The following is a 117,935-nucleotide window of genomic DNA, read 5'->3' as shown; positions in this document are numbered from 1 at the left end:
ACACAGGCAGCCTTCACGCGCGCACCCAGTCTCCTCACGCACGCACAGAGTCTCCTGACACACACACACAGAGGCACACACCGACCTCTGGGGCACAGGGGCTGTGGCACTGTGAGGCAGGAGCAGTTCTGAGGCGTGCGTGTGACAGGGACACCTCAGAGGGACGTGGGCCTGTGTCACCCTCAGACACGCTTCTCTGAGGCAGCAAGGCCTGTAGTACAGATGGACAGACAGACTGGTGGGCTGGCTGACGCAGGGCTGTGTCACTGTGAGGCACGCTCATGTGCTGCTCTGAGGCGTGCGGCTGTGTCACTCTGACACAGGTCTGAGGCGCGTGGCTGAGACACAGCACACGGGTCCGGGGCATGTGGCTGTCACAGTGGTTTGAGGCCCGTGGAGCCGTGTCACAGGGATGTATGGACACATGCCGTCCTGAGGTGCGTGACTGTCACCATGAGACACACGAGCAGTGTGGAGCTGCGTGTGACAGTGTCACAGCGAGGCAGATCCTTAGTCTGTCTTTTGGTCTTTGGCGTAGGGGCTGTGTCACTGTGAGACACACACACGGTCCTGAGGCACGTGAGCCTGTGTCGCTGCCAGACAGACACTGGCCTAAGGAACACAGGCTGCTGTCACTGCAAGGCAGATGTTGCTCTGAGGCGTTTGGGACTGTCACTGTCAGACACACAGAGAATTGCACACACGTGTACAGGTACACTCAGAGTACCCTTTGGTGACATTGGGAGAAGGACGGGCACACAAGCTACTCCAGCACAGATGGGTCATGAGACACAAACATCCACCCACTGGCCCGAGAAACCGGGGCAGGCGCACTTTGAGTTTGACAGACACACAAGCTAGGCTAAAATACGTACGACTGTTGTTACTGAACTGGCACATACCCTGTTGACAGGGACCTACATACCCTGTCCTGGTGGCCTGAGGCGCCCGAGACCATTTTGGTGAGGCACACATGCACACCCACACATACAGTCACACACTGACCTGAAAAAACACAGAACCATCACTGCGAGACAAATAAACAAGTGTGGTGCGTGGAGCTGTGTCGCAGCGACAGATTTATGTGCCTGCTTCCCTGGTGTGACAGGCGAACAGACGGTGCCTGGCACCCATAACCCCTTCCCTCTGCACGAGCCGTATGCTGGGCTTGACTTTTTTTGTAACACACGTCCTCTAGCTCCAGGCATGTGGCACCTTGTCCTTAAGAAAAGCAACCTGAAAAGTGTAAGTTTACAGACTAGGCTGAGGCATGTGCAGCAGCGTTAGTACAAGGGATATATATGCACGTACATGCCTGCACACGGACACATGCGCAGAAGCAAAACACCAGCAGAATGTACCAGGTTGCAGCTTCAGACAGGAGGAACTGCACCAGCCGCTGCTTGCGCGCTCCTCCTGGCAAGTGCATGAGTGTGATTCCTACCGAGAGAGCAAGTGACAGAAGTTCAGTATTTTCAGGTGACACATTCCTTCTCTTACACTGTGGCTCAGATGAGATACCGTGATATATATGAGATCCCACAAACACGTTGTGTATGCAGTGGTCCAGATGCAGAAAGGTACTCATACAATCCGTTACTCTGGTATAAGGATGAAAAGAAAGGACTGAAATACTTGAATGATCTCCTGAGAAATAAAAATATAGCAGCATGTACAGCCCATTTCAAATGTGCATATGTGGGCTCTGTATGTGTGCGGGTGTGCATATGCACAAGCATCTACCCATGTGTATACACATACATATATGAGTTTACATATGTGCATGTATAGAAGTGGTATAGAACATACTCCAGACTTCAGCACCTTGTAAGCTTTCATGGTGCCAAACAGAGCAGACATTTGCTCTATTTCATTTCTAGCATTTACAATATTTCCTCTAGGAGAAGGAGGTAGGGAAAATTTAACACACTCTATGCTCCAGCTGACTATTTAGCATCGATCAGTGGAAGTGATAAATATGGAAGAGAAGACTGGAAGGGAGCTCCTGATGTTTGAGCCTAGTTTCCCCTACTACTGCAGCCAACTAAATCATAGAACGCCTCGCTGTTCCTACTGAATAAATGTTCCAGAGCTGTTCTAGTTAGAAACCTCTGCTAATTTCCATCCTTCTGGCCAATTTATATCCATATGTTCTGTGCTGACATTGCCATTTATTTAAATCTTCCTCTCCCTTTCCTGTGTATGTATTTATAGAAGGAATTACATCCAGTCTCTGGCTTTGTTTTGCTTGCCAGAAAAAGAGAAGGTTTTTTACTCTTCTCCTCTAAAGACCGGCTCCCAATTTGCTGGACGTTCTCATCTGCCTGCCCTGCACCTGTTCTGAATTTGGTTCATCTTTCTTGAATAGGGGTGGCTAGAATTGTACACTGTGGTCCGTGTCAAGTTCCCTCTACATGGGAATTAATGTCTTTTCCTTTCAGCTGGAAATATCTCACCTAAAACATTCCTGGACTTGTCAAGTTTCACATACATGACAGAAGTCAGCTTCTCTCACACACTTTTGCTGGTAACTCACACACTGAAATGCTGCTGCCGCTTTCTGCCATTGGCACTTCACATGCCTGATACAGCTACTTGGCATTTCATGTATATATTCACAGCCAGATGCTACATACAATCTAACATGGCCTGAAAGACAAGCCTCCAGTTTGGGTTTCAGAATTTTGCATTATAGAATTTTAACCTTCACTTTTATTTTGACCCTTATTTCACTTGTAAGGATGGAAGGTTACTGTGAAGTCTTTTAAGACATTTGGTTCCTGTGGTCTAAAATGCACCAAATGTCTGGCCACAACTCCTCAAGCACAGGCTTTGCACTAAACTCTTTGAGCTTCTTGCCCTGGTATCAGCCAGTTTAGAGCTTCCCAGCATCCCAGACCAGTTGAGCTTGAACTTATTCCATCTGACATGGGAACAGCCAGCGCTGGCCGTGCTTCTCTTCCCAGCCACACACTGACAGCTCATGGACCTCAGCTGAAAAACTTCTGCACTGGTCTATCATCATCTATGCAACAGAAATTCTTGTTAATGACTTAAACTTCTCTTTACCTGATACCTTAGCCCCTTTTGTAATTGTACTCACTCCATACTCAGCACCACAATGAGTGTCTTCATGAAGCCCATGTCTACTGCGTTTGGTCTGTTGATAGCTGGCAAAGGAAGCTGGTGCCAGAGTGATCTGTTCCTACTTTTGCTTGTCCCTTTTGTACTTCATCCGAATTTCATTCCCCTCCAGGCTTTTATTTTCTTTCAAAATTTCCTCTAAGGCTTTCCTTACTGTTCCATCAAATCTTTCAGATTTTTTTTGCCGCTTAATAACAAAATAATTTTGTCCATTAAATAATAAAAATTGTGTTGTCTCATTGTGGAATAAATATTTGTTGGGCATTACGTTTATGCTTGTTTTTACAATTTGAAAACATGAGCACCAGACAGCAAAATGTGCTGTCCCTCTGTTCCCTCATACACACAGTAATTCTCCACAAAACTGACGGCTTGGGAGTCAGCTCCACACAGCTGTTACACGGTTGCAAAAGAAGGCAAACATCATACTGAGATGGAAGAACAACCTGTAAAATGCAGGAAGATGTCCTTCCGCTCTCCTCAGCCTTGCTGAACCACCCAGCTGGAGATCCAGTACTGCACTGTAAGTAAGAAGAGATCCAGTTGAAGAAAATCTAGAAGAGAGCCACAAGTGCATGAACGTAGATTTGGAAAACCCTAGGATGAAAAAACTAGGAAAGCTCCAGAATGAAAAACTGAAAGGGCTGGGGTTTTTAGTCTGGAAAGAAAAGGACCAGAGGTGACATGATAACAGCCTCCAAATATGTAAAAGGCTGCTGCAAATTAAAACAGAGTGGTATCGTGTTTTCTCTGTGGTGGACAGAGAACTGCTTTGAGTTAGACCAGCTTTACTAGCTGTGTAAGTCCCAGTGCTGTAGCTCTTTTCTGAAGACTTTGGCCTAAACCCTCAAAAAGTATGTATCCATCTGCTTCGATGCCCAGGTCAAATACTTAAGCAACACTTAAAAAGCTGCTCAGCTGCCACCCAATTCTGGAATCACCTACCTGTCTGTGCTTGGGCACAGGGAACTTACCCCGCAGTTCAGCTTGTGGTTTCAAGCTGTGAGAGGCTCCCAGTGAAAGAACTGTGCCAAACTCATTGAACTACGGGGCATGGGGTCAAGCTTTTTTTTTTTTTTTTTAAAATCCTTGCAGTTTTCTAGAATTCATGTGGAGTTAATTTCACTGCTTGACAGTTTTGTATTGTCAGCTACAATTAAAAAGTTTATTCTCATTTATTCACCATCTTCTTTAGGAGATTAAGAGCCAGATAGTCCGTCCTTGCAGTTGTACCTAAAAATAATGCCACTTAAATAAAATAAAAATACCAAGACTGTATTCAGAATCAGCACGGGAGAAGCAGTCGCTCAGGATCCTATTTGCTAGTACGTGATTTAAAACCACAACTAATAAGCCTCGCAGATTCAGGTACATTTGTTTAGCTCTGTTTACTAAAATGAATATATACAAAAATGGAATACATCCTGGATTACAAATACATACTGGAGTACAATGCAGCTGTAAGTAAACTCTGCATTGAAAGTTGTACTTGTCCTGCATACACAGTTTTTAAACCATTATTACATGCTTTAAAAAAAGCAAATCTGAGCAATACAACAGTAACCCAGTAAGCAGTAGGCTTTTAGCAGCAGAACATTTGCTTATTTCCTCAGCTGTTGAAGAGTAGATGCTTTTACTATTGCCAAGACCAGTTTATGCTGATGACATTTTATCATATATCAGTTTGTTACTTACAGCCAGATGAATAAGTCCTGTGTAAGTATAGACAATAAGAATGTTGCCAGAGAAAAGCTCTTGTATTTGACCCTGAATATAACAACATAAGAAACTGGGCTGGGGGTCTGCTTTTGCAGTTGGTTTCAATATGTAATGATGGTAGTTATGCTGTGGAACTCCTGTACTGTTCATCAAAATTTACTTGCTCTTCATTTTTTAATAGCATTTCATTTTCTGCTGCAGTTACAGTATTAGAGCCACATACATAAATTCTCACCAGATATTTAACTGCATATTTCCATATTTTGTTCTTAAGTGGTTTTGTTCTGTTGCTTACTCTGGTCATTAGCTGTGTCCCCAGATTTGCATTAGAAGATGCTCATTTTTCCATTTGGTTAGCTAAAGAAACCTCTATATGTTATTTCTCTTGAAATAACATATAGAATTGGTCTTTGCAAGTATCTGATACAATTCTCCTGAAGAATTTACATGCTTAGTAATGGAAGCAGCTGCAAGAGAAGCTGAAGAAAATAAAGCAGGATAGTTGCTTAATCCATTATCAAGCATGGAAAAAAAAAACTTAATGTAAATACATCTGTGAACCTGTTCAGAGGAGTTAAAAAAAACCCTAGATGTCTGAGTCTCTGGAATCAGCAGAAGCCTCTCACCAAACTTTCGTAGGAAATCGTATCTTAAGTTTAATTCACAGAAAAGCTGTTTATAATAGATGGAATAAAGCAGGATATTGCTCTGATCTCTTAATCATGCCATACATTTGAATTTTGGTAACAATTTCTGACTCAGCTTAGTTCTCAGCAATTTTCAGTAGCTGCAAGCCCTTCCTTGTAATCTGTTAATAATACATCAGTGATGGGTGCTTCTGCCTTCACCTCTTCTATTTGAACTCAGGAGAGCAAGATTATTGCCTGCTGTAAGAGACTTTGCTGCTGTGTGCTGTCGGTGGCAGATCTGTCATCTGCAGAGAAATGATCCTCAGACAACTGGATAAACCAGATAGACACTGACAGAGCATGTGACTGGAGTTAAGGTCAGAGATTCAAAGACTGTAGGATTGGGGCCTTAAAAGATTTATGCACAGGATTACCCCGTGTGCTGTATATCGCTGGCTTCATGGGAGATACCTGTATCTTAAAGGTGTACTTAATTCTTTGTGGAACCAGGCCTTGATAATCCCGTAAGCACATGCTAATAGGGTTTCATCAGATTTACCGTTTTTTCATTCCCTCCTTCAGAAAATAAATACAGAGTTACTTAACTTGCTAATTATATGATTAAAAAGAAAAAAGGTGTGTACATAGACTGAAGAATATTAAGATGAGCTTCAACATCCTGCCATGCCAGACCTGATAGCCTCTATAGTTTATGTCACCATATCCCGATGCAGATAAAAATAGATTAAAAAAATATCTGATTCTTGTTGTCACCAGTGCTACACACAGTTTTCTAAAATAAGTACTGAAAAATAATTCAGAGTCTAAATGCTTTCTCATGTCTAAGTTTATATCCTAGAATTAAATATATCTTCTCACAAAGGACCAAAATTACGACAATTACACCTAAACTGTGAGTTGGAAGCGCAGAAGGTTCTCACCTGGCACTCCTTCTCTTCACAGGGTTGAAGCACACCTTTACTCCTAAAGCTGAGTGTTGCTTTATAATTTTATTTTACCTTATACTAAGTTACTTTTCTGTATTTATAGCAAAAAGGTTTATTGTTTTAATCTGCAGCTTTACATTAAGCATGTTACGATTGCAAAGTACATAAAACACATTTGCAGTATGGCTTGTCAACACAATACTGAAAACCTTGTTTTAGTCAGTTTTCAATGTATTTATATGTATTTTTAAAATGTATTTCTCAATATTCGTAACTGTGAAAGAGGATCTAAAAGAAGGCCATTTATTTAGACACCAGATACAAGGAAAAAGCAGTCTTCCACAGGGTGAGCATCTAGTGTGATATTTACATGAACTCCACCCAGATTTACTAATGCCATTTTTACAGTGGTTCTTTGAAGAATCAAGAATTGTAACCAAATGTTATTGGCAGAAATCTTCAAGAGAAGTGGATGTCAAGTATTTTCCAAAATAATATTTCAAAATATACACTTGCCACTAGAAATGCTTCACACCCAGGTAGGCCCAGCATAGCAAACGCTTTTCTGCACACACATAACAGCTTTAAGGATTCAAACCTCTAACCAGAAAAAAACCAAATGTTGTGGTAACAGGAACAGGTGACATAACTTACCTACCACAGCGACACAGCAGAGCTTGAAGTTCAAGTATGTGCAACTTTCCATATCCCTAAAGGTCTTCCAACAACTATTCAGAGCAATAGCAGGATATCACTCACTTCTAAGCAGAATGGTAGTAACTTGCTCAGTGGGAGTGATATTTTTTCTCACATCCCTATCATGATTTCATCTGATTGTTCACATGCACTTGAAAATTGGTGTCTTACTATCCTATCTGCTTGACAACTACTGCATCATCTGTGGCTAAATCACTCTCATTGTATTAGATCATCCACAGCTAAACAGATAATTTCCTCCTAATTAACAAAAGACTGGCTAATAAAACCAGAATTAATTTATGTTAAATGTACTGCTCTTTCCATACTCTCCCTTTAGCCTCTTTGCATCTTCTCCTTTAAGCTGTTTCTTCCTTTTCTCAGACTTCACAGCTTGCTCCTTCCTTTCTTGATTTTCCTGCATTCAGACAGAATGACAAATAAAAAAATAAATAAGAAGAGTCACTGGAGGAACAGCTGGTTAAGAAACTCTCAATTTGCAATGAATAGCTGCTGGGGTTTGAGAGTAAATAGCAGAATAGAGCTTCCTGGTCAATCCCTTTGGCCTTCTCCATACGATAATGTTACCAGCAAATTATTTCATTAGCTTTAACTGCAAGGTTCAACTATGAACTCAATGCATTCTTCTTGATTAATCCCTTTGTCTACAAACAGAACATTAGTTTAACTTAGCTAGCATTCTAGAGATTTATCCCATAGCAACCTTGATTTTACATTGTTTGTATTCAGGGTTTTCTACCAGAAATTTCAGGAACTCTTCAACTGTGTTAAACAGCAATTCACAGTTTCTCTTCAGGCACCCGTTAAATTTGCCAGCTGTATTTCTGCACTGTTGTTCAGTGGCAGAGTCCAAGCTGGATGTCTGCTGGTACCAGCCATACAACTGCCAGGATGGCCTGAATCCTATTGGGGTTTACACAGACAGGCAGGACTCTGGTTTCCACAGAGGTGCTGATACTGGGACGATATGATTAATGGCAGAAGAGAAAGAAATTGAACCATTACTCCTAGTAAAGGAAAACATTTACGCAGTGGAAGAATATTTCTGGGTTTTGATAAATAGCACTGTCATAGGAGAGGGTAGTTCTGAAGAACTGGGATAACTGTAGCAGAACATCAAGATGACAAAAGCCATTTTCTTAAGAGTTTATGAAGTCCGTGTTGCAGAGCTGCAGTCATCATCAGAACATTGCTGTCACCACCTGGAAGCTTGCCTGCTTTTGATTCCAACCAGTCAGTAGCTAATCTACATGTTGGTAGGTAGATCAGTAATTATTGGGCCTGCTGTCATAGAGATTTGTGATGTTAAAGCGGAGGGTGCTCCTGTGTCATATTACAAAATTTTATAATGTCCAGGAAGATGTTGATGATTTGGTGCAGATAGGATTCTTGATGAGACATGTCTGGTCTCCTTTGCAGAGAGTTTGGCAGCAGAAAAGACATTTTCCCATTACAGTGATAGAAGTGGTTGATTGCTGTGGATCATCTGCCACTATTTCTGTAAGATGGGCTGAAGAAGTCCTAGGAAATATGCACAAGTTTCTTAGAGCCTTTATAGAAAGTAAAAGCGTTGGATCCTTTGGTCCAAAGAAATTTCCAGACAAATAAAGAAAAGTTGTGAACATTAATAGAGTTAGTCCCTCCGAAATATAGGAGCGTTATAGGTTCAAGGTTATGGGGACCTTCATGGGATGATGCCTGGAAAGGGAGAGAAAAACGGTGTACTCTTGACAAAGAAAGAAACAGATATATTTGCCCTGAATGGAAGGTTCTTCTGAAAGAATGAGATACAGGTGGTGAAGTCTTACGGAGAGGCTAAAAGCCTTCCATCACTGTATACCTCCTACATGCTTGCCTGATAAATTCCTGCTGTGTCTCAGCATAATGCCTTTGAGATATTATGGCTGTTGAGAGACTTGCAGATCTGTGAGCCCTGGGAGAATGTCTCTATGTAATGCCACAAGAAATAAAAGAGGTGAATTCAGAGATATATTGTCCTGCTACTTGAGCAGCACACGTTGTACTGAAAACAAACTGAAACACATTAGGAATTAATTTATGGATTGAGCAAGCCTGAACTGAATTGTTCAGAGAAATTTTAAAAAATATATACATAATGATTCAACACAAACACACTGTTAACAGAGTTTCTTTAACACAAGAAAGCCCAACACGGTCAACTGGTAGCAAGGCAGAGGCATGAATGCTCACAATCCCTTCTCCATCCCCTGGATTACTGAAGGCAGCTGTATGGATGAGATTAAATGAGAGAGGGGTGTCACTTTGGATTTACACTTTGTGGGAGGTTAGATAGTTGCTTGATCTTTGAATTAAAAGATGCTCCATGACAACTGTTTGTCCCCACACTATCTAAAGCACATCCTGTTCCAACACCATATGCATCCTACTGCGGAGCAGCTGCTCCAGCTCGGTTATCCTAGGGGAGCACTCAGAGGAACTATCCCTGTGCAGAGCTGTCTGTATAACCTCTGTTATCAACCGAGTACTTCCTAGAGCAGATTTTAACTTTTTTTCCCTCCTTTTCCTGAGATTAGACGGCATCTTTGTGGGGAGCTCCCCTCTTTGAACAGCTGCAAGTGCTAAGGGAAATCAAATGTTTCTCCCTATAATCAGAGAGTGTTTCTTTTCCCCGCAATTTTACAACTCAGTTCACAGTGTATCTCCAGTTGTGTTTTTTTATCTTTGAGCTGAGAAGCTATTTTCTCCCTGTCTCCTTCCTCTTGCCATCTGCTCCTTTTATTTTTTGAAAATTGATGAAACAGTCATCAGCCCTGGGTGATGAACCGTCTCCTTTTCACGGTGTCAGTTTCGGGCATCATTTGGCTGTTTGAAAAGATTTTTTCTTCTTTCCCACCTCTTCAAGTAGATGGAGAGGGCAGATTCTTATTATAGCAATTTCATTTGTGTAGCTCAGTTTTTTGTTACCTGGAGGATAAGAGACCAGAAAGAACCTCCAGAGAATGGAGAAGGATTTGTTTAAATGAAGTAACAAAACCAAAAATCTCTCTAGGTAAGTTTAGGAGTTGTGAAGGATCACTATTTGTCAAAATTATTTCCCTTCTTACTTGATGTGACAGTGGAAAGATAGCACAATTTTGGTAGTTCTAAGAGACCTGCTTTACACAGAAAACTCATCTCAAAATAAAAGTTACACCTTAGCCTTAAAGCTTACATCAAATGGCACTAGAAAGAGATTATGCATGTGGCTGATTCTAGTGTAAAAATCAAAACCACAGAACAATAAAATACTTTAAAAATTAAAACCTTCACGTTTTCAGCATGTTGCTATTTCAAGCACAGACAGTATCTTTACTATAGCGACAGGGAGAAAGCAAGGCAAGAAGGGAGAGAAGATTACATTACAGGTCTGCAATGGAGGTTACAGGCACAAAATGTGGCTAACAGCTGCGGTACCTTTGAGGTGAGGTGCTCCTGAGAAATGGAACCAAAAATAGGATGAAAGGGAGTTTAATGTTGGGTAGATAAAAAGCAACTGCTTTCTAATTGCTCCAGCCTAGCTGTGAACAAGCAGCACCCAAAAAAGTAGTTTAAATGTTCTGCAGCTGTACTAGGAAACTACATAACCTTTATTGGAACTGATTTACCCTTCACAGAAATTTTCCAGTGTAGCTCTCCACAGATGCTGAACCATGATGTTCTTGACTCTCTTAATACTTTCCTTCCTGCCCAGAGTTTTAGGAACTCTAAGAGTCAAATGTATTGCCAAAGGATCTCTGATTTGTAGGGTTTATTTTCCAGACTGTCTGTGGCACTATTGCATCGTGTTGGAGCTTGGGTAACTGTATTGCTTGCAAAATTGAAGCCTAGTGCCTCACAGGACAAGGAGGTAGTGGGGACACTGCAAGACATATTTTTCATCTTTTTTCTTCCAACATTCCCTCAGAAGCTCCTTTGTTTTCATCTGGAACTACGATCTGCCTTAAAGCACTCCTTCACCCTCTCTTGCCTTGACATTGCCCACCATAGTTGTCTGTATTCTTGCAATACTTCTTGTAATGTGGATGGTTCCCTCTGTAGAAGGCAAATCCAGACTGGGGCTGTGCTGGAGTCAGCACAGGAGTGGGTGATTGTTGCTGTTAAAATACATAAATGTGAAGCCACTGTCACCTGGCATTAAGAAAACCCTAGAGGAAGGATATTAGTTCACGTGTGAAGTATGCAGTAGATGATGTGAAATGGATGTTCACTGGAGGCTTGCTACTTGGAAGGTGCTCTACACAACTTTTATGGTGAATTGCTGTTTTCTTACTCATTGCTGCAAGGAGAAAAGTCTTATAAACTAATAAAGTGCCAAATAATCTCATGGGAGATTTGTTGTTTTGCAGGGAACACAAAACATACTGTTTTCAACTAACTAGTACAATGAAATACCTACATGTAAACATGTCTTCCAATTAGGCTTTGCCTGTTGGCAAATTTACCTTTTGCCTATTGGCAATGCCTATAAAGCATGTCAGGTTGCTCATTCTTTCACACACCACACTAAGCTCCTATTGCATTGAGACCTGATTAATAATTTTACAGTGGGAGCTACAACTTGGAGGGTTCTTAGTTCTCCATAGCAAAAATAATAAACCACATTTTATATTTGCCCACATGCTCATGTCTTGCTGAGGAGTGCAAGCAAATAAACAGTTACTTTCATTTACTCCTGCAGCCAGTGTTTAGGTAGTTCAGCTTGGAGCAGGAGAAAAAAAGAAACTCTTGCTTGCTTAAAAAAAAAAATGAAGGTTCTTAATCTATTTCTAAATGGTCACAAATGCAAACCACCTGTAAGGCCTTGAGGAAGAGCTCTCTGAAGGTTTTCATTGTGTTAAATACATCTTCCAAAGACAATTGTTTTCGGTCTTCACAAAGATAATCAGCAAGTTCTTCCTTCTTCTTTTCAATGGCGGCAAACTCCTTCTGCAGGTCCCTTGAAGCATCGAGACTGCCCTGAGACACAGTTTGCAACACAATTTATGCAGATTAAGAAGTAGCATATTCTGAGCTGCCCAGAAGACTCGAGCCAGTTAACACAGTTTTTAAAAACCTGACAATTAAGATTGGTTCACAGCGCGTGATATTTTCTTAATTGAACCGTCTGCGTTTCCCCTGGTTTCATTTGGCCCAAAGGAGCTCATTGTATGTTGCCACTTTCATCATGTAACCGCGTGGAAATTGGGCACAACCTGGGATCACTGATCAAGGGCAATACAGCATCAGGATTCCTGCCTTTTAGTTTTAGTTAAGTGACCCTGTTTTGAGAACATGAAAAGCTAGGATGTTTGGAAATATGTGCAAGGAAAAAAAAAAAAGCGTATTGCAAGTCTGTTCACTTTTTCCCCCCAAAGAACAGTGAGGCAAAACACGTTTCTGTGCTGCACTGCACGCATTTATAGTTGCGCCCTACGTTTCATTTTTAAGGCCTTCCTTTCTTTTGCCCACACACAAAGCTGACTGGTCCTCAGCTGTTTCCTTATCACGGTACCACATTACAGAAGTGGAGGAGAATCTGGGATGCTCCTTCCACCGGGGTGCAGGGGGAGTGCAGTTATGACCCCTTTCCCGTAGAGCTCTATGTCCATTTGCAACCTGAATTACAGTGCCTTTGAGAAGAGACGTAAAAGTGTTTAGGAAGAAGGATGGGAAGTGTGTCACACCCACATTACCTACTTGAACAGATTTTGCATGCTGTATTTTTATATCGTCTGTCGACAGAAATAAATGCTTCTCTATTTCCAATAGTTTCTTCAAATTGGCATCTGCCTCAGCCCGCAGAACGTCAAAGTGGATTCTGAAAGGTCCACAAAAGGGACAGTACATTGAAGGGGCGAGTCTTTTGTTTTCATTAAGTTAAAAGATGATTATAAACAGTATCATTTCTGCAAATTAATCGTCTAACTCGAACCCTGCTTTTGCAGGTAGTTCTCCTCTATATAAATCCTTTTCTATGTGCTCAAACCTTCATCTAAGAAAGAATCTGTGCTTTTGCCCTCACTACCTCCCTGGACAGACTGTGGAAGTACCTCACTGTTCTAGTATTCAAAAAATTCTTCAAAATTTCCAGCCTATTTTTGTTCATAGGCAACACACACTCATCTCCCTTGTGCCAATACTGGCCTTACTTATCTGGTTCTTTTCCCTCCTTGCCCCTTCTCCCTAATTTATTTATAGTCCAAAATTGTATCTCTTCTCAGAGTTCATTTAGCTCACGTGGAGACCCAAACATGTTACACTGCTGAACCAACGTCTTCTATGGTTCTGACCCACTCTTTGCGCCAGACAAAAAATACTGAACCTGCAAAACCTGACGTAGTGTTTCACGGTGCATCCAGATGCGACCAGCATTAGAAGAGTCCCTTGTAGGATTTGCATTGTAAACAGTTCTCCACAGGTTGATTAGCAAATAAAATTTATAAGTTTGAGAGTTTAACTAGACTAGAGAGCAAGTACTTTTAATAAGAGCACATTTATCTCATTGACCAGCAAGATTTAGTTCCAGGTAACAGAAGTATTTCTATTATGAGACAACCCAAAAAGAAATTCATGTTTCAAAACAAGATCCAACTTAAATTCTGCACAGATAACTCGCAAAAGCCATAATATTTTATGTTGTATTACTGAATAAAGATACTTTTAAAAAATTATTTAGTAGCTACTTAACAAATGTCAATCCATCTCCAGATTTAAAAGTTACCCCTGCTTCTAGTTACAAGGAAATGTAAAACACTGAAAGGTTCCTATGAATTCTTAACAGGATTAAAAATCGTTAATCCTGGTGCTATAAATGTGGATTCCGATTAGTGTAATTTATCCATGTGATTCCTTTGAGCTAAACAGAAAGAGCTGATGTTAGACTCATGAAGCTTTCAGGCACACGGGGGAAAGTCTGCAGAAACAGATTTGTTCTTTCTACCCACATATCACCCACAGAAACTTGTGCTGATACTCAAACTCAGGGACTCCTGAGGTCCCCCAACTGCCAGTAAATCACCCCAGTCATTCCCTCCTTACACCAGCTCTGCACATGTACCTCCTGATGGGCTTGCACAAGAATATGACTGAGAAATTTCAGGGAAGATATTTTTCTATTGCAATATGTGGAAGAAGAATCTGGTCCTTGAAAATGAGGGAGTTCACTATTTACATTGTTTTACTTCTAAGGTAGTACTGGAGCGTCTGAAAGAAAAATCACACTGAGCTCCACGTAAAATTCTTAACCAGGTTGATTTATAAATCTCAACACTGTTTGGTGTTAGAAGGGAAACTCTCTCTCCCACAGCAGAGAAGGCCTGTGACCTTATCACACCGCCATAAAATGACTCAGCTCCTTGTTGGCTTTAAAGAGGTTGGCAATTCATACATGACAAAAACAAACAATAATGTCCTACCCTGCTGCCTTGGAAACAAAGTCAAGATCTCTGGGAAGCTGCAGCAGGTCTGTGTGGTTTTTTGTAACGTCCTAAAATTGAAGTGAAAAACGGTTACCTTGAACAGTCAGTCAAAGAGTATGAAAGTTTTTCAGCAGGACAACATCAGGACTGAAAAATTAACACTTCAGTTTTCATTCTTATAAGTGTAGGGTAAACTTTGTCTTGTTCATTCTTTTTCTCATGTTGGCACCCATAGGGAGTTAAAAAGAAAGCAAAAGGCTCTTTTAACTGCTCAGGCTTACATCCCGTGTGCTGCCACAGTGCGCAAGCTGACCTGAGATTTTGTCTTCATGCCACTAAAATTAATTTCATTTGACAGATGCGTTTGTGAGACATGTCAACACAAGAGAGCAGCTGGAGAAGAAGAGAAAGAAAGAAAACAGCAAGCAGACATGTCAAGTGACCTTGAGAAAGGAAACCTAGTGTTAACTGTCTAAACGTTACTGCCTGTGGATTTGATCCCGTCTCCACAGAGAGCTGTGGAAAAGTTTTCATCATATTTCAGGCACAGAGGCTCACCCTCTAGATAACTATGGGGGGTGCTACTGAGGTCAAAGCCCCTTAGTTTCTGGGGAATGAATATTTGAGAATAATGCATGCACGAATAGTTTCACAGTTTTGTTGTACCTCCAAAATATGGTGAAGCAGAGTAATGTGGCTTTGGTTTGCTTTTGTTTCTGTTAGTCTGAGCAAGGCACTAATTTTAAAGCCTCCAGCATCTCCAGTGTGATGCCCCTAGAAGATACAAAAAAAAGTTCCTTCCTTCAACTTCCAAGTCTTGCTTTTGTATTTTCTGTTATCTTTAGAAATAGAGCAATTAAAGAAATCAGTTTACTTACATAGTTCAGAAAGTTTCCAACTTTAAGAATCAATTGGCAGAAAACTGGCAGTCGGTGACTGGTAAGAAGTGCTGAAGAATAAAAGAGAGACATTTTCAATAAATTAAATTAAATTATCTGAAATGGAATTTGCCTTAGGTTTGACAGTGGGAGTAACAAAATTCTCATCCAAGATTATGTCAAGCCATTGTTATGGATTTGGAAATAATACCAGTACAGGAATAAATCAGCTGAATGGAAGTGGAATGAGTAAGTTTCTATTGTGGTCTCTTCTCTACAAATAGATGGAAAACTAGTTTTCCCATCAAGTTTGGAGTGTAGATGTGTCATCCCTGCAGCCAATTATGAGGGAGAACCACATATGAGAAAATGTGTAAACTTGTGAAAGTCTGTAGCCCCCATTTCCAGCACATATTATTCTAGGTTAAGAAAAGCAAAGGGCTTTTTGCCTCGTTATCACTGTTGGTGAGAGTGATAACCAGAAGCTGTGCATTTTAGCAGGAGAATCTGGGGTAAGAATAAAGCTTTTGGCAGAACTAGAACAGAAACGCTGACCCACGCAATGGGATGGAGGGGGCTTGGGATGACAGGGTGGGACTGCAGACAGCTGTTGATTGCAACACAGTGAAGCGTAACTATAGCACTGATATCAGCCAGCCAGGTACAGCCAAGTTTTAGGTGCAAACATAAGCAAAAGTTTCGCAGATTAACTGTTCAACAGGAGGTCGATGACTCTCTGAGACTATTGAACTGAAGCTAGAATCCAAGAGCAACTTCAAGAAAGAGCTGACTTAAAAGTAAAACCAAGGCTGATTTTGTGCGGAGGGTGTTCCTGAAACACTGGTGAACATCATCTGGGACACCTGTTTTGGAAGCCAAACTACATTTTGGTATGTCACTGTGGTCTGCTCCATCACAGAGCTGAGCTGGACTGCAACCACTGTGCACTAGAGGAAACACTGGAAGCCATTCATTGTTATGGACAAAAATCTTCACTGCACACAAAAATTTAACCTATATTCAAACAGAATCTGGCATTGACATAAGGGAAATTTCCTTCTGCTCTACAGAGCTACTGATAGGAGAGAGGTTTTGTGTTTTTCATGTCAACAGAAGCTGCACTTCAGAGCAGTACAGCACAAACTGCAATTCTGCAGAATGAATTCTAGAAGCAGGAATCTGCAGAATCATTTTGACTTTTGCTACATATTCAGCAATTAAAAGGTTAATTTTTATTAAATGATAGCATATGCTGCCACTGATGCTATTCAAGTAGAAGAGAGGCTTCCTATGGCTGAGCCTGGGCATAGGCACAGCACTGATGTACTTACTTTCACAGGCTGTCCTGATGGCTTGTGCTTTTGGCCACAGACACTCCAGCAGAATTTTTGTTTCCTCACAAATCAGCATACATTCAATCCGCAACTGGTAGCTAAAAGAGATCAGTGGAAAAAAACCCAACAGACACCACAAAAACAAAACCCACAGGCCTGATTAATAGACTTGTGTTCAGCAAGAGAATCACCCATGTTAGGCAAAGTACAGTACCAGAATTGTTATGTTCTTTTTAATGCTCTGACACGAGAACTGGTTTATAAATAAATCAAACACTTGGATATTTCCAAAGATGTCCGAGAAACAATTATCGTCTCCTCTTTCAGAAAGCAATGTTTCACTGACATCTGGCAGTGGTTTCCTTGCATAATGAGGCCATAATTTTTTACAATTCCTGGGCAGCATTAGCCAGGATTTTTGTTCTTCCTTTTAACTTCCCAAACAGCAATTCAAAATATTTTTGCAGTGATGTCCTTTAATGATATTTATGCCTCACCATGAATTAATGTTGTAGAAGAGCCATGAAAGCATTTTCTGAAGTACTTTTAAAGCTAGCTATAAGTTTGAGAAAATTAAAAGCTGCATTTTCACCACTACATTTTCAAAGAAGTGTCTCTGGTTGTGGCATGGCAACTGATCAGATTTATGGAGTGCTATTGCTATGAATTACAACATATCACCATGTTTTCATGAACGGCATAAAGATTTCCCTGTGTGCGCCTCATCTGACTTGGTAAAAATGAGGGAGGTGGTGAAAGCAGAGGCACTGCTGTGATTCACTCATGGGTTTATGGGCTTTCTTTGGTAGACTGGAATCTCTAAACCAGGGGTGGAATGAATCAGCAGCCTGGTGGCACGATTCAGTCTGCAACTTCACACCATACAGGTAGCAGCTGTACAAGAGTCAAGAGTTTTCTCACTAACTTATTAATACCAAGGTTAATTTAACTGTGGTTTGCCAAAGGTGTCTGCAAGCCTCTTTGGCCTTTGGGAAGGAAAAGTTTCTCAAACCAGCTCTACAAATAGCAGTCAGATGATTTATCCTGAAGAGTTAATATCAGGCACATCCCTCCAGCACAGGAAACAGAGGCCTTAATTCTTATGGACAAACCTTACAAGAACCACACTCATGGGTTGAAGGCAAGGAACATTTTGCTTACCTAGGAACTGCCAAGAGATGGAGATAAAACCGATCTGCATTTGCTAGTTCTGATTTTTCTTCTTTGCAAGATTTCAGGCTATTTACCTAATGGGGAATAAAACAGTAAAATAACCACACAAATATTTCTGGTGCCCATTGCTTCTTACAGGCATGAAACTGGCTTTTCTGAACTTGCTGTGTGCACAGGCAATGGGAGTGAGGCAGATGAACAATAAATTCCATGTATGAACTGGTTTTCGAGGGCAAACATGTAGGTTTTGTTTTGACTGGAAAGTCATCTGCATTTGTACAGCATCTTGTAGGATGAATCACTGATTCACAGGCAGGGATTCAGCAAGCTATAGTGCACACAAGTCCAGCAACCCCTTTAAAAAGATGGGTCCTTTCCCTTTCTCCTCATTGAAACCTGCTCTGAAAGGCTCTTTATTCACCCAAGTCCACAAATGCTAATGAACTTCATCTATCTAATTAAAATAGTGGGACTAGAGAGCAGCACTCGGTCTACACCTGTGTTGAGTCTCCCCACGTGCTGTTGCCTAACCTCTGTGTGAAGAGGCCAGGCTGTTGCTGGGGCACATTTCCCACGGCTCTACCTTGGAAGGTCATTGACTGAGATGGTGCAGGAGGATGTGGGATCCAGTCATAGCTTCTTGCTTTAGCAGTGCAAGTGTTTTAAGCTGAGCACAAAACACACCGAGTTCCATCAGAATAACACACTTAATAGATACCTCATGGTCTTCGGGCAGCAGGTTAAGTAGCTGCTTCAGTATCTCAGCATCCAACTTGGATCTATCCCCTTTCTGAATCATGTCAGCAATCTCTTCATTGGAGCTGTAGGAAAGAGAGAAGTGGTGTGGTGCAACAGTGTGGGGAGGAGTAACATGACAAACAGAAGAGACCCCAATCTCTCAGCTAGCACTGTAGGAATAAATGAAGTAATTCTGACTATACTTGCCTCCTATTACATTTTGGATCTTAGTCCTCAGAAGTACAGTGCAGATATGAAAAAGCAAAGGATTTTTTTTAAGCCTAAAGCAATATTCCCCATAATTTAGATGTGCTTTCTGGGCTTTGCTCATCTTTACACAGCAAACCCTGAAGGCTCTGCTTTTACTGTGGGTGTCCAGTCTCACTGAGAAGAGATTTACTTTTGAATTTCTCCACTCCTTGCAGCAAAGCCAAGGCTAAAACCGAGGGCTCTCCTCCTGCTGAGAAGTATTTATAAAGATCCCAGAAGGTTTTACCCAAAATCCTTGCCTGAAACTTTGGCACACAACATGTCTTTGAAATGAGTCCAGACTGCTCTGTTTTGGGCTCTGGAGGGCTGGGCTCCCTGCAGCCGCCAGCGATAACAGAGGCAGCACCCAGCTGAAGAGCAGCCTTATCCCTCACGAGTGCAAGCAGGGCTCAACTCTGATCCCACGGTCACTAGCTGCTCCCGGGAGAGCTTAACCGCTGCCCAGGGAATCATGCAGAGAAAGGAAATAGCAACTGGATTAGGCTATGCACCGCTCTTCCTCACCGAGAAGCAGTTTTCAATGGAAAAAGAACAAAATAAAATAAAAAAAAATTCTCTGACTGATTCTGATTTATTCTTAACACAAAGGAGCTTCTCGGCTGAGTTTCTTTTTGAAGCCCTTGTGTAACATGGGCCGTTGCACAAAGGGCAGGGGGAGAGCAGAACATTCATCTTCATCCTGCAGTAGTTTCAGGGAATCCAAGAGTGAAGATATTTTTGCCAAAAACTGGTACAGATTCCTTTGTTTTGTTTTTTCTCCTCCCTCTGAGGACTGTGACTTGGTAAATTTCCATTTGTTTAATTATAGAAACTGTTTCCTAATTATCGAAAAACTGCAAATAAAAAATATATACGATTTTGGATCTGAACCCCTGGAGATGTCTCTTTAAAATCAATTAAGTAACTTGAAATTTCCAGTCAGGAATCTTCACTAACAGTTGCTGCCAGTAGATGATATTTATGTCAATAATACCAAAGAAAAATATGTTTCCACATAATTTTGCTGTTATTTATGACTATTTTCATTTTAGGAATTAGTGGTCCATTTTAGGTTTAATACCAGTTTGAGACATGATATTAATTGTGTGGAAAGAGACTGCCACATCTCATTAGTTTAAAAAAAAAAAGTTGACTCCTTGCTAAAGAAAGGTAGTGGTTTTAAAGTATTTCTGCTAAATTTATTTCACGTAATATCTGAAAAAACACGTAGACACATCAAATAAGTAATTCAGATGGTACTCTCCAAACCTTACCACTTAAATTGCTTCAGAAATATACTCAGTAGGAGGCTTTTCTTTTGATCTATGAATGTGATCTGTGGAAAAAAAAAAAGCAGTCAGCTAGAAACACATTTATCTTGATTTCAACAGAAATTTTAGAGCTTTTGTTTGTTGTTGGGCAAGATTCATTCTTCTCTGGTAATAATATTATCAACAATCTTCATTGATCAAGCTCAGAGCAATTTACAACAGTACAGGTCATTAGATCTATTTTAGAAAGAGAAAGGCAAAGGCATAGAGAAGGGAATTGATTTGTCTAGAATATTCCAATTTATAAGAATTAATACTGAAATTCCCATGTCCTCCCTCTCTCAGATAAAGACCTGTCCCTCAGGAGAGTTACTTCAACATGTTTAATTCTAAACCTCTCCTGTGCTTTTTTTAGGTAATCTTAGGCAATGGATATCAAAATATTTCAAATTTTCTTATTATAAATGATTGACAACAATAAAGAGTGAATAAGCTTTTCACTTCCAAGAGTTTTGCCAGGCTCTACAAAAAGCAAGCAGTCCAAGTACCTCTTTTGTTTTCAGCCACGTTTTCTCCTTAGGTGCTGTTGGCGGGACAGAGAAAAGTAGCTCCAAGCTTGCGTAGTCAGGCTCTAGAAGCTCCTTGCTGCTGCTTGGCATCACAGCCCATATGGAGTGGCTTTCTGGAAGAGAATAACACTTCAGATGGACCACAGAGGTAGAGGAGCACTTTCAAGGCAGTGTGATTTGTGGAAGGGAAAATGCTTTAGAGGATGAATGAAATACAACTCTCATTAGTCCTGGACAAATGTTAATTATTTAAGAGTGGCAGCTCCCACAGACAGCATCCCAAAGGTTTCAAGGCTAATTAAACCTGGAAAACTACCTCCACATTCAATTCACTGAACTGAAGGCAGTGGACAAACTTAACAGGCTGCTCCAAATTCCTTTTTTTTTTTCTGCTATTGCTGACCAGCTACACATCGCAGAAGTGTGGTACCCAAACAGGGGATGTAGTGTCCAATTAGGTAAACGTCTCTCATTGAAAGATATAAGGACTCCCAAGCCCAGCATTATTACCAGAATCATCAGGAGCCATCCGAATAACACATGGCACTTCAAAACATGAACTTGTCTACAACACTGCAATCTTTAACAAAGGATCTCACCTCCTTTTTCTTTAGGAGAGGTTGCAACAGTGGCACTGAAGACATCAGGGCTGAATCTGACTTTGTATCTCTGCCCAAGAAAGTGGACTGTGGCTCAAACTGTTTTTTTTACATGTGCGTTTATGTATTTTATCATCGCAGCAAGTTCTTATGCCCGATGTCCCTGTTTCTTGGTGATAAGCACAACGGAGAACAACTATGAGATCTGCATGGTGTGAACCGAGTATTAAAAGCTGCAGTGTAAATGGAAATGTGTTCACAGTCTCCTCGCTGAAGGTTGAACAGGACTTGCAAACCCCTTTGGCAGACCACATGTTAACCACAGACCTTAGTGTTATTTTGTGTGGGGGAAAAACCCCACACAAATCACATGGCTGTGGTCAGTATGAAATGAAGTCGGAGGCTACATCCTACCCTAAGGGTACATGTTCCCCAGCCCTATTGACAAGAGTTTTCAGCCTTGGATCTTGGCTGATGTATCTTCCGGCTATGCAAGAAAAAAAAAAGTGAAAGCCTCAGCTGAGAAGACACTCACCAGTGGTGTGCCAGGAGCTCGTTAGGAAGAACCTCAGAGCATGACTGTTCAACAGATCTTTCCACTCAACTCACTCAGAGTGTTTTGCAAACCTTAATTAGTGCTGACTCACAACATCACTTTAACCAGTAACAAACAGAGACTGAGAGGTTAAGAGAAGACAATTTTAGCAGCCATAGAGCCTCAGTTCAATGCTTTTTCCAAACTACTAGTTCCTCCATTTATTGGCAAAGGCGTGGCTTTCCATATTTACTTGTGATTCCCAATTTTTTGTAGGACTGAGAGCGAGCAATCAGATCCCTGTGTGACCTGACTTACTGAGTCAAGGCCTAGCCCTCCAACATAAGCATTTTTGTTTGGATGCAAAGTAAATGAACTGATCAGCCCAGTGTCACAAACAAGCACGTACGTCTCACCACGTCAGAGGGGAGCTTCTGCCAGTAAAAAATCTTCATCTTCAATGTTGGCGTCTTCTTAGGGTGGGGCTGCCCCCCATATCCACAAGTAAGATGATTGCACCCAGGATTACTGCATGGCTGGGGAGGTGGCAGTGATGGGGCATTTATGCCAGGCACAGGAAGGGGTGGAAGATGCACTTTATGCCCAGGAGGTAGGGGTGGAGGGGCTGGCAGCAGTGGTAGCAGAGCTGGCATGGCAGACTGTCCTTGGGAGAACGAGGAAACTCCTTGCTGGGAAGGTGATGTGTTCCCTGGAGATTGCTGCATCTTCCCAGGAAGGCCAGTTGTTGGAGAAAGGCTCAGGTCTGCACTGGAGTTCTCTTCCAAGTCCATATCAACTTGAATGCATTTGTTCGCCTTTTGAACTGATCTTCTGGATGCTGTTTTGTTGTGGTTTGGGCACTGCATGCTTGGCAGCAGGTTCTCTGTAGCTTGCCCTGGTCCCACTTTCCTGCTCTACAAGACAATGAGGAGGTGCACGGGTTAGCAAAGTTCCCCACAACTGCTAGCTACTGCTAACTCCCACAGAGAAACAGAAGTAACAATGACCTTCCCATTAAGGTAAATGGCAGAAACATTTCTATCTGCTTTACAAGTGATATTTCATGGTGGTTTCAGCTATGCCAGTCAGGAGCAAAGCAGTACTGCTGGTCATAAGGCTCCTTTTTGACTTCTCTTGATCCTTCTACCTTCTTGTTGTGACACATAAAGAAAGGACGAGCAAATGCTATCAGCATTGTAAATTTCTACCTGGTTGCTCTTTTCCCCTTGTTGCTCAGCCATTCTGTGGGATTTTTCTTTTGAAGGAGTAAATGGATGCCTCCTACAGAAGCTGCTACAGGTGCTCTATGCAGGGGACTTCTCAGACAACAGGGACACGGCCACTTCTTCCTGAGAAACCATGTTACCACAACTTACCTTGAGTGCAGAAGGGTGGGGATTTTGAGAGAAACTCTCAAATAGCCTAATAAATTAAACAAGCTACAGCTGAGGAGGACTCAGGCTGAGCTGCTTAGGGACCTGTGACCACACAGGGAAATGACTGGTAAGCATTAAAATGAATAAGATAGTCTTACTTTGCCTTTTAACCACATTTTCATCCAGGATAAATCTTTACATTTTTCCTGAGACTATATAGTTTCTCTTAGAGCCTCTTGTAAAAGGCTATGCAGAAGTCCCCATGTTGTACATGCACCCAACTTTAAACATGGAAGTGGACCTAACAAAGTGTACTGGGTCTGGTTGAGATGGAGTTAATTTTCCGCTAACAGCCCTCATAGTGCTGTGCTTTGTATTGGTAGCTAGAAAGGTGTTGATAACACACCAGTGTTTTGGCTACTGCTAAGCAGTGCTCACAGCATCAAGGCTGTCTCTCCAACGTTCCCCCCGCACCAGCAGGCTGGGGGTGGGCAAGATCTTGAGAGGGGACACAGCCATGACAGCTGACTCAAGCTGACCAAAGGGATATTCCATACCATATGACATCTGCTCAGCAATAAAAGCTAAGAGAAAGGAGGAGGATGGGGTCGGTATTTGTTATTACAAAATTGTCTTCTGGAGCAACCACTATGTGTACTGAAGCCCTACTTCCTGGGAAGTGGCTGGACATCACCTACTCATGGGAAGTAGAGAATAAATCTTTTGTTTTCCTTTCTTTTGTTTTATTAAACTGCCTTTATCTTGACCCATGAGGATTTTTTTCACCTTCCACTCCCCCTCCCCCCCACCCCATGTCCTGCTGAGGAAGGGAGTGATAGAGTGGCTTGGTGGGCATCTGTCATCCAGCCAGGATCAACCCACCACACAAAGTCAGCAGAGGTACTTGCTAGCTCAAGACTTGGTTTTGTTTGCTGGACTGAGCGAACCTTTCTTTTGCAAACACTTGCATCTCTTGTGGATGAACAGTGTCTTGGGACACTTAATCTCAGTGGCTGTAGTTGCTTTGTGATTTCTCTCTTTAGCTAACTTCCATAGCAATGTCTGTCAGCAGCAGCAGAAACACCACATGTTAAATGAGGAGCAATAAGCAAACTGTCAACGCTCCAGAAATGACACAGTAGATGCAGCCTTTTTAGGGACTGCACGTAAACAGAAACCCTCATCATCCCAGCCCTTACACAAGTGTTTAACAAAACATACATCAGTAGCACCTGCAGCTTTAATGGAGTTAACTGGACAGGTACTTTCATTTTTATGTTTAGTGCAGGATCAGACTTATTTGGTATATAGACCATGTTTGTGTTCCCAAAGGACTAGATTAATACTTATGAATAACCATTTTCCTCCCGACACAGCAATTTTAAGTAGTGACTTAGACAAAACTCTTTAAGGAAGCTGCATTAAAACCTACAATTGATACATCTTTAGTCCATAGTACACCTCCAAAGCATCTCCTATAATTTGAAACAGTTTGTCTTTGAAACCTAGCAGTTCATACTGATGATAGTGTCCAGCTCTTACAACAGCCTCAGTAAAATTGTGAACCAGTCAATTCAAGGCAAAAGAAAGCAATAAAACTTTTGATTTGTGTTTTTAATCTTAATTTAGTAAAAATGACTTACATTAAAAATGTTAAATGTTAAATCAACCAGAAAATAACACCCAATTTACATACAAAATGGAAACAATTAAAATTAAACGTTCTGTGATTAAATTAAAACGTTCTGTGATTCTGTGAAAATAACTAAGCTAAAGGCCTATAATAGAAAATGAGTATTAACTGTATTTGCTGTTTGCTTGAATTAATTTGTTGTTGGTTTCCATAAGCATTTTTTTTTGCACAAACAAGCACTAACACTTTCCCGAAGGTAAAGCAGGTTTACATTTAATTTATGTCAACAACTTAATGTATACCCTTTAGGACTTCACAGTCTTTGTGCTAAACTTGTACAGATGTCTGTAATTACCCCAGCAGGACAAGATTCAGCACTATGAAAGAGCCTAATGAGAAATAAGCCACTTTCTGCTAGAAATATTAGGAGTAAAATGAGCTGATTAAAAACCAAAATCTTATTACAAATAATAATGTTAAAATTCTGCTGCTTGTTTATTTTAATTAAGCTACTGGAGGAATCAGTACACAACTATTAATTAGGAAACTCTTTTTTTTTTTTTAACTCAGAGTGCTCTTCTAAATTGCTACAGGGTTTGTGTAAAGGAAAAGTCTTGTTTTTAAAAATCCTAATAAACCAGAAATACTACACAAGAAACAGCTAATATGCTTTGAATGATAAGTAGGCTTATAATAATGTACCTCTGAAGCTTATACTTTTGAGACTGTGTAGAGAAATCCATGCTGTTAGGAAGATTAAAGCTTTGGTATAACTTCAAGGCAGCTGTAACTTACATTGCTGATACGGTTCAAATGAGCTTGTGGGTATATTTAAAAAAAAATCTCTGCATGAAATTTCTCCTTAGAAAGTGCAAACATTCACCTCTGGTAAATATATACCTATATACACACACCTCTCAATGCAACCCAGCAAGGAGTAGCATACTGCAGAAAGCTCCAAAAGCTGGGTAATGGGCTGGCAGGGAACAGAGATTGATTCAATACACCAGCCCTGCTCTGATGATCCAGTTGAAATCAATTAACTTGCAATTAACTGTGAAGGTGTTTTCAGTGCTCTGCTACTCTACCTTTTGTTTTATTGAAAAAGTTGCTGATGTTTGAGGACTGCTACAAATACAGGCATGTGTTTTCATCTGCTTACTGCCATGCTACTTCTCATTAGCCTGGAAAGATAAGTTGTATTTTGATGGCATAGGGTTTAGATTTTTAAGTATGTCAGATCCAAAAAATATCTTACCTCTGTGTCTTGGGCCATGTGAGCACTCATTTTTTCATTGCTAGTGTTGCTGATGGGCTGATATGGGGCTGTATTATTTTGTAGAACTTGATTTTCTTTGTAGCTGGAAATTCATTTCTGATGGAAACAGGGATTTCAACGAATGCTTTAGAAAACCTGGTGTTTCCTGCTGTGTGCTATTCCTAAAGGGTTTTTTAGAGGGGGGAAAGGTGTTTAAAAACTGTTCCACATACACTTTCAAGGTAACCATCAAAAGTGTAAGCACAAGAGTCAATATCTGCAATGCAAGATATTTTTGAGGGTAGGAAGATGTACTGCTTACCAAATGGCTGGAAGTGAGCTACAGGATGTATAAGCCAACCAGGGAGACTGGTAGTCACTTGGTTATGCTGATAGATGGTCCCTAACTAAGCTATTTCTCATTACCTCCCAATGGGCTGCACTTGCTATGGCTTGGATTCAGGGACCTGCTTGTATTAAGAGGCTCCCAGTGTGATATACTTCACTGCTGACTTTTCAACAGGTGTAATTTATTCTTGATGTTTATGATTCTTCAAGGATAAAAATAAGAAGTAGAAGAAATGATGAATCTTAATCCTTTCTTGCACAAGCAATCTTGTTGCTGTAAGGGTTACCCTCTTCCTTTCAGATACATTCCTAGGGGGTTCCAAGGGTTTTCTGCAATCTGGGTTCAGAGAGGTCTTAAGGGAACAGTAGTTCTTTGAAAGTTACCCTCTTCCTTTTGTTTTGACTTTAATATGGCTGCAAACGTGTTACGTCAGAAAAGAGAAAAAGATAAGTATGGTTTTATTTTTACTTAATCCTAACGATATTTCTTTTGTGGTGTTTTTCATCAGCAGTTGTCGAACTGTTTCAAAGGATACCATTGCCCCTGTTTTACAGATGGGGAAACTGAGGCACAGGCTTGCCCACAGCCACTCAGGCAGCCAGTGGCAGAAAATGGGTGATCCCAGTAATCCAAGTCCCTGGCATTTCATTTCAGTGCTCCGGCAGTCAAAAACCTGTTTAGTCTTTGCAATCTAGCAAGTTACCCACCGCTCCCTTATTAAGATCCAGCTGCTGCTGTGCCTCCATTTTCTCATATCAAAAAGCCAGAAGCAGTTGGAAACAAAGTAGAAGTGCTCACTGTCCACTCTGTAACTGCCTCTGCTGCTGGCTGGAACATGGCTGTGAAGTCTATGGGCTTAATGCCTGTGGGCTCGATCCTAGCGATGGAGTTAATGAAAAAGCCCTCTAAGGGAACTGGCTGCACTTTTTGGCAATTAGCGCGAGGGCAGGAGCCTTGGGATCTGCTGCAGATGGAGCCTGGACCAGCAGTGGCAGCTGTGGGTGGCAGACATTGGAGGACACTGCTGCTAAGACCCCTTCGCTGGTCTTTGTGCACTGCGGCAGAGCGGTGAGGCAGTTTGACCGAGGAACCATGTGAAGGTGTATCTAGAGTATGGGGATGGGCTGTGAAAGGTAGGAGGCTGGGAGAAGGTGGGTTGTAGGACTGAGGGCTTTGTAGAGAGTAGGGACGAACTCTTCAAAATGGAAAGGAATTTCGGCAGTTACTTTAATTGGGGCATGGATAGCTGAAGGGATTAGGGACAGGATGTAACAGTTTTAATCTTTGGATGTTTGCTAGGTTTGAGATACGTCATGGTTTGGAACAGATTACCATGTTGGCTGTCATTTGATCTACATGCGGTTATGCTGTGGTCTGCACCCAGACCTCTGCAGGCAGCTGTACATGTCACCAAACTCCACTTGTGGAGGTCAGGGTCCTATGTCCTCTAGACCTCTACAAGCAAAGTAGAGCAGTTGAAAGTACCTGGAGGGAGAAAAACCCTTCTGTCATCCTGTTCTCCCTGGGGTCTCTCCAATTAAGGAGGTATTTTAGAAAAGCAAACCATTTGTCTGTGATTCAGGATGGGTTTGTAGACTGCTACTGTGGCGAATGTAGTCACTACTACTGCGGCATGTTCTTCCAAATGTATGATATGGGTTCACCAAAAGGGAATTAAGGTACAGACGTGAAAGGGTTTCTGAACTCCTACTACTCTTATCTTTTCTGAACTACTTTGCTTCTCTTTTATCTGGTTCTTGCTGAACAGAGAATCATAGAAATGTTGGTTGAGGGTGACCCTGGAAATGGCCTTGTCCAAGCTCCTAGAGGACTGCCACCACTACTACAGACAGATCAGCTATGGTTTTGTCTAGTTGAACTGTGAAAACATTGAAGAAAGGAGACTACAGAACATGGCAAAGTGTATAGAAAAAGTTTATTGGCCTCAAAGGATCACTCCTGGAAATTGTGTGCTGTTAGGAGTTTCATTTAGATTACAAAATCAAGTTATGGGTTTCGAAGGATCACAGCAGCCTGTGCTGCCTCTTCTTCTTTGGGCAAACCCTATCTTTCTGTGGTAGCTCTGATTTTCTCCATCTATTCTGACTGATGGATTTGGTAATTAATTATCACCAATTCATGACTAAAACTGACTGCAGATTATGTTGTATGAAGCTGCTTAAGTACTAAACAAACACGTCAGGTTCTGCATGCCCAGAGCAGGGCAAACCAACAGTAACCATAATGTAGGTGTCATCAGCAAAGACTGCTGATCCTAGAAAAAAAACCTACTTTGACAGGCTGGGAGTGTATCTAAACTGACGTGATAGGAGTTGACCGTCACAGAGTGATTCTTGTCTTCTGACTTTGAGTAATGTAAGCTGAGTCTGTTTATAATCTCCATTAGGGAAGAGCAGAGCTCCTGCTAATTCCTACCGACACCTGGCTCTGTATGAATTGTCACACAGAGTTCTTGCAAGAGTTGTTCATGCCACATCAAAGAGAGCGTTAGAGAGTCCCTAATGTGAATTAACTGCTAGCGCAGCACGGATGAAGGAGTGAGTTATAGTGCTGAATATGCTGATTAACTTGCAGTGATCAAATTCTCCACTGGTATTTAAGGGCTGGTACCTGCTCTACACTAGGGAGTAGGAAACCTTTTTCTTTACTATGGACCTGCATTGCCATTGCAAATCCTGCAAACAATGCGGTTATTCTGCAAGGTGGTCACTGTGTAGTAATTGCCTACACCCAGCAAGGTCCCATCACTATCACTGCCCCATTTTTAACTGTCAGGGCCCAAGTTAGATTCTGGCTTTCCTATCGCTTCATTTTCTCTCTGCCCTCTCGTTCAATAAAGCGGTCTGAGTAGAAGTATCTGACCTCGTTTGTGTCTTAACGTCGCTCTCTGGGATCGTAAAGAACCTTCTCAGAGCCCAGAATCTAACTCGGGCCCTGACATTAACCCTCTATAGTCAAGCTTCTAGACATGGCAAAGCTGTTTTTCATATCCTGCTCACAGCTTGATTGTGAGGTGACCAAACAAAATGTGGTTCATGATGGAGTGGGTTCATGACTGTATTTGCTCTCAGATACATTAGGTGAACATATCCCCATGACTAACATGTTCACGCATATTTCATGGCTGTGACTATTACCACATAGATAGAGTGAGCTAGGATGGGTACAGTGCTGACCTTTAGTATTGGTAAACTTGTATGTTGTACTCAGTTGACCTCTGTGTACAGAAAACCAGAAATAGGAAGCTGTAGAACCAGGCTTTATGTTCAGACAGAATGAAAACAGGTTAATTTTGCTGAAATGGGCTCATGCATTTTTCTTTTATTTCAGTTTATCCTCTCTCTTTCTAACCAGAACAGAAGGTATCTCAGAAGGTATATCAGAACAGAAGGTATATCAGCCCCTTCTGCTCTACTGAAGGTAGGAGAGGACCAAACGGTACGCTAAGACCAAAAGATACTGGAGTTACTTTGGACACAGAGGTTTCAGCCATGCTCTAATTACAATGCAAGGCTGTGGTGGTGCTCATGTACTAGATACAGCTCCATTTATACATCTCTGTTTCTTTGAGAGAAAACAATAGATAATTATTCCTAACCATATACAACAATGATACGCTTAGGTGCTTTATAAACTATGGGGAAAATACAGGACAAATTCTCATGAATCATAGGCCCTCCGCATCCCCACAAGAGAAAGGAAATTTGTTAAATACTTATTTTATTCTAAACTTTGAAGTATCTTCAGTATTGACATTAAAAAAACAAAAACAAAACAAAAAGCAAACCCTGAAGATCCATCCCATTAAACATATCTGAATTCTGATGTGAAATACTGGGAAAAGACTTCTGCTGATTTCTTTCATAGCTTCATTTTATCGTATAGCCAATACTTAATTATGGAACATGCAGTTATTTGGCAGCTAGAAACTCGTGGTGTTCTCAGCCTGGTTTACGTACTAAACTCCATGTGCAGTCGCTGTAATATACCACAAGAATACTTTTTTGAGGTCCAAAATCACTGTTGGCTTAAACGACCCGTTGAAGTAGCTGCAAGTGATGTTGTTTTTATCAGCAATTAATTTGGCCTTGCAACCACTGAAAAATCTTCAGGATCATGAGCTTTATTTCAAGGTCACAAATGGAGCAAAACTGCACATCCCAGTTGAACATCTCTCTTTGACCTGCTCTGATTCTGTCCCCCTGTTCTTCTTAAATAATCACTGTAATGGAAGCAGAGTTACTCTGGAGTAATAAATTATAAATGCTGTGCTTCAGCCTGCTTACTGGGATGTGATTGAAGAGATAATTTAATATAGTTTTCACAGATGACTATAGAACAAAGAACAGGCAGTGGCTCAAAATAACCCATTTCTCTGTAAACTCTTGAGGGTGGTGGAAAGATAATGCCAAACACCCTCTCTTTGAAGGCCAAGGTAAGAACACAAAGCAATAAAGACTCTGGCTGTGTGAAAAGAGCTGCACTCTCTAGGTGGAAATGGGGGTACCTGAAAGACGCAGACGGAGAAGTGGACACCTGCTGCAGCATCTGAAGAGAGCAGCTTAAGGGCCGTCAGCAGGTAAGGTTCCCTTGGTAACACCCAGAAAGCCTGTTTGTTCCCACATCCTGAATCTCCAAATGATGTTGTTCCTGTCGATAAAGCAGCGGGGTGGGGAGGAGGAGGCTGGCTGCTCATTGCTAGCCTGGGCTGCAGGCTCTTCCTGGAAACAGGGAGGCTGCAAAGCTGCTGGGAAAGTGTGTTTGATACTCCAGATTTTTATAGCCTGGGGTCTAATCTGAGAGCAGAGAAGCTGAATTAAAGAGAAAACGGATTGATGCTTGGGCAATGTGCTCTGAGACGGGAAAAGAGGGGGGGGGGAAAAAGAGGAAACCTGTAAATGTGATGATACAGTCTTGCAAGTCCAACCTGGGCAGGTGACGTGGTTCTGCAGGAAGCGGTAGGGCTCTGCCTGCTTCTGCCAGCCAGGGACGGGATTTCAGCTGCAACGGGGCTGTGCTGCTCCGTGGCGTCTCCTGAACTGAACCGTGCATCTGCTCTCAGCTGATCTTTACTTTTGTTAACCGATTCTCAATATGCTCACAGCAATGCTTTGGTTAAAATAAACCAGTGATTTAATTCTTGGTTTAACTTCTAACTTAGCCCAGCAAAGTTTTCAGTATTACAAGGACATTACAAGTCCCACTAAGCAAAGCAAAATAAGCTTTATCCTGAACATTAGTCCAGCCACAGTGAGTTACCATATAAAGGCATCATTCTTCCACGCACCCAGCTCTTCCACTTGATTCATGTTTCAGCACAGTATCACACCATAGATTCAACACAGATCATTTTAAATGGACAGCTATGTACAGAACTATGATACAATGTTATTACAAAACTTGAGAAATACAGCTCTGAATTTTGAAGACACAATACTGCACGTTCCCTGTTTTAAAGCAAAAGTAACAGGAACCTACACCTTCTGCAGCTTGAACACAAAGACTTTTGAGTGCAAGCAGCTGACAACAGTGTTCAAACCCAGTTACTAAAGGGTGAGCTGAAAATGTGTCCAATAGAGCACTCTGGAAAAGCTCTTTCTGGTGCTTTAATAACAGGAGCTGGGGCCCTGGTTCTCTGAGAGTTGATGGACACATCTGTGTGTGTGAGAAGACTACTGCAAGACTACTGATGAGCTTTAACTGTATTGCACATAAGCGTCATGTAGGAACCAGACACTGTTTATATGGCCATATGTTTACTAAAATACATACTTTTTTTTTTTTTTTACACTTTTTTCCCCCTATAACCGATTTCCCTTGCTTTAAATGATTGAGAGTAAAAATACATTTGACTGATCTGGGTCTTGGACCTGGTCCAATATAAATCGTCAGCGGGTGATGAGAAGAGGGAGTAACACGCTTCCACCTGTGATGGTACAGCCATTGCTTAATTTACACCCTTAATTTAGTTGAGGCACTGCTATTTTTAACATTTCTCTGAGGGCTGAACGCTGTGGTCCTTTCTTGGGCCACACTCAGCTGTCGTTTCAAGAGGAGTTTGGCCTAAGAGCAGTTGAAAGACTTGGCTTTGAGGATGGGGGCGAGAGGTCTGACCCTTTCATGCTGCCACGTGCAGAACCGGCCCTCGTCCCTGTGGGCGCCCGGTGTAAGGCATGGGCCGAGGGTGCCGAAGGCTCCGGGGAGGCTCTTTGGGTCTTGGAGGGGAGAGCAAAAGGCTGCACGAGGAGAAGCAGTGCGTGCTGGTGGGGCGGAGGTGGCCACGGTGGAGTTTTGGCAATGCAGAGCCCAGCTTCTGAGAAGTTGACAGCGCTCCACGGAAACATGAGTGGTTTGCTGGGTCTCCGTTATTTCTTCTGCCTTGCCGTGACACCTGCAGGAGGAGGGGGAAATGCAAACTATTTGCAGCTATAAAACGAAAGCGGTGTCTTTTTGCACGTGTGTGTATCTAATGGTCAGGGTGCTACTAGGGAAACCAGTTTCATATTCCTCAGATAACCTAAAACCAGGTAGAGCTACATCTTTACGTACTTAATAAAAACCTCATGTTTCCAGAACTGATCCTGATGTTCAAGAGTTTGGGCTACTTTGCTTTTGAGCTGGCCACTAGTTCAGTCCTACAGCACAAGTCTTGAGTTTTCCAAGCAGAATATTGGAATGTGCTTCTAGATATTAACTTGCTGAACTTACTAAATCTAGAGGATTTAGGAGGACTGTCAGAAGGATGGGGCAGCACACTGTCATTTTTAAGAGCCTGTCTCACTCCATAACCAAAACAAATACCACTTCTAATGACAGACATGAAGGCAAAGACCATATAGGAAGAGGCGCATTAGCTTCATTACATTTCCCTGGTCCATTAGAAAACTGCCCACAGACAGTACTGAGTCTGCAGAAGGGGAGGTGAAGCATCTGGTTCTCTAGAATTAAAGGAAAACAATGAAAAAAAAAAAAAAAAAAAAGAAATTAAGAAAACTTTGACTCTCAAACGCTGCTGTCTCTTTGCAGGGGGAGGCTGACATCCCACTGTGCCCCATGCGCGTTGTAGCTGCTGGCAGGCAGTGCTGTGTGCCCCTCCCGCCCCTTCCCTCCATCCTCACCAGGCTGCAGTCCTGGAGCACTGCCCTATGCTGCCCCTTTGGTTTGTTCTTTTATCTTCTAGGGAATAAATCAAGTAGATTTGCGAGCAGGAAAACTGCCAAAGCCTGGTTGCTTACGGACTTGTGCTCTCAAGACTTTTGTTTCCCCTAACCTTTCTAAGTGACATAAAGATGGCAGGAGAGGAAAAAGGGAGTTGCACGAACAGACATGAACATTTGTCTGTAGTGATTCTCTAGGGTGTAAGGCAAGGGAACTCAAACAGCATCTCCCCTGAGTCCAGGCATTTGTACCGTCCCTCCTCTGACTGTCAGCTTTTGTTAAATGGTCCTTCTTCAAGCTCTTTTCAGATTTGGTTGGAAATGAGTTCAGATGTTACCAGCACATGTATGAACAGAGTGTGGCCACCAGTGCCTGGATTCCATGGGAAAATAGGCTTAACCATTTCTTTCAGGAACAGTGGATAATGTGGGATACCACTCTTTGGGTGTAAAAGATCATTAGTGACAGGACTAGAGGACATAGCCTCAAGCTGCGCCAGGGGAGGTTATTAGGCATTGGAATGGGCTACCCAGGGCGGTGGTGGAGTCACCATCTCTGGAGGTGTTTAAGAAAAGACTGGATATGGCACTTAGTGCCATGGTCTAGTTGACACAGTGGTGTTAGGTCAAAGGTTGGACTTGATGATCCCAGAGGTCTCTTCCAACCTAGTTGATTCTGTAATTAACATCAATACAGAAATTGCTGCATAACAAGATATAATCAAGGTAAGGCAAGAGCTCAGTAGCTGATTACAACAGTCTTGTACTGCTCTGAAATATTATTTCATAGAGGCACAGGCTGTTCCTGCCCTTACTCTGCTGCTGTTACAGAAGCTCTAAAAACTGATAAGGGGATCAAGTCTTGATCCCTGAAGCTGGATCTGCACAAGAAGGAAGAAGATTCCCGCGGCTTCACTGAGACCCAGCAACTTCCACATCCAGCAAATCCACCAGAGAAAGAAATATCCTGTACCAAAAGAGAACTGGTGCTGCAACCTGAACAGACCATGTGCGCTTGGGACAATAAATAAAAGGGGGGAAAAAAAAAGAGGTGGAACATTCTAGGAAAAAATATTGATGGGAGCACTCTGGTCTTGCTGAGTCTGCCCTATCAAGAGGGACGGACCTGAGCTGCATTTAGATGAGGAATCACTGTGGCTGGACACTAAGGGAAGCAAATGGATTTTTGTTTCCTCTAACCTTTCCAAGTGACATAAAGACGGGAGGAGAGGAAAAAGGGAATTGCAGGTTTCAAGGTCCCGCTCGTCTCTGCCCACCCGGCACCAAAGCACAGCCGGGTGCTGCCGGTGCGATGCGGCTGTGCCAGGCGCAGCACTTCAAGGATGGGCTGCAACCCCTGCCTGACTCGGTCACTTCATAAAGGTACTGTTTGTCCATGCTTCCCTCTATGTTGCTTTCCTACATCTTCTAAGGAGAATTCAAAGCTGTCTCTGTCTCTCTTCTTTTCAAAAACAACTTTTTTTTTAAGTCTGTATGCTGGAATCCCGTGCTTAAAACATACATAAGCTGAGTTACGCTTAACTCACGGTTTCAGCTGCCCTCCCTGTGCAGCACGACCACTGGTCCTGGCATATTTCTTACCTGGGCCTCCCTGCTACTATTTTCTGCTCTTGCTGCAAATCTTCCTTAGGATTTTTAAACCGTCAGAGCTACTTCCCTTTTCCACTTGATGTAATCCTGCAGCACGGCATGGAAAGGGCCAAGAGAGGGCAGGAATAGTCACGACCGTAACTACCCAATTTATAGCTCATTTTCTCTTGCTAGCAATGATGCTTTAGCTGCAGGAACAAAAGAAACCCTGTGTGGAAATCCTGCAGAGATTCCTCTGTTCCACCACCCCAGGGGCCGGGAACGGGCCAGGGCTGCCAGGCTGAGCAGGAGCAGGGCTCACGGCCAGGCTCCCAGCCCCGGGCACCGGGGATGCTGGAGAATAAATACATTCCTTTCGGGAAATGAGACAGAGAGCTTTGACATTATTGATTCAGTTCATAAGAGATGCTCATCAGCATGGAAAGGACAACGCATAACTATGCAATTTCAGTACAGTGGGTGTTTCGATTGTTTCTTTTTCTTGCTTTTCTTTCCGCTTGCTGTAAAAACAGACAAAGTTTTGCAAATGAAAGTCTCATCTTGAAACTCCTTAAGCTTTGTTTCGAGGGGCAACTGTACGTTGCGAGCATCAGTGAAGGATGCAGGGAACTTGGTACACAGTTTCACTAGAAATTGGGTTTATCTGTATTATGTTTTGGGGGGACAAAAGCCCAATTACACCCCTCCACCCCCATCCCAGAAAGCTGCATGAATGCACATAAGAAGCATGCATGGTCTGTTTGCTCCAACGGACTACTTTGTGCGCAACTCTGGAATTGAATTTGGCTTTGAGTTGGAGCTGGTATCTTGCCCCAACTAGTACTTCTCCCTGGGTCCAGTGTTTTATTCCCTTTTCCAGATACCTGTAGGAAGTGGCTACCCACAAATAAAGCAAACATTGCTCTTTGCAGGAGGTATGTACTGAAATTGCATTTTTACAGTTTTTGAGAAAATAATGGGATCAAAGCAAGGACTTCGTTTATCACATGAAGCTGGATTCACTTGGTTAGAATAATGACTTTTAATTATCTGCAGGGAAAGAGGTTTGGCTGCTGCTGACACAGAGGACAGACGTGTAGGCTGCGACCCTGTGTCGAGGGGAGATCAGCACTGACTCCGCTCCACGCAAGATCAACACCCTGGAGAGTAAAAATCAGAGTAACACATTTATTTTACATGTATTTGTGATTAGACACAAAGACAAAAAGCTTAGCTGATATGCTGAATACTGATTAGGTCTGTAAAGTCCCAATGCTGCGGTTAGTTCACATAGAAACACCTTTGCGAGTTTACATACCTCATTGTACCACACAACCTTTTTTTGTTTTATTATCTCCAGTATCAGTCTCAACCTCTGCTTTTAAACAAAAGAGAGACACTAAATGTAGCTGATCATGGCAAGGCAAATGTAACAACAGGGAACTTTTTATGATGCAAACATTGTCTAGTAGTAGAGAGGTTCCTAAGATGCCACCCCTGGATGCCCACGGAGCTTCATGGATTTTGGGGGGTCAGTTCCTTAAGCCAGAAATACTAATTTCAGATGTCAGGAAAGCATTGCCACAGCTTGGGGTGCTCCTGTTGCTGCAGCTCCTCCTGCTGCCTCCTGGCAAGCAAGTTTGGGAACCACTGCTCTGGGAAACCACTTCTGGTCTGTGGCTTATTTTTTAACTAGGGGAAAGTGGCATGTTTAGAAATGTAAATAACTACAGCCCCAGGGCACGCCGGCATTATAAGGGTAAGTCCCTCTGTGGTAGATGCTCAACCCATGCTGTCTTTCTCAGCAGTGGGTATTCAAACCCTCCTTTCCTTTCTCCTCCACATTCCTTGGAAGGAAAAACATTAAACATTGATAAAAAGAGACTTCCGTCACTTCCCTGCCCATTTGTTTGACCCCAGGATCTTGCAGAAAACAGGCTTTGGACAGTATGTTGCATTTTTCTAAAGGCTGACAGACCTACGTGTCTTCCTTATGAGGCACCTCTGATTTGGGAATAAAGTACCCACCCAAGGGTGGCTTCAGCTCGGTAGAGTCTGAGGGACTTGGATGCACTTCCCAGGTTTGGGACCAGCTGTGGATGCACACCATGAGGTGGAGACCTGGGGGGGCCCCACGCCTCTGGCACCCAAGCTCTCTCCCAGCACCAGCAGGGCAGCCCAGTGAGAGGGACCGATTTGGCTGGCCAAATAAGATCCGTAGCACAAGCATCAGCAAGATGCTCTTTTTTTAATTGTTGGCTTTCTCTCCTCCCTCTGCAGCGATGGCTTGAGGGCCTGATGTTCAGGAGCCACCTGAAGTACCCCTGGGGCAGGTTTTAAAGTCACTGCAGGCAAAGTGCTCTTGCAACGAGGCTTAGGAGAGGAAAAACCAAACAACCCCACGGCAGCGCCAACGTTGCTGGTTTTATGTGTTTATAAGTAGTTGAGAGGGGGCGATCGCTGATTAAGTACCCAGTATTAACTGCTCTTAATCACTGCTCTGGAGTCTAATGGAGCTCTTGTTTGCACATAACCATGCCTTGTAGCTGTCTTTAGCACACTTGACAAGATGTGCTTATTGCCATCTTTACTGCGGATGTGTAATGGGCTTTTTAATTATTGATTCATCATTACCCCTTTATAAACTACTTATAAATGTCAAGAGAATGAACAATGCTTGTGTTTTTCTTTTTAAATCTCTTTCAGGTTTAAAAAATAACAGCTCCATGAAAGTGTGGCTCTAGGGGCAAGGGGCATTGGACCTCAAAGCCTCCCCAGTTTAATTCAGTCCCCGAGGGCTATATATGAAATAGGCTACCTGAGTAGCTTTTGTTGTGCCTCTTCTTCTTCCTCCGTTTCCCAGATGGCCTCTGCTTTTCCCTGTCGGTGTGAGTTTGCCCTGCGGGGAGCGTTGCCGAACAAGAGGAGTCGGTGGCTGGCTCCTCCGAGAAGGACTTCTCCTGAGAGGTGTCCAAGAGCGAGTCTGTACCAGGGTCTTCATTTTCCTTTGCCATCTCTTTTGACTCTGCCTGATGAGCCTCATGGCAGGGAGTGGACTGAGCGCTGCCAGGGTCGACCCCGGTCTTGCTTAGCTGGGTTTCTGGCTCCTGTGCCAGCCTGTAGCCTTCTGAGCCATCAGCTGGGCACTCCTTGTCCTGGCCTTCTGAGATGGACCCATTGAGTTGGTCTCTCAGAGTAGTATCTGAACTGCTGCTTGCAAACCTTATCCCCATGCCTATGTTAGCAGCAGAAAAGGCAATGGAGCCATTCTTCGTGCTTGGCTGGAGGCTTGCCCAGCCATCTGCCTGCTCCATCCCAGCACCCGGCATGGGCTGACTGGCCCCATCAGCTTCCACCAAGCTTACCGAGGGGCTTTCCATCCGGGACTCTGGTGGCAAGTTTCCTCCAGCATTGTTTTTAGATAATGCCTGGTTTGAAGCTGAGGCATTTGTAACACCTCCACCCATCTCCATCAGGGCAGTGGTTGAGGGGGAAGTGCTTTCTGAGGGATGATCATCATTGTTTTGCTTGGTCTTATCATCAGTCTGCTTTCCTGCTGCTTGTGTGTCTTTAATGTTCTTTCCTTTAAACAAAAAACATGCAATCAGCCACAGCTGCAGAGTTGCACCTGGGATCAACCAAGGTGTTTCTGCCACTGGGAGAGGGTACAAGCAAGCAGCTGCCTCTGGAGGCTGCACTGACCCTAAAGCAGCTATGCAGAGGCAGCACTGTTTTATCCTCCCTATACCTCCCCTCCTTATACTCCCTGTGGTCACCCCATTTGGACTCCAAGGTTCCAGCTCGGCAAAGCCCCTGCTCTGTTTTCAGCAGGTGTTTATGTGTCTTTGCTGCCAACCGTCTGATTTCCATGGAAGCCCCCGGACATGCAAGGATGCCTGAAAGCCTATGGCAGAAAGAGGGAACCTGCCTGCGAGGTCCTGAACCAGGTGGGACTGATGGCTTGGCTGCATGAGGGCTTCAAAACTGCCCATCAGCCAGCCTAATCCTGCCCTTGCAAAGCAGGTTTAGGAGAGCCACAGTGCACAAGTCAGGCTCTATGGTAGGCCAATGTCCTTGGACTTATCTAATGTCCACGGACACCAAGGTCAAGTGACCAAAGAAAAGCTAAACCCATGGACTGTTTCCTAAAAAGCACCTAAAGGACTTGGGTCTTTCTGCAAATAGGGCTTTCTAATCTTTTTTTTAAGGGCTGCTTTAGACTCCCAAACGTAGTCTAAGACAGGGTGCAGCAGTCTCCAAGGCAGTGACAAGCTGTGCTGCTGAGACTTGACAGCACGGAGGGGACTGGTGTGGGGATGACAGTAGTGCTCCATCAGCACAGTACTGTGGCTGAACCATGGGCCGTGCCTCTCAGAGGGTTTATCAGCACGGGTGCAAGGCCATGCTGTTCCAAATTGCTCATAATTCCGGGGCAGACCTGGCTGGCAAAAGTTCAGGGCTCTCTGCTCCTCTTCTCCACAGCACTGGCTGCAGAGTCCTTAAATAAAACGCCCCAAATGCAAACGTGAAGGCTTCTTGCTTGTGTGCTTGGCTCAGGGGCAGATGGGAATGAATAGCTGCAGGTACAGTCGGGTCTGTGTCCTTACCAGACTGGCTCTCCTCCGGACTCTCCACAGGTGAGGTTTTAGGAATTGCATCTGACTCGTGTCTGTTCTTTGTCTTTCTCAGCGTGAACCCTTTCCTTATGTCGGCCAGCAGCGCATCGATGACACACACCTCCTCCTGCTTCAGCACCCCCTTCTTAACTGGGATACAGAGAGAGAGATGGGGGTGTCACATCTGCCCACGAGATGGGGCAGAAGGACACTTTGCAGTGATGCTATTGTTGGGGCAGGTACTGCTGTCCCTGTACAAGCAACCACTGAGCGAATGTGTTGCATTTTTTACTGCTGTCCAAAAGTACATCTGTCCTAAGGTATTGAGCTTAGGATCAATACCTTGATCCTAATATCCTTTTAGGATCTGGAGCACAAGTGTGATGAGGAGCAGCTGAGGGAGCTGGGAGTGTTTAGCCTGGAGAAAAGGAGGCTGAAGGGAGACCTTATCGCTCTCTACAACTACCTGAAAGGAGGGTGTAGTGAGGTGGGGGTCGGTCTCTTCTCCCAAGTAACAAGTGATAGGACAAGAGGAAACGGCCTCAAGTTGTGCCAGAGGAGGTTTAGACTGGATATCAGGAACAATTTCTTCACCAAAAGGGTTGTCAAGCACTGGAACAGGCTGCCCAGGGAAGTGGTGGGATCACCATCCCTGGAGGGATTTAAAAGCCGTGGAGATGTGGTGCTGAGGGACATGGTTTAGTGGTGGGCTTGGCAGTGCTGGGTTAACAGTTGGACTCGATGATCTTAAAGGTCCTTTCCAACCAAAATGATTCTGTGATTCTGTGAAAGCAAGACACCGGTGCCAGGCCTGGGAGCAGCCCGTGCTCCATGCCCCTGCAGCAGCGTGTCCTGGCTGAAGTCAAAGGGTTTACCCCAAAGCCTGGGTACTACAGGCTGGCACAAGTGGCACCAGCTCTGCCCGTCCTTGGGCCTGGCTGTACCATGACCTTGAAACGCCTCCTCTTTGCTATTCGTGTTGGTGGGGGCCTTTTTTGGGGGGAAGGGCGGGAGGTATGGAGGGAAAATGATCATGATTTTTCTTTCCTCTCAGCTTCTTCCAATTGTACTTTTCTGATGTGCTTTTTTATTTCATCCACAGAAAGGTGGATTTATGTTATCTGTAAGATTTTTGGGATGTCTGTAGTCTGTGGTAAACAGAGACTATTCAAGTGTATATGGGGATTTCGAGGTGGGGGAGAAGTCAAATGTTTCTTGTTAGATTTGGGATTCAAAAGTTATGTTTAGAAACTGAAAAAGTTCACTGAAATGTTTCAATTTGATTTTTTTTTCTCTGCTGTTCAGTCAGCAAGCCTAAAATTAACTTCTCTGCCCAGCTGCAACTGTGAAAAGTCAATTCTCAGCTATGGCTGCAAAAGACACCTAAAAGCCTTTAGTCATCCGGCACCTGGAAACCTACAAAATAAATTACCACTACTGGTCCATTAAAGCAGGACCAGCAAAGCGCTCCTGTCGGCTCTCCCAGCCAATTTGGGATCACCAGTCCATCTCTCTGTTTTTAAGCCCTTTCAGATACTCACTGACTTTTCCGTTTTCTCCCTTCTGTCTCTTCCACTCTTCCTCTTCCAGCTGTTTCTTCCTTTTCTCTGCTTTGGCAGCCTGCTCCTTTCTGTCCTTGTTTTCCTGCAGTGAGATAACAGGGACATAAGAAGGTTGGCTAAACATCTGCTAGAAAAGTCAATGAAGAGAAAGATGATCTGCAGATGGTTGCAAAGGAGGAAGAGAAATTCTGGCCTTATCTTGTGCAATAAATAAAATGGGCATGCGGAATAAGGGCTGTCTTGCCAAGAGGGTGAGAGGCAGACCGCTGGCTGGGCCAGGACTCTGCCACATCCCAGTAGGAGGTGGCAGCAGTGATCTGCCTAACACAGCTACCCACCAGTGTGCAGATCTGCCTGACCTTTAGCTGAGGCAAAAGTGGAAGGTACTAAAGCCGTGATTTCCTCCAAACCGGTGGCTTTTTTTACTATACATCCCCTTTCTGAGTCTGTTTGCTCAGGTTGGAGCAACGGGTTAAGTTTTCTAAGCCCCTTCCCCTAAAGCTTATGCACTTGACTCCAAAGCATCTTTGTGACTCTGAAGCTAAAGCTGCACCAAAATCACACATCACCAGGGTCCGGGCCAGGCCAGGAGCACCAGCACTGCATGACGATGCAGTGGAGCAGGGATCAGACATGCCTTCCCCAGGTGACCTCAAGCCAAGTGCTGAAAGTGCGTAATCAGCACCTTCCCCCCACCAGATTTGGGTGCCTGTCCCATCCCTGCTCTGTCAGAGCAGAGGCATGCACCAGTACTAAGGCTGCTCAGCATCATCTGCACGGATGCCAACCTTCAGGGCTCGGATGAAGAGATCTCTGAAGGTCTTCATGGTACTAAATATGTCCTCTAAGGACAGCTTGCTTGGGTCTTCACAGAGATAATTTGCAAGTTCTTCTCTCTTCCTTTCAATGGTTTCAAATTCTTCTTCCAGCTTTCTGGAGGCATCAATGCTATCCTGAAATGCATTTAATATACACAGTAAAACACCATCCAGAGGACAATGAGTGAAGTGCACTTAAAGCAAAAAGGATGTAAACGTAGGAGCTTGGAGTAGGATGCTGGGCCCCGGCTTTTAACTGCAGCAGAGCTTATAAGGTGGGAAGAAAATAAGATTTGCAGATGATCTTTGCTCCTGGCAACTGTGCTGTGCCAGTTCACAGGGGTGGCTTGAGCAAGACATGGATAGCTCAATGCAAAGCTTAATCCCAAGAGAAGGTGTTTACTCTGATGATCCACACAGAGGGTGAACATCTTCACTCAAAAGGAGGAGTCACACAACAGAGAGAGCAGTCAGGGCAGGGGCCTGAAGAAATGGCCTCACCAAAGGTATCTAGGTTTGGGGTGGAGGTGGCAAATGAACACTGATAGGTTGTGTGGCATCACAGCCTATCACCAAATCTGAGAGCAAGTCTTGTGGTGATATTTTCCACCTTCTCATGAGATTCCTTAGCTGCATATGTACCTTGCACTGCCTCTGTAAGTGCAATGTGGGAGATAGATACAAGGGAGCTCCATTACTGACCTGGATAGGTTTCTCATACTGTTGTTTCACATCATCGTTTGATGATAAGACCTTTCGCTGAAGCTCCAGCAGCTTCTTTAAATTGGCACTGGACTCCGTGCGTATAATATCAAGATTAATTCTGAAATCACACAGAACCCCCCTATTAGTTGACACTCCAGCATCCTGCGCTGACCAAAGAGCGGACAAGTCTGAGCTGGTGGTTCAGTTGTCCCTCTGCTTCCCACCACTTCACTGACCTGAAGCCTGAGCTCTGAACTCTCTATACGGTCTGAGCTCATGGAAAACAGCCTCCCTCCACAGCACTTATGAAAAGGCTGCCAGGTCTACCTACAACTTTGTGTATTGAGATTAATGCCCCCCCAAAAGTCCACCCATTCAAAGGGCTGTTCTCCACCCTCAGACCTCAGCATTAGCTCACTTTCCCTGGTTGAAGGCACTTCAGAAATGCTTCTGGGTAGTTGGCCTTCAGAAGCTCCTGCTACCACAAAGGCAGTGCAGATTTCAGAAGGGCCTTGGAGGCAGCATTAACTGAACGCTCTGCAAATTTCAGCCCTAAGTGTTGCCAGCTGTAGTAGAACTATTATATATTAAAGAGGTTTCAACTTTCATCAACCAAGTCTTTCGGTTATAATTAAATAAGATGCCATCTTGTTAATGTGCTCTACCAGCTGTGTGTGTCCTAATTTCTGGTACATTGTTGATGCGTATGGGATTTATTTTTGTTTTTAGTTTGAAGGAAGTGACACACAATTTTACCCTGCTGCTTTTGAAACATATTCAAGATCCTTTGGCAGTTCCAGTAGGTCCGTGTGGCTGTTTTCTACTTCCTAAAGCAGAAGAGAGAAAGAAGTGTTATTTGCTGTATGACAAGAGCTGAGAGGAACCTGGGGGGAAGAAACATGGGCAGACGTGCCCAGGAAGAATGACTACGCCATGTCTTGCTGCTGCCCCCGCCTCTGCAGTTTGCTTTGCCTCGCAGAGCTGTGGCATTCAAAACAAGATGGCACATTCAGAGAGGAAAGGCATTGCTCCTGGGCTATAAAAACATACAAGAGGGCTGAACGTTGAGAAATACTCATGGTTCAAAGCAAAGCTGACCTGCTGCTGAGCTCTTCTTCTACCCTCTTCTGAGACACGTACTCTTGGTCATGGGAGAAGGAGGTACGACTGTGGTTTGATGCAGTCTGACACTTCCTACAGTCCCAGGAGGGTATCAAAAGGGGATGAATCTTATTTGCATGATTTACTTTCATGGCTGTGGTTGCTGCAGCTACTGCCAGCTAAAGCGGGGCTTGAGCATTCATAACTGGAATGGAGGGACCTTGATGAATGAAGGTGGCAGAGCAGAACATGGAGGAAAAAGAAAAAAAAACCAGCAATGCAGGAAATAAGAAAGCCATAGGGGTTGCAGGGGAGCATGAAAAGCTCAAGCATAGTCTGGTGGAAAAGGGAGAGTCCGTGGAAAGGCAGAAGGGCTGAACGGGTGCAGACCAGCCAGGACAGCTTTGTTAGCCATGTGCTCTGTGTTTTGCAGCTGATGATGTGCAGGTTGCACAAAGACGAAAAAGGAAGTTCCAGCCATTGTGGGGAAAGATGCTGTGGGAGAGCAGAATAAGTCTTAAAATTAAGAGCTCCCTGAGTAGTGCCCACAAGCAGTGTCTGCCAGCCTAAGTGAATCAAACACTCCCAACTTGCGACACTCTGCGGCTAGCCAGGCAGGATACAAATACCAGTGTGTAGCATTAACTGAAAGTACAGTGGGAGAAATGGTTCATCTGTGATAAAATCCTCCCCCTTCCCTATCGCTCAGGACTTGGCAGTGGTACCTCCAGAATATGGTGGAGCAGCGTAATGCGGGTTTGGTTTGCTTTGGTTTCTGTTAGTTTGAGTAAAGTGCTGATTTTAAACCCATCGGCATCGCCCGTGTGACTTCCCTACAAGACAGAAAGAAAGCAGATGTAACTCCTGTGTCCATCCCAATTACAATCCTAAAGGAGATCATCCACATACTCTAATGACTGAGGGGAGGACAAGACAAAAGAAGTCCTTACATAGTTCAGAAAGTTTCCAACTTTGAGAATCAGTTGACAAAAGAGCGGCAGGCGATGACTGTTCAGAAGATCTGAAAAACATGAAGGACTTTTAAACAAAAGCCTCTGTTACACCAGACCATTTCCTAAACTGTACTGAAATTGAGATTCTGAATTTCACCAAATCAAATCTGATATTTCAGATTTGCAGCCCAATGGCCCAACCTGCAGAGAAACTGATTCTATATAGATTCAATTCCACGAGCTGGGCTTAATACAGGTTTTTGTGACTTATGTTTCTTTCTTTCTTTCCATCTGGTCTCTCATTCCTAACAGAAAATAACCTGGAGTTGGACCCTACTCACTAACAGCCATTAACTCACTGTCTTCCTCGGAAGTACCTGATTTACCCTGGTGTGGGCGAGGGAAACTGGGCTGTAATTTTAATCTTGAAAACTCCATTCAGCCGTGCAGTGAAGCCAGATCTGACAGCCCTGCGATTACCTGCCAGCTGCTAAAACCAGACACGCTCGCTCCGTTCTTGGTCTCGCATGGTGGAGGTGATTATCAGGGCATGAAGGGTACAGTCCCTGTCCTTCCTTTTAAGATGGGGTGCTGCAGTGGTGTGCTTTCTGAAGCACTCAGCTTTGAGGCAGGAACAGCTCCAAAAGGACAACTGGGCTGCTGGGAAGACACTTTTTGGGGGAAGCTTCAATTTATCCCAGCAGGAGATAATGACAGCTGGAGAAACCTCCGGCAGGAGTTGGAGGAACTGGCTCTGTAGGACAGGCGGCACTTGGCAGTGCCAAGAGGAGCATCCTGCTCTCAGAGGAGTGGGACCTGAGGTTCCTGCTACAGGAAGCCAAAACCTACTGCATAATCTCTCCATGTACTCACAAAATTGGAGCATCAGCAATTTATAGCCCAAAATAACAAACTTTTTCTTCTGGTTCCATTTGTAGGCAGGGAAAAACTAAAGCATCACTACTTTCTGGGGGAAGTTTGGGGTGTGCTTTTCTGGCAGCAGAGAAAATTGCTGTGCAAAGCTCTTAACATGGCAAATAATGCTGGATGAATTAGCTGTACCAGGGCCAGCTCCTCTGTCTAAATTCAGCTCCTTTCAAAGGGCTGACAAGCTTCCAGTGCTTCACTGTAGAAAGTGTTTCAGAGGAATACAGCTGCTGCAGAAAGAGAGGTCTGAGGGTGAGGGAAAATGGTCTCCAGTCCTATTAAGGGCTCTGACCGTCAGCGGAGATACCGAAAGCTGCATCCCGTCTTCTGCAGCGAACCAGTGAATGGACCATGGTGGAGTTTTTTGGGGAGTGGGTAGACTTATTGCAGAGCTCTAGGTAGAGTTTTTTGGGGACTTACAGCTTTCTGTCATAAATAAGATCCAGAAATAAGGTCAGGTCATTTACCTTCGCAGGCTCTCCGGATGACTTCAGCTTTCGGCTGAATCATGTCCAGCACAACGGTGGTCTCTTCGCAGATCAGCATACATTCAATGCGCAGCTGGTAGCTAAGGACAGAGATTGATTCAAAGCTTAAAGGCACTGTGACCTTGGCCAGCACAGTGGCCCTCTTCCCACACCACCAGTAAGTCTGGCAACCCCACAACATGGCAGTCAACCACATCCACATCAAACCAGTGTTTGTGGCTTGTGGAGGGAGCTGCGGGCTGCTGCTTCCCTTGGGGACCAGTGGGGATGTAGTTTCTGCTGACACACTGCGATCAGCAACGAGAAGACTGACCACCGTGTGAGATATGGGTTCCCCCTTCTTGGCATTGCATTTGACACTGCCTTTCAGTAAGTTACGTGGCTTCCTTGAGCAGGTCTGGGCCAGCTTCTGCTACTTCAGAGGGAGAGGAGGTGCTGGAGCAGCAACAGCCCTTCCTCTGAGGGTAATGGGGAAAGGGATGGCTCTAAGGTGGAAGGGGGAATCCACCAGCTATATCCATCAGTATCTGTCTGTGAGGGTTCTATAAAGAAACTTAAACTTCCCAGAGGTAAACTCAGAAAAAGATTGGGCTGAAGTTCATGACCAACACCCTTACCTGGGAATCTGAAGGAGGAGAAGATAAAACTGATCTGCGTTTGCAAGCTTTGATTTCTCTTCTTTGAAGGCCTTCAGGTTTTCTATCTAATGAGAATAAAGAATCAAGACTGCAGGACTGCACTGCGTGTTCAGCTCTGTGAACTAAGGGTACCATATTTCCTCCTGACCTCGTGCTTTTCAGGCAGCAGCTTCAGCAACTGCTTCAGAACCTCAACATCGAACTTGGTCCGGTCCCCGTTCTGGACCATGGCAGTCACCTCTTCGTTGGAGCTGCAGGGAGGAGGAGCAGACTCAGCCACCACCCAAAGACCCCTCTTCCACAATCACATACTACTGAGACATGTATCTGTGCAAGCGCTCCATGCATTCCTTAGTGAGAGCCACAATAATCCGAAAGGAAAGGTATGTCCCTGGGATTAACTCAGAATCAGGACCTGGATCCCTGCTATGCCCCAGATTTTGTTTCTGGCCCTGGTCTAATAACTCAAGGCCAGATATCAATCCTGCAACTCAGATGACTGTCTCTGGGCATTTGATTACCTTAAAAAAGAAATTTCATTCTTAACTTCTCCACTGTCCCTGTTTTGAGGAGCGGTTTGACTTCCAGAGGTGTCTCACAGCCTAAGTCACCCTAAGAATTTGTGCCACAACTTTATCTGTAACATGGAGATGTAACACCTTTTTCACCTTACAGGGATGTTGTAGGTAAAAATGCAATTAAACCCCTAAACCCAGTATTTTAAAGACAGTATAGGAGAAACTGGGAAATGTTCAGATACTTCAGTAACACAGACCACCAAAGCACATTGGCTAAAACAGATTTCATGAGGACCTTCCAGATGCAAAACCTGCTCAAAGTTTTGTCAACTGTCACGAAAGCTGGCCATATCTTACCATTTAAATTGCTTCAAAAATATGTTCAAATTGAGACTTTTCTTGGAGTCCAAAAATGTGATCTTCATTAAAGAAAAAGAAGATATCTCGTATTAGATGAGCTGTCTGCAGTGATCTTTATGCGAAAGAACGAGAGGGATCTCCTCACCTCCTTCGGTTCTGCCTTCACTGGTGCGGCCGTTTTCTCCTTGGGGGTTGGTTGTGGAAAGCAAAACAGCTGCTCTATGCTTGTGTAATTAGGCTCTATAGTTTCCTCGCTGCTGCTGCTCACTGAAGCCCACATTGAGTGACTTTCTGAAAAGAGACAAAGTGTTCAGACTGGCTACAGGGACAGCTGAAAGCTCCTGGCTTTTGGGGCAATGTGAGTTGCTAGAAGGGACGCTTCTCAGAAGATGAATGAAATAAGAAAAGGCATATTAGTCCTGGACAAATACTAATCATTTGCAGGGAACAAGTCCCACCGGCAGGATCCAAAGGGCCTGAAGGGTAATTAACCCTGGTGCTTTACTCCAAGATGTGCTGGTAAGGGAATGCAGCACTGGGCATACAGAGGCCATACAGCCCTATCCCTCCCTATACAACTGCAATCTCCTCCACAGTAGGCAAACCAGATCAGCATGAGAAGGACCTCGGCCATTTCTTCCCTAGTCCCATGGCTGATGTTATTTTTGCTTCCTTGCGTGCTAGCTGAGGGATTGGCCACAACCTGGACATTTTCTGACTGTGACCTTCCACTGTTTTTCATTGTATAATTGAGGTTCCTTGTATAATGCTGGCTATAGGACTGCTTGAATTAATTCCCACTGCACTTTCTTAAACATCTTTTTTTTTAAAAAAAACCCCACATCACCCAAACGTGCCTGTAGAAGTCTCTACTGAAGTAATCCCAATAATTAACTGCTCTTGTGATTGAAAACATGCCTTATTTAGACTTCACCTATGCAAACTTCCATGCAGTGGATGCCTTGCTTGTCTAGGACAAAGCCGACCTTGCCTGTCCTGGCTTCTTCTCACATTTCATGCTCCTCTTTGGATCCACTAGGAGAGGGAAATGTGACCCAAAAATCGAGACAAGTCAATGATTCTCACGGCTCTCCAGTTCCTTCAATGTCCTTCTCAAACTGTGATGTGATCCTTACCTGCACTCTTACTCATGACTTTAATATACCCAAATGCAAGTACAGATGAACTGGGGAACCCAGATCAGAGCCTGTTGAGAACTCAAGCCTAAGGCACGTCACGGTGGATTAGGGAAATATTCCCATCCCTCCCCCTTCTTTAAATTCAAAGGATTTTAGTTATAAACAAGCTATTCCAGACTACTGATTTAGTTGGAATGGTTATTACATTATAATAGTGGTTTCAAGCTACTTTTATTTATTTAAGCTCTGCATGTCAGACGTAATGGAAATCAGGGAAGTTCTGTATCTATGGAGTCAACCACATTTGACAAACTCAAAGATAGTGTTTTCTCCCTTGAATCACCCCTGAAGCAGCAGTGACTTTATGACAGAAGCACGCACCTCTCACCACGTTGGAGGGCAGCTTCTGCCAGTTCAGCTTCTTCATTCTCAACGTTGGCGTCTTCACTGTCTTGCGGGGAGGCCTGCCCGAGCCAAGAGGGCAGCTGAACTGGGAGGCCACCACGGCTTCTATATGATCTTCTGCCATGCCAGGCAGGAGGGGTGGAGGGGGAGGGATGCCACACATGCCGGGCAATGGAGGTGGAGGGGGCGGGATGCCACCCATGCCGGGCAATGGGGGTGGAGGGGGCAGGATGCCACCCATGCCGGACAATGGAGGTAGAGGGGGCGGGATGCCACCCATGCCAGGCAATGGGGGTGGGGGTGGAGGGATGCCCACCATGCCGGGCAACGGGGGTGGAGGGGGTGGGATGCCACCCATGCCAGGCAAAGGGGGTGGAGGAGGAGGGATGCCTCCCATGCCAGGTAATGGGGGTGGAGGAGGTGGGATGCCCACCATACCAGGTAATGGGGGTGGAGGGGGTGGGATGCCCACCATACCAGGCAATGGGGGCGGAGGTGGGGGGATACCCCCTATGCTGGGCAATGGGGGTGGGGGTGGAGGGGTGCCAGGGAGTGGAGGGGCTGGAGGCGCATTCATCATGGGCGACGTGGGGGTCACAGCCGCTGTGCCAGAGGGTGGAGGTGGTGGGGGTGGAGGTGCCGGGGAGGAAGCAGCATTGGGTGGAGGGTTAGATGTCTCTGGTGAAGCAGAGCAGGCTGTGAGCTGGGAGGATGAGATCTTCTTTTCATTGGCAGGTGGCCCTGAGGGAGTTGCTGGTGCTTTGGAGGGGTTTGATAATCCCACTGGGCTCTGAGCTGCACATGCACATAGTTCTATCTCAGCCTGTATGCCTCCATTCGCACTCCCGGACAGACGTTTTTCAGCTCGCTTTTGCTTGTTTGGATGTTTCTTGATTGATAGCAGCCTCTCGATGACTTCTTCAACTGTGTTCCCTTGGACTAGAGAAACGATTCGGGGTCAGAGAAGAGGATGGGGTCCAAAGGTTGGTTCATGCTATTCAACCCTCACCAAGCAGCAGATCTGGAGCCACAGAGCCCACTCCCTGGTGTCACTTTACACAACTGCACTTTTAGCTTCCAGACGATTTCCTTCCCATGGTCCTGGCCCACAAACACTGTTCTGAGCATGCCTGCCAGCAAGACTAGCCAGCACCAGCAGCAGGATTCTAACGAGGACAGATTCCCACTGACTCCCATGACCCAAAGCTCAGGGCTTAATCATCAAAGCAAGACCGTGAATCCCCAAGCCTGCTGCTAAACACGGCCAGCTCTCACTGGCATCCACATGGCTGGGGCTTCGCATCAAGGCTTGACCCTATGCCAGAGGTGTAGCTTTGTTGCAGCTTCTGTTCAGCTCTTAGCAAGTCCCATAGATTATTTCCTGTGCATTTGGGAAGGACTTTTGTGAGCAGTGGGTGGGACAAGGGAAAACAAGAGGAGAGTGCAAGGCTGGATGGATATGTCATTCTTACTGTCATTTGCCAGTAACAGGGCTCTGTTCACTACTGCGTCCAAGGACTCCCACAGCAGGAGGCTGGAGTGATGAGATGGTTCCAAGTGCAGCAGGCTCTGGAGGATGGACAGCAGCTGGACGGAGACCGGAGAGCGGCTCACCTGGAAGACAGGGAAGCTTTCCATCACAGCAAGGCTGGTTCCAAGGAAAGTGTGTAAACTTTGCCATTGCATGACTTCGCACCCCATAGGAGGGCCTACTTACTTTATTGAAGAGAGATGAAAAGACCTCATGATGATCGTTCATGTTTACCCCATCACATATCTTTAATAATTCCTCATCATCTTCTACCTTGAACTCCTCAAATGTATCACACTGGATAAGCAGATCCTCCTCCTCTATGTCTCTGCAATATTACAGCATTCATTTTCACTGGAGAGCCCTTCACTGCTTTTCAGATGATTGTTTTTGCTTAAATAGCTTTTATCTCTTTGCCACTCAGACTCAGCCAGTTGGTGTTGAGAGTACCCAACTCTACCTTATTTATAAATTACCAAATGCCATCAGTATTGAACTTTCTTGAACTGAATATGACTGTTTTTACAGTCAACACATACAAATGAATTGGACTTTTCATGGCATAACCTGGCCCAGTGTATGCTATGTATGGACTTCTCCTTGGAGTGGTAACAGCAGAGTGGCATTTGCACCTTTTTGAAACTGGGCCACCTTCTCTTTTTTTTTGAAGTCAAGGCAAGTTGAAAATATTCGAGTGACGTTTCTGTTTGAAAAACGTCCTTCTCTGTTTCTCAAAATTGGATTAAAAAACGCCCAAACACTCTAAAGCCAACTTTTTCAGCACTCTCGAGACCACTCAGTGCAGGAAATCTACCCTTGCTAGTTGGCACTATTGAAAGATCTTCTCTTCCCTAATTTTTATGGGGTTGGATGGAGCAATTCCAGTTACATGGATAACTGCAACTCACATATAGTGCATTCTAGAATTTATCATGCCTGTTTCTGACATAATATAATTTTTAAAATAAGAAACTGTGAAGACATGCATGTCCAGATATGCATTAGTAAATTGTTTTATCTGGATGCTTCTGGGACCAACACCAGCAGTGAAGGGGTTTTGAAGCAAGCTGCTCAGTGAGCCCACAGCATCACTTCAGGCTCAGTCTGAAACACAGCCTCAACGAGGATGTCACTGAGCCTTGCTTCATCTGTGCCCAGAGCCTCTGTCAATGCCATCTGTGACAACAGCTGTCCCCGTGACACTGTGATTGGCAAGAGCATCTTAACACTGGCCTAATGTCTCCGGTTCCCATGTAACGAGTGCACACAAGCGTGGTCCGCTCTACCCAGGTACACTTCACTTCACACAACTGAAAGCTGGTAAGTATTAAGTTTCCACAGCTACATTACTGTGAATCTCATTTATGTAAGAAAATTTAAACAGGGATCCTTACCTTAGCTTGTCTAAAATATCCAACAGCTGAAGCCCTGGGAGAACAAAAAAATTGATATATTGGCATTATGATCTACTTGGCACTGATCTATTATGATCTGTATATAAAGTTATGCTCATAAACACTTTTTGCAGAGAAAAAAAGTGAAAATATCTTCAGATGGATCTGTCAAAGTGGGGAGGGTCATCTGGTAGATGAAGAGACCCACGGTACACATGTCTGCAGCTGTGTGAACCACTGCAGGATCCCCCTGGAGTTACTGAGGGACACAGGCACTTCTGGGGCATGATTCACCTCAGTCCAAATTAGACATCTAAAATCAGTCAGATGAACGGTGTGGTCAAATGTCCCTTGCTTTCCACAGAGAGAAATGGAGCCCAGGCTCACCAGCTCTGATGTGTGCATTATGTGAGGTGAATCACAGAATCACAAAACCACAGCATCACAAAATCACGGAATCAACTAGGTTGGAAGAGACCTCTGGGATCATTGAGTCCAACCTTTGACCTAACACCACTGTGTCAACTAGACCATAGCACTAAGTGCCACATCCAGTCTCTTCTTAAACACCTCCAGGGATGGTGACTCCACCACCTCCCTGGGTAGCCCATTCCAATGCCTAATAACCCTTTCCGTGAAAAAATTTTTCCTAATGTCTAACCTGAACCTCCCCTGGCACAGCTTGAGGCTATGTCCTCTAATCCTGTTGCTAGTTGCCTGGGAGAAGAGGCCGACCCCCACCCCGCTACAACCTCCTTTCAGGTAGTTGCAGAGAGCAATAAGGTCTCCCCTCAGCCTCCTTTTCTTCAGGCTAAACAATCCCAGTTCCCCCAGCCGCTCCTCATAGGTCATACGCTCCAGACCCTTCACCAGCTTCATTGCTCTCCTCTGGATTCGCTCCAGCACCTCAAGGTCTTTCTTGAAGTGAGGGGCCCAGAATGGGACACAGTACTCGAGGTGTGACCTCACAATTACTTCCCTAGGCCTGCTGGCCACACTATTCCTGATACAGGCCAGGATGCTGGTGGCCTTCTTTGCCACCTGGGCACACTGCTGGCTCATGTTCAGCCAGCTGTCCACCAATACCTTTTCAAGGTTGTTGAAAAGAATGGAGACAAAAAAAAGAAGGACTCTGCCTTTAATATTTTTGCAGTTTTGCTCCCCAGCCCTCTTTAGTCACTTTATGAATACAACTGCCCTGTGCTTGGCAACTGATTTTTTCCAGAGAAAGTTAGGTGCAACAAGCATCCTTACCTATGAACTCGTTTCTGATTTGTGTCCTTGTTCTTAGCTCTTCTTTCCCCAGTATGATGGCATTGATAGCACTCAGCAGTGTCACCATGTACGGCACGTTATCTGTGTTGGAGAGCTCGTTCATTATGACGCTGAATCGATACTGCTGGTTCTTCACACTCTGTTAAAAACATAAGTGATATTTCTGTTCAGAGAGTTCAGAAACGTCTACCACTTTGGTGCAGGCTCTTAGATATAATCAGCATCTTAAAATCTCTCAATTTATCCCATTGTGCACAAGACAGGTACCTACATTTAAAAGCAGCACTCCTCTGTCATGGAGCAGGGTCTGGTCAGCAGAGAAAGTCAGTGAAACTCCTCTTGGATCCCTTTATGCTTTCTGCTAACTGATGCACCTACTTGGGCTTGTGGCCAGTGAAACCCATGGATGTGGCACCATCTATTTTGCTAATCTTGTAGTGCTTTTCCTGCCAGAAAGGACCTTGTGGTTGGCAGTTGTCTGTCCAGACAAGTCAGAGAGCAGTACCATGGAATTCTACTGACTAGGCCAAGTTTCCAACAGATTTCACCCTGTAAATCCCTGACTCTCTTAGCAAAATGATGCAAAATGACCTTCATTCACAGCCCTTTTCTGTGGTACGTGGATCTACCTGCACAGATCAGAGCAGAGCAGTACCTCCTGCTGCAGCCCAACACTTGCCTTGTAATGGTCCAGGGCATCCAAAGCCAAAGCATGGCCATCTGATGAGTAAATGCACAGTGCAGCCAGGAGCTCAAATACTTGCTTTTTGACCATGACATTAGTCGTGTCAAGTGCTGGAGGAAAAACAAAACAAAATAAAAAAGGATTTATAATGACACATTAATGTGCTGAATCTCAGTGTCTTCTGCTACATGGCTTATGACCAGTGGTAGAAAAAAGACTGAAGGAGTGGACCCAGTACATGGACAATGGGAAGAAAAGTATCTCAACTTATATATATCCTATCCCAACAGCAATATGTGGTAGTAACTTCTAGTGGGAACAGTAAATGCTAGTTCAGGTACCTTATTGGCATTTTGGTGCTGCTTATAGTTCTTAATTTCTTTCACGTACCAGGGCATGCTGCAACAGCAGCCAAGATCTCAGCACTTGCAATCACACATTTTATTTCCCATTTTCACATATGGGTATTTTCTAGAACAGCAGATGAACCATTTTCCTCAATTAATGAGTCTTATTTTTAGTGCAGAAACACCCAATATGCATATCAAGTAGGCCAACTGTGCTAACTAGACCCCATGTATTCCCTTTTTTCCACTACTCTTCCTCTGTGGGCCCTGGGAGCTGGGAGGGAGTGGATTAGACCATCTTATTTTTCCTTTATTAGTTCACAAAGAAGCTCAACTGCTGAAAAGCCCACGGTGCCTCCCTGTTTTTCACAGAACAAAAATGCCAGCTTTATATTTCACACTGGTTAAGAAAACACAGGGTAGAGAGGAGGGAAAAGGACTTCAAAATTGAAGAGGGGCACAAGCTAGCTTTCAGACTAAATGCATTTTAAAGAGCTATTACTAAGGGTTTCTGGGCACAGCTGTGATCTCAGCTCTGTGGAATGGCACAGAAGTTACCCTTCCAGCACCACTATCATTAAGTGCTGTACAATAAGTCCTAGGAGATGCCCTGATGAGTTTCATACCTAATGACGAGCCAAGTGAATGGCAGGAGAAAGTGAGCAGTATTACCTACCATCCTCTAGAAGGAACAGATTGAGCAGCTCAGAGAACGGGCTCTCTTGAGTCTAAACCATGCCACTTTCCCTCCTCTTTACAGGCTACATGTCTCCAAGCCCTTTCAATTCCTCTCCCTCTGAACCCTTGAGGCTCAGAAAGACTAAACAGCAAATGTCTCCTGACAGCTGAAGGGTCGAGGCCTTCTCATGCCGGCATACAGCTAAGGCTGGGTTTATCCCTGGCTTCTCTGTGAACTATGAAGACATTTGTGTGGAAATGAGGCAATCTAAACAGCACTGAGTGGCAAAGGCAATGCCATTTCCAAGCAATATTGTTTTAAAGAAGAAAACAATCATCTCTTTCATTAATCAGTTGCGATCAACAACTTGCAAGAAGCCTGGTGCAGGGAAGGAGGATCATAGAATCATCATAGAATCATAGAACAGTTTGGGTTGGAAGGGACCTTAAAGATCATCTAGTTCCAACCCCCCTGCCATAGGCAGGGACACCTTTCCACTAGACCAGGTTGCTCAAAGCCCCATCCAACCTGGCCTTGAACACTGCCAGGGAGGGGGCATCCATAACTTCTCTGGGCAACCTGTTCCAGTGTCTCACCACCCTCACAGCAAAGAATTTCCTCCTAAGATCTAATCTAAATCCACCCTCTTTCAGTTTAAATCCGTTACTCCTCATCCAATCACTACATGCCCTTGTTAAAAGCCCCTCTCCAGCTTTTCTGTAGGTCCCTTCAGGTACTGGAAGGCTGCTATAAGGTCTCCCCAGAACCTTCTCTTCTCCCGGCTGAAGACCCCCAACTCTCCCAGCCTTTCTTCATAGGAGAGATGCTCCAGCCCTCTGATCATCTTCATGGCCCTCCTCTGGACTCTCTCCAACATAAGCAACAGGATAAGCAACAGAAAAGTCCCCCCCTGCCACATGTGATGGGTAAAGCAGGAAGATGTCTTCTCACCTTGGAAGAGTTTTCTGACATAGCCTTCGTTGCTCACAATGTATTCGATGCCTTTGTGGGAGTTCATCACTGCTCGCACACAGTTAATGCAGGTGAGCTGAAGCAAAGCATCAGAAATCCTGGCCACTCCTCGCCCAGACAGCCTGTCCAGGGCCTCCAGGAGCAGGTCCAGCCCGCACAGCTCCAGGAACTGGACCATCCAGGCATCATCACTGTTCTCCAGCCGCTTCTTCAGCCCGGAGTAGTTCACCACTGATGGCATTTGCAGGAGACGGATGCACAGCTCTGGCTCTGCATTTTCCAGGTTGGCCTCTGACTGGTCGGTCTCCTGGGGTCCAAGTTTCTCCTTCAGGGCAGCCCATTTCTTGTGGGCACCTTCCTTTTTGATTGACATCATGAGCGGTTTGTCCTGAAAGGAAAAGAAAAGACAAAGTGAGAAGTTTGTCTGGACTGAACAACAACCCTCCAGCAGCCCTGTTTTTTCTCCTAGTGATCGGGATGTAAAGCTCAACTGCAGCAGGTTCTCAGCTCTCCAGCATGCAGGGCACACACTGGAACCAGTCCTCGTTGAAGAAACTCAATATATCCCCTCCTTAACCACACACATTACATTCAGGCCCTGAAAACTCTGTAGAGAGACTCTTAGCACATCTAAGCCAGCAAATACATCTTTAAAATAGCCAATTTACCTCAGTCAATAGCCACTACCTATTTTCATGCAGCGAAAGGATAAGGCTGGAAGCGGCATTATCAGCTCTGAACTCTTTATACCCATTAAACCACTTTAAAATCTCACTGTGCTGGAGAGGCTGTGAAGTTTCTAAGCATTTGTAATGGGATGGAGAAGTCATTTTGAGCCTATCCTGCTCATAAGAGCATCCAATTACCCTTTTATTTTTTGCTTTTGTTTCTTTTGACTGATGTGGAGGTTAGTTTTATAGCACTCACTTAATCTCTTCCTGTCTGCTGTAATAGCAAAGATGTTTGCAAAATGTGGTGCTTGTGCGTGCTAATGTGAGAGCCTGACAGGTTGCAAGCAGAGGGATGGCAGCGGGAGGCTATGAAAACACCAGTGTGTCTTTGGGAGATGGGGAGCATCTCATCAAGGCCCATCTCCCTGGAGGACACGGCCCGTCTCAGCCATGCTGTTAGCAGCAAGGAGGGTGAGGAGCTGATTCAGTACAGAGAAATAGCAAAGCCAAGTCTAATTAACCCTTGGTGCCAAATTTTATGTTTTAGGCAGGATCCTTATTTTTCAGACCCGCAGTGATTAAGTTACACAAGTCCTTTTCAAAGCTGACTGCAATTATTTTAAAGCTGAATTGCTCCCAGAGAGGACAATTGTCCCACGGGAGGGGAACAAACCTGGGGCTGGCTTCTGGAGCCAAAGCCAGCTGCTAACGCTGCCTCCCCTCCCTGCTGTGCCACTGGAACCTCTGCTTCCCTGGGCTGTGAGCCTGCAGAGAGCCTGAAATAACCTGGGGGCCAGTTAGCCCCCAAAACCCAGCACCTGGGGGATTGAAGGGATTATAGGAGAGCCTTGCTCTCCCTTACCAGCTCCAGCATAAGGGTTTCTAGCCCTGCAGCATGTAGGGAAAGGGCTTGAAAAATCTAAACTGAAAGTCTCCGAAAGGTTGTATTTTTCAGAAAGCAAAGATAAAGGATGCACCATTTACAAGGGTTGGAAATAATCTCATTATTTTAAAGCCTGCCTTGTGATTTCTCCCGGGAACTGCTGAGAAAGGTCCTGGCTGCTTTGCTGCAGCAGAGCCTCATGGCTTCTGGTTTACCCAAAAGTCTCATCTTGGCAGTCACCCCTTGGGAAACATACAGCCAAAAAGTTTGCTCACTAATTTGTGGTAGGCATTTAGGGCATGATATTATAGGCCTAAACATGCCTCTTGGAAAGACAGAACGTGTGGTGGGATGGGATATTTGAGAGAGCTCGAACAATTCCCTTGGGGCAAGGTGATGGTGGGACTCTCTGGCAGGGGCACTCAGCTCACAGCATCAAAGGCTGTGCTGAGTAAGGGTCAGGGGGTGGAGGAGTTAGTGGGATATGGTCACAGAAAATCCTTTTAGAGAGCTCTCGTGAAACCCTCTTGCAGAGTTTCCCTTTGCTTCGACGGGGAAAGAACTGGCCAAGCGTCCAGTTGTTCACTGTTCTGTTATCTGAAAAAAATGATGGTCACGATCAAAAAAAGTGAAGTAGTGAATATACCACCTGAGAACACACAGTACAGCTGAAAAGTAATAAAAAGGACTATATAAAAAAGAAAACACGAACAACAAACCCTCCTGCCAAAATACAGGCTTCAATTTCTAAGATTTGTCATCACTGTCTGCAGCCCAGAGCCCTTACTCACTCCTGGCAAAATTCTCGTTGGAGTTAGTCACCCCCAGACGCTCCTCTGCACCCAAGCCCAGGAATTTGGGTTAGGCTCACTGCAAAGGAGAAGAGAAATCCTCCCTCCCCGGAGGGAGAGAAGAGAAAGTGTCCTGCCCAGGTCACAGCCCTGGGGCTGGGGTGTCCTACATCTCTCGTCACATCGAATTTACAGTCACGGCGCTGGAGAGGCGCTTCTAAGGAGCTGTGGTCAAATCCTGCCCTGTGCTGTGCATCGAGCCCTGGGGGCCTCTTCCCGTGCCTGGGGTCAAGGCCAGACCTTCAACATGGGGCAGTGCTAAGGCCCATCCCAACAGGGTGGAGCACAGCTCATCCTGCCCAGCCCCATTCTGTGGTGGCTTCTTCAAAGACCCAAGAGCCCTCAGCATCCAGCTGGGAGGAGGAATCTGTCCTGAATTTTTTACTCCTGCACAGGGGATGGGCACAAACTCAAGGGCTGGTAGCAGTGGCCAAGCCCTACTCACTGGGTGGGACTCATGCCTCCTCTTGGCTCTGCTGGTAACCCAACCTGTTTCCTCTCCCCAAAGAGAAAGTGTGCACCAAGCAGAGAGTCTGGGTTTGGGTCCTGTGTGTGCATGGTCCTTGTGGTCCTGCTGAGTGACAAAGTCTGAAGGAGCGGTCGTTGGAGGACAATGGTCCTCCTGGCTCACGGCCGGGCTCTGCCCTGCCCGGGGCTGTGCCGGCGGCTTGTGCCATTCAGCCGAGGGGCTGCAGAAGTGGCTGCCGACCGCAAGCTCCTTCTCTCTCAGTTGTGACTTCTTTTTATACTCAGCAAATCACTTCTTTTATTTGCATATGACTAAATGTTTCTTATCAAACCAGATAACAAAGCAGGCTGGCTTTTTGCTCCCAGTTGTACAAATACTTCATTACATATCGTATCAGCTACAGAAAGTCAGAGAGATTACAGTGGCGTTATTGACCTTAGGCTTAGCTGATTTCTGAAAATTAAGTTCAACCGGTACAACAGGAGACAGGAAATACCGACAGAGCATCCTGTTTACCAGCAGATTTGCTCTCAATTATCCTTTCCTCCCCACCTGCTCTGCACAGATGTGAAAAGACGAGAAACAAACCCAGGCAGGTACCTCTCCAAACGGTACCGGCTTGCGTTTTTATGCACTAAGCGGAACAAATTGGATTGATTAAAGATGCTTTCCCACAGAGAGTGCACTCTTTTTGTAGGGAAGAAAAAAAAAGATGGCTAATGTATCTAACTGTAAAAAGGGAATAAAATAAATAGGAGCTGTACTATATAAATGGAAAGCAAATAAATATGGAGGAGACTGCAGTACGATTCTGCAGATGGTGTGATAAATCTGTTTACAAACACAGATATGGGTGATATATTACGAATGCAACATCTTTCCATATTTTCCATGAAGCACAGTGTTGCAAAGCCACTCAGATACATCCTTAAAGGGCTGGGCTGGTAGTTTCCCCCTTTATCTCTGACCACAGGAGCTTATTAGCAGGTAAATGATCTCAGCAGAGTGAGACAGATAAGAGATGAAAAAAGAATGCATCTACGTGGCTGTCTCACAGAGGCCATTTGGACTATGCTGGCTGAGGGAAGGAAAGTCCCCTGACAAAAAGAGACAAGGCACTAGACTTAAAAGGCTGAATACATCTTGCCTCCTGCCAGCAGAAGGGCATGAGGAGCTTTGCTTTTTGCTGCCCAGGCCATAGAGGAGGATGCGATGGTGGAAGCAATGTCCTCAGCCTCTGTGTCCGACCATGACTGCAGCACCCATGGTCCGCTCTCTCCAGCTACGTGCTCAGCACCAGTGCTGGGTGCTGCTCCCTTGGGCACATCCTGACGGTGCGTCTGTGCTTGCTGCCGTGAGGACACCCACAGCCCATAGCATCACTGTGATACATGCAACCCTCTCCTCATCTTGCTTCTCACCCTCAGAGGCTGGTTTGCCTGATGGGGAATGACAACCAAAGAAGCATCAGTGGAAAAATACTCTTAATTTGAAGAGATTCCCTTGGGAAACATAAAGGCATCATATAGGCTCGTCCTCTTGCACCCGGCCACAGCAACATTGCGGTTCCCGGTGCTAACTTTTTGGATCATTGGGTTTGCAAAGCTGTGATGTTCCCTGCATCCATCCAACCCAGTTCACAAAATTTCCTCCTCCTTTCTTTTTGAATCAGGTGCTTCCCAGATTCAGTTTTCTGTGCCCCTCTGTCCTTCAAGTCAGCTCCTAGGGAGATGACATCTGTGGGAGATAAATCAGGGCACATCAATACTTTCTCCATCCTGTGAAGCTGTGAAGAGCAGAGCTGCGCAGCACAGCTTTCAGTCGAAATTATTACATGCCTCCAGGATGACAAGGATCATAGCAAGGACCTGGGAGGACATGTAAAAAGAGATTTCTCAGGGCAGCTAAGTCTAATTGAGTGAAAACAAACGGGAGAAAAAATACAGGTCAAAACCACTATGATTTTCTGGGAGCAGACCCACTGCCCGTGCTGCAGGATGGGGGGGCGTGAGGGGGAACAGCAGCTCCTTGCTGTCCTTTGAAGAAGCCTGAGCGCATCCTGACCCCGTGTGCTGCCCTCGCAGCCCTCTTCTTCCCTCTGCAAGGCCGTGGGGCACACCGCCGGCCCCTAAGAAAGCTCTTTTTTGCTGCTCAGCCCCTCCTGCCTCCCGTGCCTGTTCATGGCACTCTGGAGCCCGTTCTGCCTGGCTGACTGCTAATGAGAGGTTTTGCTTCTGGGTAGTTCCAGTTTTCACTCTGCTGCTGGGAATATGCCGAGCCTTTGTATTTTGCAACATGTCAGACTACTCAGTCACTGAAAAGAAACAACATCCTGGCTTTGTGCTTTCCAAAACCACTTCAAGAAGCGTGACAGGTTTGTTCCTCCTCTCCTCTTGCTTTCCATTGTAGTATCGTGATTTCCTGTGCGGCGTCCCAACAGCTCGCGTACACACAGGCTAATGAAATCATCCTTCCATGCACCGAAAGAAGAGGAGGGGGACCACAAACCTCTATTTTAGAAACCAACCTGACCCCTTGATGTGGGCCCATTAGCACTGGTAGGAACTGGGAGCGTAGTCAGTCTCCCAGGGGAGCTGATGGTAAGGGTACGGTGGGAAATCGAGGCGTGCAAACAAAAGGCATGGGTTGCCCAACAGACCCTGCGCAAACCAACTGCTGCTCCATCCTTTTTCTGCCATAGCCAGTAGCCTTCAGATCTAGTTATCCTCAATCCTTTGCTGTATCAGAGGCCAGACTGAGTGATTTATGCTTAAAAAATTAAAAGGTCTTGGAAGGAGTGCCCAATCTTGCTCTGCCTTACTGAAGAAGTTCACAAAGTCTCCGGCACGCTTACACTTTGCTTTGGCACAGCCCACGTGTGAGGCAAACGGGAGCTCTCACAAAGCAGCCCGAGTCGGCTGTGTCCTCAGAGATGCTCCATCGTTATGGGGAGCGTTTTGTCCTTAGCAAATGAGGGAGCACGGACACACAGCCCACTGCGGCCAGGGTTGGCATGGGGCTGCCAATGGCTTCTTCTGGCAGTGAACTCCCAGAGAAGAACTTCAGTGCATTGACAAAAAGCACCATGGCCATACTGGTATAAATATATCTGTACTATGCCAGTATAGCCTATTATTTTGCAAGAAAGGAAAAACATGTTATCCTGATTCAGTCCCATGCACCACTGTTAGAATGCTGTGTGCCAGCACAGCTTCTCTCTCCTGGGCGAATACAAGCTCTGATAGCGAGAGGTATCTTGCACAATAGTAAATGTGTCCATTCAATATGTATTGGTAGTGGTGGGGTTACACCAGGGTTAGCTACACTGGTAAAAATCATCACTGGTGCCTTCTTCCTCGCCAGTAAATAAACAAGTAACTAAATCATCAGGCTGCTGCAGGTACCACATACAAATCAAGCTCAAGTGAGATGCTCAAGGATGTTAGGATTGTCAGTGGCATCTAAAGCCTTATTTTTATTTAAAGGTTGGACTAGCTTAGCTTTAAATGGGTTTAAAACCACTCTTCATTACAACAGTAACACAGTCTGAGATGCTCGAAAACCAATCTGCCTTAACCCAGTAAGCCAGGTTTAAATCAGCTTGGTGCCGCTGTCAGGCCTTGGCTTCAGAAATGGACACTGCCACCGGGGAGACCTGGCCAGAAGCAAGGGCCAGCCTTCCCGGTCTGTCTGCGTGCCAAGTCAGCTGAACCAATTCACAAAGCTTTCCATGGTGGATATGAGCCCTGCGGCATCCTCGCACGCTGCCACAGGTCTCGGAGGCGTGGTGGATTTTGGGTTGGAGGGATGCTAGGTGGTAGCCAGCACTCGCCCCATGCAGAGGGTGCCAGCTCCCATCTGCACTGCAGATAACGGGGCTGAAAACACTTTATCCCGGTCTCACCGGGGCTTGCTCCCTGCTGTCAATAGCAGACCGATGGGAGCCAGTGAAGTGTCCTGACCCCAGCTGGAAAGGAACGGGACTGGAGTCCAGATCCCACAGAAATCCCGATGGAGCATAAGGTGGGTCTGGAGACCCCCCTGCTCCCTGCTCCAGCACCACACGGCTCCGGCAGAGCCTGCACCTCCATCCACCCCGCAACAGCCATTCCAGCATCGTTCCGCATCTTGGGATGCAATTTATTATTATGATTTGGCTTTCACATGAGAAGCAGAAACTGTTACCCAGCAACACGGACAGTGTGGTGGTAACTTTCTAAGACTCTCCCGGTTCCTGCTCAGTGGGAAGCTGTCACACAAACAGATATTATGAGAGACAAAAACCTTTTCTTGCCTTTTTTTTGTTTTGTTTCTAAAAACACCTCCAAAGGATGCCACGAGGAGAGAAAACGGACAGAGGAAAGAATTCCTACCTCAGAGCTGAAGCCAAATTATTCTCTTGTCTCTCTCACATGAAGGATCCTTCCCGACCGGCTCCCCAGACAGCTCATTTTCTCCTTCTCTGCCAAGGAACCTTCAGTCAATAAAGTCTAAATTCCCGAACGAGCGTGTCTGCAAATCGCACGCTCTAAGAAAGTTCAACAGGATGTCGGCACCTAATAGTATGTAAATACCAGTCTTCGGAAAGGTGCAAGAAAGTGACTTTTCTGTAGCCTCCAGGGAAGGCATTTGCATGTCACTTGTCACCCCCCTCATTCACTCTGCACTGGCTGATGGCAGGGTAACACTTCCCCATGGGCTGGGAAGGAGGGAGCCTTGCACCGCTCTGCACATCCATCTGCCAGCACGAGAAAGCAGTCTTGGCACAGGGTGACTCAGAGCAGGGAAATGATCTGGCAAAGGAAAGGGAAAAAAAAAAAAGAAAAAAAAAAAAAGAGAAAGAAGGATGGCCGGGATGGGTGGAATGGAGAGCGTGGGGGTGGCAGGCGGCGGGGACAGCCCCTTGCACCTTGCATCAGCCACGTGGGGTTTTCTGGCTCTGTGGCACTGGGGCTTTAGATGCCACAAGAACTCAGAGGTCTTTGAAATGCTGGGAGAGCCAGGACAGCTTAAAATAATGAGGATGTCCAACACAAGGCTGCCCACCCTGGGATCGACAGCTAGGAGAGGGGCGGCACAGCCAAGGTCGGAGTCTCAGGCAGTGTCCCCCTGGGCAGGGGCTTGATGACAGGAATCCTGCTCTCACTGGGGCACCCCTAAGGTCCCGCTGAGCTTTGGTCCAGCCTGGCTTTTATGGGCTGAGCAGGCTCTGAAGACTTTAAAAGCTCTTTTCAACAGAAAACATCTCTGCACATTTCTGGTCGAGATGTCACGTGGAAACTAGTTTGTGAGCCACAGCTGTAAAACGCATCCATTCAGCCTCTTGGGACGTGTTAACCGAAAGCCAGTTATTATTAAACTGTGAATATTTCAACATGGCCCATTCTAGCAGAGGCCTCCTGCCTGGCTCAGGATAGCAGTCAGACTTCAAATACTGGTTTTTTTCATACTCTGTGAGGCCTCTACCCCAAATTGAACCCCTTAGATCAAAAGTTGGAGCCCACAGCAAGAGTTTTCCTGCCTTACTGGGGAAACTCAACCTTTGTGTACATGAGCACAGATCCACCAATATTAGAAATACACTGATCTGTCTGTCCTTTGGTCCAAATTCAGCTCACATTTAAGGGACGAACTTGCCCACGTGCTTTCTAAATAAGGCAGTTTCACCATAACAATTCAACATCCAGGGAAATGACTTTGCACAGCTCCCCATCCTGCTGTAGGAAGTGCTCTGGGGAACTGTTTATACAATCCAAGATAAGCATTAATTCATGATGGGTTTTACATCAGCAAATGAATTTCACTTTATGTTATGTGCGCTCCTGATACGTAATCCCTAAATCTTCAGAATTAGTTGCTAATCTGGTTCTTGGGAGCAGGATGGGGCTCACAGCAGGTTTTAGGGAAAAAATAAAAAGTTAAGAGGAAAAAGAAATTCCTGCAAAGAAAGGATTGTTGCTGTTGCAAATTCCTGTCGGAAGAAATTTAAAGAGCTATTAGCTCCCATCAGGTTTCATTGAAGCCTGGACCTGTGAGATATGCCAGAAATGTTTGTGTTCTCAGAAATGCTGCATTGTCTCCCACATAAAAAATAAGCAGAAGCAGAGAAATCAGGCTAAAAAGCAGAAAAACCAGCTCCAGAGATGCAGTGTCCCTCGGTGGGCCCTACGGCACAGGAACAGCAGCAGCAACAGGGCAGCGGCTGAGAAAAACGAGGGGGTTTGGATCCCAGGTCCTGCTCCCAGCTCATGCATCACTTGTGCTGCTTCCAGGGGTTTGCGGCCCTGCCTGGCTGCTGCAGGCAGCTGCCTGCACTCGTGCCACGCTCTAACGCCAGCCTGTGCGGGAGCAGCTTGGGGACGGACGGATGCTTATGCACTGGCGCTGAGCTCAGCCCCCCGCCGAGGTCCATCGACCCCACTCTCCGTAACTCGGCCCCAGCACACAGAATCACAGAATCACAGAATCAATCAGGTTGTAAGAGACCTCTGGGATCACCGAGTCCAACCATTGACCTAACACAACTGTATCAACCAGATCATGGCACTAAGTGCCACATCCAGTCTTTTCTTAAACACCTCCAAAGGCGTTTGCTTTCCACGGTACAAGAAAAAGTCCACGCATGGGGCTGCGTCTCTGCCTGAATGCTTTGGGCATCGCCCGGGGAACGAGGGTTTCCTTGGCACCCCTGGCCTCCTCTTCCTCTGGAGGAAGCAGCGGCCGCCCCATGCAGACGTGCTTGGAGAGGGGTGCCGGTGAGGAGTCCGGAGGCTTATCTCCCAGGAGAGCTGAGTGCTGTCCTGGGGAGCAAAGATTTGCCCCCAAACCACAAGGATGTAGGATATTAAGGGTGTTAAATACTTTTAGGGATCCATCCCTTCATGTCCGAGCTTCTGTCCCAGCAGCTTTGCTTTCAGGTGGCTCAGAAAGGGCTAATGGTTTCCCTCCAGAAAATCAGCCCAGTTTTACCCCAACTTTCTAGCAGATGATTCCATGGCCCTCTGAACAGTAACTATATCAAAATCAGACAGATCAAACCAAGAACTGAAAGTTTACTCCCACATTAGGTAAGGAAGAACTGAGACCCTCTACAGTTCCAGTATTGCTCTGCTGCCTCCGGATCGCAGCGCGGTGGCTCCCCTGCCCACATGGCAGGTCCATGAAATGCAGGAATCCAATTAAACAGAAATAAATACACCCCATTTGCTCATAGGAATTAGATTATTCCTAATTACAGCAATCAGCTTCTCCTCGCTGCTCTGCATTTATGTGACAAATCAGCTCCCGTGCCAATGGCTTTTCTTGTAAGTTATGTCAAGGATTTTGGAAAGGAGACACTCAGCTCCTTTCTGGCTGGCAGGGAGAGGTGCCAGCCAGAGGTCTGCTGCGATGGCTCTTTTTAGGTGATCCTGCCTAAAATGCCTAGTATCACCCTCTACTAAATTACTAAACATCAGCACATCCAGTATTCAAGAATGAAAGGCGTAATATTCACCTCTGCATCTCTGTGACCAGCTTGTTGGGTACTGCTGCTCCTGTGGAGCCAGTGAAGACAACCGCATGTTTATAGGGGAAAAAATAAGGCACTGTGAAGAAATCTGGATAATTCAACAATAGTCCATTGTTCATCTGAGAACTGAACTCCATGTTAAGCAACCAGAAGGACCAGTGTCAAAGTGCTGAAAGGGCACTGGATGGGAGTTTTGCCAGGTGAAGACATACAAATTTAGGGGAAGAGCCCAATCCTCCCCCTGCCCACAAGGAAGGGAAGGCGTCCGGCCTTTGCAGCAGACCCTGTGCCGCAGGGATGACAGGAGATGCCAGAATAGCTGCCAGGGAGCAGATGGGGTGGGCCAGCGATGACCTGCCCAAGCACTGGGAGAGCACAGTGAAAGCAGCCGGTTTGCTCCCTCCTTGGGGAGCAGAGACATCTGAGCGTCCTTAGGGAGTCGTGGGAGCAAGACAGGAGCTCAAAGCTGACTGCTGGCTCTTCTTACTGAATTTCTCTTCCCTCCTTGGAGACTGACCCCCTTCCAGCCCTCTTGTCACAGACCAGCTCTCTGACTGCTTTTCTGCTGGGTACAGTCACTTTAGATGATGCTATAAGGAGGAAAAAAAAAGCCTTCTGAAGTAGTCTTTATCTGATGGATACTTCAGATAATGAAAATAAAGGACTCTACTACTGCCAGCACATAGATATTTCCGGGAACTTTGTATTTAATGGGATCGATCTGCTTTAAACATCCAAAACATTCTCTCCACAGCTCTTTTGGTAGGAAGCTTCTGCAACAAAACAACATCCTGTTTGGGGAGGGTGCTTCCAGCCAGGGAGGTGAAGCCATTAACCGTGGGGAGCTCGGTGCTTTCTTTGGAGACACGACGACAAAATTTTCTGCCAAAACCCCAAATTGCACCAGCAATTCTACCCAAAGCAAGGGGCACAGATTGCACCAGCAATTCTACCCAAAGCAAAGGGCACAGACCCATCCACGAGTTTCTAAAGGATCTATGTGCTCCTAAGCACAGGCTGAGTAAAGAGCCTGATATTTATTCAGTTTATTTATCCTGCATACGTATAGTACATCCGTGCTAAGGCTGCAGGGGAACCGCTTTTGAACTGCCAGAATGGAGGATGCCGAGGCGGCTGAACTCCGCTCCCTTGCACACACACTGGTGCTGCAGTAGTGAGAAGATGTAATTACACAAAAAAGACCTTTTGAGCCCTGCCCCAGAGGGAAAGGCTGGCAGGTCCTGTGCAGGTTTTAGCTGTGCTCCTCCAGCACAGGCACAAACCCTCCTCACTTGCACAAGGATGAAGATCTTCAGGCAGGGAACAGCTCTTCCCTAAAAGCCCGTATGATGCAAGGAGGTCCACAGGGGACAGGGCTGAAGGCACCACTAAGCCAAATTGCTACCCGGATCCATATTAACATTTACGGATGTCCCTGCTGAAAAAAGCTACCGAGACACCAGAATGGTACCTAAGGAAGCAGCATTTTTCCAGCTGTTCTCCAAACGCGACTCCCTCCTATGGAGATCAGCTTTTCCATTGAACCGCTGATGAATCATGGTGGCCGGTATCTCCTCTGGTGAACAGCCCAAAAGCAAACATCCTGAATGTTTTTGTTCAGATAAGGCTTAGCGTAGCCAGGATTTCTAATGGCACAGGCAAAGTACATATTGCACACGTCAAGGAGAACAGACCCAGACACTGCCAGGTACTTTCCTGTGGGCATGTCTGAATATGAATGTTACTAAGAGTAACCAGAAAACATGCCCAGCTGCTACTTCATGAAGTTAAGCATTTGAGCCGTTTAAAATAAATTCTCGCAGAAGAGCGGCTTAGCATGATTTCAAAACCAATCCACTCTAAAGATGCCTTCAGACTATTTTCTCTACTGCTGGGCGAAAAAAGTTTGAAGCATCTATTTTATAATGCAGTAATCCTAGCACATTGACTGGTTTAACCCATAACTTTGCTACAGTACTTGGTCCAGCTGTTTTGAGAGGATCTAAAGTTGTCCTCCTAGATATTATCTTTCCAGTTCTAAATCAGTCTTGGAATTAATGTGAAGGGATTTTACTATCGCCCAATAAGCTGGAGGTTTATGAGGGGAAATTCTCACGGTGAAGCAAAATGACCTTACTATACATAGGTCTAACTTACATGCAGGATTTCTTACATCAACACGTTGATCTCTTTTAGTTTTTCCTGCATTCCAGTTTAAATCACTTTAGAAACAAGTAGTTGATATTGGTTTTTTCTTTGCAAAGAAATGAGTTGTTCAGTCATATCCTCAGGTCTGCATAGTCCAAAGAGCTCCAGTGCTTCATGCCAGCTGAGCATGTGGCTGTCATTGATCTTCAAGAGGAAAATCACTATATTTATCTGATAAATAAATATACCACTAATATTAGGATATCATTTTATAAGTGAATCATCTCTACACATATGGCTAGCTCCAACACTTTCTTACAAGCGTTATCAGAACAGAGGTTTGAGAATTACAGGCTTGTAAAACAATTTAGCTTTGTGATAGTCCTTTCCCTACCTTTCCTCTAGATAAAATAGGCCATATTTAGGGCTTGGTAATGGTTGTGTAGGTTCAGTGCGTTTCCAGTAACAGAATAACAAAACCCAGAATTTATCCCTAGGCTTATAAAAGAAGCCTCAGGACCAGGTAAATACAAAATAACTCATGAATATTGGACAGCTTGTTCTGAAATGTGGAACTACAGCCCATCAGTGCATAAACAAGCAAGCAGAGCCAAGCAGGCTGGAAAGCAGCCTTCCGAGGAAGAAACGGAGCCGCTCAGCCAGGCTTCGGATGCAAGCGACTGGGGGAGCTGGATGCCACATCAGCATGATGTAAACCAGAAGGGAAACAAGTTATAAAAGGTATCAGGGAATAAAAATATTTGTTCCTCAGTTCACCTTCATGGTGGGCTGAAATTTGCACCATTTGTCGTATAAGTCAAGAACAAGATACATCCAGGAATACTTCCTAAACTGCAGAGCCCACCGCTGAGCTGCCAGGTAAATATCACAACCCGTTTTCTTTTTCCATGCAAACTTTTTTGCCCCGTCTCAGAGCACATTTGCTTTACTGCACTGTACACGCAGCTGAAAGTTAAGCCAACCAACTCTAAAGGGTTTCTTTTCTTTTTTTTAAATAGCAGAAGTAATTAATCTGCTTCAGAGAATGAATCAGCCTTTTCTGAGCTAGAAAAGCACAAAGGAGGAGATTGTGGCTGCTTCTGGGGCGGGAGGGAGGCTTACACACACAACCAAGGCGGCGGGGGCTGCCGCCCGGGGTCCACAGCTGTGGGCAGCAAAGGGGGCAACACTCCACAGCTGGACCCCAGAAATGCCCAGCACCACCCTGTGCACCCGAGGGACCCGCTGCACGTGAGGGAACGAGCTCGGCGTTGGGCAGCAGCGTGGCTGGGGGAGACAGGCCAGCACAAAACCCATGGTACAGGGTGGGCTGGGCAGCTTTGCCTCTCCTCCTGCAGACCTCCTGGCTCCCACACCCAGCCCAGGAGGGGGTGCACCCGCTCCTCAGAGTAAACTCTTTGGCAGTGGGGACCATCCTTTTATTCAGGTGAAGCATCTTGATCTGGGCCAGGCGGTGGCAAGAACTGATTTGCCACGGCTTGGTTTCTTGGCGGGCTGTGGGAAGAAAACCATCGCTCCCAAAAAGTTGGTACCTTGTACCACGGGAACTTCTGTTTCCACCTGGGCCCTCTGTCAGAAAATAACGCTAACGCTGAGCTCGCTGCTCTCAGAGAACGCTGTGAAATGACTTAACAGAAAAGCAGGACGGATGAGAAGTAGACAGTTTCCAGATAGGGGAAACAAGCACAACAGAAGCAGCGCAGAGATAGCTGCCTTATTAAAAATAATGCAATTTAACTGACAGAGCGGAGGGTAACAAAGTTATTCCTTAGCTACGCCAGCACAAACAGAGCCGCTCACCAAAGTTATAAATAAATAAACAGAAATGATGCCATCCTCATTCATCAACTCGGAGAGAGGAAAGGGGCTCTGCTGTAGCATGGGGCTGCTGCCGCTTCCCCCCCTTCGTCCCCTCCGCCTGCGGGGCAGGTTGGAGAGGGGCTGTATGTCCAGCAAGGGCCACGCTCGCCGTGCACAGGGCTGGCATGTCCCCCTGTGGCACTGGCCATGCTGGGGTGGTGACAGGGAGCAGGTAGCCCTGAGTCCCAGTGGAGAGACTCAGTGCAGAGCAGACCTGCAGGTCTCCAAATTCGTCTGACAAAATTCGTCATTTGCAAGAGCAAAATCACCAACAAACATTTTCCATTTTAAACTAGAACTAAATTTAGAGGTTTTATGGTTGCAGGTTGCCTCCTTTCCCACACTTTCCTGGAGTGATCTCCAAATTCCTCCACTGCCCTTGCTCATTAAAATGTGACTCAGCTCCCCTAGCTGGAAATGTGGGGACTAACACAGTCCCAAAGTGGCCTGCTGCCATTAGTGGTGTCCTGTCTCTGCAGTAACCATCAGCTGGGGAGCAACAGAGGCAACAGAAGGCTTTGCAAGTTAGACTTGGGGAGAAATAAATATTACTGAACCTGTGGGTACTCTGTGAGCAGCTATGCAACCTGTCAGCTTGAGTTTCTCTCATGTCCCTTTTGGAAAAGCCCTCCTAGCACCAAGGTCACCAAGGGCTGACCGAGGACACCTGCACAACAGATTCTAATGGAGCAGCAATGCAAAGAGCAAAGTTCTCCTCTGTCCTTAAACATTTCCCCAAATTAATACCGTACGTACCTCAGCTGAGGCAAAATAATAGTCATGGTAAGAAAAAACAAATGGCACGTCAATGCAAAATGGCACCACCTGGTGACACCTACTATAACCATGCCAAGTTGAACACTGTGACCTACCAACTACAACATTTAGCAGCTCTTCATTTGCCTTAACTTTTTTTTATTGGACATAGTGGTGGAGCAATGTCCCTTCTGAAGTGAGCTGTTACTTTTCGCATACTAAAACATTTTGGAATTGTGAGTGACTCCAATGCTGGGAGGAGGACTTCCATCCACTGGCTCCCAGTCCTCCTTCTGCCTTTTCCCAACCTCCTCTGTCAGCTCAGAAGGTTTCTCAGAGCACCTTGAAGTACAGCATCAAATGCTACAGAGCTTTTTGCAAACACTATTGCTTGCTTAAGATTTTCATTGATCTCTGGCTTCAGCATTCCCAGTGCTATGAAATACCGGCTCAGGTATCAAACTAGTAGAAACAGCTAAATCTGTGAACAGTACCCGTTCATTACATCAAACAGAAAAACTATCACGCTGTTAGACCCTCTCCTGATGCTTTCCATAGAAGTGAAAGGCTAGGCTGACAAACGGCAACAAATGTTCACCTGCCACGTTGTACAACCACTTACTTTTTTTGCAGCCACTCTTATAGATGCCAGGCTATGACTCAGGGGCTCATGAGCTCCGCATACCCTCTTCCTATTTATTTCCACATTCAGTTCCATAAAATCGGCTCTTCGTCTACCACTGACAACATCTGGAAGCAATCATAAAGCTTGGCCGTTGCTCACTAGTTTTTGTTCCCTAGGAAAAAGGAACCAGACGATAGTTGCCCTTGACGAGGATCCTGAGTGGCACCGAGAAGCTGCAAAAAAGGTAGCAAACCTTTTTTGAAGCATTCCCCGTCTTGCGCTTCATTCCAGCTCATACAGCATGCCTGCAGAACTGGAACAACTGGAATGCCGTGACAACCCCACACCAGAACTACCAGCAGAATGCCACCCTCCGTTAGAAGGAGAAAGCCAAGGCTCAAAATTTGACGTAACTTTTTTCCTTCTCCCAATTTGGTCTTAGCATCTCAGTTGACAGCACGGGACCCAACAGCTCGCTGCATCATTAAAATACAGATTGTTTGCCCGCTCTGTTGTAGCACTTGGTGCTCTCAGATCCTTTTCTGGCCACTGCTAGATGAAGGCAGCCTCCACAGCACAACGCGCACAAGCACTGTATGATAAACTGCTGCACACGCAATGCTGAGAAATGCTGGAATGAACTTGAGTTTGGTGGATAATACCAAAGGGATTATAACATATTAGGTGAGAAGCACATAGTCATTCTTGAGCCTCCCTCCTGCACTGGATACCAGGGGTGTCACGCTGCAGGGCTGTATCTAGCTTCTGCAAAATACGTAGCTATTTTTCACCTAGTTAGATAAAAAGCCACGTACAATGGATAAAAAGCCAGGTACAATGGATAAAAAGCCAGGTACAATGTTAATGAATGGAACAGGGATAACTCCTTGCGATGTGTTTGTCTGCACCTACCGACTGCAGTATTTTGCACTGGGAAGAGCTGGATTTGTTCAGTGCTGCTGTTTGATCCTACGAGTTGACTTTGTTGATTCAGTGGGTGGTATTTCCTCTGAATCATTATTGATAGACCTTATTGCAAATATTAAGAGCAAGGATATTCAACTGGGAGGTAAATCTGAGCTCAGATATGAGCACTGAGTTCGTCTGAAGTTCCCCCAACTGTTTCAGCTCTATGAATATTGTTCACTGTCTAACCTACAGCACGGTATTGCTACCCACTGCCGAATTACTCCCATTTTCTACTCATGGTTACGGTATAATGGTGGGATTAAAAATCTCTCATCAACAGAATCATTGCAGAAAAAAAATAATTGAAGACATGGAAGTAAACAGAGGGGAAAGAGGGATAAAATACAACTTAGTTTGCTTTGATAAGAACAATTTTCTACTCAGTTGCTCTGAGAAACCTATCTGGCATACCTGGCACATGAGAAATGGGTAGAGTTCAGCTTCCAATACATTTGAAGTGCAGCCACTTGCTACGTAGCTCAGAGTGAAACCGGGAGTTAAGCCACAGAAGATGAAAATTTATAGTAAATAGGGTACAGACCTAAAAGGATGTGACAGTCAGTCCCACGGAAGGGGTCAGTCTGAGTTTGGCAAGGGTCGCTACCGAAAGCGAGGGAGACCTCATCCTACTTAACAGTTCCCTGCATGACACAGCAAGTGGGAGAAAGCTGGGAGAATACGGCACCAGCACAGAGCATGCGGGATATGCGATAGAACGGGATTAATAAGAGGGCTGGAATAAGATCAGATTTGACAGCAGAAAACAAAAGTCAGATGGACACCTGGGGATGAAAATCCCAATTTCCCATCCTCATCATAGGACAGAAGGAGCCCTAGGAGAAGGTTAACTGCAATACCTACCAGGTGAGGTATTTATTTCTAGCTGAGGTGTCAAAGCACGAGAGGCACCGGACGGACCTCTGAGCCTTCCAGCTCTGCTCATCCACGGGGAAGTCGGAGAGCAAGAAGCCCAGTGCAGGACTGCCAGGGATCAGCAGAAGCCTGAGCCTGCTTCATGAAAGCAGATGGCAAGTTCTAGCTTGTTTGGCACTGCACAGCGAAGAGAAAAACATGCAACTCCTATTTCTATACTGATAAGAGAGAAAAGCATCAGACTGGGAGAACTAAGCAATCACAGTGCAAATAGAAAGTAAGAGAAAGCCATATATTGGGAAAAAAATATAATATCAGTTCAGTAAAGTTCTGAAACTTCCCCTTCCCGGAAGACTGGGAACAAATGAATTACAGTAGTGTGCAATAAGGCGTAATATAATTCAGTGCTTAGATTTGCTGACCTGTCAGGTCCCTTCCTGTCCTACATTTAGATTATCTTTTACACAATGGGTCTTGTACACTGCTTGCATTTTTGAAGGAAAATTCTTGGACAACAGCCTAGAATGGGATTATTAACTTATAACAGGACAAAAAAATCACATATGCTCATAGGTTCCTGCAATCCGCCCCCCTGCCCGCAATTTTGGCAGCCACTGCTCCTCTGTGGAGTGGAAAAATAAGCTTAAGTGGATGGAAAAGAAACGAGATTAGTGGCCAGACAGCCCAAATTCTGAGCAAGTTCAGTAGGACGATTGCAACCGTACTGTAACTCTGCTGACTCCAACTTTTCTTTTTAACTGACTTAGGCCAGAAGTTTCCTCGCACTCTACCAGGGAGCCTGACTTGTTTTGCAGCCAGCAGGTTTACTCAGAGAAAGTCCCCAGTCTTAGGAATCCAAGAAAAATAACATACAGTTCACAATGCCGATCTGGCATGGTGAGGGAGGACCATGAACACCGTTTTGGGGTATTTCTCCTAAGATCAGTGTGTCCGAGCACTCCTTCCCCGCCCCCAAGCTCTGGAATTCAGCTCCGGTTGCTGATTTTGCAAGAAGACGCTTCATCATTGCAGAGCTATTGAGCAAAAGGGAGGATGAGGCACGAGAGAAGTATGTGAGTAAACCCAGGCGGGACTCGGGAGACCTTGTCCAAAAACCACTGGATAACAGAATCTTTCAGAATAAAAGCCTAAACCCAGCCCAGCCCCGGGAGCAGACACAGCAGCCATGCACTATATGAGCAGGACCACATCCCACTCGCACATCACACCCTCACACCTGCAATCTGGACCACGTTGCACCTACACATCGTACTGTTGCGCTGGCGATCTGGAGCACGCCACACCTATACATTGCGCAGCTGCACCTGCGATCTGAACCACATCCAGCCCGTACATGGTATCTTTGCAACAGCAACCCGGACCAACTCCCACCTGTATGTTCCATCATCACACTTGCAATCTGGAGCTCGTCCCCGCTACACATCGCACTGCTGCATCTGCAATCCGGACCGACTCCCACCTGTCCGACGGACTGTCACACCGGCAGCCGGGACCGCGTCCCGGCGATGCGCTGTGGTGTCACCCCTGCAGCCCAGCCCAGGTCCCACCTACGCCTCCCCACCGTCGCACCTCCAATCCCCCCTGCCTCTCTGCAGCCCCGAGCAACACCTCCGAGCCGCCTGCGGAGCCGGCGGGGGTCCTTCCTCCCTTGACACCAACCCTGTCTCACCGGCCGGGACCGGGGCGAGGATGCCCGACCAGGCTGCAGCCCTGGGAGCGGGGGGGGATTCAGCCCAACTTCTCCCGACCGAGAGGACCCCGCTCCCGCGATCGCCCCCGGCGGGGCTCAGCCTTACCGCAGCGGCCTCCGCGGGCGGGCCGGGGGCGGCGAGGCGCGGCGCTGCGGGCAGGGACCCTCTGCCGGCGCCCGCAGCTGCCGGGCTCTGCCCGCCCGCGGCAGCCGCGCCCGGTTCCGGGGCGGAGCGCGGGCGGAGCGGCGGGGCGGGGGGGTCCGCACCGGCCCCGCCGGGGAAGTTTCTCCCCGCCCGGCCAGGGGTCCTGCCGCGCCGCTCCCGTCCCGGCGCCCTGCCGGGGGTGTCCCCGAGGGCAGCCCCGGCCCCTTCTCCCGGGCTCACCGTGGCAGAGCCGCCCCGGAGGAAGGGCCCTCCCCGGACCCGACGTGCCGCGTCCCCCTCGCCGCAGAGGGGTCCTGACACCCCCCCGGAGGGATCCCCCTTCCTCCTGTCGCCCGTGGGAGGCGAGCGCTGCCTCCCGCCCCGGCGAGAGGCGTCTTAGTCATGGCCCCGGCCTGTGCACCGCGATCCCGGCGTGCGGTCCGTCTCCAGCCACGGGGGCTTGAATCCATGGCCCGGGGCTGGGAGGTGAGCAGGAAATCACGAAAGCTGAGGAGAGGCTACCTGGGCCGTCAGAGACCCAAGGGACCCTGCGCCCTGGTCTCTGCATTGTGAGTGCTCTATACGTCTGTGAAAAGAGGGGAGGGATGCTGTTACCTTCGCAAAAAGCATCAGCTCTACAGAAGAGCAGTGAAACGGTGGAGTTAAGCCTAAATTATCAGCCAAGTGGGGAGAGTTTGGTGGAAAATTTTGTTTCCCTTCGTGGGTTGTAAGTGCCGTCTCCTATAGGCACTGGGGGCCAGATGCGGTTCTGGTTTCAAGCGGAGCCACTCAGCTTCGCCATCCGGAGAGAAAACCTGGCAGGGAAAATCATGGGTGGGGGAGACGGGGGGATGGCTGACCTAAAAATCACGATAAAGTGTTTTGCAAAGGGCTGCTGCAAGCCAGTGAGATCCAAGCTTAAACCACTGAGTGGGATTACAGGAGCCTGGAGGATAGTTACAAGGTAACAACACGGTGCTAAGCATCTCCAAGACTTCCAGTTGGAAAATGAGACCTGAGGTTTTACCGTTTGCTTGTAAAACACTCCTCTCTTTTTAGTGGAAGAGGAGAGAAATGAAAGAAGACTGCATCCCTCAGGGATGGCAGTTAACCAGCATGGCTCATCAGTTATTCTTTTACTCAAAATAAATGTTTCTAATTGGTATCTTATGCTATGCTCAGGTGGGTAAATAATTTGCTTTGCAAATCTACACAGCAGGAAAAATGGATGTGTCCCCTGGAATCTTTCTGATTTCAAAATAGCTGATTTTGAAAGAGCTACTTGTTATTTATGAAATAGTAACCGTCTTTTGCTGCTGCTGCTGCTCTTTTGCTTTAGTCTTTTTCCCTTTTCTGCATGTTTTCGCTACCTTGGTGTGCGAAGAGGAACACAGAACCCAAATCTTTCCTAATCAAGTCCCTTTTTCTTCTCCTTCGCCTCTTTCTGTTCCCTTTTCATCCTGGGGCAGCCCTGGCACATGAGCAGGGTTGTCTTATGGAAGAAGAATTATAACTGCTGGGCTATGAAGACTCTCACCATCATGTAGGAGCGAGGAGCAAAGTTCAGCAAAGACAAGGCAAGGAGGGAAAATGAAATTCTGTGTAAATGCCCCTCATTTTAACCAAAATCCCTTTTGATCCAAGCAGATATAAGCATGGGGATGAACAGCGAACACACAAATGCTTCTTTGTTGGGATAAAGCCACATTGTGCATATGTGTCCAGAGCTGGATTCACATGTGATGTTGCCAAGGGGATGCAGGAGCTGAATGTGCTTCCCCAGACGTGTATCTGCAGTGTGCCTTGAAACCTCTTGAAAAGCAGGCTGAACTCTCCCTGGGCTCTTCATCTGCCTGCCCGGAGGGGATCACTGAAGCTGCTGTTTAACGTCTATCTGTATTGCCATGTCTGTTTGGTCCTATCACTGCCAATTATATCAGAAATACGTAAATCGAAGTCCACCACATGGACCAAATTCTTCTTTGGTTACCCCACTTTTTCTCTTCTAATCCACAGCTGGCCACTTTTTTGCTTTGATTCAGGCAAAAGAGCTGATGGCGAGTCTATTTTTGTTCAACAGCATCCTCGTGCTGGTCCTTGGTTCCTTAGTCTTACAGTAAAAGGGATGGAAAGAAACACCACTGCAGCTGGAAGACGGGGCCTTAAAGCTCATGAGGGATTGTTGCCCTGGCTGGATTGAACTCTTAAAAAGCAACTTTTTCAGTGGAATGAGCTACTTCTGAATGACTCGTAGCTTGTACTGCTCTGTGTTCTCACTACCTACACTAATATTTGGATCAAAGTTTTTTTTCTTCTGATCCATTTCTTCTTGCTGCCCTGGGATCCATGTCAGGTTCCTGATATTTTACCTGCAGTTGTGCCCTGCCCCTCAGGAGGACTGAAACATTTATTTGGGGCTTATGACATGAAGACAGGGCTGCAATAGAGCTCAAGAACGTCTGAGAGACATGAATGTTTGTGCAGACATTCCTCTTCCTACCAGTTAGCTGGGTTTCAGATAAAGATCTGCCACGCCGAGAATGTCATTACTGCACAGCTGCAGGAATAGTTGTCCCAAGGTCTGATGACGAGAGCTGGTTTTGTGTTTGTCCCTGCTGGGATTAAAGCGGGACTCGTTTCTAGCAGTGGTGGAGGTTAAGAGCGTGTACTGCACAGAAGGATTCCTGAGCTTTTGTTTCTTCCCTTCAGCCCTTTGCAATGCTCACAGCGAAGGTCAGAACACAGAAGAAAAGCGCTTTTTTGGTTTTGAGTCACAAAGCGGTGGCAGCAGTGGAATGTTCCTGAGGGAGGGGCCCCGGGAGAGTTAAGAGCCTCAAAGATGAAGATATTATCAAGCGCACAGTAATCTTTGTTTTAGTGTTCCCTGAACCATGGGAGATTAAGTAAGAACGCTGGGGAGCAATCTAGTGTTTGTAAGTCAATAACGGTGCGTACATACACAAGGATTTAGACACACATTTGCAGTTGTTGTAATGGGAAGAAGATAAAAAAACCCACATTTATGAAGCCTAGAGACACAGAACGGATGAAATGCCTCAGACTGTGTAATTTAGATAAAGACTCGCTGAAGTCCTATTATGTAATGTAGCTAAGCACAGTCAATTTTTCTAAGATGTTTTCAGTCACTCTGCCTTGTATTTTGTTTTGTTAGAGACAACACTCGGAGAGCAAGAGAGTCCTTTGTTTCATAAGGGCTCATCTGCTCCTCTTGCCTACTCCCCACGTGAAAGTGTTTTTTTCTTTGTGTGCCATCATGTTTATTTCCCCAGCAGCAGTGATTCCCTCTCAAACATGATTTCAAAGAGGTTAAAAGCTTCCAGAACAAACATCCACTACAGTTAAAGACGAGGCTAAAGTCTCCTTCCTCTCACCCCCAGTTTTGTACCTAATTGCAATTTAGGAATAATGTCTCTCTTTCCCGTGTAATGGATTTTTAAAGCACTGTAGTTCTGGCGCTGATGTATTCAGGCACACTCAAAGTATGGACTAACGGGACATAATTTTGTACTGATTGAGTGCTCTGGCCTTTCTATAAATCTCTCACTGCTCAGTTTGCCTGGTACTCTTCCAGGTACACAGCAAAGCCACACTTGCTGTCACTTGCCACGGATAAGGGTTCTGGTTACAAACTCAGGAGGGAATATTCATCCAGGTATCCCGTACACTGGTGGGATACACATCTGTCAGCCAAACTGGGGGTGCAGGTGATGTGTGGCTCCCTGCCCCTATCTCATATCCAGATGACGTAAAGATTTCTCAGTCTGCCAGAGCCTGAAAATGTTTCCAGCTCTGTCAGGAAAGCCTTCTGCTTTTATGTCTGGCTTGCTTGATTTCAGGTCCCCAGTGCTAATAACTCAGCTAGGAGCACCCCTTGAAATGCTGTGTGTAATTCTTGATAATTCCCAGAGCAGTGAATTTAAAGTAGAACAGATTCTGAGAAGGGGAATCCTAGTGGTGGTTTACAGCATGAGATTAAAAGACTTTGGTTGATATAGCGTAACAAAATGAGGGTTGAGAGGGGATGTGATCATCTCTGAGTATTTCAGGAAAGGTGTCAGTGCCAATGCAGGAGCAAAATCCCCGTAGCTATTCAAGCGTGTGAACCACACTGGCACAAGAACAAATGGGTGTTAATGAGAAATGAACACATTTATACTGGCAGTGAGAACAGGTTTTTTAACGGTCAGAAAAGTGATATCTCTGTCAGGAGATGAAAGGCCAAAAATCCTAGTCTGAGTTAAAAGGGAGCTTCATTGCTTTATGAAAAGCACTTGAGGAGGGGTTGGTCTGCAATAGCAGAAGCCAGTTTCAGTGACCACAAAGGGATTTGGTCCTAAATTCTCCTTTCCTTTTACTTAAAAGTCTTTCTGTAGCCTGAAGGAATGAAGAAAGGCTGTGATATACAGTTTTGCCCTCCCATTTTGGGTAGTGATCAAGGATAGCTGCTCTTGCAAGGTAGGGTGGGGTGCTTTTGGATAGGTCACCCCTCCTTTGGTTCCCTCCTCATTCCTCATATACTCACGTCAGACTCAGCCTATGTCTCATGCCTTGGTTGTGGATCACCAGTGACTTCCTTTCTCCCTTCACATCGTGTATGCCCATTGTGTTTCATACACTTCGAGACAGAAGATGAAGGTTCATGGGCTCTGTAGGTTTGACTGTCTCTTGTCATAGAAACTCCCTCCATCGACCTTTGGATGAGCAATCCACAGACACAGAAAGAAAGAAAGACCAACCAGTTTTAGAAGTGTCTTACAGGGACGAGTTATAGCCAAATTACTACATTAATAACACAGTTCCTACTTTTTTACCCTCCACAGAATTCTAGAGGTGCAGAGATGGCAAAAATAATGTTAGGATTCTGGAAAAGGATTTTTGCAAAGGCTTGAGCCCTACAAGTTGTTGGGCATTGTGGCTGGATCCAGCAAAATGCAGTACAGTTATTTAGTGCCTTTTCCAGCAAAAGAATTAAGAACCTCAGAAAAAAAAATAATAGGAGAAAGATTCAAGGCAAATAACAATAGATGATTCCTCGTACAACATGACATTGTTGTGAAACTCCCTGCTGCAGGATGTTGTGGACATTAAAAATCATTGAGGACCAATTCATGGAAGAAAAATTGACTAAGGGCCATTAAGATAATACTTCTGGCTCTAGAATTCCCTAAGCTGCAAAATACTGGAGGCTGAGGAAGTGTTATGGGTGGATATCATTATATGCTGTACTTAGGACTAGCAACTGTGAGGCATCTTGTTTGGCCACTTACAGATACTAAGTGTTGGGCTAGTTGGATGGAGACTTTGGTGTGGTGCAGTACAGCTGGTCTTATGTTTATCGGCTTTCTTCCAGCCTGCTCCTCATAGGTAGAGGTAGCCCTCCACCATCTTCAGAGCCTGGTTCACTATGCGTTCTTTGAAACAACATCTGCAAAAGTCTTAGCTAAGTGACTTAGCAAAAGACTGATTAAAAAGATATGATTTCTGCAAAAGGCTATCTCACTTCTTCCCCAGAAGGTTTTTGTTCGGGTTTTGAGCAAGGCGTGGGATTTTTTGTTTCCAGAGACAGCTTGGTGCTAAGCTAGCACTGTCTTTGCCAGGTTGGCTGAGCTGGTAGAAGTACCACAGCAGGGCAAGGCACGGTTCCTTCTCCTTTAGGATCATCACTATTCCCACCATCCTAGCTTGCCGAGAAGCAGCATGTTCTGCATGTTAAGTATCAACATAGCAACAAATTTCATGTGCAGTTTTGATAAATAAAATCTGTGTTCTAAGCAAAGGCACCCAGACAGAGCCCCTTTATGAGAGTGAGACTTAGACCTAGTGTGTGTGTTCAGGAGAAATGCAGAATTAATTTGGGGAGGGAAACTGATACAAACAGCAGGCCATTTTCCTTCACAAAGGCTCTCTTTCAAAGCTGGTGCATGCAGCAGAACAAAGGCTGACCCCATAATCTGTGCTCAACAATAGCTTGGAATATTTGATAGTTTGGCTATTGTACATGAATACATCATGCTTGGCTGTAAATAAATAGGGCCATGGTTGGATCCACTGTGAAGATATAGTCAGCCTGTTTCCCATTACCATTCTGCTTTCAAGGAAATGCTTATTTTGTGTCTCTGCCTTCTCCTGGCCAAACTAAGTCCATCTTGCCACCAAGGCCAAAGGGTCTCAATTTCAAGCCCACTAACAAAGACACCAAATATTTTGTCACCTTTTAGAGGAAAATTCTTTATTGATGCCAAACTGGTTCATTACTTCTCTCTCCTAACCCTGTGACTTCTGTTTCTTCTAAGGACATTTTCTTGGCTGAATTCCTGGCCAGCAAACAAGCAGCCCAAGAAGAACTTGGCTTTAAAAAGTAACCTGAGGTCCATGCTATGGTTAATGTTGACTAACTCTCTGCACTTCTCTTCCTCACGTGTAAAAAGAGGAAGATATAACTTCTAAAGCCTATCCTTAGATGCCTGAGATACTCCAACAATAGAATAGTGGCATTTGCTCAAGCACATAAACCAGTGGTAGTCTGCAGATCACTGATATTTTTTTATAAGTTGTCTGCAAAGTTCTGTGGGGATGTAACATATTTGCTTAGTTCATTTTGTGGTTATGCTCATAATGCAAGGAAAATTTGGATTGCTGTACTGAAAACATAGAAAATCACTGGCTTAAGACACAGTGTGTTTGCAATGTAAACATTTGAGCCTTTGTTAATATAATTGGCTGTAACTGGAGAACAAAGCAACCAGAGTGAGACTCTTGCAAAATCATCAGTTGTTTTACTGGGTGAAACAATTTTTACTTGGACATTTTGATCACATTCAGGTCATTGACTAGCATTAGGCAAGAGGTTTTGCAGTGGCAGATGTCAGAGCTTGGCACGAGTGACTTGCCTCCTATGTACATCACATGGCATAACAACACATAAACATTTTCTAATAACATCAAAATCTTTGTGTGTGTTTCAGTACTCAGGCCAAGAACACAGAGATCTGTTCCAGCAGGAAAGCTGATGACATATATGACTCAGTACATGGTATTGCCTCTAAATACATAAACACTTGACTACTGTCAGCATTTGCTCTGAGGCTTTGTGACATTCCTATAAATTGACATTTTTTCTTTCTTTTTTTTTTTTTTTTTTTTTAGTATTTGCATTCCTCGAATATTGTGAAGGCACGTGGTGATGAAGGGTCAGATTTTCTGGAGACCTCAACAGCCACGTCCCTTAGGATGGGGGTCTAGGAAAGTATAGGAAAACTATATGGGAAAATTCAGACTGTTCTTGGAAAATTCATAGAAAAGAATAACAGAGGATTAAATTAGTGGTCAAAGGGGTAAATATAAAAGAAACACTCAATCAACCTATAAAAGGAAGCCACTTCGATGGATTAATGACTGGTTAAAGCATATGAAGCGAAAAGTTTTCCCAACTGAGAAGGAATGGACTAATAGACTGCTAAAGTAATGTATCTTGGATTGCTTTTCTGTGTGTTCATAAGTGATCTGGAAGAGGAGTGAGTAAGGAAGTGACAGCAGTTCCTGATGATACAGAGTTTACTGAGAATAATAAAAATTAAAGCTGACAGTAAAGATTAACAGAGAGCTCTCATGATGGTTATTGGCTGAATGGTAGAACAGCCGATGCAATTCTTAAGGAAAACAAAACAATCCTAACCATGCACAGCGGTGAGGTCTAAAATTAGCTATTGCCACTCAGAAAGAAGAGCTTAAACACATCATGTATAACCCTATGAAAATGTCAACTCAATGCTCAGCAGAGAGAAAATAGCAAATCAGATGTTAGGTACTGTTCAAACAGGAAAAGAGCACAAAAGAGAAAACATAACAAGCTACTCTAGAAATGTTTTGCACTCATGGCTGGGATGCTGCACACCCAGAGCAGTGCATGCAGTTCTTAACTCCCTTGCTGAAAAAAACCCCTAAGCTGAAGTAGAAAGGATGTGGAGAAAGGCAACAAGAATGGTAAAAGAAATAGGACCACTTCTCATGAGAAGTCTTTTTACTGACTAGGAAGAGGGGTGATGGAAATGGTTGGTGGGTGAGGCTACAGTGCAATGGAGAAGGTGAATAGAGAAAAAAATTATTCCCTTTTTTTCCCCAAATGAGGACCTGGGGTCATAAAATGAACTAATTTTTTTCAATAAGCATTTTTTTAACAAAGAAAAGTAAGTACTTCTTTGCACAGTGTGGCACTAAACTGTAGAGCTCACTGTTCTGGTGTAGGTGCTGAAGAATAAAGGGCTTCAAAAAGTGGTTAGAGAAATACAAGGGAGAAAAGTGCATTGGGGCTATTGAGCATAAATATCCAATACAAACTGTGGGTCAGAAAGCCCATAAATGGCACATGGATTAAAAAAGCATTGGGATTAGCACGCCATGTCCTTATTGCCTAAGTATTCACTGCTGTCAAAGACAGGACATGGTCCTGTACCGTACATGGGGCCTGTATGGTTCCACAGTAAGTGCTCTTCTCCCCTCCAAGCTGTAAAGAGCTGTAAATTGGGTGCCAAGCTTCTTTTAAAAACTGACCTTCAGAGTGGTGCTAGACCTTGAAACTCTGACTTTTCCAAGGTTACAGAGGAAGATGGCAACAGAGACTGTAAAAGCACTTAGATCTCCTGCGTCCCCAAGGGATTACGTACCACGGGACGAGGCAAACCAGTCCGCCTCCCCGAGTGCAGTTCTGCTTCTGGTCTTTGCAATTAAGGTACCATTTAACCACTTGCTAACATTTTCAAAACATTTATCCCCTGCCACTGATGGGTTTTGAGCTGATTGTGATACAGAGAAGCTGCTTTTTCGGAAACATCTGAAGACGGCTGTCACAAAGCTGATGTGACAGGGAGTTTCCATAGCTTGCTCTCGCCACACAAAGGTTTACTTCTTATGACTCAGCCACTGATGAGACTCGGTTACTCATCAGAAAACTGCTTGAAGAAAAGACTAATTTCAAGTTGAATTTGATTAAGATCTGAACGGTGGAGCTGGGGCTGAGACTTGCAGCTGGGTTTAGCAGTAGGATGGGGTAAGGAAGACCAACAGCTTTCTGCATCTCACTGGTGTGAGCTTCTGCTTTCATAATGAACCCTTCCCTCCTTCCAGCCACACAACAGCTGCACTGAGCCCTGCGGGTTTGTGTTCACCTCAGAAAGCAGCATATTTAGCCCTGGAGCCTGCTCAAGGGACCTGCCTGTCTGTGTTCTCAGCCACATATGGACTGACCTGCCCTCTCCTGCAGCTAGGTGGGCTGTGTGGGGAACATGTCATGTCTCCACCCTGTGTTTATGGGACCAGGCAGTGGAACCAGCATGAGAAAGGCTGTTATTTAACATTGCTATGGGCCAGCGGTAAATGCTTCTTTCAGTTGCAGGAGGAAACCAGAAAGGGGATGGTGATTCATGGTGAACCTCTGAGTCATAAGGCTTGCAAGGGTTATATTAGGGTAGGGCAGGATATACTCTACCCCTTACTTGATGGCAAGCCTTCAAGTCCCTGTCTAGCTCTGGCTTCCCTGCTATTAGCAGCCTGTGCTGCCTTGTGCTTGTTTCATTCGTAGTATGTCGCCTTGCCCTTCGCCTGACTGTTCTGATAAAGAGTGAAAATCATGTTCGTGGCCTTGGCCTTGTGCAGTGAATTGCTTCAGGCTGGACAAATCAGTCCTCTCCCCGCAAGGCCAGGCTCAGAATGAAGGATGGGTCATTGCAGGAGGCTTTTGTCCGCAGCTGCAAAGCCAAAGCAGCACTGGCGCTTGTGTGCCCGGAGAAACTCATTGCAGATGCAATGAAGATCTATGGGTCTGTCCCTCCTGATGTCTTCATAAAAGTGGGGGGCCTGCTTTTGCCAACAGGGCTTCTTCGTGTGACTGGAATAAACACTAAAGGTGGCTCATTTCAGGCTGCCAAATCTTAAGGATGAGCAGTCCATGTTATGGCTCCTGGTTGCACAGTGCAAATCCTACAAACCACAGCAGTGCTGGCTGTTCTTGGCTGCAGACCCACAACTCTTCCCCAGAGCAAAGGAAGACCTAAATCCCAAAGGCCATCCTGTAGGAAGTTAGACTAGATCCTGCCAATGCTGCTGAAAGCTGCCATGGACTCTTTGAATACTCATGTAGCCAAGTATTGCTGTAGCTGTGATGCTCTAAGGATGTAAGCAGTGTGAGACACGCAGGGAGAGAGATCTTTTGTTATACTCACTTCAGTTTTCTTTTATTTATTAAGAAATGTGCGCAGGGCTTAGGAAAACTGGTCTTTAGATCTGTCATCAGCTTTTAAAAAGATGAGCCCAAAAACTTCAACTTGGCATCATCTGACAAATTTGTAAGACAAAAGCTGGGGATGTGTGTAGGTGCTGAGCTCTATTTTCCAAGTCCATGAATGGAGCCGTAAATTAATGGGGAATGGATGGCTCACATCTCCTACCTGCGTCAACAGCTCGGCCAAAAAAGGGCCTGTTTCTCCACTGAGATCACCTACTAAAGGTAGTTATGCTGGTATAAGACACTACCAAGTCAGAACAGCAGATTTGTCCCATCTCACATGCTGGGCATGGGATTTACTCATTTGACTTCTTCTTTCCATTCCCTCCCTGCAGATGCAGTGTGTTCACGTGCCGTATTGTACCACGGTAGCTCCTCTGCATTGGGATCACATGGGTCTGGGGCAGGTGCTCCGCTTGGTCTGTGAATTTCTCATCAAACGTGTAGAGGAGCTTCCAGGGGAGGGTGGGAACAGCGTCCCTTATAAAACCTTGTACTCATCTTTCACTCCAGAAAGTCCAGACAAGTAAACATCAGCCTTGAGGTAGTTTCTTATAGAAACAGCATGTTGTTTGCCCTGAAAATGAAGAGTCTTTTCTCATTTCCATAAGCAGTATGATAAATATTTTCATTTCAATATGTTTTTTTTTGTTGGAAATCACTTTCATTTAGCTTTTTATCGCAGTGACTTGGGGGCTAAGAATAACCAGAGTCTAGCAGCTCCTACCTGGTGAGACATGTATTTTGAGAACTGAGTTCAACCTTGCATTACTCGTAAGTAAAGAAGCAAAAGCTGCTCCTGCGCTGAGCTCAGCTTCCTGCAGGCCAGAGAGAAAGAAGAGAAAGATCAATTTTCTTTTACCTCATCAAAATTAAAGCCAGTAGGAACACACAGCTACTCCAGTCTCTTTGCACTGAAGGAGCTTGATAACAAGCAGGACAGCGATAGCTGCCTTCAGCCCTCTGGCTGGAACCAGCTGATATTTCCCAGGCAGCCACTGATGGAGATGCCTGTGCGGAGCTTATTAGTGGGGTGCTGGCTTTTGTTCTGAAGCTTTGCGAAGATGCTCCGTGCACAAACCTCTGTGTGTTTGAGTGCAGAGAAGCCCTTTGCAGCTGGCAGGTTTGCAGTTCACTGGGGGCATGGCCTGATCCCCTGCTCAAGTGAGTCAGCGGGAGCCTTCCCCCTTCAAGGAGGGGGCTTGGACCCTTGGAGAGCCACCGTACACCAGTGCGGCAGTGTGCAAATGTGCCTGTCTACACTGGCCAGCTTTTATCATCTAACAGTGGTCAAGTGAGCTGTGAAGACACAGCGGGGCACTGTCCGCAGAGCATGAGCCAGATGAAGTGTGTGATCTGGTGGCTTGGCTGTGGGGTAAGCTGCTTCCTCAGATAGCTGGATTAAAGCTGGTGTGTGTCCCTGGCTTGATGTCTCACCTCTGTTTTACAAGGGTGATCTCCAAATTGGTACCCTTGATAGGTCTTGGAGGTTTTTTAGGGGATCTTCTGGTGGTCAGAGGAGGGAGATAAGGCAAATGCTTTTCCATTAGAGGAGCTCAGCAGGGCTCTGTGTGCTCCAGCACAGGGACAATGGGACAACGGGCTTTCAGACTGATGGTGTTATGCGTGCCCTGGAGCTCCACAGCTCAGCCCTTTGCAAAGCCTTGGGACCGCCTTGGAGGCTGTGCTTTCTGAAGGGGAAAGGGAAGTCTCGTCTTTCCCCCGGGAACAGATGAGGACAACACGGAAAGGTCCGGGTCGCCTGTAAGTGGGAGGTGAGCAGAAATGCTGGAGGAGTCAGGCACTTGGAATGGGAGGGGGCAGATAAAGCCAGTGCGACTGCCTGGGAGAAGCAGGAGGCAGTGTGGGAGGTTTCGCAGCCATGCCAGGGGCAGGGGAATTGTGGAGGGCTACAGTATTTGGCTTGGTGATGGGTTTGTGAACCTCAAGGTTTTTTGGCTTCTTCAGACCAAAAAAAAGTTTCTTTTTAATTTTTTTTCCTGAAACCCACATTTTATTATAGAAGAGAGATTAATTTGTGTCAAATGAAAAAAAGGAAGCAGAAGCAACTATATATGCTGAAGTGTCAGAAACATGGCATGAAATGAACGGCCAGTTGCTGTTTGGAGTTACAGCTGGGTAAAGGTAGTGTCATTGCACTGAGGACGTTGATGAGCTGTATTAGATTTCTCTGCTGTGGATGAGATTACACCCCCAAGAAGCCAAAAAGGAAGCTGTGAATCTTGACCACTTTTAGAATCACAAATCAATATAGGGGGGAAGAAATTTGGACTCCGATTAAAAACAGAGAATTGCAGAGCCTCTGGGAGTGGGGACTCATGCAAAGCAACACTCAGCTACACAACGCGCCAGTAACCTGGAGATACGGGTATGACAGGATGCTCTTGAAATGGGAGCAGTGCCATCAGGCTGTGGTGCTTTCAAGAGGGTGCAGGAAGATACTGATAGTGATCAAAAGCAGAGAGGTCTGAGAAGGTTTTTAAGGTTTTCACCTTAAGTGGAGGAAGTGTTATCATCACACTCCCTCCAGCAGCAGATATTAGTGTGATGCAGCCACTGGGGAAATGATGGGGGCAACCAGGAGACAACCAGGAGAGCCAACATCTGGCCACACTTCTGTACCTGGATGGTGGTGTGACTCTGGTTTGAGAGTCCATTAGGCACCTGAAGGCTTTTGGAGATGTATATCTTTGTCCCCATGCCCTTCCATTGAACAAAGACATCCTATTTGCCTGTGTTTGTTAGGTGCTTTGAGATCTGCTGGGCTGTTAAGCTCTGGGTTATGATCCCTGCCAAATTCTCTGCGGGATGTGAAAGGGGCTTGTTCACAGACTATGTGATCATTCTGGTCAAGCTGTCACTGGCCCTGGGAGGATCTGGGCATCCATCCCTGCCAAAACAGGCACCAGGCACTGGAAGAAAGATCACAGAAGGTGATGCATTTTGTCTGGACAAATGACTGACTATTGTTTCCGGGAAGATATAAAAGGGTTGCTGGCAGTTACAAAATAAACAGCTATGAGTTGTGGTATCAGGAGGGCTGAGAGGATGTCTGCACAATTTTTTTCTCTTTTTTTTTGCTCACATTTAGTACATACTAGGTAGGGAGAGCTTAAGCAACAGCTTCAGCATCTGCACTGTGGAGGTCAGATATGGGGTTGGTGGAATCAGCAGAGACTCCACTAAATTCCCCTCTGAGGATTGATCTGAAAGCAGCAGTAACTCAAGCCGTGCTGGTTAGCCGCAGGCCAGGTGGGAATTTCTTGCCACAGATGGAAAAGTGAGCTTGGGAAGAGCTGGGCCATTGTTTCTAGCCAAGATGCAAGTACATGTGCTTATTGTGCCTGTAACTGGGTGTGAACTCCCTTCTTGAGTTCATGCTGGTTTAGAGGAAAAAAGCCCTTCTTCTAGCTGTCCTCAATGAACAAGTTGAAAACATGCCCTGCCAGCACAGGTAAACATGGTTCTGGGCTCAGAAACCTCCAGGCAGAGACGTGCAGGTGCTCATTCCCCACTCATACCCATCTGTGCTGTAGTGACCACAGATCAAGCTCTTTCTTTCTACTTCCCAGTTTTGCAACTGTGGTTTGATTTCTCACGCAGGGCTGACCTTGCTGGGGGCTACGGCCACCCTGAGGAGCTCCAGCTGCCGTTTAGGAAGGGCATCTGGAGCCAGAGCTGCAGGAGGAGATTCTGCTTATGTAGTTGGCGAGAAGGGTTCAAACCCTTCTCTCCTGTCTCTCACTCTTGGATGAAAGCTCTTCCTCCCCCAAGGATGGAGATGAAGGATGGGGTATCTCAGACCTGAATGGGAATGACTGAACACTTGCCTGTGATGCTGGCAACGTGGCAGCCCCTTCTCCTTGGCCTGGGTAGAACCGTGCGTTGGCTTTCTCATCAAAATTACGTTGCATAGGGCAATTGATCTTCACAGAGATGCTCAGACATTCAGCTGGGTAAGAGGAAAGCCTGAGCCTTTGGGGCCCTCAATGCTGCTCTGTGCGCTGGGTCACCACTATCACCCCGGAGCAATATGGACAAAACAGCCGCAGCCCTATTTCATTTCTCTGTTTTCTGAGAAAGGACCAAGTGAGGTCCCTAACCCTGAGGCAACAGCCGAAAAGCATTCCTTTTCTCTGCCTCTGGCCTGCTGGGGCATCTCTGCAGGGCAGGCTGGGTTTAGGTTTGACTGTTGTCCCTAATGTCTACAGCAATTTGGCTGTGCAGGTGTGGGGAGATGGGGGCAGTGCCCAGAGGAATGGGACCCCCGACCCCACTCACCAGCGAGCTGCCCAAATGCCTGCACCAAGGGAGAGGAGGATGGACCTTGCAGCAGTGGTCAGGATGAACGCTGGACTAAAGGGGTCATGAAACCATGGTCTAAATCCCCCCACTTGCCATTTAGGGCACATATAGGGTTTCATGAGGAAGCTAGGGCCAGGACATTGTGTGCTGCATGGAGAGACATGGTACTTGGAGGGTTTCAGGATTGCACCTTCAGCTGAATTTCTGTCATCAAGAAACAACCCCACTTCCAAGATACTCCTCCAGATCCTGCAAATCACCTAAGCCCCCTTCTGGCCTCCAAGTCAGTAAAACAGCTTAACTTCAACCTCCTGCCTAATTGACATACCTGCGAGTTGAAGTGTGTAGCTGAAGATAAGTGGCAACTGATTAAGCCTTCTTCTAGTTTGGCACCAGTTGTGGCCTCTGGTAAACATCCCTACAGGGACTTTACTAAGTAGAGTTGTCAAATGAGGACCTGCCTATATGAAGTGTGCCTCAACTTGTCCATCCTTTTTCTGTGTCAACAAGTGAGTCCCCACATCATTTTTCACCCTGCTGGTGTCCCCGTTGATGTAGTGCAGCTCCCTCGCTGGGTACCACACTGGAGTATATCTTCCTCTCTCTCGTTTGCAAAGGAGTTATTTATTGCTCCCCAAGACTGCAAGATGGTGAAGTGGCTCAGGGCAGCCATGTAAAGTGGCTTACAGATCGTTGATTGCCACAGATGAGAAGACAGCAATTACACTATTTACACCACAGTTGTTTTGTTTTACAGCCTAATTAGCATTCAGTCCGCTGTAACAAACTCACAAAGAAAAAGCACCTGTTCATTGGTGTTACTCATCCGTATAATTAAATGGTAAGTGCCTGATCTGTCACATTGAGGCTCATTCAGGTTTATCTTGTGACGTGTTTGCTCAGTGGAAGGGTGGAGCCCCTCAGAACTGGCACAGCTCCATTAAAATCAGCTCTGTTAAAGCGATGAATGGAGGTCTAGATAGTTACCCAGGCTGCTCTTACAAGGAGCAAGAGAGCTGATTTCAGACAACAAAGCGCTTTATTAGGTTTTTGGGCTGTATTAGCATACTAAAGCTTCCCACGTTTGGTGGGCTGAGCATTCAAGCCACTTCAGAGAAAAAAAATAAGAATCGAGTGTGTCCCCCATCTCTAAACCCTCTCCCTTTCCCAGGGTACAGGAGAGCATGTGAAGGTGACCTCTTCCCTTCTTAAATCTTGACAATTCCAAAATGGGAATATCTTGTAACAGCTCTTTACCATCTATATCCTTTGCACTTGGGTTGTGCACAGGGGGTGAAGGACCCTGATCACACCAGATGGCACTGCTATTTGATTTTCTGGTTTATAATTGACTCGCGTTTCCTTGTTGCCGTGTGCTCTTTGTTATTTACAGGGAAAGGACCCAGTGAAGCCACGTGGGCGCAGCTCCATCCCAGATCACCCTGTCTGTGAAACGTCCCCACGGGACACTCCATCATCCCGCTCTAACCATATCTTTGTGGCTTCCTTTGAATCCCAAGGAGATGCAGCTACGAGGCTCTAATCCTTGCTAGCCTGGCTTGCAGGGGCTGATTTATTAGTTTTGGACAAGCTTTACCTGCCTGTGTTGCATTCCTTTAGGTGACCTGCAAGACTCAGTGACTGTATGCCCAACTGAGACTGAGATCCCTTTTAAGCAAGTCTTGTAACTCTTATTCTGCCCCTTGTTTGGCCATTTGGATGCCAATGAATTCACCACAACCATGCAAGGCTGTAGACTCCTTATAATGACCAGGGCAGTGCTCCTTTACACTACTTTGTCCAACCACTTCTTCCTCTGTCTACCTTTTCTGCACTTCATCACGTTCCTTGATTTCACCAGACCAAATCCCCTGAAATGACACAAAGCAGGCTACACTGAAAAATGTTTGCACTGGCAGAAGTCCAAGGTTTCAGTGGAGGATGCTTTGTAAGAGCCTTCCAAGGGAGGCTTACGGAACAGGCAATGTCTATCAGATGCAAGGGGTGTGCCTTTTGTGGACAACCAGAGCTGTGAGTGTCAGGTCTGGTCATTTGTTATTTTGCTTTTATCCAGAAATACTAAATGAACATGCACTGAAACCTGGGCCTTTGGAAAATGTTTCCCTCCTAGAATATGAGGACAAGCATATTCCATTTTTTTTTCAAAGAGTCCTTGCTTGTTGCTGCTCAAGCTTCAGACTTTTTTTTGTGTTTGGGCATTGACAGTGCAAATGCCCTTGACAAGGGTGAATGAAAAGCCTGTAGATCTGTGTTGGGTTCTGCTCTGTGCGGTGCATGGGTTGGTCTGGTGGCCAGCCTTGACTGTGAGTCAGCCTGGTGACAACATGCCACCTTCCTGTTGCATGGCTCTGGCTTCATGGGTTTGGATTTTTTTTTAATTATTTTTTTTAAAATCATGTATCTACTTCTGTATTCTTTCATGCTTTTTAGAGAAGTGATACCTTCAAACTGAATGTTCTTCCTGTGCCGGCAGCACTGGGAACAATGGGTATTGACTTGAAATAGGTATGAATCAGATCTGCTCTGCATTCCTGTGAACTTAGAAAGAGGAAGTAAAGCCATCTGAGATGGATCAGTCCTCCCATGTTACCCACAGACATCCTCCAAACTTCTGGCTCCTCGACATATGCTGCTTACCACGGGTACTGCTGGTGAGTCAGACAGAGAAATGCAGTGCTGTCCCCCATTTAGGTGCATGTACCCTTAGTGTAACAAATACATGTGCTTCAGTAAGGAGGTATTTTACATGTGTATATCTCTTTATGCTTCTATCAGTCATTTCTACCAGAACTTGATTGGCAGCAACAAGGCATGCACTCAGCTTTTAGATTAGATTCCTGATAAAACATTGGCTCAGATGCCCAGCTTGGGAAAACTAAGCTTTCAGTTGCTTGGGGAGATCTTTTTCTACTCAGAAATGTGGATTAGTTGGGTAAATAAACTGTATTTTGCTGAAGGGAGAAAAGAAAAAAACCTGGTAGCTCACTCTGTTCTTGCCAGCGGCCCTCACTTTGTAGGCTTCCCTGTCTCTTCACTTCTTTGGCACCCCAAACCTCCCAGAGCTGCTTTGGATGAGGGTGGCAGCTCACCATGAATGCTTGGGCAATTAATTCAGATTCTCCATTCTGCCTGCGGTAATAACATTTCCCCAGCTTTCTGCCATGTCTTCTCTTTGAACAGAAATACCTCCTAAATATATGGAGATTGAAGAAGTTTCAGGCCTTTATCTTTCTTTCTTCCAGATGCCCACAGAGCCTCCTGCCAATTTGCATCTTTTTTTTTGCCAGGAACTTAGGTTTCATCCAACCAGCAGTATCTGCAGCTTCAATTAGGGTTTAAGAAGCTCCAAGGGGAAGGAAAGAACGGTGCTGAGATAAGACCAGTGACCTTGAGGCTTTCCCCAGGGAAGCAAAAAACCTGTTGAGAGTCAGGGCAAGACTTCACTGGCATTACACTGCAAGGTCAACCTAGTGCTCCGTTTCTTGCTGATTTTCCCTTAATAACCTAGGCCACTCCATGGTCAACTTGTGTGTCTGGGAGCTTAATTGAGGCTGAAATTCCCCCTGGGCAGCAGGTTGCTTAGAGTGACGGAGTGCAATGATGAGTAAAGAAAGGCTGTATGGCTTGGGAGGCTTGGAGATTAAAGCGTCTCATTTTTGGGTTTCCAGCACAAAATGCTCAGAGACAGCTGTCTGCAAGGGCTCTGCTGTTGAAAGCGTGTCTGTGCTCCGAGGACAGCCTGCCTGGCTGCCCACTGGGCTGTTTGGCACCGCTGCAGAGCACAGCTGGGAGCGTTCGGCTCCTCTGCCCGTCAGGCCCCAGGGTCCCCAGGCAGCACCTGGAAAAGAAGGGATGTGCAATTAGTGACTGCTCATTGAAAGCTTTGCTTAAATGGTATAGCATGGCTGAGTCAGGGAGAAAAGCTAATTCTTGGGGACAGTGTTCACATGCCTAATGACAGGACTTCCTCTCTCCTCCTGCAGTGTCTTTGTCTCTCTGTAAGCAGCAGCAAAGTCAGGAGGTAACTTGTGAATTGGCTAATCTGGACAGGTTTTCAGGGGCCTGGGAAAAACCCATGTTCATGGCCCAGAAGTTACTCCACTGCTTAGTTCCACATCCTGTCCCTAAACCATGTGAGAAAGAAAATCTGTTTTTTTTTTTTTTGCATGGGTAAAGCAACATTTCCTCCACCTTAGCCTTGTTGTTGGAAAGATAAATTCCTTTCTGCTGTGTTTCTGAAAGCCAGACTGACTCCCCAGATGTTCAGCCTGAAATGTGTACACAGTAGATAAGACTCCACCCAAACAACAGACATTTGAACAACTATAAGGAACAAAACCAAGGTAAGCATAGAGTAACCTTCCTCGAACCAGTCCTACCAAGCTGATCAGTCCACAACAAAGTGTTGCTCAATGTTCTTCTGTCTGGTGTTCTTGTGGGTAGGCACCATACCACTTATGTGATCGGGTAGTCTGTATCTGCAAATACTACTAAGCACACATTGAAACAGCAGGTATCTTAAGAGGAGAGGCTTTATCTCAGTTCTCAGGCAATCTCTTTCCCTGGGTTCTTTTCCCCTTTGATTTAAGATGTGACAGCAGGAAAATAAGCCACCAGAGTTGTTAGGTTTACACATAAGTATCACTTCTCTGCTGTGATTCTGGAGTAGAGGAAACCTGAAAAGATGGGTATGTCCCTAAGAAAACACTTCCTTAAAAACTAAAACTAAGGAAGTAGAAATTAGGATCTTCATAAAATACACCATCTCTCTGATCTATGTATTCCTATCATTGACAAAGTTTACTGAAGTTGACTCAGTTCCCACTGAAATCTCTAAAAAGATTTCTGTTGACCTCAGGGGGATTTGATCCAGGTCCTACACAGAAAATCAAGCAAAATAGTCCAAAAGGCAGCTTGTCACACACAGTATTTTTTGTCCCACCCTCTGAGAGGTGTCTGAGGCTGGAAGTACTCTGACTATTTCATTGCTCTGGGGAAGAAGACTGTGTTGGTAAAGGGAGGGAAGGGCTGGCGCATGCCCACGTCCAGCTCTGATAGCAAACTGGGCAGTGACTGTAATCTGGGAGTTCCCAGATATCTCAGATTAGATTTATCATAAAAGTACATATGCAAGTCAGTTTAGGGACTGCACTATTGCTCCTGCCCTGGAAGTAAGCCAACGCAGCCATGCTGATTTGTGCATCTTAAAAAACAGGGAAAGCAAACAGAAAACTCAATCAGAAACTGCCTTGCAGTAGCTCTGGAAAGGGACAGGTTATTACACTTGGTACTGCCAAAACAGGAGAAGATCTTAACTTGGAGCTGTGACAGATTCACCATCCCTTGGTCTCCTTAAACTATGGGAAGAGCATTTTGGGGAAGACCTGCTACAGCTCAGACAGCAGCGGCAGGTATTTTGAGGTGATGTTAGCCGTAACAGTCCAGAAGTTTATAACAATAATTAAGTCTTCTCTGAAGGAACTTCAGGCAGGCGTAATGTTGTTCAGACTATTCCCGAAGTGCATTTTGGAGGCACATCTGAGCAAAAGGGCTTTTTGGTGACTGCATCCTTCCCTGTGACCTGCTCATGCCTCAACCAAGACCCAAGCCTGGCTGTGTCGCAGCCTCCAGGAGCCCTCCGTCCTGAGGAGTTAATACAAGGTGGACAGAGACTGTCAGGGGAACATGGCAGGGGGATGCCCTGCCAGAAGCAGCAGAGCAATGCCCTGCTTTTATGTCTCCACTTGCCGTGTCCTGCCGAGTGGACATCCCTCTTGGCTTCTCCAGCAGAAAAGAAGCATTTCAGGGCAGGGAGCTAGACTGGACCAGCACAGTGTCCAGGTCATGCTGGCAGTAAGATTTCAGAAGGTTCACTTCGCTTCCTTGGCTGTACTCTGTGAGTACTGGCTGTTGTAAATACCCAAACCTCCTCCGTGGGTACTCACAGACAGCTCTGCCCCTAGGCTGGGGAGCCGGGCGCTCTGCCTGGTTGGGCACACCAGCCAACGGCTCCGCAGCTGAGCCTGCTCTGGCAGAGCCGAGCGAAACGCTGGGTTGCTCAATCCTGGCAAGCCCGGGCACTGAGGCTGAGCGCGGGTGCCTTAGAAGTGCCAAAGAAGAAAGTCTGGGTGTTTCTGTGGTCAGGTAGTAGCCGAATTAAGACTTTCTTGAGCTGAGAGCTTGGCTTTGCACCAAAATTTAACTTAAATTCTTTGTCGCCTCAATTCCTCATTCTTGGTCACAGTTCAGCTCCCTGTCCTTGCCACATGTTAGTATTTTCACGCTTCTTAGAAGTGCATTATTTTTTCTTCATTATTTATCTAGTCTGACTAATTGCCTGGGTGTTATTTCTGTTCCTAGTTTAGGACCTCCCCCCTTGTCCTCTCCTATTATAGTGTGATGACAGCATGAATACTTCTGGTGTGAATGTTTCTGTGAATACAAGTTCTCACCAGCTTCTGCAATGCTTCATGTGTGCCAACATCCAGGGAAAGTGTAAAGCTGATGTAGCAAATGCTGCCTCACAGTCTCCCTTTTGAATGAAATCTCATGAAGAAGGTTGTGGAAGATGTCTGTATCTGCCTCTAGTTTATCAAAACATCTGCTAGGAGAACGGGACTCTCCAAAAGCAGACATGATTATTAATGAAACTCAGGATTTGTATGTGTTAGCTGAATTTCACACCTCCCTCCAAGCAGTGGCAAAAAAATATTTAGGCCTGATAGTAAGTAATAAGTAATGAATCCATATGTTTTTAAGAAGATAAATGCATAGCCACAGGTTGTAAATCAATCCCCTTTTTTAAACAAAGCTTTTTAAAGAAGGGTGCAAACTATTTCAGTAGTTTAGGACTACTGGTCCTAAGATACTGTCTGAAATTCCAGTTCATCTGTGCTCCAGCAAGGCTTTTTCTTAGAGGATGAAAGAAGCAGCATACAATGTTTGTTTTTTCTCTGACCTACTGCTGAGTAATTGAATCATCCCAAGCACAGAGCTAATGTTTTTCCTCCCTAGGAGAACATAATGTTACCAGGAAAAGGAGAGGAGGAAAAAAATTAAAAAGGCAGCTGCAGGTGTTTACTCCAAATGCCATACAGTGTGTAGCTGAGAGCAGGAAAGAGCATTTCTGTAGCTGAAGAAAATACTTGAAAAGTCAAATGAGCATGATGCTGGGTGGTGCTGAGCCCCTGCCACCAGTGGGGTCTAGGTGGGTACAGTAGACCTGGCTGACAGCATGTAAATGCAGATAGGCAAAGATGAAAATGTAGGACCTGACTTCTGGTGGATTTTTCAATGATCCCAGGGTAGATACTTGAATTATAGATGCTCAGAGGTGCCAGAGCAACGGCTCAACAGACTAGCTATTTCCATACAGCAAACAAGATGCTGAGAGAGGAAAAGCAAAGAAGATGCTGAGAGAGGACAACCTTGGCTCATTTTGACTCTTCGTGAGTACCCAAACAAGTACCCATCTTCCAATGGTGTGGGTGAGCTAACTACTTTGGGCCAGGACTTCTAGTTGGTAAGTTTTTGATTCACTGTTCTGTGGGCAGGCAGAGAAATTGGGCAGAGATTCCTGCTCCACTGTTCTGGATGGAGGCTGACAAACTCATCACAGCTATTGACGCTATCACCTAGTAGATGCCAAGGTATCAAAAAGCATTTCTTTCTCATTCTCTGTTTTGGCATGCCTGCCCTCAGAAGGATATAGGCACTTACTGAAAGGAAATAATTTTTTCCTAGTAGTGTTGTCACATAAGAGGAGTAACTTTGGGGAGAAGGATGGAGAGGAAGCTGCCAAACCGTGTTGGGCTGCATTAGCAAGAGCAGAGGCAGCATGGTTCCCCTTGTGCAGGAGATCCAAAGATGTTACTGTTACACACAAAGACTTGGGTTTTCCAGAAGACCCTACAGTGCAGAGAGATGACACTAACAGACAGGAAGCCTGGCAAATTCCAGTTCACAGATAGGGCATGTCTGTGGCTTTTGGAGTATATCACAGGCACATTCTCCCTTGGAGAATATAGGAGGAAGAGGAAATAAATGAAATTATTTAAATAAAGGAAGTGTTTTCTGCACGTCTGCTGTTTGCTGCTCCCATGGACAAGGTGCTGGGGCTGTCTGAAAACTTCCAGCAAAGCATTTTTTTTTTTTTTGCAAAGGGGTTTTGCACAAAATAGGTGTCTTTTGAATGTCTGGTTTCTGTAAAAAGATTAAATTTTGATGATGAAATGTGTCCATGGGGTTTCATTGGAATGCTGCTTTTAGTTTTCCTTTTTTTTTTTTTTAGCTCTACAAAAGCTTCTTTTTCCAGAAGAAAAAGAAATTTTGTCTGTATTCAACCTGCTCTCCGGAGCACTAAGACAGGCAGATCAATGGCTGCATTTCACTGCTCTGTTACAGTCTGTATCTCTGTTATCAGTGGTCACATCAGTGGTGACTGGAGTGTGTCCCTGTTCAAAGCCCCATCTGTGAGGAGCCACCCCAGTGGGTGCTGGCTGGCAGCAGTGCCATGCTCCGGGAAGTTCCATGTCACTCAGCTCCCCCACCCCAAGCAGGGTTCGGAGGTGATCCAGGTGGGCATGTGTTTGCCCTGCTCTGCTGTACCTGCTTGGCAAAGGGAGGATTTCAGCTCTCAGATGTGTCATTTCTGCCTTGTTTGTGAGCACTTGGCTCAGCTAAAAATATTACTGTCATCTCAGAAGTTGTATCACTGTGGCCACCTGTGATTTCAGCTCAGCTGCAGCATCCCAAGAAAGTGGATTTCTCTGTGTTTCCAACCATATCAGAGCACCAGCTCAGAGTGCACATGATAGCTGTGAGGGGGGAAGCAGACTACTGTCCGCATTATGTGGGTGCAGAGCAGAAGAAACTCAGCTGAGACTGGTGTAATTATACACGCCCAACTTGCATCAGGATCCAGCCCTTGACATTAAACAGCCCTCTGATTTTTTTTTTCCACAAACCCCAAGATTTATTTTAGAATAATAAAATCAGCACTCTAAATAAAGAGTTTTAAAGGAAAAACATTTCAAAGGTGCAATTTCCTGCTACCAGTTTTGCAGCACAGGTACAGTTCAGGACCACCTCTGCTTTATCAGGGGGCCAGCCATAATTTGTTCACTGGGGTGACAACCTACCAGCACTCCTGGCAGGAGCATGGGGACTTCCCAGCTCTTCAGACCTCTTGTGTACTGTGATTTGATGATACAATAAATCCAGCTTTAAGGTTCCCAGTATCAGAATGAAAATACCACTATCTTATGCCACAAAGTACTGATGTTGCACAAACTCCATCAGCCCATCTGTCTTCATTTGGCCCATACCAGGGGCTAAACAATAACAGTTTTTCCTCTCACCCAATGTCCCTTCCCCAGGCAAGGAAGGGAATTGGGAAAAGGAGGGAGACTCATGGGTTAAAGTTGAACAGATTTAACAAAATCAAGAAACCAATATCAACAATAACAGAAAACACACAAAATTATACTTAGCTACAGAGTTGCAGCAGGTTGCTCCAGAAATACCAGTCATTAGTAATGAGAAAAGAGGAGAACATAAGCAAGGAAAGCAAAAATACCTCTACCTCTTCCCAGCAAGCTTTTCCTTTTATAGTGAACTTGATTGTTAATGTTACAGAACACACCTGTGGGCCAGCCTGGGTCAGCTGCCCTGGATTTAGCTGCTAATGGCCCTGATCACCACGGCTGGCCACAAACTGAAACAAAAATCTAACAGAAACTTGATTCTATAAATTTTATCCCATGAAACCAGGACACTATCCAAGTGTGCGCTGAAGGCACGGCTGGTGCAGCGAGGCACGGACCAGCTTTATGGCACACGGGCTGTCGCCTGCCTTCCTGCAGCTGGAGAAACACTAGCCCAGACTCTGCCTGGTGCTTTCTGGCTAGCTGGGGAGATCAGCTGTGTCTGCCCAGCGCAGATCTGATTGACACTGCTGGGACCCGGCCTCTGCCCGAGCCTTGCCTAAAAACAGGCAGCGCAGCTCCACGCTGTGGGGAAGGCAGGGAAGCAGCTGGGGAGCTAGCAAGGGGATTTCTCTGCTCACTGGCACTTCATCCTTGGCTGGGATGCTGAGGGGGATCTGCCGGGTCTCCCGTTGTCCCTGCTGCGGTGCGGGGCTGGGAGCCTCACCGTTCCTCAGCCTACTCTGGAAGTCTCCCCTGGTATGCACTGCGGCTCCTTCCACTTAACATTTTTTTCCCACTTAGAGGCCTGGAAAACAACAGCAGGTGACTTTGGGAGGATGTTGGACACGGGACCAACAAAGCCCCATGGAGGACTTTGCTTTCCATCTTTGTAGGTGTGTTTCTGCCTGCACGGGATGCTTGTGGCAAAATTCCCCGTGCCTCCATGGGGAGCAGCCCTGAGCAGGGGTTAATCTTCAACTGCTTCACCCACTGCTGCCAAAACCACCTCTTCCAGGTGACAGGCCCAGCCTTTACAAGGGGGTGCCCCCTTGCCTGTGTGGCACACAGAAACCTCTAGTACCATGCTGCTGGGGCTGGCTCTCCACTGATTAAAACTCACTAGGGTGCTGATAGGGTCCTGAGCATCCCTGGTCCTGAGCATCGCTGGCCCTGGCAGAGGGTCAGCTGAGTTGAGGGTGAACCCTTAGGGACTAACTGCTGGTGGCAAGGCCAGTCCATGGTGCAGCAAGAAAAGCTCGTGATGAAACCAGGTTGCCTCTGCTGGGGTGGCCATCTCTCCATTATGGGGATGAGAGGGCTGAGTGCTGCCAAAAGACCTGTCTGATGCCATATTCCTGGCGAGCTGGGGAGTGTGGCAAAAGCACATTTCTTGTAGGATCAGTCAGGCTTGGCTCCAGCATGGATAACTCACAAAGCTGATATGAACAAGTCGCTGCTCCATGTGCTCCCTTGAGTAACAAGTGCTGAGGGTGGTTTGGGGCATCCAGCAATGGTTAGTCAACGACCTTTAGCAGATGATTTCTGCTTGAGTAGTTCTGCCCTGGGTTGAACTTCTCTCATGCTGCCCTTGGAAGATCACCAAGTGAATAGCGCAGCAACATACAGTTTCAGCTTCGTATTATCAAACGGATCCAATTGCTTCCCTATTATTTTGGCTGACAAAGCCATTTGTACCCTTTAACTGTCACAGCTTCCAGCAAGCTGTCTGCTCATCTCTACCCCTAAATGTCATCAGCAGTGACATGGATCCCTGAGAGTCTTGTTAGTGTGTCTTGCTGGCGGCATCTCTACTTTTGATCCCAAATGACAGTCTCAGCCATCTGTACTTCAATCCTGGTGCTCAAAACAAGGCAAGGAAGCTGCTTTCCTTGCCTAGTAACTCAAGCCAATCTCCAGCTTTGGCATCTAACGCTGAGGATATCTTTGTGTCCTTTTGCCAAGTCAGGTAAGGTTTCTTTGCTGGTAGGCACTTGGATGGAGGCGTGTTCAGTGCACGATTTAACTTGCTTGGAGCTGTTCAAATGCACAGCTCATTTGCTGCCTTGATAACTGTGCCATGGCTGGAGACTCTGCTTTGAGCTGCCTTTTGCCATTCATTGTGTTGGTCTCGTATTTTCTCTTGACACTCCATGTAGTCTGGAAGGTACCTGCCAACTGCTCATGTGCTTGAAGACTGGAGTCTTTTAGCAAAGTCTTTTAGCAGCTTGGATGTGAGGAGATTGGGGATGTAGCCTGCTTCGGTTGCGTGTTTTTATTCTGCACGTTTTTACCACGTGAGTATTTCATCCCAGGTTTAACCTCACTTGGATTACAAAATTACACAATTTTATTGAAGCTGCTGTATCCAATACCAATGGCAACCCTATTGCTTCTTCCTCCCTTCTCAGGCTTGTCATGTCCCAAACCTGGGACTTGGTCATTCAGCTTCTGCTGGGTGCCATGTGGCAGCTGTGTCTCAGGCAGCTATACAGCAGGTTGTGACACCTCTCTGGGCCCCTCTCACCCATGGTGATAGATCCAGTTTTCTCACATGCTGCCAAAGAAGGTATGTGAGTGTCTGAGCATCTTGTGTGTAATTTAGAATCTCCTCAGGGGTGTCTGGATCCTGCCAAGCTTTAATTTTGCTTTGTTTAATTGCAGGTTTGGTTTCTTTTCTGTATGATGCTGAGAAATGCCTGGGAACCCAACCTGCTTACCATCGGTCCCTTTGCCTGTTTATCTTCTGCTTTCTTGTTAATTTGTATCACTTCAAATCAGTAATACTTTTTTACTCCTCTTTCCTGAAGCTTTGACATAGTGATTTCTCTTGCAGTCATTACTGTTGATGACCTTGTGTGGCATTTGCTGATATACCCTGCCCTTCACTGTTCAGAAGTCAAGTACTTGCAGTGCATTTTTTTGCACTAGATTTCCCTCCTCTGCTTTGTCCTTTGTCCTCCTCTGCATTTCCTTGTAAATAACTTCTGGTGCTGTTTTTCCATGTGTTTCTGGGCTTTTCCAGGCCTGCTTAGTGAACCAGCTCTGTGTCTGCTTCATGCAGGCTGCCTTTGGAGGGGCTCTTCTTAATTATGTCTGTGCACATCTCCAGCTCTTGGGTGGTAAATGGAGTTTCTCTGAGCATTTCTGAGCACTGCCCTGGCATCTCGGTATTGTCTGCTGCCTGTCAAGGACAGGCTCTTTCTCCTCTGCTGTGAGCCCACAGACCCTATAAGTCTCTCTGAAACAAGTGACTGAATTTGTCCTGGCTGTGGCTTGTGCCCTTGCCTTACCCAGGAGGTCCTAGGAGCACGTTTTCTTGGTGCTCTTGTGCAGGTGCTGGTTGTGTGCGTGCAGCAGAGGAGCTGCAGCGCGTCCCTCTGCACGTAGCCACGCACAGCTGGCAGCTGCTCCCCCTTCTCCTAGATGTGACCCCAAGCAGGGGCTTTGGTCACTGGCCTTAGGAGAGAGCAGGGATGGCTGGATAGGGGCATGGAGCTCTTCAGAGCACCAGGATGCTGTTGGGATCAGGTGCTGCAGGGCTGGAAAGTGACTGTGAACACAATGGTGGCTGCAGTGCTCCTGAGACGTATAGATCAGAGCTACGGGTGAGCTAGACCCAAATGCAGACCCAAATGCCACCGGTCACTCTTGGAGGTGACAGGAGAATGTGTTATATTGTGGGCAGAACACTGCGATGGGACTTGGGCTCGGCTCTGCTGCCACCTTGCTGAGTACCCTTAGTCTTGTCACTCTGTTCTCCAGACCAGGATTTCTCTGTCCATTACATGGGGGTTTTGTGGCTTTGTGGTACATTTTAAGATCAGCAGATTGAAACTGTACAAAAGATAAGCCTTGTTCTTGCATCAACATGTTTCCTTCAGCAGGGCTAGCCCTGAGCTAACCACTGATCCAGACGCTCTTGGAATCAACTGGGGATTTATACATCAGTTCCTTGCTGACATGGCATCACATCCAAATTGTGATTTATGATGCTAATGCTCTCTCAACACCTTTCTAATATTTTAATAAAGATACTTTTATAAAGTATTCTGCTTCAAGCCCAGCCTTATTAATGTGTTTAAGGTATAAACAGGGTAATTGGTGGAGCAACACCTTCATTCAGTTTAACAGTTTAACAGACTGGCATGGCTGAGAAAGAAAACCTGCCTCCTCTGCAGCTGCCCCCAGGTGGGGAAGTGGGGAAGGCAGAACAGCAGATTAGTAACTGCTCTGCTGATGTCTTCGTACTACATCAACATTATATTGGCAAGGAAATTGCAGGCTTCCCACTTTGACATAGTTATGGTGATAAATTAGGTATACAGAAAAGCTAATGATGAAATTAAATGGAGTTATGAATATATATTAGATCTCTTTCCCAAGGTCAACTCTGGATGACACAGCAAAGCTATTATAATAACAGGTAAGAGTCAATCAGTGATGGGGAAGCATGTTGCTGAAGCCTGGACGCTAGCATGTGTTAAGGGTGTCCAAAGAGAAGGTAGAAGATAGGATCTTTCAAGTTCATGGTATCTCCCTCTGCTCTTGGCAGAACCCTGTTTTTGATAGGCAGTATTGCTTGTTGCCGCCCTGATGATTAACTAACCTTGGCATCCCTCACACTAATGTGCTTCGTTAGGAAGCTGCGCAGGTGCGGGACTTGAGAGCTGAGCTCTGGGCGCCGGGTGCCGCAGACACACGTGCTGTGGGGACATCCAGTGTCCCAAAGGATGGAGACTTGGGCTTTTTGGATGCTGCTCAGCAATTCAGGAGGCGGTTCAGTTTACTTGGCCCCATCCCAGTCTCCCCTGTATAACCTGGGGCAAGTCATTTAGATTGACATTTCAACAGTGACTGGTGATTTTTTATTATTTTTTTAAGCACTTTCGTGTTTGATTGTTTAGCTTGGGGCAACTAAACTGGATTGAAGCCAAAGCTGCCAGCCTCACCTCTGCAAGCAGGGCTCTCTCAAGTAGCATAATCCATATATGGGACTCAGAAATGCCAGGCGCTTCTGAAGAGCCTGTCCTTACATCCTCTGTCTCCCAGTTCCCATGGTGCGCACAGAGATAACAGAGCTTCCTTTGCCTCCAGAATGCTGAGGGCATGGGCACAGTAAAAGCAGAAGGGCACTCTCAGACTCAAGGGGATCAAAAAAGGGTCTTAAATAGACATTTTTTTCTTTTTTTTAGATTTGATCCCATTTCCAAAGTCTTTGTAATTACTACCATTCAGAAGTCATACAGCTCTGCAGGCTTTGCCCCGCAAGCGGCTGCTACGTCGTTCCAGAGGAGCTGCACGCCCTGCAGGGAAACGCTTTGTGAAGCGGTTCTTGAGAGACGTCCCTCTGCTTTCTAAGTGATACGAGAAGTTTTATTCACATTTCACCAAGTGACCTTGCCCAGAGCTGTCACTCTGAAGTAAAGTCTCTACAACTCTGCAAGTTGTGCGTATGCAGCAGATTTTTGCCTCTACTATTTTTCAGGTGAGGATGTCCTTTTCTAAGGTGAGGGTATTAAAATGATCAGTTTTCATTCTACTTTTGTTTGCAGTTTGTAGCATAAATGGAAATGAGCTGGATTTGCTTTTGATTGGTGAGCAAGTGTGTCTGGCTTCTACCCCAACAGCAAAGAGAGGGGCTGTATTTCCCAGGGGAGTGCCTGGACTGTCCCAGGCTGAACCAGCTCTGCAGGAGCTGGGAGCTGCTGCTTCTCAGGAAGGAAGCACATTACAAGCCAGTGTCATCTTGTGTCAGGGCACCGAGGTCCAGCCTTGGGGGAGCCAGGGGTGGGGATGCTGGCAGTGGTGTAGGACATGCATGTGTGCCTGCCCTTGCAGGTGAGTTCTGCTTCCCCGGGCTGAGACCGAGCTGGCACAACACTGTGGACAAGCATGAGTGGGTCACGCAGCCACCCAGCAAAGTGGGTGGACAGGGACATTGCAGGTTCATATGCTGGACTAGACACTGACCTCTATTTCTCTCATCCTCTCGAGTACTTTCTGGCTGTCCTGGTTTCGTGGGGATAAAATTTATAGAATCACTTTTCTGTTACATTTGGTTTCAGTTTGTGGCCAGCCATGGTATGGTGATCAAGGCCATCAGCAGTTAAATCCAGGGCAGCTGACCCAGGCTGGCCCACAGGTGTGTTCTGTAACATTAACGTCAGGGTCACTATAAATGGGAAAGCTGCGTGGGATGGGGGGGCTTTATGGCTCTATTTTCACCTACTTCTTTTTCCTTCTCAGTGATTGCTGTCCCTGGAGCAACTTGCTACCACTCTGTGGGCTAAGTATTATTTTGTGTCTTTTGTATTAGCATCGCTATTGGTTTCCTTATTTTATTAACTCTGTTTAAATTTCAGCCCACGAGTCTCCCTCCTTTTCCCAATTCCCTTTCTTAGCTGGGGAGGGGTCTTGGGTGATAGAACAACTGGTTTTGCTTAGCCCTGGGTGCGGGCTAAACGGAGACACTAGCAAATGATCTAATGTATATTGGGTTTTTTTATTCCCCTTTATTTCCAGCCCTTAGAAAGGCCCTTGGAGTCCCCTCCCCGGTGGGGATGCGGCGCTCCCGTCCCCTCTGGTGCCTGAGGCTGTGTGTGCTGCAAACCTCCCGTCCCCTGGCAGAGCCGCCCTCGCCGCAGTAGCCGGTTGGTGACAGCAGAGGGAGACGGAAGCCCGGGGACCGGGGGGACCGGCCGGGCCGGGGGTCCCCGCGCTGCCCGGGGCAGTCGCTCGGCAGCTCCCACGGGAGCCCTGGCTCGGGAAAGAGGTCAGGCCTGGGCACGGCAGTGGTGCAGTGGCCCCCAGCTCGCCTTTGGGGAAACTGAGGCACCGAGGGGCTGGGATTGCTCAGGGCTTGGGGCAGGCTTAGTGTCCCGCTGGGGCTTTCCTGACTCCATCAGGGTGGTTTTCACTTCTCCTTGGGATGTTCAGCTCTCCCAACAGCACATCACAGTTCTGGGACTTGTCTCTGGCTGTCTGAGCCCTCTGCTAGGTGCTGGCTCTGCACGGCCATGGTACATACCTGCTCGCTTCCCTATCTCCACCGGCCACACCAAAGTGGGGGTGGTCCCCAGCACTAAGTGCAGGCATCAAACTATTCACTTGTTAGAAGTACATGTTGCCCTAATTGTCATTTCTGTCTCCTATGAAGCACAGGTGATGAGCCAGAGAAATAATCTGCCAGGTCAAATCTAACCCATAAGCAATCAGCTGGATGAAGTGGGGAGGTGTATGAAGATGTACCTCATTTTTCCTGCACAGGCTACCTTCAAATTGTCTCTAGTGCCAAGCATCATCTACCTGGAAATTTTATCAGGTAGGGAAATATAATGTTTACAATGTTATATACAGTATTGAAATTCCTATCCCATTGGGAGCCAAATTCTGAGGCAGAACAGATTCCCAGCCTGCTGATTCCTGGAGGCAGCACTCCCCCTCAAAAAAAAAAAAAAAAAAAAAAAAAAAAAAAAAAAAAAAAAAAAAAAGAGAGAGTAGTAGGAGCAAGAAGTCAGTAGCTGCTGATTAAGGATCATGGCACAGCCAGCAAAATTGAGAAAGCACAGCCTTGTAGGGCTGCCTTGGGACTCAAGAAGGGAAGAGGTGCCTGGGTGCTCTCTGCACACTCTCTTGGGCCCTTGAAAGAGTTTTGCAGCCCCTGCAAAACTCCAGCTATCAGGTGCATGCTGGTGCAGGCTGGTGCATTCACATCCCTTGTCTTAAGCATGCTGCTTGTGTGAGGTGGAGTGAAGCTAGAACTGTTGGCAGCCCACATGAAATCCCAGATGAATGTGGGCTCTCTGCAGTAATGGGGGATATTGCTTTAAATGGCTCAATAATGCTACAGCTTTGCTATCTCCTCCTCTGTAATATATAAACTCTTTTACAGACCTAGATGGAGTTTCTTTGACATCCCCTCGAATTGCATTGTTTTAAGGTACTTTTGCATTTTTATTGGCAACCTGGTTGTAATAGAAGGAATCCATACAACATCAAAGTTGCTTTCTGGGAGATGCCTGGTAGCTGTGAAATATAAACCAATAAGGTCTTGGGCTATAGCTTAATCTTCTCAGCAGAATTCAGGTAGTGTGAGGCAGAAATTGTGCTACTAACAAGTGATTCCAGCCATCACTGCCTTGATGAAATGGAATAGAAAAAGCAGAAAATAGAGCTGATTCTGGATCCACACAGCTCCTGAATACAGCAGCACAGAGAGAGGAGCCAGCTGTGCCAGGCAGCAGCCCGGTGATTAAAATAAACTATTCTGCACTCCTTGTATGCTCTAATGCTAACACTACTCTGGTGAGCCTCCCAAGCCAGGAGACTTCGATTCTCTTCAACTACAGAAACAAAAGGCAAGTGATCGCAAGAAAATGTGGATAGTCTGCTGATATATTTTAGGGACTCCTCTCCTCTCCTCCTTCTTTCTTAGAAGGGAGGGCTGTCAGTGCCTTGGGGATTGCTGTGGGTGTGAGCCAGCACCTCGATTTATTTCCATTCCCTTAGGAGCAAAGATATAGGTGAGGCATCATTTTAGCTGCTGGGGTTTTGATCTCTGCAGGCTTTTTGAATGGCTGACTGTGGGTTTTAATATCCACTTTGGAAGATATGCAAAATCCACCTGAAAAGCTTGCCAATACCATCTCTTAACGCCCCCCATCTCTCCTGTCTAATGTCCTACCCTGTGGTGCTGTGTGATTATTAGGCAGCTTACACAGTGTAGTTTAAACTGGAAGAATCTGTTTCTTAACAATTTATAGCCCCCAATTATTGGGGTCTTAAGTTCGCATAAGCCTGTGTTCATAAGGTAGCTCTTTGGAGAGCAGGAGGTGATTACTCAGAAATTACTCCATTTAGCTCAGAAATTTAGCTCAAAGAGAGCAGAAAGATTCTTAACGGGGACAGTCCTTGGAGCGGAACAGCAGGAGAAATTTAAAATGCATGGAGCCTGTTTGCTTCCTGTGACCTTAAAAGAGCTGAGATGGGTTCACTCCCCTTCTCTGGCTGCAAAGCTCTGACTTTGGTGCATCTTGGGCCCTAAGGTTTCCTCACATCCCAGCCCTGTAGAGCCAGGCTGCAGCAGTCCCCTGACCCCAAATCCAGCCAGGAGGGAGGCAACGCACACATGCGTGCAAACACACCCCCCAGTACAGACGAGGCTTGTCTCCAGCCTTGTAATGCAGAGAGCAGGGCCTCTACAGGTGCTACAGACAGCATGCACGTAAATCTGAACACTACGAATGGCCTCATCTCATTCTTATTTGCCAGCAAATCATCTCAAAGGCCACCAGTGGGTCTCCTGGCCTCCCCAGGATCTGGCCCCCAGACCCACACTCTTTCAGATACCTGGCCCCAGACTTCTCCAAGACTTTTTGTGCTGCATTGCTGTTAAGCAGACATCCCCACTGTCCAGATGTATGTGCCATAGTGCTGTTCCTCTCTTCCTCTGCTCCTTGTGTGGTCCTGGAGCTGTGAGATGAGCCCAACAGTGTCACTGGGGCACCTGTACATCCCTTGCATCACTATTTGTTCCCAAGGACTCTTCCTTAACTGTTTAATTAGTCCCTGAAGTAATTAACCATGTACCATTTGTTGTTCCCTTTCAGCTGATATTTACCCAGTGGGAAGTGGGGGCCCCTGAGAAGTACCACACATCAGAGCATTATGGGGACACCAGGGGAGAGGAATCACGTGTGATTTGGTAATAGCCCAGGCAAGGAGGAAGAAACCAGCCCCAACACCCAGCTTTTAAATACTGAGCCAGGGAGACTGGAGCTGGTCTATAATGGTGTTTTTTAGCTGGTGCTCCTCACTATCTGCAGTGTTTGTGGGACCTGTGCACGCACCTCCGCTGAGCCATCCCGGCTGCAGGAAAAGGGAGCCAGGCAAAGCATATCTTGCAAACGTTGTTTGCTGAAACGTGTCTAGCCAGAGACAGTAGGATGATGGAGAGGCAGCTCCCAGGGCCCGTCAGCCAGCAGCATCCTCACCTGCGCACGGTGGCTGGGCTGCACACACACATGTGGCACTTGGGATGGCGTGTGTACCCGGGCCATTGGTGAGTCAAGGCGATGCTGTACTCTTGCCAGCCTGAATTTCCCAGTCAAGTGTTTCTGGGATGAGAAGCCCTGGGAATTTTGGATGGCATGCTAAAAATTAATAGCCAAATAACCCCCTTAAAGGTGTTCATTTGACATTTTCATTGCTTGTAATTCAGAGGCTTGCTGCAGCCTCAGTCCCTGATTTTTTCTCTGACCTGTCCATTGGAGCAGGCAAAGCACCCACTGACCTCAGCGGGAGCTCAGGGACTCCTTCACTGGCCAAAAGCACCATATAAAAGGTGGCCTTTCTGCTCGGGTGCTGCGTGTCGTTCTCCAACTTGTACCATTATGTACCTAAAGAAAAGCCAGTTCTCGCAGACTGAGGGATCTGAACATGTCAGCATTGCTAAACATTCTGTTTAGAATTTTTAAACGTTTAATTTGTAGTGATGGAGACTAAATTGAGAATTAAAAGCATGCACACCAGTCCCAAGGGAGTTCCCCCCTTCCCTCCCACTCCATCTGGAATGAAGAGGAGTTGGAATTATGCATGAATTAATGAATAAGCAATAGAGAGCCACACAAATAAAATTCAGATGCAAGGATTTTTTTTAAACCATCCACAAGTTAATATTTATGTAACTTGCAGGATTCCAGCCAATGGCTGCATAAATATTAATTACTAATTAAACTTTAATAGCAAAGCAAAACCTTTGCATTTTCTAAATGTATGTATTAAAGCCGTCATTATTTGTTTGGAGGATTGGGTTTGTTTGGGACTTTGGTCAAGCAGTGACAAGAATACAATTTTAGAGCAGCAGACAACATGGGTTAATCTTTCTTTTTGCTTTGATTGCAATTGCTCAAAGAGAGGGTAAATTGATGTCTTTTTTTTTTTTTTTCCCCCCTCCCATGAGGAGATGATAACAAATTTAAAAAGAGCCCTCGGCAAAACCAGGGCATCGCTGCACTCCCAGTTGTGCCTCCCTGCTACATTTTTGACTGATTTCCAACACAAAGAAGAGGAGGATGGATTCTCAGCCAGTCAGCACATCTTGGCTGGCTCCAGTTGAGCCAGCTCATTTGGACCAGCTGATTCTCTGGCCTGTGGTGATAATTTGGCATTTATGTGTCTTTTGGCAGCCTGGAGGCTCACCTGGAATTGCCATTTTTGTGGGCTACCATGAGTCATTTTATATTAATGTCTTGGGTCTGTAAGTCCATAATGTCCCTGTTTATTGCTTTTTGCCGCATGTTGCTAAACTTGATAGCCTTTTATGAGGACTTAACCCGGTGGATAGATGATGGTAAAGCTGTGGATGTGGTCTAACTCGATTTCAGTAAAGCGTTTGACACGGTCTCCCACAGCATCCTCACAGCTGAACTGAGGAAGTGTGGTCTGGATGATTGGGTAGTGAGGTGGATTGTGAACTGGCTGAAGGAAAGAAGCCAGAGAGTGGTGGTCAATGGGACAGAGTCGAGTTGGAGGCCTGTGTCTAGTGGAGTCCCTCAAGGGTCGGTACTGGGACCAGTACTATTCAATATATTCATTAATGACTTGGATGAGGGAATAGAGTGCACTGTCAGCAAGTTCGCTGATGACACAAAACTGGGAGGAGTGGCTGACACACCGGAAGGCTGCGCAGCCATTCAGAGGGACCTGGACAGGCTGGAGAGTTGGGCGGGGAGAAATTTAATGAAATATAACAAGGGCAAGTGTAGAGTCCTGCATCTGGGCAAGAACAACCCCATGTATGAGTACAAGTTGGGGGCAGACCTGTTGGAGACCAGCGTAGGGGAAAGGGACCTGGGGGTCCTAGTGGACAGCAGGATAACCATGAGCCAGCAGTGTGCCCTTGTGGCCAAGAAGGCCAATGGCATCCTGGGGTGTATTAGAAGGGGTGTGGTTAGCAGGTCAAGAGAGGTTCTCCTCCCCCTCTACTCTGCCCTGGTGAGGCCGCATCTGGAATATTGTGTCCAGTTCTGGGCCCCTCAGTTCAAGAAGGACAGGGAACTGCTAGAGAGAGTCCAGCGCAGAGCCACGAAGATGATTAAGGGGGTGGAACATCTCCCTTATGAGGAGAGGCTGAGGGAGCTGGGTGTCTTTAGCTTAGAGAAGAGGAGACTGAGGGGTGACCTCATTAATGTTTCTAAATATGTAAAGGGCAAGTGTCATGAGGATGGAGCCAGACTCTTCTCAGTGACATCCCTTGACAGGACAAGGGGCAATGGGTGCAAGCTGGAACACAGGAGGTTCCACATAAATATGAGGAAAAACTTCTTTACGGTGAGGGTGACCAAACACTGGAACAGGCTGCCCAGAGAGGTTGTGGAGTCTCCTTCTCTGGAGACATTCAAAACCCGCCTGGACGCGTTCCTGTGTGATATGGTCTAGGCAATCCTGCTCCGGCAGGGGGATTGGACTAGATGATCTTTCGAGGTCCCTTCCAATCCCTAACATTCTGTGATTATGTGATTCTGTGAAACCCACCTGAGAAGGACGTTTACAGGGATGAGCTTTCCTCCTCTGCAAAGAGAGTGAGGGTGAAAAGCCGGTGAGTACCTGCAGAGCCACGCTCAGCTCCGGGTCTTCCCTGCGGCGTCTCACACTGCTTTGCCGGCTGCTCCGGTTGCTGCTGTTTTCGCTCCGTGTCATCTCACTGCTCTGGGGCATTTGCGAGGGTTTCCCAGTGCTGTGATTAAACCAAGTGTTGTCCCCTTGTGATCCAGGCTGGCTGTTGCTCTCCTGGTTCCCAAGGGGCTCTTGCTGGAGCCTTGCTGTGATTTGGGGCACCTGAGTTACGGCTTCCTTGGGCTCAGGAGAGGGAAGCAGGCGAAGCAGGCGAAGCATCAGGGGCCTGCGACTAAGGGACATGGCTGTGGTACAGCTGGGAAAAGGCTAATTTTGCTGAGCTGTGGCTTCAGCAGCACTGGAGGGTGGAGTATCGTGAGGTGAAATTGCCAGGAGGTGCAGCAAACATCTAAGGGGTAAATAGACCTAAGATGTCCTAAGAACTGAGTGCATCTTTGGATAGAATGTGCTTTATGGTATCTATGAGTTTTTAAGGGGGGGAAAAAAAGATTCAAGCCAAAAAGAGAGCTCTGGCATTCTGTGTAATCTCTTGCAAGACATTGGTGGTACCAGCTGTGGTGCATCCCTGCTCTGGGGGAGTCGGGGAGGTCCAGTTGTGCTGTGGTTTGTGTTTGGATTTGTGCTTTGCAGCTTTCTTCTTCTAAGCCAGTGATTACAGACTAAAGCTGGTGAGGCCAACCCTGAGTAAAGCACAGCAGGCCATTTCATCTTTGCGGGGAGTCAGGGTCTGCCTCCTGGTGTAGTCCCACTATGATCCCCCGACCCCACAGTCTGTTGTAACTACAGTCTTGGAAGTTCATGAGCTGAGTCCCAGTGCTCACCGGGACGTGCCTGGGTAAGCTTTTGAAGGCTCAGAGTTTTAATAAAGATGGAGAACAGATAAAATATTTATTGCAGTACTCTTATCTTGGGCCTTATTTAATTACAGGGACACTACTGGTTAAAAAATTTAATAAGCAATTTTCTTACCCATTTTGAGATTGATGGAGCATACAAGGACAAGAGTTGATTAAAACCAGCCAGGCTTCACCCCAGATTCAGATATTAGTAATCTGTAAGGTCTGAAAAGACAAGTACATGACTTAGGCTTCTATGCAATAGCCCCAGATACCTCCCCAATGGACTCCCCTGGATGGTGTGTGCCCTTTGGTTCGGTAACAGTGGATGGGCTATGAGTGTGTCCGTTGTAACTAGAAGGAAGAAAGAGAGACAGAAAATAAATTAAGACGGTTACAAGCACAATAAAACAAAGTGCACAAATTTAAATGTAAAACATTAAAAATATGCCAGAAGTAATAAAGACAAACCATTGATAGAACTCCGAGCAGGAGCCCAGGCTAATTCTGTACCGCAAAGATATAAAAGAAAATCAATATTAAAAGAAATGAGACCTTTAGCACAGAACCTGTTAAATGGTGTATGCGACAATTTAGAAGAAATAACTTGGAAGGTAGAAGTGCAGCGTAGAAACATCTGAATAATTGACATTTAAAGAATTAACATAAAAGTATTCCTAAAAAGCAATGAAAGTAGTCAAGCACTCTTCTGATGCCCATGTAAAATCAGTGCACCCTCAACCTTGAATGCATCTACTTAATGATTAGCCCTGCGTCCCAGCTCTCTATAGGCAATATAACCACTCAGTAATGTGTGTACCAGCCTGCTTAGATTAGGCTTTTTTTTTTCCTTCTTCTTGGCCTCATGATTAGATGATGAAATGGCAGACCAACATGGGGCTTGCCCTATCTCTGCTCCACCTGATATCATGGGCAAAACTCTGGGTGAACACAATTAAATCGATATCCCCTGAGTAAGCCATTGCTCCTTTGGAGAGAGGCTTTCTCTGTCAGTGGTTGACACAAACAAACAGAAAATGCTGTGTTATTGCCATGCATCCTGCATTGATCCAAACCTTTGTTTCAGTATGGTGCTCTCCTTTCAATGTAATGCCACAGTTTTTAATTAAACAAATAGTCATTATTTAAGCAAAGGTAAATTTAAAGTCTGCCTTTAATTTCTCTTCAGTTAATTCTTCCCTCTGCATCTATGGCAGGTAAAAATTAGGAGACAAAGCCAATACTGGTGCGCAAAGTTTAAAAGATTTCTGTATTTTCACGGCTCTGCAGTGATCTTGAGTGGGTTTTTGAACTCCCCAGGCTGTTTTGGACTGACACAGCCCAACACCAACGTGAATGGCAAGGACCTTTAAACACGCAATGCAGGGAGTGTACCCTAGTGCAACGAAATGCTAACGCCCAAACTGACGCCTGTGCAGCCAGGCCAGCTGTGAGCTGGTGTTCGCAGAACCAAGCCCTCCATCCTTCAAGCGGTGAGCCTAAGGCTATCTCTTTACTGTGTGACTCCCAACAAGGCTCAGAGCAATGATCCACCGCACTGCCAGCTTCTGCTGTCTCCTTCCCTGTGTGCACAAGGAGCAGTTGGCTCTGGCTGATGCAGTCAGTCCAGGAAGCAGAGGACGGGAACATCTTTTAACTGCTTTGATCAGTGCAAAAGAGGTTTTGTCCCTCACTCAGATAGAGATTCCCAAGTGGCTGAGGCTTAGCATCCATCAGATCTTCTCTCTCTTTCATAAAATATCACCATACACCCACGTCCTGATCCGTAACTGCTGAGCTGGCTTTTTACTGTGTAACGGTGCAGGCAGCGTAATACCTGAGCAAGGATGATACCAAGGAGCCCCTTCCTGACGTCTGGGATTCAGGCTACCTGCAAACTCCGGCATGCCTCAAGGACTCCTTTGCACAGCCTTCACAGCCCCAGGGTTATCTTCAGAGCTAGTGGGACGTTACTAACCAGGACAAGGTTTTTTTATTACAGATCTGTGGAACCAGGCTGGCAGCTGATGCGCTTGATACCTGGTATGACCCCAGCAACCAAGTCATGCCTAAACCAGAGTCCCTCTCTCACATGGGTTATCCAGCTTCTCCGTGGGCTCAGACTTCAGCCTTTGCATTTAGGACACATTGCCTCTCTTGCCTTTGCTTGACCTCTTATTTTTCATGACACTTGCAGGAACTTGCATATTTTTGAAATCTTACCACTCTATGAAACGTAGACTCGACCCCTGGGTTTAGAGGCTACCAGGAGAAGACCTATACACAGTGGCAGGATTGCAGCCTTCTTGTTTCTGTGAGAAACCAGCCTAAAAACGAAGCCAGGGGCACTGCAATGCCTGGAGGAGTCAGGAGCAGTCCCACGGCTTTGCTTATGTGAGGAACAGAGTTAAGGCCAGGAAAGAGGATCATGCCTTGAGCCTGGCTGCCTGCTGCTGCTGTAAGCTCAGGCTGCACTGCAAAGCCCTTGCAAAGCCCAGGTACAACCCTGGTGCGATGGATGGAGCTGGGAAATCCCAGACCATGAGCATGGTACTCCATTTTCCATTTCTTAGAACCCAGAACATATTCAAAGAGGTTTATACCAATATTTTTGTCTGCTTCCATTTCCCTTTTTTTTTTTTTTTTTTATTTGCAATCACTATAAATATCCAGGACTATTTCTAACGAGGCATGAGATCTTTCTCCCTTTTTTTCCCTGTTCATAAGTACCGTTTTTCTAATTATCTTTTAAAAAATAAGATGGATTTCTCCAGGTTTTAAGTTTTACTCTCTTTTGTTTGAAGTTTTGTGAGTGCTAGCTCTCCATTTCACAATTTAGCTGACTTGGGGGCTCGGTTGTGTTAATTATTCAATGATTTAAATGAAATATCAAAGGAGTTTTTATTGATTTGCATATAAAAGTTATGAAAGCCAATATATGGCACAATAGACAAATTAGTAGGCCATAAAAAGCATGAGTGAATTACTGTTTTATTAAAGCTTTAGGATAACATGTTGTAGTATCTGAACATAAAGGTCAAAAGGAAAAAAAAAGGAAAATTTAAATGTGTGCACATTAATGGACTGGGGAATGTGGCTTTACTAATAACTTCTGTGCATAAAAATTTATATTTTTCAACACAGCAATCATTTCTTTTACCCTGTTGGGTATTTTAGATGTGCTCCTGTGTATATAATATTAATTTAGTCATAAAATAAAAGGCAGTAATTCAGACAGTAGCCCATGTGAGCTATTAAATTCAAAGTACTGTGTGAAGTATTTGTGGTTACGGTTCCTTGCAGCTCTGGATAAGACGCAAACAAACCACTCCCGACAAGATGGAAGTGTTTGCCTTCAGAGTACCTGTCCGTGCTCAGCTCTGGGGTTCTGCATTTCCTTCTCCAGAGCTGACACTGTCCCTGATAAGGTTGTTTGGGTATAAATTATGAGAACGTTCCTTGAAAAAAAGCATGAAATTAGGATTTGTGCAATAGCCAGGCTATTAAAGGGGGATTGTATGTTCTCCAAGTCTATCTAACCTAGCTCATGTTATAGTTTGGTTCTTTTTATGCTAGATCAGCGAGCTTTGCTGCCTTAGGAAGTGAAAAGATGTTTTTGCTTGTCCTGTTCATTCACGAACGTGCAGCTGAGAGGTAACCAACAGCAGATGGGCTTGACTGCGAAGCCAGTCAGCCGTGTAAAACATTTTCATGTTGTCTCTCGGAAAAGCTCGAAGCAAATATTCCATCCGCTGCAGTGGCAAATTAATACACAGCAATTAATCAAAATTCTTCTCACTTGCTTTCTCTGCGCACGTACTCTTGGCATTAAGTCTTGGAGTGCCTGGTTGTTCTCCTGTTAGATGTGTCTGTGCTGAGACTCGACACAAGCACTTCTCAGCAAGAAGAAATTAAGCCCGGACTCAGCCTGAATCCTTCAGAGACTTGGCTCAGTGCCTGCAGCTCAGCTAATACATATCTGTCAGCATCCAGCCCTTAGTGCTACCCATGCAAAGACTCAGAGGCTCCTAGTAAAACCTTCTCTACGGATTCTCTCCGTATTAGGATACATCATCAAGTAGCATTTCAGAGCCATCTCTCACCTTTTAATATGAGTGCCTTGGGGAGACATCTCCTTTCCCCCGCCTCCCTTCCAGCCTCTCTGTGCAGAGAACCCGGGCTCAAATCTCCTGCTGGGAATAGCCCCTGGTACAGGGGAGTCTGCAAGGAAAAATGGATTTCCATGGGTCCTCCTTCCTGCAACACACACAGCTCAGAGGCCACACAGCAGTCTCCTCTAAAGCCGTGTCTAGACAGACTACACTCCTGTGGGGCAGAGGATGTGCATTTGCTGTAGCAGAGTTACACAGCGGTTACTTGCACAGCTCCTCAGTTCCATAGTTCCCCAAAATAACTGTTCAGCATGAATCAAAGACAGCCAGTAACGCAGCAAAAATTATTTCCTTCCTCCAGCACTTC

General features: G+C 45.7%; 2 protein-coding genes across 12 annotated transcripts; both read right to left on the bottom strand.

Moving 5' to 3' along the window:
* Positions 1–7,430: 7,430 nt before the first annotated feature.
* On the bottom strand, positions 7,431–20,876 carry LOC137661761 (inverted formin-2-like). Its single transcript, XM_068397388.1, has 11 exons — positions 20,766–20,876; positions 20,221–20,282; positions 18,678–18,780; positions 17,948–18,033; positions 16,784–16,884; positions 15,453–15,523; positions 15,241–15,348; positions 14,572–14,642; positions 12,854–12,974; positions 11,969–12,133; positions 7,431–7,553 (listed from the first exon to the last, which is right to left on the bottom strand). The coding sequence occupies exons 1-11, from the start codon at positions 20,874–20,876 to the stop codon at positions 7,431–7,433; spliced, it is 1,122 nt and encodes a 373-aa protein (XP_068253489.1).
* Positions 20,877–28,829: 7,953 nt separating this feature from the next.
* INF2 (inverted formin 2) lies at positions 28,830–75,950 on the bottom strand. Of its 11 annotated transcripts, none has more exons than XM_068397857.1 (23): positions 75,871–75,950; positions 56,397–56,805; positions 54,414–54,529; positions 53,714–53,873; positions 52,460–52,493; positions 51,252–51,393; positions 51,007–51,148; positions 49,511–50,473; positions 48,136–48,281; positions 47,988–48,049; positions 47,261–47,363; positions 47,092–47,177; positions 46,454–46,554; positions 45,057–45,127; positions 44,832–44,939; positions 43,762–43,832; positions 43,003–43,123; positions 42,271–42,435; positions 41,462–41,564; positions 39,912–40,070; positions 38,123–38,887; positions 36,623–36,682; positions 28,830–32,948 (listed from the first exon to the last, which is right to left on the bottom strand). In XM_068397857.1, exons 2-22 carry the CDS (start codon positions 56,791–56,793, stop codon positions 36,624–36,626), a joined length of 4,074 nt encoding a protein of 1,357 aa, XP_068253958.1. In that variant the 5' UTR covers positions 56,794–56,805; positions 75,871–75,950; the 3' UTR covers positions 28,830–32,948; position 36,623. The 11 variants fall into 11 exon arrangements, with proteins under 11 accessions (XP_068253958.1, XP_068253960.1, XP_068253959.1 ...); XM_068397859.1 differs by having other exon boundaries at positions 36,623–36,679; XM_068397858.1 differs by lacking the exon at positions 75,871–75,950 and adding an exon at positions 75,446–75,505.
* Between the last annotated feature and the right edge of the window lie 41,985 nt (positions 75,951–117,935).

Source organism: Nyctibius grandis, chromosome 4 (genome assembly GCF_013368605.1).
Source record: "Nyctibius grandis isolate bNycGra1 chromosome 4, bNycGra1.pri, whole genome shotgun sequence".
Classification (NCBI taxonomy): domain Eukaryota; kingdom Metazoa; phylum Chordata; class Aves; order Nyctibiiformes; family Nyctibiidae; genus Nyctibius; species Nyctibius grandis.
Note: the sequence above shows the minus strand (reverse complement) of the source record. Positions and strands in the feature narration are given on the sequence as shown.

Coding starts and splice junctions, on each gene's coding strand:
- LOC137661761 (XM_068397388.1), bottom strand. CDS start 20,876: ATGCCAAGCAGCAGCAAGGAGCTTCTAGAGCCTGACTACGCAAGCTTG. Junction 18,781..20,220: donor TTTCTGAAGCAATTTAAGTG/GTAAGGTTTGGA, acceptor TCTTTCCTACAG/CTCCAATGAAGAGATTGCTG. Junction 18,034..18,677: donor TGCTGCCCGAAGACCATGAG/GTATCTATTAAG, acceptor ATTCCCCATTAG/GTAAATAGCCTGAAATCTTG.
- INF2 (XM_068397857.1), bottom strand. CDS start 56,793: ATGATGTCAATCAAAAAGGAAGGTGCCCACAAGAAATGGGCTGCCCTG. Junction 47,364..47,987: donor TTTTTGAAGCAATTTAAATG/GTAAGATATGGC, acceptor TCCTCCCTGCAG/CTCCAACGAAGAGGTGACTG. Junction 38,888..39,911: donor TCCGGAGGAGAGCCAGTCTG/GTAAGGACACAG, acceptor TTTTGTTTAAAG/GAAAGAACATTAAAGACACA.